The sequence below is a fragment of the Emys orbicularis genome, chromosome 2 (assembly GCF_028017835.1).
Source record: "Emys orbicularis isolate rEmyOrb1 chromosome 2, rEmyOrb1.hap1, whole genome shotgun sequence".
NCBI lineage: Eukaryota > Metazoa > Chordata > Testudines > Emydidae > Emys > Emys orbicularis.
Genome location: NC_088684.1, coordinates 82,319,686 through 82,441,581, shown reverse-complemented (window position 1 = coordinate 82,441,581; position 121,896 = coordinate 82,319,686). Strand labels below are relative to the sequence as shown.

Genomic DNA, 121,896 nt, shown 5'->3' with positions numbered 1-121,896 from the left:
CCTTGAGTTCAATGGGCTTTGGATCTGGCCCTATATATACACAAGGCTGCCAAGTGTCATGCATTTCCATATCTCAATTGAATTTGCACACATTCAGCTGCACTGTAGGAATGAGCTGTAACTGCCTCTCATGGCCATCCGAGGCTGCTGTGGATTCTGCCTGGTTGAGCCTGCCTGACCCACACCTGGTGTGCCTGGCACAGAGGGGCAGGGCCCCAGGGTGTTTCTGGGGCAAGCCCAGGCCTTGTGCTGTGTCAGGGTCGGGTGCAGCATCACTGCTGAGTTAGGGTCCCGAGGGTGTGGGGGCTGCAAGGTGATGTCCCACCTTCGTGCAGTCAGTGGCCTGTGCTCCCCACTGCCATGCTGGAGCCTCTGCCTTTATTTATTGACAAATAAAACTTGCAGAAATTTAAAATATTGTGTGCAGAATTTTAAATTTTTTGGTGCAGAATGCCCTCAGGAGTATAACATGTTGTTTCTCCAACTCTTATATACTGTGGAGCAGCTCCCCTCTTGGTCTGAATCTCACAGCTTCCCTGCAGCAACTCAGTGATGTGCAGGAGGCAGCAACCAGGAGTCCCTTGTTGAAGTGCCAACACCAAACTGCCAAGAAGACTGGAATGATTTCCTCCCCTTCTGGTGATACTGCTATGGAGATAAGGATATTTTAAAAGGGTAGAAATGTCATGTCTTACTAGCAAGCAGACCAGTTTCAAGAGAAGCCTTGAACAAAAACTAGGGGGGTTGGCAACACCATTGGACTGGACTAATTGCACCAAATTGCAAAGATATTAAAAAAAGATTTCCAGCAGAAGATACCTCTGGCCCACTTCACAAGCCTTCATACCATCCTACCCATGTTTCCAATTGCACGAACCGAACACCATGCTATGCTATCCACATGTTCCAGGACAAAAGTTCTGTGTAAGTCATGAACTCGTATTACGTATTAAGTACAGTACAACAAAACAAAACAAGAAGTAAAAGCCTGTTGCCACCTCGCTATGGTTAGGAGAAAGATATTTGTTTAAATTGAAATACAAATGAATAGTCCCAAAATTCCTCCTCTCTGCAACACATTCCTTCCTTCCCCTCCGGGACACAGAGTTTGACACAGGCTATGGGATGAGGAATTTGCGTGGGAGTCCCCTATTAAAATGTTGACAGCATGTTACAGTGGCAAACATTAAGCGCAGAGTATCCGCTTTTCTGTTTTATTGTTGGTAACCTATTGCAACAACGCAGCATGCAGAAACATGCAGCATGACAAGTATGAGCATATATTTATGGACTGGCCAGGGAACATATTATCAAATGCTAAGTTTGAGATATAATGTATGCTGGTTACATTTATCCAAGATAATTATACCAAAAAATGGAGAGAACTGCAAAATATATTACTTCAATTAACAGGTGAATTCCATATGAGCTAATTTAGAGTGACAGTCTCCTAAAAGGGATGGAAGATTAAGTGCCAAGAACATGTGTAGAAAAATTGCAGAAATTAACAGTCTGAACCTTTGGTGGGAGGATGTCTCAAAAAAACTTATCTCTAGATGAAAACAACAGGAGTCTCTGCATTTCCTGTTCAGATTTTATATTTGTAATAAACAGGCCTGTTTAATTTTTTTAAAAATTCAGAAAAATCAAACACTGATGTAGAACCATAATAGCTGCAAAGCTCAAAAAACTATTTCTCGAATACTCAATAGCAAGGGGGAATTGATGGCTCAGGGATTGGTCACTGGATATAAAGCTTTTGTTACTTAATTGTTCTTATGAGTGAGCGGTTGCCATCTTGGGCTGTTCAGCAGTCTACGTGATATTATTTTGGTGGTCTCAGTCCATTTCCCAGTGGACAGGTGGCCATATAAAAATGCGCACACAGGAATGGCACTGGTTGGCATTCTTAGCTGAGAGACTCGGCCAAGAGGTGTCTGGGCATGGAGAGCGAACCATCCTCTCGCCTCATGGTGACCCTTTCAGAGCAGGGATTTTTCATGTTAGTGGGGAAGCTTGTAATGCTGCTAGAGCTTCACTTTTCTGTCAATACACAGAATATATCACTCTCCAGGGTTAACAGTACATTGCCTCATAGCTCGGTATTAGTAGTGCTAAATCGCCATATGCAGCCCTTGCTGCCCATTGGACAAGATAGTATCCGTGATGCAAAGGTGTAGGCGGACTGTATCTCCCCCTCGTCAAACAGCATTCCACCCGCACAAATGCCAGGAGTTACATCTGTTGCAGTGACCAATCTTTTGCTATGTCATAGAACCTTGGCTAGCCAGTTTGCAGGCCCCACCTGTTAATTTCCAGAAACAAGTGATTCCACTATGATATGCTCTCTCCTGTGTTCAGGGACACTGGCATATAATGAACCGTCCCCTCCTTCTAAACAAGTCGCATTTCTGACTGGTACTGTCCCCATACATGTAGTTATGGGGAAAGGGGGGGAAATGCTTCAAAGTCACCCCTTCCCAAAATTTCAAGAAATCATCTCCCATGCGCCGCCATCTCTTTTTCAGGTCACATGTCAGGCATCATAGTGTTGATGCAGCCAACAGCATTAGAAGGGATTTTTCCATTACTGTAGAAACACTACCTACCTGAGTGAGGGTAGCTAGGTAGGTGGAAGCATTCTTCCTTTGACCTACCTACACCAGGGGATAGGCAAGCATAGCTACAGTACTCCGAGGTGTGGATTTTTCACATCCCAGAGCATTGTGCCTATGTCAACCTAAATTTTAAGTGTAGACCAGACCTCATTCAGAGGTAGGAGAAAAGGTCAAGCCTCTGTACTTCCAGACCCTCTTTCTTTGCTCCATCTATGGACCAGTCAAAGAGAAAAGCCAACTCTGTTTAACAGATTACTGACGTAAAATCAACAGCAATTTAGCTTCCGCCTCTGAACTTCAGAAAAAATTCACATATTCATACATTGAGCCATGATGATCACCTGCTCTGATCTCCTGCATAACACGGGCCATAGAATAATGGCACACAGAACTTCCTGCATCAAGCCTATAAATTCTGGTTCCGCTAGAACGTATCTTTTAGAAAGATTTAAAGATTTCAAGTGACAGAGACTCTGTCACATCCCTAGGTAACTTGTTCCAATGATTAATCAACCTCACTGTTAAGATTTTGCACCTTATTTCTAGTCTGAATTTGTCAGAGTTCTAGGGGATTTCAACACAATTCTTCAACTGAAATGAATGGAAGTGATGTCTAAATCCCCTAGTCTCTTTTGAAATCTTAACATAGACCACATCTATGCTACGGGGACTATACCAGCATAGCTAAGTGTAAACCAAACCCTAAGCTACTCCTGCAGGAATCCACCTTTTCTCCAAGCTGCCTTGAGAGATCCTTACCCAAAGAATGACAAAGATACAAGCCCTATAGTGGGAGAGAAAAACACTTTCTATTTGAAGAAAGTAGCAGTTCAATTTATACGGCCTGAAACAACAAGGCGCTGACCTCCCACTGAAATCCCTGAGACTGGGAATCAGAATTTAAAACTAGAGTCATGTGGATGGATCAAAAGTGATCAGGCCTTGTTTACTGCTTCATTCCGTGTCAATCATTTTCCCCCCTACTACTACGTTTTAAGCATTTGTCCTTTAATTTGTTTTCTTTTTGTTATTGTTTCAGTGACCTAGAGATAAACAGAGAGGACATGGTGCTATGTAGGGAGTCGCCCCAGTCAGCCTTTTAATTTAGTGCTTCCAGAGCTGTGGGCCTCACCCATCTAGCATTGTCCGATTTATTTTAAAAACAAAGGCTGTGGCCTTTAATGGAAAATTGAGCTCTATTCAGATCCCCATGGTGTCGGTGGATAGGAAAATGGAAAGTTTCCATTTAAAGCTGCTGGAGGCCAAAATGTGAATGTTTAGTGAAATTAATTGATGTTTGTCCATGCTAATACCAAGGAAGTTGTAGTTTGTGACCCAGAGACGCCGCTTAGCTTGAAAAATAATGGAGGGTGGGATACAGGTCTCTGAAGGGAAGGGACTGAACTATTCTTTTCCAACTGCATTAAGGACGTTGGAAAAGACAGGTTGGCTTTCCCTCTACAAGGACAGCACATTATGCCCCTGGGTACCATCGGCCTCACGAATTCCCATCTTACAGTATTTTGTGGGCAAGTGGAATGTGCAGCCTTTGATGTGAGGGGAATACAACACCTAAACTGGCCTGTAAATCTCAGCCTGCTCTCCAAGGCTGAAGAACATGTGTTGGACTATGCTAGCTGACTCTTTACTCACCTCCACAGGAGCTTGTGAAAAACAGAGCAGAGCAGCGTGGATTCCACAGTGCTCTATCTTACTAGAATGTGGGAGTTTACTCTGGAGACCCTGGGGCCAGACTCTACCCAGGAGTGGGGGCGGGGGGGAAACACCCAAAAGCTAGCTTTATCAACTAACTGAGCATTCCCCTGTATAGGGGACTCTCCAGTGGCATAGGTCTAATGTAGTGACTACTATGTCCTCCTAGTCCCCACCCTCAGCATAGCTAGGAAAAAAGCGGGCATGACCAGGAGTCACTAATTACAATAACCAGCTGCTGGCACAGCTCCTGCCCACTTAGAGGTATGGACAGTTACAGTAGTGTTCTACCCATGAAAAGAAGAACAAGTATGGATGCTCTAAGTTGCACCAGGGGCAAACAACCACAGCCAGCTACAGGACTGGGAAGAAGTTAACCTGGCATGAGTTTCCTTGCCCCTTGCCATCCGATTCGGTGCTGAGTACAGCTGGAATTGTCTCCAACAGACCTTTCAGAGTTGCTGTTTTATGGAGGATTTACATGCCTGTTGTCTACAGACTTTAAAATTATGGGCAAGTTTTCTTAACATTCTACTGCTAGAACTGCTGAAAAGACACGACTGTGTGTATTGCTTTCACCTGCAACCCAGGATGCCTTTAGAAACAAGGAGCCCGGTTCTATTCTGATCTGCGCTGATGTAAGTGAGACATAATCCCATCCAGGCCAATAGTATTCCGCAGGTGTAAAAATCAGTGTCAGAGGGGAAGCATTCCCAAGATGTTACATCACAGCGCCTCCTCATTGCTTTAAGCAAAATGCATAACCATGAAGTGTTTTGTTTTGAGATTTGTTCTACAGCTCTTTATAGATAATCTAATCTTTGATAAATGCTATGTTCTTATTGTTATCAGGACATCATATAATTCATGGAGGTTTAGAAAAGCTGGTGTTTTAATCTACCCACTTGGCAATAAGCACTAACACATAGATCAGTTGTAAGTTTATGTGGAATGAAAGCTGACAAGAAGCATTTCAGAAAGATAGAGACGTGAGCCATTGCCTTTAAAATACATTACACTGACATATGACAGGGCAATAAGTGCCTTAGAAATGCCTTAGGCATTCTGAGGCTGATCTTAAGTAGGGAGAACAGTGATAGAAGGGGCTTATGACCCCACCTGAGTGACCCTATTCACTCATCCTCTGGCCTTATCTAGGATAGGTAATTGGGGAAGCTGTTGGTGCCATTAATATTTATGCTGGCTAATTTCACGCTTTTTACTGTGAATTTCCCTGCGTTGTTTCTCCCCTTACAGAATGCAATTCATCGTGTCTGCTAGTACATTTTTGCTTTTACAAGCATTCTCCTGAGATGTATAGACATTTCATCTCTTTTCCTTTGATTGCACTGACTGCAAGAAGTTCAACCACTTCTGCTTTTCATTCCATCACTTGATATTCAGACACTTTGCAGAACTGATCTTTTGAAATAAGATAAAAGTTCTTCTCTATTCATAGATTCATAGACTCTAGGACTGGAAGGGACCTCGAGAGGTCATCGAGTCCAGTCCCCTGCCCTCATGGCAGGACCAAATACTGTCTAGACCATCCCTGATAGACATTTATCTAACCTACTCTTAAATATCTCCAGAGATGGAGATTCCACAACCTCCCTAGGCAGTTTATTCCAATGTTTAACCACCCTGACAGTTAGGAACTTTTTCCTAATGTCCAACCTAAACCTCCCTTGCTGCAGTTTAAGACCATTGCTTCTTGTTCTATCCTTAGAGGCTAAGATGAACAAGTTTTCTCCCACCTCCTTATGACACCCTTTTAGATACCAGAAAACTGCTATCATGTCCCCTCTCAGGGTATGTCTACACTACGAAATTAGGTCGAATTTATAGAAGCCGGTTTTATAGAAATCAGTTTTATACAGTCGATTGTGTGTGTCCCCACATAAAATGCTCTAAGTGCATTAAGTCGGCGGACTGCGTCCACAGTACTGAGGCTAGCGTCGACTTCCGGAGCGTTGCACTGTGGGTAGCTATCCCACAATTCCCGCAGTCTCTGCCGCCCATTGGAATTCTGGGTTGAGATCCCAATGCCTGATGATGCAAAAACAGTGTCGCGGGGGGTTCTGGGTACATGTCGTCAGGCTCCTCCCCCTCCGTCAGAGCAATGGCAGACAATCGATTCACGCCTTTTTACCTAGGTTACCTGTGCAGACAACATACCACGGCAAGCATGGAGCCCGCTCAGCTCAGCTCAGCTCAGCTCACCATCACCATATGTCATCTGGGTGCCGGCAGACATGGTACTGCATTGCTACACAGCAGCAGCTAATTGCCTTTTGGCAGTAGACGGTGCAGTATGTCTGGTAGCCGTCATCGGCTATCTGGGTGCTGGCAGACGTGGGGCTGCATTGCTATACAGCAGCAGCTCCTTGCCTTTTGGCAGTAGATGCTGTATTACGACTGGTATCTATCGTCGTCGTATTCCTCAGTGAGTTCGGTCAGAGGCACCTAGACAGACATGTTTTGTCTCCTGGAGACTCAGTCCTGCTGGCAGTCCTATTGAACCGTCTTGATGATGATGGCTAGCAATCGTAGTACAGCATCTTTTGCCAAGAACCCAGAAGATGCCGATGGCTATCAGTCATGCTGCACCATCTGCTGCCAGCTTAAGATGTAAAAAATAGATGGACCAGATGTGTTCTGTATTCATTTACTTCCCCCTCCCTCCGTGAAATCAACGGCCTGCTAAACCCAGGGTTTTGAGTTCAATCTTTGGGGGGGCCATTCTGTGTGACAGTTGTTTGTGTTTCTCCCTGATGCACAGCCACCTTCGTTGATTTTAATTCCCTGTAAGCCATGTCGTCACTCGCCCCTCCCTCCAACCCTCCATCAGACAATAGTTTCGCGCCTTTTTTCAGCCCAGACGCCATAGCACTGGGATCATGGATTCCGCTCAGATCACCGCGGCAATTATGAGCACTATGAACACCACGCGCATTGTCCTGGAGTATATGCGGAGCCAGAACATGCCAAAGCAAAACCAGGCGAGGAGGCGATTGCAACGTGGTGACGAGAGTGATGAGGAAATTGACATGGACATAGACCTCTCACAAAGTACAGGCCCCAGCAATGTGCAAATCATGGTGTTACTGGGGCAGGTTCATGCCGTGGAACGCCGATTCTGGGCCCGGGAAACAAGCACAGACTGGTGGGATTGCATCGTGTTGCAGGTGTGGGACGATTCCCAGTGGCTGCGAAACTTTCGCATGCGTAAGGGCACTTCCATGGAACTTTGTGACTTGCTTTCCCCTGTCCTGAAGCGCCAGAATACCAGGATGAGAGCAGCCCTCACAGTTGAGAAGCGAGTGGCGATAGCCCTGTGGAAGCTTGCAACGCCAGACAGCTACCGGTCAGTCGGGAATCAATTTGGAGTGGGCAAATCTACTGTGGGGGCTACTGTGATCCAAGTAGCGAACACAATCAAAGAGCTGCTGATATCAAGGGTAGTGACTCTGGGAAACATGCAGGTCATAGCGGATGGCTTTGCTGCAATGGGATTCCCAAACTGTGGTGGGGCGATAGATGGAACCCATATCCCTATCTTGTCACCGGAGCACCAAGCCTCCGAGTACATAAACTGCAAGGGGTACTTTTCAATGCTGCTGCAAGCACTGGTGGATCACAAGGGACATTTCACTAACATCAATGTGGGATGGCCGGGAAAGGTACATGATGCTCGCGTCTTCAGGAACTCTGGTCTGTTTCAAAAGCTGGAGGAAGGGACTTTCTTCCCGGACCAGAAAATAACCGTTGGGGATGTTGAAATGCCTATCATTATCCTTGGGGACCCAGCCTACCCCTTAATGCCATGGCTCATGAAGCCGTACACAGGCAGCCTGGACAGTAGTCAGGACCTGTTCAACTATAGGCTGAGCAAGTGCCGAATGGTGGTGGAATGTGCATTTGGACGTTTAAAAGTGCGCTGGCGCAGTTTACTGACTCGGATAGACCTCAGCGAAGCCAATATTCCAATTGTTATTGCGGCTTGCTGTGCGCTCCACAATATCTGTGAGAGTAAGGGGGAGACATTTATGGCGGGGTGGGAGGTTGAGGCAAATCGCCCAGCCGCTGATTACGCGCAGCCAGACACCAGGGCCGTTAGAAGAGTACAGCAGGGCGCAGTGTGCATCAGAGAAGCTTTGAAAACCAGTTTTGTGACTGGCCAGGCTACCGTGTGAAACTTCTGTTTGTTTCTCCTTGATGAACCCTCCGCTCTCCCCTCCCCCCCGGTTCACTCTACTTCCCTGTAAACTAACCACCCTCCCCTCCCCCCTTCGAGTACCGCTTGCAGAGGCAATAAAGTCATTGTTACTTCACATTCATGCATTCTTTATTAATTCATCACACAACTAGGGGGATAACTGCCAAGGTAGCCCGGGAGGGGTGGGGGAGGAGGGAAGGAAAAGGACACACTGCACTTTAAAACTTTAACTCTTATTGAAGGCCAGCCTTCTGATGCTTGGGCAATCATCTGGGGTGGAGTGACTGGGTGGCTGGAGGCCCCCCCACTGCATTCTTGGGCGTCTGGGTGAGGAGGCTATGGAACTTGGGGAGGAGGACTGTTGGTTACACAGGGGCTGTAGCGGCGGTCTCTGCTCCTGCTGCCTTTCCTGCAGCTCAACTATACACTGGAGCATATCAGTTTGATGCTCCAGCAGCCGGAGCATATCAGTTTGATGCTCCAGCAGCCGGAGCATCGACTCTTGCCTTCTGTCAGCAAGCTGACACCACCTATCCTCTTCAGCCCGACACTTGCTCTCTTCAGCCCACGATTCAGCCCGCCACCTCTCCTCTCATTCCTATTGTGCTTTTTTGCACTCTGACATTGACTGCCTCCATGCATTCTGCTGTGCTCTGTCAGCGTGGGAGGACATCTGGAGCTCCGAGAACATATCATCCTGAGTCCGCCGTTTTCTCCTTCTAATCTTCACTAGCCTCTGCGAAGGAGAAACATTTGCAGCTGGTGGAGGAGAAGGAAGAGGTGGTTAAAAAAGACACATTTTAGAGAACAATGGGTACACTCTTTCACGTTAAATTTTGCTGTTCACATTACACAGCACATGTGCTTTCGTTACAAGGTCGCATTTTTCCTCTTATATTGAGGGCCTGCCGGTTTGGTGTGAGAGATCACTCATGCAGTGCCAGGCAACAGATTTCGGCTTGCAGGCAGCCATGGTAAGCCACAGTCTTTTGGCTTTTTTAACCTTCTTAACATGTGGGAATAGTTTCAAACAGTAGCGCCCTCATTTCCCATACCAAGCACCCGTTGGGTTGGCCATTTAAAATGGGTTTGCAATGTAAAAGGAGGTGCTGCGGTTTCCGGGTTAACATGCAGCACAAACCCAACTACCCCCCCCCACACCCCCCCAATTCTCTGGGATGATCACTTCACCCCTCCCCCCCACCGCGTGGCTAACAGCAGGGAACATTTCTGTTCAGCCGAGCAGGAACGGGCACCTCTGAATGTCCCCTTAATAAAATCGCCCCATTTCAACCAGGTGACCGTGAATGATATCACTCTTCTGAGGATAACAAAGAGAGATAAGGAATGGATGTTGTCTGCATGCCAGCAAACACCGGGACCATACGCTGCCATGCTTTGTTATGCAATGATTCCAGACTACGTGCTACTGGCCTGGTGTGGTAAAGTGTCCTACCATGGCGGACGGGATAAGGCAGCCCTCCCCAGAAACCTTTTGCAAAGGCTTTGGGAGTACATGAAGGAGAGCTTTCTGGAGATGTCCCTGGAGGATTTCTGCTCCATCCCCATACACGTTAACAGACTTTTCCAGTAGCTGTACTGGCCGCGATTGCCAGGGCAAATTAATCATTAATCATTAAACACGCTTGCTTTTAAACCATGTGTAATATTTACAAAGGTACACTCACCAGAGGTCCCTTGTGTGCCCTCAGGGTCTGGGAGCACGCCTTAGGTGAGTTCAGGGGTTACTGGTTCCAGGTCCAGGGTGATAAACATATCCTGGCTGTTGGGGAAACCGGTTTCTCCACTTCCTTGCTGTGAGCTATCTTCATTGTCTTCATCATCATCTTCCTCGTATCCCGAACCCGCTTCCCTGTTGCGTGATTCTCCATTGATGGAGTCAAAGCACACGGTTGGGGTAGTGGTAGCTGCACCTCCTAGCATGGCATGCAGCTCCGCGTAGAAGCGGCATGTTTGCGGCTCTGCCCCGGACCTTTCATTTGCCTCTCTGGTTTTGTGGTAGGCTTGCCTTAGCTCCTTAATTTTCACGCGGCACTGCTGTGCGTCCCTGTTATGGCCTCTGTCCTTCATGGCCTTTGAGACTTTTTCTAATATTTTGCCATTTCGTTTACTGCTACGGAGTTCAGCTAGCACTGATTCGTCTCCCCATATGGCGAGCAGATCCCGTACCTCCCGTTCTGTCCATGCTGGAGCTCTTTTGCGATCCTGGGACTCCATCATGGTTACCTGTGCTGATGAGCTCTGCGTGGTCACCTGTGCTCTCCACGCTGGGCAAACAGGAAATGAAATTCAAAAATTTAAAAGTTCGCGGGGCTTTTCCTGTCTACCTGGTCAGTGCATCTGAGTTGAGAGTGCTGTCCAGAGCGGTCACAATGAAGCACTGTGGGATAGCTCCCGGAGGCCAATAATGTCGAATTCCGTCCACACTACCCCAAATCCGACCCGCAAAGGCCGATTTTAGCGCTAATCCCCTCGTCGGAGGTGGAGTAAAGAAACCGGTTTAAAGGGCCCTTTAAGTCGAAAAAAAGGGCTTCGTCGTGTGGACGTGTCCAGGCTTAATTCGATTTAACGCTGCTAAATTCGACCTAAACTCGTGTGTAGACCAGGCCTCAGTTTTCTCTTTTCCAAACTAAAAAGATCCAATTCTTTCAGCCTTCCTTCATAGGTCATGTTCTCTAGACCTTTAATCATTCTTGTTGCTCTTCTCTGGACCCTCTCCAATTTCTCCACATCTTTCTTGAAATGCAGTGACCAGAACTGGACACAATACTCCAGCTGAGGGCTAACCAGCGCAGAGTAGAGCGGAAGAATGACTTCTTGTGTCTTGCTTACAACACACCTGTTAATGCATCCCAGAATCACGTTTGCTTTTTTTGCAACAGCATCACACTGTTGACTCATATTTAGCTTGTGGTCCACTATAACCCCTAGATCGCTTTCTGCCATACTCCTTCCTAGACAGTCTCTTCCCATTCTGTATGTGTGAAACTGATTGTTCCTTCCTAAGTGGAGCACTTTGCATTTGTCTTTATTAAACTTCATCCTGTTTACCTCAGACCATTTCTCCAATTTGTCCAGATCATTTTGAATTTTGACCCTATCCTCCAAAGCAGTTGCAATGCCTCCCAGTTTGGTATCATCTGCAAACTTAATAAGCGTACTTTCTATGCCAATATCTAAGTCATTGATGAAGATATTGAACAGAGCCGGTCCCAAAACAGACCCTTGCGGAACCCCACTCATTATACCTTTCCAGCGGGATTGGGAACCATCAATAACTACTCTCTGAGTACGGTTATCCAGCCAGTTATGCACCCACCTTATAGTAGCCCCATCTAAGTTGAATTTGCCTAGTTTATCGATAAGAATATCATGCGAGACCGTATCAAATGCCTTACGAAAGTCTAGGTATACCACATCCACCGCTTCTCCCTTATCCACAAGACTCATTATCCTATCAAAGAAAGCTATCAGATTAGTTTTACATGATTTGTTCTTTACAAATCCATGCTGGCTATTCCCTGTCACCTTCCAAGTGTTTGCAGATGATTTCCTTAATTATTTGCTCCATTATCTTCCCTGGCACGGAAGTTAAACTAACTGGTCTGTAGTTTCCTGGGTTGTTTTTATTTCCCTTTTTGTAGATGGGCACTATGTTTGCCCTTTTCCAGTCTTCTGGAATCTCTCCTGTCTCCCATGATTTTCCAAAGATAATAGCTAGAGGCTCAGATACCTCCTCTGTTAGCTCCTTGAGTATTCTAGGATGCATTTCATCAGGCCCTGGTGACTTGCAGGCATCTAACTTTTCTAAGAGATTTTTAACTTGTTCTTTTTTTATTTTCTCTTCTAAACCTACCCCCTTCCCATTAGCATTCACTATGTTAGGCATTCCTTCAGACTTCTCGGTGAAGACCGAAACAAAGAAGTCATTAAGCATCTCTGCCATTTTCAAGTTTCCTGTTACTGTTTCTCCCTCCTCACTGAGCAGTGGGCCTACCCGGTCTTTGGTCTTCCTCTTGCTTCTAATGTATTGATAAAAAGTCTTGTTTCCCTTTATTCCCGTAGCTAGTTTGAGCTCAATTTGTGCCTTTGCCTTTCTAACCTTGCCCCTTCATTCCTGTGCTGTTTACCTATAGTCATCCTTTGTAATTTGTCCTAGTTTCCATTTTTTATATGACTCCTTTTTATTTTTTAGATCATGCAAGATCTCGTGGTTAAGCCAAGGTGGTCTTTTGCCACATTTTCTATCTTTCCTACCCAGCGGAATAGCTTGCTTTTGGGCCCTTAATAGTGTCCCTTTGAAAAACTGCCAACTCTCCTCAGTCATTTTTCCCCTCAGTCTTGATTCCCATGGGACCTTACCTATCAGCTCTCTGAGCTTACCAAAATCCGCCTTCCTGAAATCCATTGTCTCTATTTTGCTGTACTCCCTTCTACCCTTCCTTAGAATTGTGAACTCTATGATTTCATGATCACTTTCACCCAAGCTACCTTCCACTTTCAAATTCTCAATGAGTTCCTCCCTATTTGTTAAAATCAAATCTAGAACAGCTTCCCCCCAGTAGCTTTTTCAACCTTCTGAAATAAAAAATTGTCTGCAATGCAGTCCAAGAACTTATTGAATAGTCTGTGCCCCGCTGTGTTATTTTCCCAACATATATCTGGATAGTTGAAGTCCCCCATCACCACCAGATCTTGGGCTTTGGATGATTTTGTTAGTTGTTTAAAAAAAGCCTCATCCACCTCTTCCACCTGGTTAGGTGGCCTGTAGTAGACCCTTAGCATGACATCACCCTTGCTTTTCACCCCTTTTAGCCTAACCCAGAGACTCTCAACACTTCCGTCTCGTATGTCCATCTCCACCTCAGTCCAAGTGTGTACATTTTTAATATACAAGGCAACACCTCCTCCCTTTTTCCCCTGTCTATCCTTCCTGAGCAAGCTGTACCCATCCACACCAACATTCCAATCGTGTATTATCCCACCAAGTTTCGGTGATGCCAACAATGTCATAGTTGTACTTATTTATTAGCACTTCCAGTTCTTCCTGCTTATTACCCATACGTCTCGCATTTGTATATAGGCATCTAAGATCCTGATTTGATCTTGCCTCCCAGTTTTGCCCTGACCCTCCTTTCTCTCTGCCATTATAGCCCACGCTCCCTCCTATTTCCAACCCATCTCCCAGGTCTCCATGTTCTCCACTTACCTGTGGGCTTTGCTCACCTGTCCCCGTCAAACCTAGTTTAAAGCCATTGTTTAACCATTAATTTGTTCTTACAATGGCCATCAGGATTTATTCAAACTGTTTTTTAAATAAGTTTCATGTCCAACTTCACAACAAGATGTTAATAGTATTAATGGAGGTCTTAAGCTGACCACTATGTAGCTATCATGCCTCCTTAAATCTGTAAATCTATTAGAGACCAGTAACATACTGTGGGTTTTGAAGCATGAATGTGAATAGATTCCAGTACACGGATTAGACTCAGACTTTAAAGGCCAGAAGGGACCATCATGATTATCTAGTCTGACCTCCTGCACCTCACAGGCCACAGAACCTCAACCACTCACTCCTGTAATCAACCCATAACATCTGCCTCCTGTCTTGTGGCGAGAAGCCCACAGGACTTGTCTACACTAGATTTTTCTTTTGAAAACTTTCCGCCTTTACTATCATTGGTGTAGCTCCATAGGTGGTATCAACAAGTGGAAGTCCTAGTGTAGACAAATCATAGGAGGCTGCCAGCATTTTAACCACAGTGTGATGCAGACCTGCACTGATCCAGGTTTTAACAGACCCAGCTGCTGACACCTTGTCTACACGAGGGCTTCAACCATTGCTACCAGCCATGGGGCAACATGAATGTTAGCAATAGTTATTAGAATATAAAGCTATTAAAGAGAAAAAACCTAGTGTAAACCCCATCAGAATTACTCTTGTTGAAGAGCCCTATAGAATTTAGCACAGGACAAAAACAACGTTGTTCTGTGGAAGTTTAGCACGGTTCACACAAATTGCTCTACCTACCTATAGAATTTGATAGGGAATGCTTAGGTTCCTCTCCTCCCCCCTTTAAAAAAACCCATCCCATTCAATTCTATAGGAGGGGTACCATCTTCTATTCTATTCTGGGACAGTTAAAAAACCAAACTCTAGAAAAAAAATGTACATTTCAGTTCTATCAGGTTTTTCCCACGAGATCAGGATAGCTCGAGCTCCAATTCACCAAGGAAATTGTCATGAAGTTATTCCATCAAAGAAAAAAAATCTTTGAAAGACAGGCTTTCACGTCTATGGCTCTTTAGAAGAAAGCTCCTCTCTCCCTTTTCTGTAGGCAGAGGTGCAAGTACTTGCAAAACTTTTCAAAGGTTTCATTCCCACACTGGTGAAATTACTGTTAAGGGGGGTGATACGGAGGCACAACGCAGTTCCCTCTCGTCAAACAGCATTCTTTCACTACCATTTCAGCTAGGCTGGGCAGAGTAATGACGTTTGCATTAGTATGAACATCTCTTTAAGAGAGAGAGTTAATTGCTTTCAAAGCACTTTACAAAGGCGATAACTTGGACACTAGAGTGGAGAGTATGCTTATAAAATTTGCAGCTGACACTAGCATTTTGGAAGACAGGATTGGAATTCAAAATGATCTTGATAAATTAGACAATTGGCCTGAAATCAGTAAGATGAAATTTAATGATGACAAGTGCAAAGTACTACGCTCAGGAAAGAAAAATGAAATGCACAAACACAAAATGGGGAATAATTGGCACTGCAGAAAGGGATCTGAGGGTTATAGTGGATCACAAATTGAATGAGTCAGCAGTGTGATGCTGCTGTGAAAAAAACAAACATGCCAGGCTGTATTAACAAGAGTGTTGTATATAAGACATGGGAAGCAATTGTTCCACTCGACTGGGCACTAGTGAGGTCTTAGCTAGAGTACTTTTTTGGGCACCGCACTTTAAGAAAAATGTGAACAAACTGGAGAGAGTCCAGAAGAGAACAAAAATTATAAGTATTTTGGACTGTGTTGGAATTGCAAGCTATCCCTTTAAGGCTGGGGGTGGGGGTGAGGGGTCCAGTCCTGCTTGCAGGCTAGGGAGCTCTGCAGGAAAGCCTATCCGAGTCAGTCTGGAAAGAAGGTGGGGTGAATTGTGCCTCTCTGTAAGGGACTGGGGCATAGGTAGTTTGGCTTAGTAGTCACAGCTGGACTGGTGTCAACAAGTCAAGGATGGTCGTGAGGCGGTAGTCAGTGAGCAGGGAACAGAGTAATGGTTAGAGCCAGGATCAATATACAAAAGTCAGGATTGGAGTCAGGCTGGCGTCGGAGAATAGAGATCAGAGGTAGTTACCAGACTGGAATCAGGAGGCAAGAGTCAGGCTCAGAATCAGGCTGGGGTCAAAGACTGGAAATCAGCAAGCCAGGTGAAGCCTGGAATCACAGCAAGCCAGAAATCCGTGTGGCTGCCCAAACAGCTTCCTGGGGCACACGCCAGGGTTAAATAGTGAGCATGGGCCAATCAGAAGGCCACAGGATGCTGTTACTCTGGACCCTTTGGGCAGTACATCTCATGGTGTATAATCTCCACAGTGCTCCTTGGATATATTTCTGCATGGGCTCCCAGTGGTGATGTGGGAATGTCAGCTGCCCCAGGCTCCACAAACCCAAGTTCTAATTCTGAAGATCCCTACATGTTGTAGGGATCCACAGGAATCCTTGTGTTGTAGAATCGCCATCATTGGAGGTTTTTAAAGCACAAGTTGGACAAACTCCTGTCAGGGATGGTCTAGATGTACTTAATCCTTCCTCAACACACAGGGATGAATTACATGACCTCATGAGGTCTCTTCCAGCGCTACATTTCTAGGATTCTGTAAGTACCACCATTGCAGAGATTACGCTCATTTTATGAATTGGTAAATGGAGTCACAGAGAGGTTAAGTGACTTGCACACAATTGCCCAGCACATCAGTGCAATAGAAACAAGGTCTTCTCCAATTTTGCCCACTCTTGTGATTTTATCATAAGGCTTGAGATATTTGACATCACTTAAAGCCCAATCTCCTGTAGACAAGTTATTACATGAGCGAATAGCAGCCCTTTTTTTTTTTTTTTTTTTTTTTTTTTAAAAGCATGGGTCTAGCCTGGTGGTTGTAGAGAAAAAGCTTGAAAGTGCGACCAAGTGCACCCTAAAGGCACAGAAACCAGAAGGAAAATTAAAAATGGGGGGAAAAAATTAGGGGTTCTTTTTATCTCCTGATTTTTGGGGGCATGACTCATGATTTTTTGGAAGTTTGATGTTAGCAGTACTACGACTCCTGGTCTGGTGTCCTATCCACTGAACCACACAGCCTCCCTCCCAGGGACTGTTGGATCTGGAAGGTTCTTTGTCAGACAAAGGGGCGGGAGGGGACAGCAAATGGCGTTAGCCTGTGATCAGCTGCAGCTGAGGCACTTTAAAATGCTGGTAGCTGTAAGCTAGCTATAAAACATGCCCTTTCAGAAAAGAACCCATTCAGCTCTCCACTCCACAATTGTAACATTCCTCTTTAAATGTAATTGAACTGTACAGAATCCTGTTGTATAAGGTTCCTTGCCCTCCCTTTGAAGGTAGAGAATTTTCTCTTTTGGTTACAGCTTGTCAAGTCTTGAGGCTACAACCATCTGTGTTAATCCCTGAGCAGTCCGTTCTTATTCATCATCAATAACACGTCCAAGGAGCAGCCATGCCGAAGAAGCTCTGTACTGACAAGAAACAAAAACTGCCTGGCTGAGGTTTTTCACTTCCATGTCTCTCCTACATTCTAACTCTTTGGATACAACTAATCGGAGACTTTAAATGAAGAGGTCACAATAGGCTCAGCCCTGAAGGATTAAAAAAAAAAAAGAAAAAAGTTCAACTCCATTTTCAAATGGGTCTTTGTGGGAATGACTTGCAGCTCGGGCTGTCTGCCAGTCTGAAGAGAGGTGGCAGAGAGAAGAATGTTGATGCTGGTTTTTCCATGCTTTAGTTTTTATTGTGGCTCTCACATTTCCAGCCATCCTTACATTTTCCTGTTAATTGCTTTGGCTCATGCATGTTTCTGTCAAGCTGCTATAGATCAGATTGATCAACAAGTGGCAAACAGGCCAAGGCAACACTTGCATATTCAGATGTAGTTTTCCTTCTTTTGCCTGCTCTCTAGTGACAGTGAAATGAAGCTGGCACTTCCGGCATTAGATTCTACAACAGCATGCAAGTAAATGCCTTAAACCATACACTGAGTTCCTTCAGTTGAGGTCTGATCACAGGAAGTGCTGAATACCTCCTGCGAGTTGCTGAGAATCTTTAACAGTCACCAAAACCTCCGTGTAGGGTGGTATCCTTACTGAGAGGAGGGGTTAATTCTTTGGAAATATAGTCTGTTCCTCTACTTACTGCTCTGAGCTGAATTAATTTGATAAGTTCCTGGGGCTTTGGTGCAGCTGCATAGAGCATCCTACATTTAGGAGGCAAAGGCGTGCACTCGTGTCTGTAGGGACTACTGGAACAAAGACAGGACTCCTTGTGAGGAATTCTCCATGGCTTGTTTGAACTTGAATCCAAACTGACTGACCCATTGATAAGTAAGCCACAAGAGAGAAAAGCAACAGAATTCCTGCAGGTTTTCACCAGCTCCAGGGCTGGAGAGACCTGTTATTCAAATATGCTTTAGCACCTCTCTCCTTTAAAATAAAAGCACAAGTAGCGTGTGTGTTTCATGAGGTCCAGGATTCTCACCAACTGACATTCATAGTACAGATTCCCTCCGCCCTCCCAAATGCAGTCACAGCTTAGAGCAAAAGATTATCCTCAAGCTTTACAATGGGCATCTGTAAACCATTAAGACATTCCAAATTAGCAGCTCTGTTCTGCTTCAACTACAATATTCTTCATAGAAAGCTTTAAGCCCATAGCTAATCTGCCTGGTATTAGTGATGTTAATTCCTTCTCCATCCATATACGATAGAAACTATAAAAACAGTACTCCTCTCTCTTTCCATTTGAGTATGTTGTAACATTTAAATTGTCCCCTTTTTCTCTTCTCTCTTATGCTGTAAATAGAGATGGCCTTGAACCCACCTCTCAAATATGTAACATCCCCTTAACCAAGCAACTGGTATAACTAACCTCTATCAGTCTTCTAGGAGACATATTAGGACAGTTTTATTGGTTACAATCTTCTCCTTTTGCTGACTTGGGGTAAAAGTTACTAGATGCAATTCTAAACTACACATACTAGTCAACCCTTCTCTAAACAAACATTAAACAGCTAAGCAGAGCAAAGAGCTACATTTAAATATACAGATCTGACATGAAGCTTAACGTTTTATTAACATACCCATAGACGTTTCTGTCTGCACAGCACCAAAAGAGCCCTAACTCCACCTCTGGAGTCATATATTGAGGCCAACTTGGAACATGCAACAAGCTACTCCTGCCCATGCAAGCTTTTGAAAGCACTTGCATCAGCCACCCAAGGCCTCAGTTACCTCATCTGTATAATGGGAATAAGTTCGCTTCTCTCCTATGGGAGTAGTGTTAGGTTCCAATGAGTAAGAGTTATGAAGTACATTGAATTATCAGAAGCAGACAGTAGAAAGGTAGGAAGAGAACTCAGAACATTCTTGGCTCCCAGAGATGAGGCATGTTGACAGAAAAGACTGATACTCTTTTATCAAGCTTTGCATTTCCCTGAAGTGTTTGGAAAGAGGTCTAGGCCAGTTTGGAGTAATTCAAGGGATGAAATAATTGTGTGCAACTCCTCTCCCTGCTGTCTCAGAGACCTCATTCACTAATTACATGTAAAGTGAAGTAAATACACATTTCTTTGTTCAGGATACTTCTGCCTGGGCAGGGCTGCATGGTTTTGAACATGTGCTAAGAACATTATACAGGGGGATTTCATAACTTTACATATAATGTTGCTACATACATTTCACCATGATATTATTGACCAGCAAGTTATTAGTTTTCAAATGATATCTCACAAGGCATATTTTGCACAAAGACTATTACAGTAGTGTGTAGGGCAGTGGTGGGAAACCTGCGGCCCATTAGGGTAATCTGATTGTGGGCCGCAAGACATTTTGCTGACATTGACTGTCTGTAGGTACAGCCCCCCACAGCTTCCAGTGGCTGCGGTTCGCTGTTCCCGGGCAATGGTAGCTGCGGGAAGCTGCAGCCACCACGTCCCTGCACCCTGCCACTTCCCGCAGCTCCCATTGGCCAGGAACAGCGAATCGTGGCTACTGGGAGCTGCGGGGGGCCGTGCCTGCGGACAGTCAACATCAGCAAAATGTCTCGCGGCCTGCAATCAGATTACCCTGATGGGCCACATGTGGCCTGTGGGCCGCAGGTTGCCCTCCATTGGTGTAGGATGTGAATACAGGAGTGCTTCTGGTCACAGTGTGTTGCCATTTTAGCCACACATAACAGATGTAACATGATCAAATTTAACTGCACATTACATGAGTTTAGCAACAAAGCATGAGCAAAATATACTAAGCTTGCGCAATGTGATTTTCAAAAAGACTTACCAATCGTAAAATTTCACCTTCTTGCAGAAACCAAGCCTAGACAATTTCAGCCCCAGAAGTGAAGTTATACATTACTAAAATCCAGGGGTTAGTACGGAAGCAGTTACACAACTTTCACCTTAGTGGACTGTGACCAGTGCCAGGGATAATCCCATCTTGAAAGGGACTGTAAGAGTCATGTATTTGAGGTATGCTCTAATCAAACAGACCGTGATCATGCATCACAGTTTCAGAAGCAAAATATCTTTCTATCTTGTGGTACAAAACCGTTCCAGTCTTAACGTCTCTCTTTACCATCACCCTCCACCCCTTTCTAAACAAAATGAGCCTGCCCATGTGCTGATCGTCTGAAATGGGATTAACATTTCACACTGATCTGTTGCCTGGTTTACAGATGATCTGCTTGAAAGCTGCTCCTTCAGCTTCTGCCATGGGCTAAACATGATTTGCTATAACATTTTCTTCCACCAACCCCCTCCTTCGGTTTACAGACAAAACACAACAACAAAGTAGAAAGGACTGTTCTTCCCATGAGTATTCAGCACAGCTCCGAGTCACTGATTGTTCTGCAATACCACTCCAGCACCCCTTGTGACGCTTTGGGGATTCACCCAGTCCAACAAAGGGTTGGCTCACCACTTGCCTTGTAACCCTGGCTGCTGCTGTGCTGTGCAGCTTTGGCTGAGCCCTGACACCAGCACCATGTTCACAGAACAGTGGCCTCACCCTGGCTGCCACCAGCATGGTTACTCCTTAGACTGACACCAACAGCCCTTCCAGTCCCACGTCTCCCTTGCAGTGACCTCTCACTGATAAGCATGCTGCCTCCAGAGAGAGCACACACCAGCCTGTTAGTTTAGCTGTGGAGTCCACCCTTCAGTTTAATACACAGCCCCGAGATGGTTTTGTAATAAAACACGTTTGCTAACAAAGAACAGATATTTAAGTGATAATAAGCAAGAATAATAGAGACAGATGCAAGGAAAACAATCAGAACTCGCTTTCTAGCGACTAAAACTTAGCTTCAGCATTATAATCTTCATTTAAGCAGGTTTATCACCTAGTGTCAGTTCCAGCTACTCTTGGTTTTCAGGCCAAGAGGGTCCTCTTTTCATCAGCTCACAGGGCTCTGCTCACTCTTTGTCCCCTAAGTGATGGATGCCAAAGTGGCTCTCTCTTTCTGCTTATATATCCCAAAGTCTATTGTCTCTGTTTCAAGAGTCAGGGAGGGTAAGGGTGTGTGTGTGCATGCGCGCAGGCTCCAACCCCTGTCATGAGCATTAGGTGATCTAGCCCCCGAGCCAGGCTCATTTAGCTTGATGGCTTTGTTTACCTCAGATGTAGATGTACATTTCAATGTCCTCTGAACATTCAGAGACGGGCTACTACGATGATCCGAGGAATGGAAAACCTGTCATATGAAAGGAGACTCAAAGAGCTTGGCTTGGTTAGCCTAACCAAAAGAAGGCTGAGGGGAGATATGATTGCTCTCTATAAATATATCAGAGGAATAAATACCAGGGAGGGAGAGGAATTATTTAAGCTCAGTACCACTGTGGACACAAAAACAAATGGATATAAACTGGCTATCAGGAAGTTTAGACTTGAAATTAGATGAAGGTTTCTAACCATTAGAGGAGTGAAGTTCTGGAACAGCCTTCCAAGGGGAGTAGTGGGGGCAAAAGACATATCTGGCTTCAAGACTAAGCTTAATAAGTTTATGGAGGGGATGGTATAATGGGATAGCCTAATTTTGGCAATTAATTCGTCTTTAACTACTAGCGGTAAATATGCCCAATGGCTTGTGATGGGATGTTAGATGGGGTGGGATTTGAGTTACTACAGAGAATTCTTTCCTGGGTGCTGGCTGGTGAGTCTTGCCCACATGCTCAGGGTTTAGCTGATGGCCATATTTGGGGTCGGGAAGGAATTTTCCTCCAGGGCAGATTGGCAGAGGCCCTAGGGGTTTTTCGCCTTCCTCTGCAGCGTGGGGCATGGGACACTTGCTGGAAGATTCTCTGTACCTTGAAGTCTTTAAACCATGATTTGAGGACTTCAGTGGTTCAGACACAGGTTTGATACAGGAGTGGGTGGGTGAGATTCTGTGGCCTGCATTGTGCAGGAGGTCAGACTAGATGATCATAATGGTCCCTTCTGACCTTAAAGTCTATGATTTCCTGGCTCGACTTACATTGGCGACCCAGGAAAATAGGCAAGACAACATTCTTTAGTGTAACACAGGCTGATCTTACGCACTGCTTGCAAAACACCCTTTAAGAATATATTTCCAGCACACACACAATTCTTTATACTCCTCCCACACATAACACAATAATATTAATGACCAGCTTGTTACCGGTTTGCATGTGATACCTTACTTGATCCCTTTTAGATACAGATTATGACAACAGTGTGTTGTTGCAATGAGTGCATCAGGCCTGATGTGAGTTATGATATGTTGTGCCCTATGCCAGTTGGCATTGAGGGACTCCTGGTTCAGACCCCTTTAAACGCTTCTTTCAAATGTATATATACACACTGGCTTATTGTCAAGGTCCCTTTTTATTTGTTTGAGGCAAATGAAGGGGATTATTGATGGTTTTGGGGAAGAGGGGAAATAATTATATTCATGCATCATGTTGTGTCCTAGGTGAAGTTCCATAATATGACTCTCTGCCTTTCAGTAAATATGTTAATAGGCTCCTTGCTTTTGCAAAATACTTTACCATCATTTTTGTTCAGGTCATTTGCCATGCAGGAGATTTCCAAGTCTGCTATAAACTCATGTTTGTGGAGACTAACACACCCTCACTTCTTTCCCATCACCGGTAACAAGGTGCAAAGATCACTGGGCCATGGGCAGCAATGACAGATTAAAAGAAAACAGAAGTGCTTCAACAGTAGAGATATTAATTTAGCAAGCACATTAGCATCCATAAAGCCTCCTGCTACAAATTTTCATGACAACAAAAAAAACAGGTACAGAAAATTGTATGATACAGGAGTGCCCCTGCTGGCTGTATCATAGTAATGTTGTTATATCTTGCCCAACCTCACACAGAAAGTCAATAGCAGAGCAGGAAATTAAACCTGAGTGTCCTGATCCCAGGCTAGCTCATCCTTCCTTTATGAAACCCACAGCACAAGGCAGTGGTGGCATCACAATCTGCTTTCCTGATGTGGTGATGCCCTCCCCAGCACAGCTGCCCCCCAGGTGGAAAATAGAGAACAAATTGCACCACCGGCACTGCAGGAGTGAATCAACCTCATCAGTTTTAAACCAGCCTTATTCTTTAAACAACCACCTTTGAAGTTCACCTGAGACGTGAAACTTTGCAAGTTGCCTCGTGTAATGACAGTGTTCTGAAAAAATTACTAATGATCTGTTCTCCCTTGAAGAGCCCTCTTGTACCCCCACATTCCCCCTGCAGCCCCATGTCCTTCCTTGCCAAGGACAAGACAGATGCCCTTTAGAGCCTAAGCACATTAACTAGCTGATTATGAGAAACCAGAGGTTCTCCCACAGTCTTAATGACAAAGGCATCATGATGCATTTGGACAAAGATCAATGCCACAGTGCTTTTTCAGGGAGCAAGTACCCCGTTACTCAGATTGGGGTGGTTATTGTATGATGTCACAACAGGGCAGAATTAGGGTTGTTCAGGTGCTTTAACTGTGCATTTCTTACCTTATCATGTTTGGATTTCTTTTAAGTGTAACTCTAACTCTGAATTTCCAGGGTTTAACAGGTTTTGTTGGAGGGATAATTACAACATCCCTCTAGTGTTGCTTTTTAAACATCCCTGTAGCGTTTTTTTAGTGTTGCTTTTTAAATATCCCTGTAGCGTTTTTTATCCTTAAATTACTGATACGTACTCTCAAAACTTACACTCTATCTTAACATAGCTTTTTGTCTGAGAATTTATACTAACGAAATTAAATCCACGGGGTGGAAGAAATAAGGAAAGACTTAATATCAGTTCTATGACTGCTGAGTGGGACAATCCCCCTCTACCCAGATTAGAGGTTGTTGAAAAATTAGAACATTTTTTCATGGAAAAATTCACTCCCTTTCTCCTGCCCCAATCAAAGTTTGGGTGTCAAAATTCAGAAATTTCTACTAGCTCTAGAGCTGGCTGGAAACAAAATGAACTTTTTCTTCTTTTCTGGGGGGGAAGCAGGGTAGGTGGAAATTTGGAAAGCTTCTTCCAGCTCTGATCCTGATGCTTTCCCTGTGGATTCTAGTGATGCTCATCAATGCTTGAGCTTATATTAGCAGCTGAAAGGACCATTGTCACATGGCTTAGGCCTGAAATAATGGGGGAGGGAGGGCTCTGGATGGAGTAATTTTTACTCAAAAGCTGGTCATAGAGAACAAGAAGCTGGCTACACAGATGAGCTCAGTTCTCCTCCTGAAAGCCCCCTGTAACACCACATCCTATACATACATTATAAGTGTGTGCGGGCGCAGATGAGCTCAGTTCTCCTCCTGAAAGCCCCCTGTAACACCACATCCTATACATACATTATAAGTGTGTGCATGCACGCACCAGAGAATGTGTATAACACTATGTCCCTCTCCACCCCACCAATGTGCTGCCCCTTCCCCATGCTCTTTGTTCCATATGACACTTAGGCCCAGACTCCCTGATTGGGGTTGTCTTTTCCCCTTCCCCAGCAGCACTTACCCACTCCCATGGAAGGCAGCAGTGGGTGTCCTTTCTATCTCCTCTCAGGTGAGGAAGAGACTCTGCCTGTACATGCAACCAGCAGACAGGAAGCTAGACTATTCCCTCTTGCTCCCTCCAGTGCGGTCTGCTTTGCAGCAGGTGCTCTGATTTCCCCTCATCAGGAGGCAGTCAGTATTGAAGCTGCTACTATAGCTACACACAGCCATGCTTTGGGGCTAGGAACGGTTTCCATTTTGCTCTCTCTTTCACCGTCTGGAAGTGGGGAAGGAAAACACACTGTTGTCCCTCCCATGCTGAAAGTCCAGCAGAAGGGATGTCCTGCTGCAATTAGGCCTATTGTGGGTCTACTTTGAAGTTTCTCTGTAAAATGCCATCCTAGGCTTTCATGTCTATTGACTCTAATTGATCCCTAACTGAAATTTACCACATTTAGGAAGTAAAAAGCAACTTGTTTTTACTGCACATTTAACCCTGGGGTCTCTCCTCTGCAGCAGACTGGATAGAACAGGCCAAATTAGCTCATCAGTCAGTGACACCTGTGCAACATCCCCCGCCACCACACACACTCCCCAGTCAGCCAGCTGGCACAGGTGTAAGTGATTGGAACTCAGCAAACAATTCTGTTGCTGCAGGAGAAGAGACTCAATCCAGCTCTCCCTATTGATCCTGCAGAGCAATTTTAATTAGTCACTAAAGTGAGCCAATATGATTCTGAAGACACAAAGGTTGACATTCAGCCCGGTGCAACTCTGGAGTTCCACTTAAGCCTATTTTAACTTAAGGACATATAAGGCCTTGTGCTGGCCTGCTGCACAGGGGCCAGTTTCACCCAAAGATAGCAGATCTGTTGAGTGCCCTTTTTAGAGCTTCTTTACACAGCAGAGCCAAATGTTAATATGAAGTACTGTTTTGTTTTTTTTTAAACTGAAACTGAGGATTTTTGGGTTACCATTCCCATGTGAGGTTAGAAACACAAACACAACAGCATGGTGCCAGCACATGGAAATGAAAGTGATTAAACCAAAGTGAAAGGAACCAGCTTAGCTTGTTAAATACAAAGTAAAGAACAAAAATGGGTGAGTTTCACACTGATGAAGACTCCAGGTCAGCAGCCCTAGAGGCTGAAGTCTGTCAGAGACCAGGTTGCACAGGCAGTGGTAAAGCAAGCTTCCCCTACACTGCCCAGCCCATGGGCCTCCCAGACAACCTCTAGGATTAGATTAGTCTGCAGGCTGACTCAACGCTTGGCTTCTCTACTGAGACAGCCAACAAAGGTACCGTTATGTTGGCTGTTTTTTGGTGGACCCCTATCAATTAAGAACTGGACTGAGATGAACAACTCCTTTCAGACAGGGCACTATACAGTCATCCCTTTAATAATCAGAGTTATTAGGGGCAAGGTTGAGATTGTGGCTGGCCCTTGAAAGTTGTATAAGAGGAGATGTGCATAAGGAGCTTTTACCTGTAGCACAGGGTCCAGCCACAACTGCAGCCCCTGTGCTCTCCTGTTATGCAGAGAGCACTCCCTGCAAACCAGCTGGAGCCATTAGCCATTGCAAAAGGAGCAGGGAGGAGGCTTGGCACTAGCGCCATTGTCCCCTTTACACTGACCGGCAGAGCTGACCAGTCATGGAGTGGAGAACTGAAAAGAAGGTGCAGAATCTGCATTCTCCAGGAGCACAATGCCTCTCGGAGCTGCTTCTGGGGCTGTGCAGTCTGCACTGCCTCTAGATCCATAGATTCCAAGGCCAGAAGGGACCAATGGGATCATCCAGTCAGACCTCCTGAAAAGCACAGGCCAGTTCATAACCCATTTCATGTTGATTTTGTATCGTTCTAGTTGCTTAATCGAAATGTCATGCAGTAGCAAGTCAAACACCTTCTGGAAGTCTAAGTGTATTAAGACAACACCATTGCCTCTATCAGCCACACTTATAACTTCATCAAAAAAAAAATATATCAAGTTAGTTTGACAAGATTTATTTTCTGTAAACCCCTGTTGCATGGCATTATATTATGCTCTTTTAATTGAAGTCCCATATCAACCACTCCATTATTTTGCCTGGGATCAATGTCAGGCTGAGAGGTCTATAATTCACCAGGTGAGCTCGGGGTGGGCCCCTCTCAGTTTCTTCTGTTGAAGCTGTTCCAATTTGTATAAATAATTAAATAAACAAACTTGGGTCTCCCACATCCCAGGAGAGTATCCTAATTATCAGTCAATCTCTCTCTCTTTCTCCCTGTGGCCCAGTTAATATTTATTTATTACAAAATGGAATAGCTTTGACAGGCGAGCACCCTCCCCCAGAATATCCAATAGTCTGGTGGTTAGGGCACTCAGATGGGAGATCCAAGTTCAAGTCCCTGCGCCAAATCAGGCAGAACAAGGATTCAAAGGCAGGTGAGCGAGTGTCCTCATTAGGGGGTGTATTTTGAGACACACATTCCCAGCCTGGAAAATTCCCAATCTGGTCACCCTTGGCTGCCTTGTGTGTGAGGCCCCATCCAGTAGGCATGCTCTGAGCACTCCTACTAGATCGGGCCCTGCAGACAAGATAGGCAGAGGAATGCGTAGTTGAGAATCCTACTGACACTTAGGTGTGAGTTAGGGTGCGCTCTGCACTGTCATGACTTAGGCAGTTTTGTGCATGCCCTCCAGCAGAAACTTAAGCACCTAGGAGACTTTGGCAGCAGAAACGTAGGCACCTAGGGAATTTAGGTGGCAACTAAGCAAGGGTTTGGAGGATCACAGGTGTGCCTAAATGTTGGATTTAAGGCACAGAACTGCCACTTTAGGTGCCTACATCCCTTTATGGATTTAGTCTTTAGAGACCCTTAAAAATCTCATCCTACATTTGCAAACATGAAAATTTCAAGCAGTGACTGGGGAATGGAATTATTTCAAGGCTTTTTGGAATTAATTTCTTTCAACTTCTCATGACAGTGATTCAAGGTTTATAATCTCTGTTTCCTCTTAAGATAACTTAGAAACAACTCACTGCTAGCAAACAGTACCAAAACAAAACAAAGTCCTCCCTAAAAAAAAATGTACAATGGTCAAGAGAAACCTTGGATAAGGAGAAGAAAAAAAACACACACACACACAAATTGAGTCAGTACAATAGATTGTAAGATTTATTTGTTGATTTCCCATTCAGCAAAGTTTTATCTGTCAATCTGCCACAATTCCAAAAAGGAATTATCTCCAGACGCCCCATGTTCTCACACACTGTGCCAATCCAGACAACGTGACTGGAGACCTGCATGTGGGAACTTGCCTTTTACAGGACAACTTAAAACAAAATCCATGCCCACTGCTATTTGATTCACAGCAGTGCCTGGATTTTCACATTGTTTGGTGTAACCTGCTCTCAGCTCTTGGGCATCCAGTGGAGAACACGACTTTTCCTGTTTCTGCAGAGTAGCCGAGGGAGTTCAGTTCCTTGCGTGAGAAGGTGCTGCTGAAAAAGGTTCTCACACTGAGCCGTCTAGAGACACAATACAGTTTTTCCTTTACAGCGTCTATCAGAAATAGCTCTCGTCCTGTACTTTGAGGCAAACACTTGTAATCATCAGACCAACTATGCTTCTCCTTCACCAGTGCTATTAATAGCATGTTGTTCCCTCTGAAGAAAGACAAAAGAAGAATGACGGGACCTGGTGTTTGATCACATTTTTTCATTCTCACTGCTGCTGCTTTATTTTTTTTCATTCTGAGTTTTCTGAGCTTCAGCTGGTTTTTTCCAGTTGGGGGTGAGGGTTTGGAATCCTCATTGTTTTCAGTTATGTGCCCATCCTTTCTGTGTAAACAAGCAGCGCTTCTCCAAGTCCACCGAGCAGAAGACTGTAAACAAAGCAAGGTGTAACTTTAATACTGATTAAGTACGCACACTTGATAGAAAGGCAAACGGCAGAGCATCAAAGGAAAGGAGGAAGTTTGTGTGCTTCATCAGGGTGACATTACAGAACCCCAGCATTTTTCATGACGATAAATTTTTTCACTCAGAGTGCTAAGAAATGGTTGAAACCAGAAATGGCTTGTTTCTTCAGATCTCATTGAGATATTTCCCCTCCAACATTTTAGAGATGGGTGCACATATGTGTAAATATATAGACACAAATAGCTGCTTTATTTATTTATGTTAAAATAATTACACAGGCACCTATACACTGAAGGGAGGGAGGGAGAAGGAAGGCTTTGAACCTCATCTGGTTATTGATATAAGTGCAGACTTCCCCTTAGCAATTTCCGTTTGTATTCTAACTTGAAAATGGACTCGCTGTGCTTGACAAAAATGGGAAGGGAGATAAACTCTCCTGCTTTTGGGAAATGAACCAACATCTAACTGACAAGGGTGGGAAGAAACTTCCACTCTGGGCAGGTTATGCTGGACTAGCTGACCAACAGAAATGCCTGCATACTTACTGGGCACTTACAGAAGAGCTGGCACACTGAACTGTTCTAACCGGAGCAGTGTGTGCACCAAGGCATATCCCTAACTCCTGTTTCTCCTGGCACAATGATGTCTCTTTCGTTCCCGCTCTCACCCTGGTCTTGGGAGCAGCTAGCGTTGGAAGCAGGGTTCCAAAGCTAGCCGAGTTCAATGGAATTGTCTTTGTTTATATAAATGTCAGTCATCAGCCCATCCATCTTGTGCAATAGCTAGTAATCCCCAAATCTCCTCTGAAATCACATCCAAGGGGAATATGGTGGACTGCTGGCTCGTCTCCACTTCCATTGCAACAGTGAAAAGCTAAATGTAACGACTTTGCATTTTAGCCTCACAGCTTAGTTAGCTTATGAAACAGCAAAGCTCCTTATTAAACTTTATAAATAAAACAAACTTCTGTACAGGTTACTGGTAAGAAGGCGCTTATTTATTTATGTTATTCAAAAAGTATGTATAGCTGACAAGGTTGTCCGGACATTAATAGTATTATATTAACTTAAATATTAGTGTCAGTGAATTGTTTATAAACACCATGATTCCCAAAAGATGCAAACTTTATATAACAATTGTACAGTATACTATTAATACAATGATACTATTGTGCAGTATAAAGCCCTGGAGGGGTAGCTGCTAGGGAGATGGCAACTTTCACATTCAGAGACAGTCCACTTTTGGCTATGGAACTATCATTAAGAAGCAATGCACTGTTAGAGGTGCAGGCTTTCAAAAGAGGTTTCAAACCAAGAACCTGGTCACTTGTAATCATTACAAATTCATGGCACTTTTCTCTGGAAACCATTAGCCTAAGTTTCCCACCTAAATTTCAGCTCCAGTTATTAACATTTATCTGCTTTAATTCCTTCTGAAATTACAAGTGGATAATATGTTCTTCTTCTTTATCCCTATAGGAAAGTCCTATAGAGTTCAATGGGGATTAAACCAACAGGGTCCCATAGAAATTACACTGAGAGAGAAAGAGTTCTTTCTACTTTGTATAGAGTTTTTAATAGACAGTTTAATAGAGAATTAGATCTCTTCAAAAAAATTCTATAGATTGACTTAAAAATTCGATAGAGAAGATATCATTCACTATCAAACTCTATTAACTAGGATTTTTCCAAAAGGGCACTTCCTGGCTAGTCTACTGTGTTAACTGCTGTCATGTTCTATTTCAGAGGTGGCTGCACTTCAGCGGTCAGTAAAAAAATGGGTATACCAGGAGAGCTACCATATCTGTAGCATCAGTAGCTGGATACATAGTAAAGTGATTGTGGGTGGTTTGGAATGAAAGGCATAAATGTGTGGTTTCTATTATGATTTCTCTTTGTGTATTTATGTATTATCACTTATCAGTCTCTATCCTCAGCCATATAACATGATCTTACTAAGTACATCTCACTAAGCTTTAAAAATATAGGTACTGTCCTCTTAGGGGGCTGCATGGGAATATAGTAGCTCACTCTGTGTGCTGCCCTTTACAATCTGGCCATCAACCAAGAGAAGAGGATGAATGTCCTTGCATTCAGGGATGCTACATGTGGCTCTTCCAACCTTGGACAGTGGTTGTCAAATACCCTAGTTTTGCAGTGGTAGCACGGGATACCAAAACATCCACCACGACACTTTCTAACACTGCCATTAATTCACCTGTTGCTCATGCCAGGCACTAACTTCCTTGTGCATGTAAAAAAGGCTGGTGAGGGCCACAAAAGCAGGAGGAGTCCAACAGTGTTTCTACAGAGACAGAGTCGGGGTTAGATTATCACGAGACCCTTAACTTTTGAATTTTTCTGATTCTTGGAAAGTTCAATACTTTTTCTTCAAAACTATTATACTTCAGGCTCTACATCCTGTATCTACATCCATTATCCACAGATCCTTTAGTATGCTGGATTTTATCCATATTTCCCCTTCCTGTCTCCCACTTCATCATAATCCTCTGGCTGAGGTTAAACAAAATTTTATCTGTAATTGTTACCAACACACTGCTTTGTGGATTATCCACAAGAGTTGAGTAGTAAAAACAGGTTAGATCTGAAATCTGCTCCTTTGCTTAAATGTACCAGTGTAATGTATAGCTAGCAGAAGCCTTCATTTTAATTTCAAAATGGAGTATTGTCAATGTACCCTCAACCCTGGATTTACCTTACATTTAAAATATGGTGAATCCTTTGGATACTGTTAATTAAGGGATGAGAGTTATAAGCACCACGCTGTCACTGAGAAACTAACACACGAAATGATAGCCACTGTTAATGTTGGACCTACACCAAAAACCCCTGTGGTTTGTGATCTTATGATTGCTTTGCAGCTGCCGTAATCTAACAAACCTTATTCCAAAAACTCTGCTGAAATCCCTGATGCTACTGGTGCACACCCAGTAATGGAAGACAAAAAATATGTTTTTTAAAAATCACCTTTTTGAGTTCTCAACAATCTGAACATAACTCTGGGCTAAGGTCCCAAGCAAAGTTTCTTTTAAAATATTAATCTGTTACTTATGTATGGTAAACACATAAATTTACACATATATTACATACATACAAATGTATATAGGGTGTCATGTGCATATTGTGTGTGCAATTATGTATGTGTTTATACTATATCTATATGTACACACAGACATATACATATACACTGATCTGTATGCATGTGTATTATATATGTCAGTGCATGCATGTATATATATCATATATATGCAATATACACACACATATATATATGCATGCTTGCTAATGTCCTGGGCTGGGTGTGTTGCTGTTTTCTGCCTTTGGCAACACGTCAGCAGGATGTACTGAGTTACGTACACATGGCCAGAGAAATGACCTTCTGCAATTGCAGAAAAATACAAAAGATTTATTTTGGCATTTCTTATAAAAAAAAGAGCCCAGTTTGACTTTAAAGTCTGCTTTCTGCAACTTGTTTTAACCTATGAGCTATAGCTGAAAAAAAAGCAACATGAGAAATTGTTTGGGGAAAAAAGGGTAGAATATGAAATGTCAGCTTTGCATAAATGTATTTTATATACATTTCACTATAGTTTTTCAAGGTCTGTTAGTGAAAAGCTTCATGTACAGAAAGCTTTAGAAGCAGTGGATGCATGTTGGTGGAGGAAGTATTTTAATACTTTGACTTTCCATTATAGAGGTCACATTTCACAAGGATTCTCTGCCTTGGTGTGATTAGGCATTAATATATAAAGATAACTAAGAAAGAACCAAATACAGGAAGGAAATGAGTGGTTCGTTGACTTGGAAATTCTTTAAAACAATGAAGGAAAGTCAAGCACAAAGCAAACTGGATTATTTGTGGAAGGAGGATTATTTTTCAGTTACAATGGACACACAATCACAGTTGTATAGTACAGACAAAGAGCTTAGTCCTTCATTCACTGAACCCAATCAGAATTTCTCTGCTGACTTCAGTGAGAGTTGGATCAGATCTTCAAAAAATTCAAGGTAAGATGAGAATGAATATCTACATAATACAGACTGGAATTAATTTTCTAATGTAGTGTCTAAGAGACTAGTTCTGTTTGTGTTACTCACATTGGGTGGAATTTATCCCTTTATGGACAGTCAGCACAAAGTTCATGCACCTCAAGTCCCCAAAATTTGCATGCCCATGTTTTGCATGGCTTAAAAATTCAAATCAGGGTAGTTGTATGCACAGTAGCTTGATTGGCTGCATTCACATGGTTAACAAATGCAAATCTGAGATTTTAAGTGCACAAAATACTTGGTCCCACAATTTTGGGCCTAACATCATTACCACTGATATCAAATCTTGAAAACAAAATACGGTAATTTAATTCATTGCAAAGCAGAATCTCTGTGGCGCCAACCATACTACGAGGAAAACAAGAAGAGCCTGGTCTAAAGGTCTGTAAAAGTGAGAGGCTTTGGACTTTCAACAGTATCTCCATTTCTTGAGATACACCTTTAATAATAATAATAATGTTTCTATTGCAGTAGTGCTGAAGTTATGGAACAGGACCCCGTTGTGCTAGGCACTATACAAACACAGAACCAAAAGATAGATTGTAAGTATTGGGGCAGGGACTAAGCATTGCTACCATTCAATAAGAATTTTGATTTGGGAGATTCTAAGTTTGTTAAGCAGACTCTTTATTACCAAATCCCACGTACTGCTTTGGACGGAGGTATGTATTATTTATTGTTATTTCATTTTATTCTTTGTATTCGCAGTCCACGCTATGTTAGGCACTGTCCATGGACACCCACAGGAACACATATGACATTGGTCAGAATGTCAGAGTTCCTGAAAATCAGGACTTCTCTGTTCTATTCCAAGCTCTGTCACTAACTCACTATGTGACACTGGATGAGTCATTTAACTGCCCTTTGCCTCACTTTATCTAGCTTGTAAAATGTGTATAGTCAACAATATCTCACAGAGGTGTCATGAAGTGTAACATCTGTAAAGAGTTTTGAGATCCTCCAGAGAAATGCTGTTCTTTTCAGATAGATTATTATACCATGCCCATCACCATGGTGTCTGAACACCTGGCTCTCCCTCTGTGCAAAATATTTTTGCTACTTGTCAGACTAGCCTTTTAAAAAGCATTTCTGGGTAAAATAATGAGTCTTGTAAAGAAATTCAGTAGAAACTTCAAAATAACCATACAAATTTCAGGAAATTACTTACCAACAAACTGTTGGTACATTAACAGTCATGCCAAAGACAAATGGTGATAAACCAGCTGTGGTAACCTGTAAAATTAACAAGAAGAAAGGATTTGCCTGATATCATCATTGAAAGTTGCTACATCTTTGTTGAGATTAACTTTGTACAGGTGCACTCACACTAAGTATTTGTTTACCCCCAGGTCAGTAATCCAGCCATAACACAGATGTTCAGTGGGAAGGAGAAACCCATTGGGATGTAGAATCTGCTCATCAGGAAACTACCACTTCTATCAAACCCCTCCCCACTGACTTATGGCCCTCCGGGGGGCACATGCAGGCACATCTCCTTGCCCTGGCCAGTAGAAGGAAGGGGCAAAAACTATGAAAAGAACCTTATCCTGGAAGTGACCTAGCACTTACGGAAGCAGGGTCCACACGGCAAGCCAGGAGCAGCAAGCACACTGAATACAGCAGAAACCACCGGGGAACTGTGTGCAGAGCAGGCTGCAGCAGCAGCCAGGGAATCACAGGTGGAACGGGATGTGACTGTAGGACATTGCAGCTGGGTTCAAGTCTGCACAGAACTTGTGGAAAAGCAACAGAGACTGGGCAAGGAGCCAGTGCTGAGGGGCCCCAACGAGATAGATCACTAACTGATCCTGGCCAGGAAATCTGTATTCTCCTATTTGTCTCTAGCAGAGACTGGACTGGAGAGGCATGCCAGGCACTGGGCCTGAGGAGCCCTAACCCTCTAGCAGACTACCACTGTTTAAGCCACAGTACCTAGCGTATTGCAACCTTCCCCTTCCTGCCAGCCCTAGTAAAATACCCCTTCATTTAGCCACATGTCCGAATCATTATTGGGACCTACCAAGGGCCTATAGGATGTAGCATCTGCAAGGCCTTCAACTCTTGCCTCTGAGCAGGGGTACACCCAGCACATCACTCGGACCATCAAGGTTTAGTGTGCCACAGCACTACCAGCTGTAACAATTACATCAGGATGGAGTAAAGGTGAACAAGACTTGAGGATGATAGGAGATAGTGCAATGTAAATTCATGTCTAATACACTATTGGAGGGGAAAAGGCCAGTGCACTTTTGGTCTGCAAACACAGGAGCATCAGGCTAGGTCCTCCACAGTAACCAAGTTGCACTCAGGGTAGTCTAGGAGGATGGGGCAAAGGTGATTTTATGCCATCTTTGCAGTGGTCTGATCTCAGGGATAGCTGGAAACTAGGCCAGATCCAATGTATGAGTGAGCAGTCTCCAGGCATGTCCCTGTCCCCCATGGCCCCAAAGAGCTGTTCTGGCAGCCAGGGATATAATGATATCCATATATAATGAATGGCTCCTTGGCCATGCTCTCTTTTCCCCAAACACTCCCCCTACAAATGGGGCAGGTGTCAAAGCTGCTATGCCGACCCTCTGCCATGGGAGGACTCCCCTTACTGAGGAAGAATCCCCCCCCCCCCCCCCCGCACACACACACAGGCAGAATCTTCAGGCAACCAGTTAAGCTGGTTTTAAAGCTGCTTTGTGTCACTGGTAGAACAAAGCAGGGAGAACAGGCCCCAGATATTGCCCACCATATTATGGTATCTATCCCTGACTCTACAGCGCCGTTGCTACCACAGCTGCAGTGCTGCATTAAGTTCTGGGAACCTCATTGCCAGACCAATAACATAAAATGGAAGGAGTTCTGAGAACAGTGACAGAAGTAATCAGGGAGAAGGAATTGATTTTCAATGAAAGATTAGGATAAATAATGTCTATAGAAAAGGATGACAAGGTGACAGTCTACACATGCAAACATTGACGAGTGAAAGGGATTATTTAGGGTAGTACAGCAGGGTATAACAAGAGTAACAGGATGAAGCAAAATATTTAGACGGTTATCAGGAAAGACTTCCTGACAGTAAGATTTATTAGCTTGTCTAATTGTCTCTCAAGGGAGTGCTGGAAACCTAGGCTCATTTAAAACTTGACAAAACACTAGCATAAGTGCAACGGGGAGCATGAAGCCATTTCAGAGCAGACTCTGCTTCACAGTAACTCTGAGTTACATTGTTAGCCCATATCGGTTACATTTATGAGATCATTGCCCTTTCAAAAACAGGCTCAGACCCCTGAGTCTGTCTGAGCTGTTCTCAGCACAAGACCAGGACCAAAAGGAAAGGTGGCTCTGGGCCATCTCTCCACTCCCAGTCCTGAGGCCAACTGGGGGCTGAACCAAGTAATCTAAATTATGTCAGCTAGAACAGTTTCATGGGAACCGCGATGCTGGTTGGGAACTATTCAAGCACAGTGCACCCCAGCCAGGTCCTCTTCTGCCCCAGCCCACCAAGGAATGCCCCCTACTCCTGCGAGAGGGGAGAAAGGAGAAGAGATGCCTATGCTGGCTTTATGCCACCTAAGAATTGCTGTAAATTAGGGAAAACTCCAGAAATTCCCGTTTGTATCGCTAGAGCAGTGCAAAGGGGACAAAGCCAGGGGTGCGCATCTGACCCAGCATGTGTAGCATTGGGACTTCCGGTTTACTGCATGGAATTATTGTAATTAATGTGGCCATATGTATCTCTAACTGACATAATCTACCTGGCCATCTGTCTTAGGTGTTTCTAAAGCGCCGCCCTACACCTTAACATGGGCAAAGCTGTAAAGCATGAAATTAAGAGAATAATTAAGCCGCCTCTCCATGAGAACATTTCACTACAAAACACCTATATAATGTATAGGTCAAAACGCACTAGTTATCTGCGTTTTTCTCACCTTTATATCCATATGCCAATGAAAATTAAACAAAAAAACCAGGAAAAAGGTCCTAACTATAGCTACACTGCAGGTTCCAAAATGCTGCAGTGTTAGCACCCAAATGAGATTAGTGGAGGGTGGCACAGTTCACTGTTCTCAGAGTCACTGCTTGAGGCTATCTGCAGACTCAGGAAGACAGAATGCAATAGTTTGCATGCCATTCACATTTGGAAGGTTATCTTTGCAACCAGCAGGGCTAGAAAGTTACTGAAAAAAAAATTATGCTCAGATATTAGAGAATCTGAGATATTAGAGAATATGTCATGCAGGTCACATATACCCAGCCTGGCTGCTGTATTTATTTGTATAAAATATTTGTATAAAATCTAAGAACCTGCACCTTACCGTAATGGGTTTGATTTTGATCTTACATACATTGGTGTAGCTTTATTAATTTTAGTGGAATTACTCCTGATTTACTTAAGTGTAAGTGACAGTAGAGTCAAGTGTACTGAGCTTGCATTACACTAATGCTGGGGTAGTAGGCTGAGAAGTATAATGCTCATTCCCAAGCACGTAAATAGAAATCAGTATAGGATGGATGCTGTGATAGTTATAGAACTACTTATCTTTTAAAACAGTTTGCTATTCTTTCACTATAAGGAACTAAAGTGTCATTTTTTAAAGTGACCCACGGTATGGTTATGTCACATTGTAGAGTTGTGTTTACAGGTAACTTGACAGGAGGCCAAAAAAGGGAAACAGATAAATGACAAACTCATTGAGAACTGCCCTTATTAAAAATATTATACTATTCAACAGTAATCACCCGCAAACCTCTGCACAAACACTACTGTAAGCTGTAGCCTTTTGGACAATTACTGTAGAACACTTGTATTTTTTACTTATATAAGAATGTCTTGATGCCAAATAGAATCAAAATGTCTCTGAGAGCAGAAGTACTAAGTGTATGCAAGAAAAAACCAAAAGAAAAAAACATTCTGCACAGAAACTTCCAACTTATCTTTTTCATTTAAAAAAAAAGGAAACGTTTGAAAATGAAAAACAAATTTTCAGGGAAATCAAGCATGTAACTTGCTCTAGGGTAAAACTGGGAACACATGGCTCCAGTCCAGAAGCTAATTTTTCTTTTACTAAACTTAAACAAAATGTGTTGACCTGTTTTTAATTTACATGTACATTTACTTATACTTATAAAAAAAGCCAGAAAAAGGCACGTATCCACATGCTCTAGGTGCCCTTGACATAACTTTAAAAACACATCCTAAGTGTACCAGTTTAGGATTGCTCTCCATAATCTCCCTTTTCCCCTAAAATAATTATGGCACATCTTGTAATACTTAGGAAAGAACAATTTCTAGCCATCAAAGCATTTGCGTCACCTGACGCTGTTATTGAAAAATAATTTCAACCCCTATCCACACGAAAAGAAAAAAAAAGCTTTCTTTAAAAAGCAATCACTCTTAAGAGAAATAAGATCATTAGTCACATGTGCCTCAGTAACACAACTTATTTAGACTTGATATTTTGATCAAACCTACCTATCTCAGTTCCAGCTATTTCTGTCAATCCAATTGCTGATCTATCTAGATGTAACTTTACATGTAGGCAGAACAAACAGCTCAGGAATAAAGACTACAGTACTATTAGTACATATCACTAAAGAGTGTTTGTCAAAGTCTTAACTAAAAACATAGTCACATCCTCTGGAAATGTTGTAGGGTGAAACATATAGGTACAGCATCCAAAGTGCCTGGAAACTACCTTGATTTCAGCATGTTTTTAAGGCCATCACTTTTCTTCCTCCTACGGTCTCTTGTATTCTCAGATAAAATAGGATCATATACATCAATTACACTTTGTATTTGCAAATCTGCTTTTGTGAATTCCTGACCCTTGTTCATTTGCATCCTCACATTATGACCAATTAGAGTTCAGTACTGACTGGTTTTAAAAGGAGCCCCATCCAGTCCTCCTCATCCAGAAAGATGGTATTCATGGCCTGGCAACTGAAGAGTGAAGGTGTAATAACAGGAGCAAATGTGGAGAGGGATCCTCAGAGGACCTTGGTGGTGTAAAGAAACATCCCTACCATTCATAAAAGGAGGTTTTGCTTTTAAAAAGATGTTTCTGTGGTCTCCATCTCTGCAGTACTCAGTCACTCCACAAATGTTAATGAACTAGGCCTCACAACCCACCCGTCAAGTAGGGAAGTATTAATATCCCATTTTACAGCTGGAAAAACTGAAATACACAGTTTAAAAGCAAGATTGCCTCTTGCCCAATGCACCTGTGCTACTGTGATTCTCAGGATCATGATTCATTCCTTGGTTAGCTTCTGGGGCAGTGCAACTAGGTGCTGCCCTTTAGGGTAGATGGTAAATTGACAATCTAGCCCTAAATGACTTGCCCAAGGTCTCTCAGGCAGTCTGTGGCATAGCCAGAAATTAAGCCGAGATCTCCTGGTTCCTACTCTTGTGCCTTATCCATGAGTCCATTTGTACATTCTGGAGCAGGAGGGTAAAAGGAAAATCCTTAACTTCTGAGAATTCACTCCCTGGGCATCAACCCTGACCAACTAGTCAGTTTTCTCTCAATTATCTCTAGGATGTTCTCAAACTACAAAATTTGGATCTGAATTTTAAATACCCCAAAGTTTACAGATGTTCAGATCCAGGGTTTTCGTTTGGACCATTATAAAGGTAAGGGCCATTTGCAAACTTCAGATCCATATCCGGTTCAGATTTTACCTTCTTACTCCAGAGTTCAGGGGTGTATGCAAGATTTTGGTTTAGACTTATCTGATTATTTAACATGGCAATATTATTTCACTATAGCCTATAAAAAGTACTTATTTCCTTTAATTCACCATATCTTTGTTAGAAAACATAATGTCATAGTTCTCACCAGCTCTTATAGTAATTGAATATGGAATAATTTATAAAGAAGTTCCCTTAGTTTACTTACCCAAAGCCAATCCATTTAACCTCACTTCCCCAATCTGCCAAAACTTCTATACCCTTTTGAAAATATGTATTTTTCAAAAGACAGTGTTTTGAAACAACCTTTCAAGTTCACTCACTGATCAAAATAAATCTTCCTGTCTATTTATCATCAGTGTCATCTTCTCCATACAGAGAAGACAAAAGCTTCTGATGTACGTAACTTTTGTTTTCATTTTATTGAAGTAATGTCAGGCTCTTTATAGTTATGGTATTTGTTTCACCCTTCATCTGTACCTATTTTTCCAGCCTCTCAGGACCAAAAAACCATCAAGGGAATGGATTAGTGCCAGTGCCACTAGAAACAGTTAAATCAGGTTAGTCTAATATTATCAGCAGTGCAAAAATCACGGCATGCAATATCAATACTGATGACTATTCTTTTACTTCTTCAGGGAGACCTATTGAAATAGTGTCCCAGACTGCAGGATTATTTCCAATGCATGCATATTTGAGCACCTGCCTTTGCATGGGCAGTCAGTTACCTCAGTTATCAAAACAAATTGGGTATTTGCACCTAATTAAATACTCGTTTTTATCTAAATGTTGGAATTGCTCACACACATTTGGGAACAGAAACGTAGAGAGAGACCTCAGTCCTGTCTATTAAAATATTTTATACATGTAGCCCTAAATCATACCAACAACATTCAAGATGCTTAAGACTTCAGCTTCACAGTAACAATTGAAAAGTTAATATACAGAAACTCTTCTCTGGGAGATGCAAATTCTCATCAGGGTATCAATCTTGTAAAAAAAAACAAAGAACATTAATGACATTTGTCAGCCTTCAACATTTGTACTGATATTCTCCCAAAAGCATTTGAGAGCGTAGGCAGGTTATTTTGCTTGTCTCTTGTCATTTATTCAAAGACTTTCCTGTAGGTTGTTTTATGTTTTTGATGCTTCATGTTGGGTCAGAAGTTAATTGCAGTGAAAATAAAATAGGTTTATTTTATTTACTCTAGGATTAGTGTCTTACCAGTGCAACTAGGGGGTTTGACTTCCAGGCCCTATTTAGATACTGGATGCTGACATTCTTGCCTCTGCCGTCACTTTGCATGTAATTAGTTGTGCTTTTAGCAATCTCTTTGAATTCACCATCCTTATGTTAATAATTAATAACGTACGGAGAATGATAGAGCATACAGAAGTAAGGAAAGTGCACGAGAAGGGGGAACAGCTTTTCTCTGCGGGGGTGGAGACATCTGAAAGTGGGTGGGCAAATGTGAAACAAAGGTGCTCAAAGCAAGTTTATAGAGGCAGGTAAAGCTCACTCTGTATGTGACTCAGAACAAGGCATGCCATGACACTACCTACTCTCTGCTCTGCCTGTCCCAATCACAGGGTTGTCAGGCACCCCTTGAGGAGCATCTGGTAGCAGCCCTGCCTTCCCCCAGCAGCTCCTATGTAAGCGGAAGAGGGACATGTGGAGTGGTGAGCTCACACACTCCTTCCTTCCTCCCCTCCTGCTGAGCAACTGCCTAAGGGCTGGGCAGAATCTAGTCATTATGCGGTCAGCACACAGATTTATTACATGGTCTGCCCAGCTTAATGCTGTCATGTGCACTGAACACGGGCCCGTTTTGCCCTCCAGCCAATCCAAATACCTGAGAATGAAACACTTACTACAAGTGTGTTAGTTGCCGTCTAAAGACCATGCTATGTTTGGTGTGCTGGCATCGGTGTCACTGAGAGCAAAAAATGTTGGGCTTTCCCCAGGTCACTAATACAATGTTTCTTAACCTTTTTGATACCAGAGACCGGTTTGCTGCCTTCCTAAACTGCGTCAGGGACATCCCAGGGACTGGCACTGATCCATGGACAGGCCGTTGAGAAACACTGCTCTAATACATTTCACCTCAGATAACCTGCTTCCCTTGTTTGATCTGCTGATCTTTAAGGACAGAGTCACAACTTTTGGAAGCAATAGTTTCCAATTCTTCGGTGTTAAGGCATCATTTGTATTGCTTATGAAACAGGTGGCTCTCTGATTGCACTCCCTCTTGTCAGAGGATTTCCCAGTGCTCTTGATTCAAGGGGCTGCCCCACTAGCTGAAACAGTTGGGTTAAGGGGCATATTTTGCCCATGTGTTTATCCTGGCAGACCAATATAGCCCAGTAAAATCCTTTTCAAGGGTCCTTCCTACTACCTTGCCATAAGTGTTTAATACATCTGGCTCAAAATCCAGGGGAAAGGAGACTTTATGGGGTAGTGTGGAGGTGGAGAAATTCTGCCCTTACAGCCTTTCATCTCATATCTGGAGGGTGGCATTACCATTTTGAAATACTGACGTTAGGGAACCAATATGGGGTGGCTAGCTTCAAAAAGTTTTCCAAATTGTGCAAGAAATGCCCTCTCATTCTGATTGTCCATTTGTTTGGGAGTTTAATGGGAAAACTCTGGGTTTCCCAGTACTTTATCCCCAAATTCTCCCTCTAATCACAATGGGAACTGTCTATCCCAGAGTACTCCTTTTTCTTATCTGACTTTGTCTTGATGTCCCTGGAGAACACTTCTCATGTATCTATACTGGACTGGAGAGGACACGCAGTGGCTTTTTCTGGGTTGAAATTTCCCTGTCCAGGAACCTGGAGGAATCTTCTTTGGCTAATGCCTACCCTGCACAACTTTCCTTGGGTTATATTTTGATTGGTGACCATGAGGGCAGGGGAGTATGTGCTATTGTTGTTCTTCCTCCTCTTTCCTTTGTCTCTAAGAGAGGTTATTTGTGTCATCTCCCTGCCCTGCTTGGAAGTGGTCTGGCCGTAACTGACAGACCTCTAGTTCTCTTCCATGCTACCCTTTCTTCTGGAGAAGGACCAGGGTTATATCTGTCATGTGGGACAGGTGCAGGAAGAAATTTGCGTGGGCCTGGGCTTTGTGCTTGGAATGTGGAACACTCCCAGCACCCTTGCAACCTATATTCACACCTCCCTCCACATGACACCCCTTGCATTCTACAAGATGAGGGAGAGCAAGACGGGGGCCTTCTCCCAGCTGCTGCGCTTAGCTGAGTGGCAGCTTTGTTCTTCTCTCCTACTCCACTCAGCTAACCAGCAGTTCTAGGCAGCCTATCAGTGGCTTTTAACAGCCTTCCATCACCAATCTGCTGAATGATGGCTGTCAGACCAGGGGTGCTTCTGTAAGGGCTAGTCTACACTTACCCGGTAGTTCGACGGCTGCGGATCGAAGTTCCGAGTTCGATTTATCGCGTCTGGTGTGGACGCGATAAATCGAACCAGGAAGTGATCCCCGTCGACTGCGGTACTCCAGCTCGGCGAGAGGAGTACCGCGAAGTCGACGGGGGAGCCTGCCTGCCGCGTGTGGACCGCGGTAAATTCGAAGTAAGGTATGTTATTCACGTAGCTGAATTTGCGTACCTTACTTCGACTTGGTAAGTGTAGACCAGGCCTTAGTGAAGCTCTCAGAGGCTACCAAGGCCTTTCCCAGCAATGCTCATTTTAGAAGAGGTGTTCAGTGTATGTGTTTAGGCGACAGGGTTTGAACTGGGGAGCTCCATCTCCTTGTGCTTGGCTGTTGCTGTCTGCCAGTGATCTCACTCTGTAGCCTGTGTCACTACCTCATTAGTCTGCTGCTGTAGCTGAGTGATCACTGTAGTACTATTTATACCATAATGATGTGTGATATAAATAGTTAGATAGCATTGCCATTCTGCTGATTTATTATCTGCCAGTCTTTACTTCCCATCTTGGATATTATTATTTCTTCAATGTCCATCTCTTTGTTTGGTATGTTTCATTTGTTCTCATTACTATCTCTTTGCTCTGTGATCTGTTGAGATAAGTTTGCAATAAAACTAAGGCTCCAGTTCTACACTGCTTCCAGAATCAGGGCATTAGATAGTTAAAGCAACATTACCAACCTACTCAAATTCACTCAGCACCTTATCTTTTAAGATTTATATTTTATATACAGTGTTTGCTTCTTATTCTGGAAGAGCATTTGAATGCCAGAGAACTGCTCAACTGTTTACTGATTTCACAATTATTCTATGCTTCATAAACTAGTTATATAGTGCTGAATTCTGTCTTTATATTTTTTTTAATGCAGCCACTTCTGGGATAGAACACAGCAGTTGTTTAACAGCACACAGCAACACTACAAGTGAGAACAGAAAGTAAAGAATAACTTATCTTTTGAATGTAAATGGCTGATTTGGAATTTGGGCAGGGCACCTCTCCTTTTTAAGCAAAAGCACCCTTATATCTTTAATGGTCACATATGATCAAGAGTAAGATCATACTTTTTTCTCATGTGAAAGTCTGCAACTGTTCATGTATATAGTGTAAATATATATATAAACACACATAATGTGATAATAAGTAACCCATTAATTTTCAGGGTAAGATGACTGAAATATTGCAAGTACATCATGACTCACTTTAATTACTTCCCCAAAAACAAAAGACATCTTGAGACTTTAACAAAAACCTTTTTTCTCTCATAAAACTCAAGACTTGGTTGAAATTGTGGTAGCTATTTCTTTTTGGACATCAAATATCCATCCCACCCTACCTTCTCTCTTGTGCCCAAACATCAGACGTCCTTTAATAATACAGAGAGAACCAAAACAAGAAGCATATGGTGTCTGCTACTGATGACAATGGCCAAAACACACATTCCCCCTTCCTATGAGTAATGTGATTGGTGGCACTACACCAGACAGCTTCGGCCTATAAAATGAAGAGCAGTTATAGAACTCAACTCAATTTTAACTCTGCTTTGGTTTGTGTTAAAAGATTTCTCTGCAATGTGACCACTGCATATATAAACCAGACAGTGATTTTTTTCACCAGTTCAAAGAAGAAAAGAGAGAACTTTACGCATACAAGTTCTTCATGTGGTCTGCTTTGTTGTATAAAACTGCTTTCAACCAAGATTCAAACAGGTGCACAAGTTTATCCTCTATTAACAAAGCCTGCTTAGCGGAAGCCTAGGAGCACTGGCGAATCCAGGCAACAGTTGAAGTCTTGTCAAATGAGGATAACCGAGGGCACTGAAGGACTGGAAATAGTGAATTTCATTAGGCCCAACTAACTTTGTCTTTCTGATTTTATAAGAAGATTATTTTTCCATTCTTGCTGCTGTTGGTACATGCACATTAGACCAAGAGATAGATATTCTTGCATTTTGAGACTATGTAATCAATTCCCAAGGGACAAAATTCATATTTTCAATACGTCACTGTCAAAAAAACCTCTCATTAAAGATGGACATGTTGCTATCCCCCCAGTGCTCAGTGAAGGACAGCATATAAGACATTGTTTTTTCTCCACTGTCACTTCAACATCCCAAAATGTCCTGTTTTCCCCCAATTTCTTCCCATTAACCCCAGATGCCTCAAACTGCTGGTGTCTCTCTTCTCGGACAGTTGAGTCCAAGAAGTTAGTAGGGATAACTGATTTGTCCTATTAATTATTATTATTATGGTTATTACATTTGTATATAGTGCAATAGGTGTGCATGAAATGACAGCAACAAAAAAAGTAATATGTTCTATGTGCTAGAATGATAGGAACTGCTGTAATGGAACAGACCAATGGTTTGTCTGCTCATGTATCCTGTCTCAGGTACTGGTCAATGTAAGAGGTTTCAGAAGAATGCATCTAGCTGTGCTACAGATGTATTCTGCAGAGGGAGGGAGATTTCTTCTTGACCCTAATTTGTGTTCACTTTTTGCTCTGAAGCATGTGGTTTGCTAGTCCTTGCGCTTTTGTCCTAGAAAGAATGCCATACATACAGGGTCTGGTTCCTGCTCCTATTGAAGTCACTGAGTTCACTGGAGCAGGACTGGACCTGTAAAATGTACAATCCTCTCTTTAATCCTACTAAACTGATTGCCTCAATATCGTTCATTTTATGTCCTGAATGTCACAGGTTAATTACGCAGTATATTGAATCGAAGAAGCATTGCCTTTTAGCTGTTTGAAAATTACTGCCTTCCAGTTTTTTGGAGTGACCAGTTGTTCTAATGCTCTGTTGCTGGGCGGTACTGCAGTAAAACACTTGATCCATGGCTAAGCCCAGCACCAGCTAGTGTGTTTGCATTCTGAGTGATTCTTCACCTCAGTCTCCAGACTTTCAAGGTTACAAAAGAAAAAAGGATCAGCATAGGAAATGGTGGTAGCCTAGTAACAAAAAAAGTAAATTAAATTTTAAGAAATGCTCATCCCAAAAGAAGGTGGCCACCCACTAGAGCTATGGAAACAGCTTTACAGGTAGAGCAAAGATCAACTAATGGCTGGCTTTTTGTCAGTTGTTTTGGCTTTGAGAGTTTTGGTATATTGCCCTGTCACAGGGTGGACTGGCCCTTTAAGGGGCTTTGGGCTCAGCCCCAGTTGCGCCTAGGTTATGTGCCTCACACCTGGCAGAGGCCACATGTGAGGGGGGCATGTGGGGTCACGTCCCCCAGATTTGCCACTTAGCTTGTACTGAGCGTGCTCACATGGACTGAGTATGCTCAGTAACACTGCTGAAGCTGGCTGCCTTCACTCTGCCCTTCCCCCCCCCTCCCACCAGGGCCGGCTCCAGGCACCAGCTGAGCAAGCTGGTGCTTGGGGCGGCAGATTGTTGGAGGCGGCATTCCGCCCAATCCTAGGGTGGCACGGCCGCTTTTTTTTTTTTTTCCCCCCGCTCTGGCCGCCCTGTAGGGGGCGGCAGCGCGAAGAACCAGAGCGCCCTGCAGGGCAGTCCTCTTCCTTCCCTCCCCGCCGACCGGAGCGGAGCCCTCGCGGCAGGCGGCAGGAGGCGGCGCAGCGGGAGGGGCCGCGTGGCAGCGCCCCTGCTGTAGCCCTGGCCGCCCCCTTCTCTCTCTCTCCCACCCGCTCCCTCCTCCTTCCCCCCCAGCCGGTCCCCCTGCATCCGCGCTCCGGCCGCGCCGCAGGGTTTTTTTTTTTTTTTTTTTGCTTTGCCGTTCTGGCCGCCCCGTTTTTTTTTTTGCTTGGGGTGGCCAAAAAGCCAGAGCCGGCCCTGCCCCCCCCCCCCCCCCACACACACACACACTATCTGCAAGCACAGGACTCTCTGCCCACAGGTGATGGGTTTGGCCTTGGGATGGTGGTTGGGTCAGGTGACCAGGTATCACTTGATTGTAGCCCAGGGGTGGGGCTTCCTATAAGAGGGTGAGACCAGGGATAAGAAAATTCTAAGGGGGAGACATGGAGTGGACCTAATAAAACACCTCTGCTGAGAGAGATACCCTGGGTCTGATATCCTGCTACAAGGATAAAGAGACAGCAGGGAAAGGGCCTGTTAGGGACACAGGGTCACACTGGGCAGGAAGCTCCCTGAATCAGCCAGAGGTAAAGGCCTGGCTGGAGCTACCTGCAGTACAGGGTAACCAGATAGCAAGTGTGAAAAATCTGGACTCTTTTTTTTGGGGGGGGGGCAGGGGGAGGGAATATAGTTGCCTTTATAAAACAAAGCCCCCAATATTGGGACATTTGGTCACCCTACTGCAGTAAGAGGCAGGCGCAAAACTCTTCAGAGGAACTTAAGAGCCCTGCTGGAGCATACTGGGTTGGTGAGCCTGGAGAAGAAGGACTAGAAGATCCTAGTTTTGAGTTAAACAGTTATTTTATGTTAAAGCAGACTCTGAACGGAGGGAGTAGCACACCCACACTAGTTGTGCTGGTTTGCCCTCCTGAGGAAGGGGGGAAACTGAGACAGTGTCAGGGTCTGACACTAGAGGAGATACGACCTTGTTACATGCCTCCAAATTTCTGCAAAGGCTAATACCAGTTTCATACTTGAAATGTGCTTTTTCTGCATCCTTTGCCCTCTCACCTCCCCTAATGGTGTTATGGAAAGACTGTGACTCTAGCCATTTAGATCTAAGAAACCCAGTCTTCCATAACAACATAAACTGGACTGGGGAAGAATGGGAGCCTTGCAGGCCCCTGGATTCTATCTTGCCAGCTTTAGTCATAGATTTAAAGAGTTCTCTTCTTTACCCTCCACTTTTCCTTTAAATGAATAGGGAGCCAACAGTGGTGTCTCCTACAGAAAGAATTGTAAAGACTTAGTGAAAGGTTTAAGAATGGGGGTGAACTGGTGGAGATGGTGTGACACATTGGGAATGTTCTGTAATATTTTTGATGCCTATGGGTGCCTCGGTTTCCCACTGCAGTTTGCATTGCTAAAAGTGCTCAGTCTGCTCTTTGGGGCAGTGCAGGACATAAGGTGAGGGTGTCACCTTGCTGTCTGGGCCGCAGTGAATAGGGTCGTTAAGGGACCTGCTGAAAGTGATCAGTATCAATGCAGAATCCCAAACGACAATGGAAAAGCCCCAATGCCTAACCACTTACACCAGGAAACAATGATCAAGAGGAACAAGGTTTCCTGCCCCCATCTCTCAGCAGGAAAGCTGAGCAGAGACCCCAGCTTGAGAGCAAGGAACTGAGATGTGACAGGCGGGAATAAAGTTTGGGCCCTGGAAGAAGCTGGCTGCTCTCTCCTGGGATGGACAAAAGAGAGAGAGAAAAAGCACCTAAGATGGAATCCACTACAGCAGGGGTTGCCAACCTACGGCACGCGTGCCAAACACGGCACGCAAGCCGATTTTGAGTGGCACGCTGCTGCCTGCCGCGGTCCCGGCCCCCAGCCCCACTCAGCCCCCCCACCCACCGCTCTCCCCTGCGGGGGCAGGAGGCAGAAGCTTGGTCCTGCGGCAGCCAAGCTTCCCCCCTCCCCCGCTTCTTCCCTCATTGTGGTGCTTTCCTGCCCCTCCTCCTCTCCTTCCCTGCGCCGATCAGCTGATGGCTCTTGCGAGGGGGAGGGGGACGAGTGGCAGTGTGCTCGCTTCTCCCTAGAGGAGGCAGAGAAGAGGTAGGGACGGGACCTTGGGGAAGGGGGTGGAACAGGGCATATCCCTTCCAGCCCCCTGCCATGAGCCGCTCAAGGCTGGGAGCACCCCAGCCCTCTGCCCTGACCCCTGAACCCCCCCCACACACACCCAGCCTTCTGCCCTGCACCTCCACCCCCCAAGCCGTCTGCCCTGACCCCTGAACTCCTCCCCACACCCAGCCCTCTGCCCTGACCCCTGAACCCCCCCACACCCCCACTGCCCTCTGCCCTGACCCCTGAACCCCCCCACACCCAGCCTTCTTCCCTGCACCCCCACAGCCCCCATCCCTCTGCCCTCACCCCTGAACCCCCCCACACACCCAGCCTTCTGCCCTGCACCCCCCCACACACCCCCAGCCCTCTCCCCTGACCCCTGAACTCCCCCCCAGGTCTCGGGTCCCGGCTGCCAGCCCCTTGCCAGCCGGCGTCCTGGCTGCAGGCCCCGCTCAGCCCGCGTCCCGGCCACAGGCCCTGCTCAGCCCACTGCCGGCCTCGGTGAACAGAACCCCAGGCTGGCAGCGGGCTGAGCAGGCTGGCGGCGTAAGATCAGCATTTTAATTTAATTTTAAATGAAGCTTCTTAAACATTTTGAAAACCTTGTTTACTTTACATACAACAATAGTTTAGTTATATAATATAGACTTATAGAGAGGGACCTTCTAAAAAACGTTAAAATGTATTACCGGCACGCGAAACCTTAAATTAAAGTGAATAAATGAAGACTCAGCACACCACTTCTGAAAGGTTGCCTACCCCTACACTACAGATTGGCTGGTGATTTGCTCTGGCTTGACCAGTATGGACTATGCTTTTCCCTCTATTCCTCTACACTAACTTAATGACTTCCAATGCTGTGCCCCAGGTGACTAATAAGCCCTACTGTTTTGAAAACACTGCATGATGTGCATTAGTCCCTGAAGAGTGTACAAGTCTACCTCAGTTGGACTGGCTGGACAGAGCTCGCAATGGGAAGCAGGAGTGCTAGAGCCCAGCTGTTCAATCTAGGAGGTAGTGAGGCTGCATGGCCCACCCTGCAGGAGGCAAAGGGACCCCTTGGGGTCTGCCATGCTACAGGAGTTTCTCCAAGAGACTGTTTAAAAGCTGGGGCATGGCAGAGATCCTGTGGATCCATGACAGATGTTAAGGAGGGGAGAGAGTTCTACGCCCTAAGGCCTGCTGTGGCAAACATGCCATCACCTGCAAATAGGTAGACTTCCTCACATTAAAGAGAAAGATTAAGAAGAAGAAAAAATACTCAGCTCATTCCTCTTGTTGTACACATCTGTCCTATGTACACAAATGTTCTTATTACTGCCTCCCTTCACCACTCCTGCCTCCAACTGCTTGTGGCACCCACTTGCCAGGCCTGGAGCAGACCAATGGTCCGTTTAATGAGGTATCCTCTCTCCCATAGAGAATGCATCAGCCTCTCACACTATACCTAGTTATGTTGAAATTATAAGCTTTTTTGCACAGGACCTGTCTTCCAGTCTCTGTTTGTAGAATACCTTCTACACGGGGATGCTGATCTTGATTGCGGCATGTCAAGGTGCTACCACAGCACATACAATAATAATGCAGAGAAGACAGGTCTTTAATTAGGCATGATTCTTGCAGCAGATCTTGTACAATTCATCCTAATACCATTCATGCATGAGACACACTTTTGCCACTGTAGGTGGGATCCCTAAAAGGCGAGGGCATTAGAACTCAAATATCCCTCAGGCTGAAGTTCACCAACAAACAGGAAGGGGCTAGAACACAGCTGTGGGTCTAGTGGTGGGCTATTCCCATAGCTCTGCCATGTCCAGGGCAAAGCTATAGTACAATACAATTCCTGGTAGGGTTGCCAGGTGCCCAGTTTTCGACACCAAAAGTCCAGTTACCACAGGTTGGGGGTGGAGGAGGTGCCGGGTCATCAAACCCCCACCAGCCCCTGTTCAGTCAGGGCTGCATCCTACCTGCATCTTGTGGGCAGACAGGCTCCGTGTCAGACTGCAGCTCCAGAGCAGAGGGAGCCCAGGCGGGAGTGGGCGAGGGAGATGCAGAGGATCCAGCAATGAGGAAAGGGAAGGGGGCAAGCAGCAAGCGATGGGGGGAGAGGAGGCGAGGGGAAGGGAGGAGAGGAGCGAACAGTGGTGGTGTCTGGGAGAGGCAAAGAAGGGCGGGACTTGGAGGAAAGAGGTGGGGTAGGGGCAGGGCAGGAGGGTCTGGTTGTCAGCAATTAGAAAGTTGGCAACCTTAATTCCTGGTAGCTACTAGTACTGCAGCCTCACTGTTTAAACAGAGTTTTATTGAAACTGTGGAGCTTACGGCTGTTGAAACTGTCATCTGATGTATGACTGTACTGTACTAAACACAGCACCATCTGGGAGAAGGCTGTGTGACAGCCTTCCAGCTACTCTGGCATTTCCATAGTAAGCAGGGTAGGGCATTCAGAATTGGGAGGAGATCCTTCACAGCCTTCCTAGAAATGATTTAAAAATACAGGGCCAAATTCTCTGCCGGCACAACTCCACTGAAGTTGAAGATGTAATGATACCCCAGTCAGAGTTATTCTAGCAAAGAATGTGGCCTACACTTTGTTCAGTTCTGGACCTACACAGACATGGGATCACATTAATTTGTCTGCTGAGGAGAAAATTGTGTAGAAGAGGAAATTGCAAGGGCTAAATTTCACCAAAATATCCATTTTCATAAAATTCCATGAAGTATAATCTTTGGCTGAGCTCTAGTGTGCAAATTCCTTTTGAGAGTCCTTCATCTCTGTACATAATCCTAGTCACCTGTCTAGCTAAAATTTAATTTTCCCAGAATGGAAACACACACCTAATTTACCAGGGACTTTGTTTCAATTTATTGCTATGACTCACATACTCAGGTCAATGACAACAGATATCTGTACACACAAACCTTTGAGCGGGCATATATAATATTCAAAATGCTCTGTGCTTTAAACCTCCACTACACCCTTTGCCACACCCTAACATTTTAAGCAGAGACTCAAAGAGCTTGGCTTGCTTAGCCCAAACAAAAGAAGGCTATGGGGAGATATGATTGCTCTCTATAAATACATCAGAGGCTGGGATAAATACCAGAGAGGGAGAGATGTTATTTAAGTTAAGCACCAATGTGGACACAAGAACAAATGGATATAAACTGGCCATCAACAAGTTTAGGCTCAAAATTAGAGAGATTTCTAACCACCAGAGGAATGAAGTTCTGGAACAGCCTTCTAAAGGGAGCAGTGGGGGCAAAAAACCTAACTGGCTTCAAGCCTGAGCTTGATAGGTTTATGGAGGGGATGTTATGATGAGATTGCCTTACCATGCAAAGTAGCTGATCTGCGACTGCTAGTAGCAAATATCTCCAGCAGCCGGTGATGGGACACTAAATGGGGAGGACTCTGAGTTACTACAGAGAATTCTTTCCCAGGTGTCTGGCTGGTGGGTCTTGCCCACATGATCAGAGTATAACTGATCACCATATTTAGAGTCAGGAAGTAATTTTCCCCCAGGGCAGACTAGCAGAGACCCTGGGGGGTTTTCATCTTCTTCTGCAGCATGGATCATGGGTCACTTGCAGGTTTAAACTAGTGGAAATGGTGGATTCTCTGTAATTTCAAGTCTTTAAATCATAATTTCAGGACTTCAGTAACTCAGACAGAGGTTACAGGTCTATTACAGGAATGGGTGGGCAAGGTTTTGTGGCCTGCAATGTGCATGAGGTCAGACTATATAATCATGATGGTCTGTTCTGACCTTAAAGTCTATGAGTCTATGAGTTAAATGGGTATGGGCACAGGGTTTTTATGACGTGAAACAGGTTCAGAGATCATGAAAAATATGTATGCCAATCATAATGCTGTTCTTACAAAATATCCTTGGTAGTTAATTCTCTGAGATTCAGGTATGAATGCAAAAGTAATTTGATACAAACCATTTGCACCAAGATTTGAATGAAAGCTTCCATTTGTATTTTTTTATCAAGTTAAAAGACTTAAAATAATTTTAATCTGTAGCCGGCCTCTACCAAGCCACCTATGTTAAAGAAATATTTTAACTGTGAAAAGCTAGAGACTACGAGCAATAGGGGTACACTGTTTTGTTTCTGATTTCACAGTATGCATAAACACCTTCCCTGGCTGATGTCAGTGTTTCACAACTATTGAATTATCATATTTCTGCAACACAGAACACTCTTGAGAGAGAGGTCAATGGTATTGGAAATAGCATAAGAAAGTTAAGGATGCATAATCTGGTTTTCAAAAAATCCATTAACCAAAATAGCAAATTTCCATCAACCTCTCTACACTCTCCTGCAAAACACACATTTGGGGATATTTAAATGTGTGTTAAAAGTCCATTTCCTATTATATTTCCCATCTCATGGCTCCTTTGGGAGAACCTAATTCATGAACAAACAATTCCCAGACCAGATAACTAAGTTCTTTGCTGACCTCTTTCCATACAACCCAACAATAAGAGAGCTCCAGTCTCTGTATTGCCACTTTCTGGTGGTGTTTATGCTGCTTTACTGCTGATGTAATGGAAAGAAATTAACATGCTATCATCATCATCATTAATTATTAATTATTATTATTATTATGCTAAAGACTGCAAGGAAAAGTGGGGTTACTTGAAAGTTTAAATTTTCCATGAAAAAACAAAGTGCCATATAATCATTGGGTGGGTACAGAAGGTCAAAAAATATTCTGTATTATTTTATATTATAAATTATATTTTTTCCCCAAAAAAATGTTAATACAACTCAACTCATTCTGAATAGTGTCTCTCATACACACCACCCCAGGTATATTACAGAGTTGGGACTGAATTGTCCTTGGACTCTTCATGCATGTGAGGAGAGAGACAAGTATGGAGAAAGTGTCGTCTTGTTCCAGCCCCCACCACATTCCCCCAGCAAGGGCTAGGAACAAATGTAGTCCCTGCAATCAAGGAACTGTAAAGATTGTTCCCTCCTAGCACCCTCGGGGGAGCAATTCATTGTAAATGGAATGGGTAGGAGACAGGGACCTACCCCACTCCCCTTCATGTCAGCCCACAGGGGCAGCCAGACATAGGAAAGTGAGCAGGCTGCATACGTCCCCTGTGCACTGGGGATTTCAGGGATAGTTTGTACATCTGGAACTCAAGCCATTCATCCATGCTGACTCTCCGGGGGCCATGTGGCTCCACACTGACCCCAAGGGGGGCAAAGTACTATAATCTGGTTTCTAAATAATAGAGGGAGAAAAAAATTAAGAAATGCAGGCAAGGGGGTGGGGGAAGGAAGTTTTTCAGAGGCGATTTGGGAGATAGCTGATGAGCCAGAAAGATACAGGAGACTTGTTCCAGGTGGCAAGAGCTGCAACGAGCACTCTCCTACTGACACTGGTGAGGTGTGTCTGAAAAACCAGGTATGGAGAGAGAGAGAGAGACAAGGGGCCTGATCCCAAGAGAAACGGAGTGCCTGAAACATCCACTGAAGTCAATAAGAGATATGGTCCCTCTCAGGCTCAGGCTTCAAGTCAGTGAGGTAGTCTGGAGAAATTCCATCCTGAAATGAATGGGGAGCCAATGGAAGGGGAGTGTGATGTGGTAGGTTTTGCTCGTTAAATTCCTTTCAAATGTATGTTGTAACTCAGATACCTTTGAAATCTTCAATGTTAGCATATTATTTAGTACTCAGTACTTCATCCATCTGGCATGGATATTAGCAGTGGAAACTATTTCCAAGCCAGTACTTGTCTTCTCCTTGCCACTTACACTCATGATTCATTGTTCAGCTTTAGCTCTCCATATATAACTAACTCAGGGAGACTAAATAAAAATGAGGGTGGGTGGGAATCTATTATGCATAGGAACCAATAAGTTCAGTTTCCTCTGCAATTCAAAACCATATCAGCTTCTGACAGATTCTCTTTAAACTGTGTCATTCTCTACTGCCCTTGAATATATGAAAGGAGACATGGAGTGTATATGGGAAAGGGCAGTAGTGGGGTGGAAGGTACCTAATGGTGTCATATTTCAAGCTAGCATCTATGCTCACTGGGTTATCTTGGCATTTAATAAAGTGTGCAGTGAGCATTTCAAGTGGATATGGTTATGGCTAAATGAACACTGACCATTAAAGAGCATCTCTTCTGCCCAACCCTCAGGATTTATGTCTGCTCCTACTGGAGAAGTAACTTACAGTACTGAGCACAGGTTAAAACTTGCATCTTGCTTGTAAGACAATGTTGCACCAAGTAGCAATGTGTAACTGTACTCCCCTACATGCCTTCATAGTTAGCTATATATCAATACCACACCTAAAACCTGTATAGCCATGTGTGTATTTTATATGGCTGCCTACATGTGTAATTAATTACTTGTACAAATCCTTATAAAATATGAAGAGCTTTAAAATATGTATTAAAATTTTCCGTTTTTGAGAGATTTCAAATTCTCAAACATTTCAGTTATTCTTATACAAGAGACTCACTCTTATAACTGTATTTTAAATGCCCAAGGGCCATACTCCATTTAGCTTAATGGTCATGTTATATACTGAAGGGTTGTTATGGAGACTGTTCTGAAGTATTCCTAGAAATTTCAGTGTATAATTAGTGGTGGATGCTACAACACAACTATCAAGTTATCTCCATGGAAACAACCAGAAAACCTATACTTTTTTGGTTGCAACAAGTGATCTGCATCAACACTGCTTTTTATAGACCTTTAAGATACTATTAAGGGCTCACTGATTGCCTTGTTTGTTAGTTAAGTTCAGCTTAAATATACAGGGTAAAATTCTCTCTTTGATCCACATGTCTAGCTCCCATTGATTTCAACAGAAGTTACCTATGTGCCACCACGGATGGAATATATTCCATACAAAGTAGATTGATGACATTATCCTTATGTAAGTAAGACTGAGGATGATATATATGTTAGAGATGGAAGAAGTTAACTTTAAAAAAATCTTCCTATTTTCCCGGAAATCCCTTCTTCCACTCGGCTCTTCTCTGAAGCCTTGAGAGCATGGAAACTCACTCTCTAACTGAAAGTTAGACACGGCTCACAGCAATGCCACTCAAGGCACTGGGCAGAAGAGTCTCTCTCTCCCCCTGGTGCCGGGCACACCACTACACAGTTCTTCCAGATCAGGGAGTGAGGTTGGGAGCAAGATTCTTATACTTTGCACCGAAGCTGTGGCTAAAGATAATATGCAGTACATATAAAATTCCAGTCAGAGTTTATTCAGTTCTTGTATAAGCAATTTGATAAGTTCCAAACCAAGGAAGGAAGGTGACTGTCAGCCAAGAGCTACTCTCACGTTAGTTTGAGTATACCTGTACACCGAGAGGAAAATATATTTTAATCTCGAACACTGACTGGCAATATAACACAACATAATTTTGTATAGAAGCTTTTACACAAGTGATCACACAGGGCCAGTTTGTGAACCCTTTAGGCCCACTGGTGAGAAATTTGTTACATCAGTGGTTCTACTGACTTCACTAGGAGTGACCCATGTGCATCCATTACCTTTGAAAGGACTTCTCCTGTGAGTAACCACATATCAGCAGGAATAAGGGGTTCACAATCTGACCCATAATATTTTACAGTGTTAATTCAGCTAGAGAGCTAAACAACAACTAATAGCACAGCAAGAGGAAAATTAAGAGGCACAGGAGTGAGAGAAAGACATTTTAGGGGAGGTTCAAAGACAGTGAAATGTTGATAAGGCAGAGCAAGTCAGAAATCTTTGTCTTGCTTTCCTTGGTACTTTAGCTGCTGTTCCAGATGGCTGGAACTCCAGCAGAGAACGCCTTTGGCCATTAGATTGTGGGAAGAAATGCAGAGGCAGCCAGCAGAGCTAGATTTGGGACTTCATGAAGCTCATGGCCATGAGCCCCCCGGGTCTGGGAGAATCTTGGCTTTCTTTAAAAAACAAAAACAAAAGCACAGTTCTAGCCCCTTCCTGTTTGTTAGGGTGACCATATTTCCCAAAGGGAAAATGGGACACTGCGGGGAGCTGGCCCAAGCCCTCCCTGCCCACCCAGAGCTGGCCCAAGCCGTTTGCCCGAGCCCTGCCTGTCCCCCACCCAAGCTCTGCCATCCCCCCACCCGCCCCTGTGCAAGGCTGGCATCGCCACTCACCCCCTTGCACATTTCCTCCTCACCGCACCCCACTTTTTTGACAAAAGTGGGCATTTGACCCATTTGCTCTTGCCAACTGATCAAGTCAAAAAGACAAATTGGACAAATACCCAATTTTGCCAAAAAAGTCAGGACGCCCAAGACAGGGCTTAAAAAAGGGACTGTCCCAGCCAAAACGGGATGTATAGTCATCCTACTGTTTGTAGATAGCCTTCAGATGTAAACAGATCTAATCCATTTTCATGAATCTGTGCTACACTTCCTCAGCCGGAGTCTGTGAGGGCATAACACACACGTACAAAGCGAAATTATTCAGTTTGGGGTGCATCCTAAAGAACCACCTCACTAACCCAGCTTTAGGCTGGCTCTGTGCATAGTGCTAGGATCACACCAGTCAGTTATATTTGAGATGAGGAAAGCAAGATATTGTTCCAGAAGCCCCCACAAAAGTACTAAAGCCATGTCTGGCAGCCAGTATTAGCCATAAGAGGGATTGGGGAGGGGCGTAGAAAGAGACAAGGCCAATGAGGTAACCTGTGGCAAATATATCCAGCGATAATAAATAAGGAGCTAGTGCAGTTGTCTGATGACAGGGGTGATAGGATTGTGCTTCTTTTGTGTGTGAAATAGCTAATAGCAGCAGTCTGCATACGCTACAGCCTGTAGAGCTGGGATCTGGGGAGACCACAGAGAAGGCAGTTCCAATCTTCAAATCAGATTACAGTAACTCTTTGCAGTCAGAGTACAAAAAGCCAGTAGAAGAGCCAATGCAGTTTGACTTCAATTAGATGATATTCATTTTTTTATCCTTGGGAGGAAGAGAAAGAAAAGGAAGCATCCAAATCTATTCCCCATCCTCCTCTTCGCAATAGACTAATTCAGTAGGGACCTGCTGGGTACAGGCCAAACATACAACAGTTCACCAAAATATTAATGGGATAGCTGTATATAATCTGACATATGCTTACATTCCCATAAACTTCAAAGCATTGATCAAATATAGCACTGAGAAGCAATGACATTATTCCTCCTAACTCAGCAATTTAAACTGCGGCTGTCGCCTAATTCCTAGAGACCCCACATGTTTAATCTCTCAATACAGATTAGCAGCCTTAATCTAAATAAACCTCACTGACAGCACTATTAGAGCTCATTAGAGTTCTCACCAGATGTTTCAGTTTGTGTATACGAAGGACTCTGTTTTTTCATTCCAATATATGACCCATGATACTAACATATTTTGTGAATTAAAACATGCAGTCTCAACATATCTTCAAATTCTTGTTCTTCTGGGGGTAAGTCAATACAAAGCAGAGACAAAGGATTCTATCTTTGTACATCTTTAAGGTAGTTTTTGTTTTATGGATACTTCTCAGTGTTTCTCACATGTCTATACAGCTATGACTAATACACACAATATTTGCTTTTAAACTGAATGTGCAGAGTGCATTTATTAGTCTGAATATCACAGAGTGTACATGCAGACTGATCCTGAGGTACTCAGCAATGTGTCAACACCAGAACTGTCAACAGCTTTTACAGTGTAGTTGTAGCCATGTTGGTCCCAGGATAGTAGAGAGACAAGGTGAGTGAAGTAATATCTTTTATTAGACTGACTTCTGGGCCAGACCTGAAGAAGAGCTCTGTGTTGCTCAAAAGCTTGTCTCTTTCACCAGCAGAAGTTGTTCCAATAAAAGATATTACCTCACCCACCTTGTCTCTCAAACAGTTGTTACAGACCGAAGAACCTGAAAAACTCCTGTGGTGACTAAGTTGCTGCAGACAGTCAAAGTATTTTAAAAACCAAGTTATGCCCCTAGTCCAGTTTTGAACTGAATGAAAATAAATAGACAAGGGGACCAGATATGTAGATTGCATAAAGAACGTCTAACTGCATCTGTTAAGCAGGATTCTTTAGGGATCATTGATGGTATATTGGTGCATCGATGCTTAAGAAGACATGAAGTGATGGCCGCTATCACAGTATCAGTTCACCAGTCACATAGGTACAAAGCATCCGAATGGAAAACAGATTCTTGATTCTCTGAATCTCCCTCGAGGCCTGGGCTGCTGAGGACTACAGCACTCTCCTTTCTTGGCTAATTCTCAAGACAAACACATTCTGGCCTCAACTGCTGCTTCTTTCCAACTGCTGGTGAAAACTCCAGTCAGTCTGAGAGTTTAAGACGATGACTTGGGGCACAACTCAGTCCAAGAAAAATGCTTGTGTGGGAATATAATGCTGCTGCTGCTGCTGAGATCCAGTGGGGGGGAGGGGAAAACTTACAACCATGGGCACATCTCCCTCATTTTGTGTGTCTAGTTTTAAATAGTTTCTATTATTTCCTATTTACATTAACTTTCTTCCCCTTTCTCTGTCATTTTTAAAAGAATATTAAAAGTGTGGCTAAAATACATTTTACAATATTAGGTAAAGCTAAATCTGAATCTGCCGCTATGGTATCTTGTGCTGTAATCCACTCAATCCTTATGTGCTGTCCAAGGTTGGACGACCTCCAAAGGACACCTAGCTGCCGCGGAAAGTGGTGTTGGTGATTCGGTAGGTCTCTCTCTTCTGAATGAGTCGGTAGTTAAACCAATGCCCTGCTCAGTGTTGGATGGCAATATGATGCAATAGAAGCCATCCTTCAGATGAAGCAGCAAACCCAGAGTCCTGAGCACTTGTGGTCACGATATATCCCATGACAATTTTATAAGACTTGGTGTATTAACTCCTCTGGTCTGGCCAAATTCCAGTTCAAGTGCTTATATTCTGCCCATCCACCCCTCGCCCCCCACAGAACTATTGGTATAAAATAGTCTTCTCTGCTTCCTCTCCCAAAACTGTTGGGTAATATTTCTATATTTTGTTAAGCAGCTGCTGAGCTGCACCCTAGAGGTGGCTGCAATTCAGCAGTGGTATGTATGTATTCCTTACATACTTCAGAAGGGTATTGTGAAGCTTAATACAATGCTTGTAATGTGCTTTGAGACTCCTGGATGAAAGGCATTACAGAAATGCAAAGTACCAGTTGTATCATTATTAACTGGAGCTAGACATACCACATGTACCTGGTACCTGCGTCCCCTTTATACTCGAGACAAGGCATATAAATGATTATTGAGCAACAGTGTAGACATTGTAATAAAGGTTACAAAAAGGTAAGAAAACTAATTTTCTCCTTTAAAATAGTTATTTTGTTTTGGAAAAAAGAACTTTAATGCAAACAAACTTAACCTTTATGGACTGATTCCAAGAAAACAAACGTTAACTAAATGACCATGAACGTTTAGGGCTATATCTTTAGCTAGTGTAAGTTGGTGAAACTCCATTGACAACAATGGCATGACCATATTTTGTGAAGGCTACATCTAGAGCTGGCTCTGAACAAAGCCCCCAAATCTAAACATCCCTGAACTTTGGGAAAGCTTTGATCCAGATACAGAGTTTGAGACTCTGAACCATTTCAGATGGGGAAGGCCCAAGTCTGCTTTACAATAACATCTCCCACTACTTCTCGTCCTCCTGTCTTTTGATACTTCATAAATACTACACATAGAACCTCTTCTCCTTATGCACAACATCAGCTAACAGAGTTAGCTATTCCCATGTAGAATGTACCTCTGCCGAGTACATAATATTTTAACAGCAAGCTTTAAATCAATTGACTTGCTACCAAGGAACAACAAGAAGGTTAAGGCACTAAATCCTCCACAGCCAGACTCTTCTAGGAGAAATTCAAGCCAACAAAAATTCCATGGGACTAGCAGAGTTTTACTGAGACAGACTTCAGAAATACTTAGTACAAAAACAGTGACACTCCTTTCCCGCAGCCACCAGAACAAAGACCGAGGAGTCATTTTACTGCCATTTGTAAACAAATGTATTATACAAATCCATTAAAAAAGCAGTTTCATTCATTTTAGTGGGAAAAACTTGAGGACAAACTGCTCAGGGGAGTTGAGGCTTCAGGGTATCACACATGGTAATGATTAAACTGGGTAATTTACATATAGAAAATGGAGTCAAACCAGCCCTTCTGACTTTATATACTGTGAATAGTTTAACAGTTAAGCCATTAACTACTCAGTACAAGTATCACCCATTTCAGGTTGCCATCAGGTAACATTGGGCCAAATTCTGCCCCCATAGAAGCCAAAGGGAGTTGTGACATTGGCTTCTATGGGTCCAGGTTTTGGCTTTGTGGTTCTGAAAACCAGTGCTTCTGGGAAGGAAGAGGCAACAAGGGAAATAACTGCTGGCAGACACCGATGTGATTCTCAGCAGCAGTATCTCACAAAAAATACCACCTATGGAAAGTATCTAACTGCAGTGCTTGGAGCCAGTAGGTCAGATTCTCAGCTGGTATGGCCCATTATTTTGGGGGTAGCCACAGGTGACTGATACGGGCTGCCTCAACTCTGCTATGTGTAGAGTATGAAATAGAGAGATGTACCTTGTGTCTAATTAGAATGACTGGGGGAAATACAGGTATATGGAGGTTCAACTAGCTCACAGTATACCCACTGGAGATAGAGATCCTCCAAGTTCAGCTGATGGTCTCTCTTACCTTTGCAAGGAAACTCCAGGCTGCATATTGCCATGAGGTTGTGATGCTTTTTAGCTTCACTGTGTGCAACATCAGAAAGAATCCCAACAGTCCACTGTAAAGGATTGAAAAAGTTTCCATTAATAAAGAGAATTCTCTTAGCTTCTATTAGCCAGAATCTTACAGGTTTCTTGATATCTCTTTTCCTATTACAAAGCTAAACAAATGTCCCACAGGTAGTGTTGTTCAAGAACTGGAGTTGGTGATTTGGTAGACAAAGAACTTATTTTATGTCCAAGAGACCCTGTTTTTTTCCAGTCAGGGGCTGCAGTATAAGTAAGAACATTTGATGACCTCATGCTTGGTCTTTAATGGGTGCCAAAATGCACTAGCATAATCCATGCTCTACAGGTGACTGGAAACATGAAGTCAAATTCTGATGTTCCAATGGCTCTCATTCAAATCATTCAAGATTTCAATGGGAGCCAGACGTATACATTTGGCCCATATTCTCACTCAGTCCAACTTCTGTGATCGCTTGAGCTGAAACAACCACTGGAGAATTTCAGTTTCTAATATTGCCATGTTGCTTAACCTTCCTAAAGACACAAACTTCAAATTAAAATGTCAAATGTATCTTCAATTATGGTGGATAGAGAATAAATTAATAAATCTGTAGTGTTGGGGAATAAGACGTCCTGATGCTCTTAACTGACAGATTAGGTGAATTCACAGAGCCATTGAGGGTTAACTAGTGAGGGGAAAGGAAGAGATTCAAAGAAATGCTTCAAAAATACTTATGCAACACATTGTGGCATGGCTAGTTCAATGGACCAGGGGCATAAAGGGTTGCAAGACATCATCACTAGCAGCATGGGAGAGTGTGATGGGGTAATGAGGCTAAGGGTATGTCTACACTACAAAATTAGGTCGAATTTATAGAAGTCGGTTGTTTAGAAATCGTTTTTATACAGTCGATTGTGTGTCCCCCCACATAAATGCTCTAAGTGCATTAAGTCGGCGGACTGCGTCCACAGTACCGAGGCTAGCGTCGACTTCTGGAGCGTTGCACTGTGGGTAGCTATCCCACAGTTCCCGCAGTCTCCGCCGCCCATTGGAATTCTGGGTTGAGATCCCAATGCCTCAAAAACAGTGTCGCGGGGGATTCTGGGTACATGTCGTCAGCCCCCTCCCCCGCCCCCGTGAGAGCAACGGAAGACAATTGTTTCGCGCCTTTTTTCCTGGGTTACCTGTGCAGACGACATACCACGGCAAGCATGGAGCCTGCTCAGCTCAGCTCACCGTCACCATATGTCATCTGGGTGCCGGCAGACATGGTACTGCATTGCTACACAGCAGCAGCTAATTGCCTTTTGGCAGTAGACGGTGCAGTATGACTGGTAGCCGTCATCGGCTATCTGGGTGCTGGCAGCCATGGCACTGCATTGCTATACAGCAGCAGCTCCTTGCCTTTTGGCAGCAGATGCTGTATTACGATTGGTATCCGTCGTCGTCGTACTCCTCAGTGAGTTCGGTCAGAGGCGCCTGGGCAGACATGTTTTGTCTCCTGGAGACTCAGTCCTGCTGGCAGTCCTATTGCACCGTCTTGACGACGATGGCTAGCAATCGTAATGCAGCATTTTCTGCCAAGCACCCAGAAGATGCCGATGGCTATCAGTCATGCTGCACCGTCTGCTGCCAGCCTAAGATGTAAAAGATAGATGGACCAGATTTGTTCTGTATTCATGTGCTTCCCCCTTCCTCCTTGAAATCAATGGCCTGCTAAACCCAGTGTTTTGAGTTCAATCTTTGGGGGGGGGCATTCTGTGTGACAGTTGTTTGTGTTTGTGGTTCTCCCTGATGCACCTTTGTTGATTTTAATTCCCTGTAAGCCATGTCGTCAGTCGCCCCTCCCTCCCTCCATTTTGCGGCTTTTTTGAGCCCAGACGCCATAGCACTGGGATCATGGAGCCCACTCAGATCACCACGGCAATTATGAGCACTATGAACACCACGCACATTATCCTGGAGTATATGCAGAGCCAGAACATGCCAAGGCAAAACCAGGCGAGGAGGCGACTGCAGCGCGGCGACGAGGGGGATGAAGAAATAGACATGGACATAGACCTCTCACAAAGTGCGGGACCCAGCAATGTGCAAATCATGGTGTTAATGGGGCGGGTTCATGCCGTGGAATGCTGATTCTGGGCCCGGGAAACAAGCACAGACTGGTGGGACCACATCGTGTTGCAGGTGTGGGACGATTCCCAGTGGCTGCGAAACTTTCGCATGCGTAAGGGCACTTTCATGGAACTTTGTGAGTGGCTTTCCCCTGCCCTGATGCGCCAGAATACCAGGATAAGAGCAGCCCTCACAGTTGAGAAGCGAGTGGCGATTGCAAGCTTCCACAAGGCTACGCCAGACAGCTACCGGTCAGTCGGGAATCAATTTGGAGTGGGCAAATCTACTGTGGGGGCTGCTGTGATCCAAGTAGCCAACGCAATCAAAGAGCTGCTGATATCAAGGGTAGTGACTCTGGGAAACGTGCAGGTCATAGTGGATGGCTTTGCTGCAATGGGATTCCCTAACTGCTGTGGTGGGGCGATAGACGGAACCCATATCCATATCTTGGCACCGGAGCACCAAGCCACCAAGTACATAAACCAAAAAGGGTACTTTTCAATGCTACTGCAACCCCTGGTGGATCACAAGGGACATTTCACTAACATCAACGTGGGATGGCCGGGAAAGGTACATGATGCTCATGTCTTCAGGAACTCTGGTCTGTTTCAAAAGCTGGAGGAAGGGACTTTCTTCCCGGACCAGAAAATAACCGTTGGGGATGTTGAAATGCCTATAGTTATCCTTGGGGATCCAGCCTACCCCTTAATGCCATGGCTCATGAAGCCGTACACAGGCAGCCTGGACAGTAGTCAGGACCTGTTCAACTATACGCTGAGCAAGTGCAGAATGGTAATAGAATGGGCATTTGGACATTTAAAAGCGCGCTGGCGCAGTTTACTGACTCGGATAGACCTCAGCGAAACCAATATCCCCATTGTTATTGCTGCTTGCTGTGTGCTCCACAATATCTGTGAGAGGGGGAGACATTTATGGCGGGGTGGGAGGTTGAGGCAAATCGCCTGGCCACTGATTACGCGCAGCCAGACACCAGGGTGGTTAGAAGAGTACAGCAGGGCGCGGTGCGCATCAGAGAAGCTTTGAAAACCAGTTTTGTGACTGGCCAGGCTATGGTGTGAAACTTCTGTTTGTTTCTTCTTGATGACCCCCTCCCCGCCCCCCGGTTCACTCTACTTACCTGTAAGCTAACCACCCTCCCCTCCCCCCTTCGAGCACCGCTTGCAGAGGCAATAAAGTCATTGTTACTTCACATTCATGCATTCTTTATTAATTCATCACACAAATAGGGGAATAACTGCCAAGGTAGCCCGGGAGGGGTGGGGGAGTAGGGAAGGAAAAGGACACACTGCACTTTAAAACTTTAACACTTATTGAAGGCCAGCCTTCTGATGCTTGGGCAATCCTCTGGGGTGGAGTGGCTGGGTGGTCGGAGGCCCCCCCACCGCGTTCTTGGGCGTCTGGGTGAGGAGGCTGCAGAACTTGGGGAGGAGGGCTGTTGGTTACACAGGGGCTGTAGCGGTGGTCTCTGCTCCTGCTGCCTTTCCTGCAGCTCAATCATACGCTGGAGCATATCAGTTTGATGCTCCAGCAGCCGGAGCATCGACTCTTGCCTTCTGTCAGCAAGCGGACGCCACCTATCCTCTTCAGCCCGACACTTGCTCTCTTCAGCCTGCGATTCAGCCCGCCACCTCTCCTCTGGTTCATATTGCGCTTTTTTGCACTCTGACATTGACTGCCTCCATGCATTCTGCTGTGCTCTGTCAGCGTGGGAGGACATCTGGAGCTCCGAGAACATATTATCCCGAGTCCGCCGTTTTCTCCTTCTAATCTTCACTAGCCTCTGTGAAGGAGAAACATTTGCAGCTGGTGGAGGAAAAGGGAGAGGTGCTTAAAAAGACATTTTAGAGAACAATGGGTACACTCTTTCACGTTAAATTTTGCTGTTCACATTACACAGCACATGTGCTTTCGTTACAAGGTCGCATTTTTCCTCTTATATTGAGGGCCTGCCGGTTTGGTGTGAGAGATCACTCAAGCAGTGCCAAGCAACAGAATTTGGCTTGCAGGCAGCCATGGTAAGCCACAGTCTTTTGGCTTTTTTAACCTTCATAACACACACAAACCCAACTAACCCCTCTCCCTGCACACACCCAATTCTCTGGGATGATCACTTCACCCCTCCCCCCCACCGCGTGGCTAACAGCGGGGAATATTTCTGTTCAGCCGAGCAGGAACGGGCACCTCTGAATGTCCCCTTAATAACATCACCCCATTTCAACCAGGTGACCGTGAATGATATCACTCTCCTGAGGATAACAAAGAGAGATAAGGAATGGATGTTGTCTGCATGCCAGCAAACACCGGGACCATACGCTGCCATGCTTTGTTATGCAATGATTCCAGACTACGTGCTACTGGCCTGGCGTGGTAAAGTGTCCTACCATGGCGGACGGGATAAGGCAGCCCTCCCCAGAAACCTTTTGCAAAGGCTTTGGGAGTACATGAAGGAGAGCTTTCTGGAGATGTCCCTGGAGGATTTCCGCTCCATCCCCATACATGTTAACAGACTTTTCCAGTAGCTGTACTGGCCGCAATTGCCAGGGCAAATTAATCATTAATCATTAAACACGCTTGCTTTTAAACCATGTGTAATATTTACAAAGGTACACTCACCAGAGGTCCCTTGTGTGCCCTCAGGGTCTGGGAGCACGCCTTGGGTGAGTTCGGGGGTTACTGGTTCCAGGTCCAGGGTGATAAACATATCCTGGCTGTTGGGGAAACCAGTTTCTCCGCTTCCTTGCTGTGAGCTACCTTCATTGTCTTCATCATCATCTTCCTCATCCCCCAAACCCGCTTCCGTGTTGCGTGATTCTCCATTGATGGAGTCAAAGCACAGGGTTGGGTAGAGGTGGCTGCACCCCCTAGCATGGCATGCAGCTCCGAGTAGAAGCGGCACGTCTGCAGCTCTGCCCCGGACCTTCCATTTGCCTCTCTGGCTTTGTGGTAGGCTTGCCTTAGCTCCTTAATTTTCACGCGGCACTGCTGTGCGTCCCTGTTATGGCCTCTGTCCTTCACGCCCTTTGAGACTTTTTCTAATGTTTTGGCATTTTGTTTACTGCAACGGAGTTCAGCTAGCACTGATTCATCTCCCCATATGGCGAGCAGATCCCGTACCTCCCGTTCGGTCCAAGCTGGAGCTCTTTTGTGATTCTGGGACTCCATCATGGTTACCTGTGCTGATGAGCTCTGCGTGGTCACCTGTGCTCTCCACGCTGGGCAAACAGGAAATGAAATTCAAAAGTTCGCGGGGCTTTTCCTGTCTACCTGGTCAGTGTATCTGAGTTGAGAGTGCTGTCCAGAGCGGTCACAATGAAGCACTCTGGGATAGCTCCCTGAGTCCAATACCGTCAAATTCCATCCACACTACCCCAGATCCGACCCGGAAAGGCCGATTTCAGCGCTAATCCCCTCGTCGGAGGTGGAGTAAAGAAATTGGTTTAAAGGGCCCTTTAAGTCGAAAAAAAAGGCTTCGTCGTGTGGACGTATCCAGGCTTAATTCGATTTAATGCTGCTAAATTCGACCTAAACTCGTAGTGTAGACCAGGCCTAAGAAGGGGCCAATTAACCAGATAGGCCACCTAATTCCCCTCAGCTGTGTCCTAAGTAATCCCCTGAATGATGATGGAACCCAGCTGAGAAGGGACAGGCAGGGCTCATATAAAGCCAAGAAGCTAGCAACAGAAAGGGCTACTGTCAGGGAGCCTGAAACTACCCTCTGGACATTAGAGAGGAAGGAAGGAAGGAAACAAACAAACAAACAAACAAACCTAGGTGAGATAATGTAGGAAAAAGCAGCAAGGTTTAAGACAGTGAAGACCTTGGCTTCTGATTAGAGGGTCCCTGAATTGGAGCCCAGAATAGAGGGCAGGCCTGGGTTCCCCTACCAGGCATGGGGGAAGGGGCACCATCTGGGCAGTGAATGAGAAGACTGCCAGAGACAGTTTGTATGATACCTCCGGGTGGAACAAGGGAGAGTGAGAAAGACAGCAGGGTATGCGACAAGTGGCAGAAGGAGGTGTCAGACCTGGAACAAGCTAATCCCTGAGCAACCAAGAGGAGGTGCCCTAATGGTGAATGACAGAGGAAATGGCTCATGCACATAGGTGGGAGTGGACAGCTGCACTGGAACTCAAAAAGTGTACACTGTACCAGTTATAGACCCAGCACAGTTCACTCCCTCCCTGGAGCAGCAGGAAGGAAGATTGGGACTCCCCAAGTCATGATCTCCCTGCTGGGCTGCTCCAGGGACAGCACAACAAAGCGCTGCCCCTTGTGGAAAACCCAGGATTCAGCCCTACATATATATTTCCATATCTTGATACGCCAAACAACGGAGAGAGTACTGTAACTGCACAGAGGAAGGAGTTAATGCAACCTTACTCTATTGAAGCATAACCACAAAACCCTGAAGCTATAGCTGGAGCTAGTGATGTCGAGACGTGTGGCCTGCAATGAGCAGATATTGCTATGATGTTAATACAGATAGGTAGGGGAAAGGACAGTGCTAAGTACCTATGGTGATACTCTATGTCAATGGTTCTCAAAGTGTGGGGTGTGCCCCCGTAGGAGAGTACAGAGGAACATTCAGGGGGGTGCCTGGTAGGACTGGGGCCAACCCCCACAGGGGGCAGGGAAAAAGCACCATGCTTCCAGCCCCACTCCATCCCCAGACCAGCTCCACTTCCAACCCCATTCAGGCCCCAGTCCTAATCTGCCTCTAGGCCCAGCTCCACCCTCGCTCCCTCTCCGCCCCCAGACCAGCTCTGACCCCAGCTGCATCTCCACTCTACCCCCTCGCCCCCCGAGGCAGCACGTGGGGAGGCATGTGGGGTCAAGTGCCCCACAGATTTCTTGGGGTGCCTCTGGTGGGGATACCCAGCAGCAAGGAGGCAGCACTCTCCCTGTGTCCCTACAGCCCAGGGAGGGGCTTGCTCTGCAGACCATCCGCTGAGGTGAGTCTGGGGGGAAGTCAGAGCCAACAGTGGGCCCCCAGCAGCAGGGAAAGCAAAGCAGCCCCATGTGGCGGGGGAGAAGCTCAGCCGGCAGACAGCTGCCTGGCTACTTCCTCCCTCCCTGAGCTGCCCAGGCACACAGAATGCCGCTGCCAGGGGAAGTGCTGCCTCTTCACTGCTGGACATCCATCCCAGAGGCATCAATCTGGGGGGAGGGCATGTGACTCCACACTGCCGCCCCCTGCTCTGGCCCCAGCCCAGCTCCTCCCCCATCCCCAGTTCCGCCCCCAACTCCATTTTCAGTTCAAGCTCTGCTGCTGAGGAAGCCTTGGCTGTGCAGTATTGGGGGGGGGGGGGGGGGGGAGGGTGGCACAGGCAGATTCCATTAATGGGGAGGGGGCATGACTGGAAAAGATTGAGCACCACTACTCTATGCTGAAAGATTGTAACTATCTCTCAGGAACACTCCTCTGCACCAACAAAGGGAAGCATAGCTATGTGCAATGAGAAGCACAGTAACATTTCTTCTTATGTCATCTCTTAAAAACAAATCTTGAGGTAGATAAAATGCCCATTAGGATAAATGGCAGGTATATTGCTGACATTTTGCTTTTAGGCCAGGGTTCGTGTGCCTTACTGTGCAGTTTAATACTCCTCCCAGTTACTAAGACATCACTTGTATCGACTAGTTCTCATTGCTCTTTGTTCACTTATGTGTGTTCTCTTACCCACAATGCAGTCCAAACTGAACTGCTTTCAAATAAATACAGCCCCACTGTGTATTGGTAAAAACTATCCAGCTTACTTTTATTATACATCTTCTGGGGTCCTTGGCAAGTCCTTCCTGACCCCCCAAACACACATACTTTTTAAAAAGGTTGATGTTAACTATTTCACCCCTCCTCCATGAGCTAACAATCTAAAGTATCATCATGGGCATCTCAGTGAAAGAAATGGGGCAGTTTACACCTCAGAACTATTGTTTCAGGCACTCTGCACGCTCAAGCTGACATTGCTGCATTGTTTATACTTACTTTGCATTTGTGAAGGTTTTCTTGGGAACCATAACAGCTAAAGACTTAGGCTCTGTCTACACTGCGCACCTTACAATGGTGCAGCTGTGCCGCTACAGCCGCACCATTGTAAGGTACACAGTGTAGCCGCTCTTTGTCGCCGGGAGAGAGCTGTCCCAGAGATAAAATAAGGGCATGTCTACACTTGCCATTTAAAGCAGAAAAAGTCCTTTTTTGCACAAAAACCATGGGAACATCTACACTTGCCAATGACTTGAGAGGCATACAGCTCTTACCGGTGATGCTCTTGCAGTGATGTGCAAGTGAAGACAGGTTCTTTCTGTTTACACAGCTTTTAGCCTCCTGAAGCTATCCCACAGTGCCTAGGTGACCACTCTGGCCAGCAGCTTTGCTGCTCTGATGCCAGATAAACAGACATCCACCCCTTCCCCTGTAAAGCCCCGGGGAACTTTGAAACTCCCCTTCCTGTTTTCTTGGCAAGTGCTCACTTATCTGGCCAGGTAACAATGCCTGCTCCATGGAGCAAACCCCCTGCTTGGAGCAATGCTGAACTACTGGAGCTGATCACAGTGTTTGGGGACAGGAGGCTGTGCAGGGACCCAGGATGCCCCACGATCACCCCTCACCCCCTTCCCACAAGGCCCATCGTCAAAATGGAGAGAACTGCTCTAGAGCGCTGATCTCATTGGCAATGGAAGTGCTGCTAATGTAAACACTCTCTGACGCCTGAGGAAGTAAGTGAGTACACAAACCAGCGCTTTACTCTCACCAGTTCCCTATCACTGGTGAAACTTATAGCGCAAAAACTCTGCAAGTGTAGACGTACCCGCAAACCACTCCCAACGAGGGGCGGTAGCTTCGTCGCTGGGAGAGCGTCTCCTGTCGACAAACTGCTATCCACACCGGGACTTTTCATTGTTAAAAATTTTGTCCTTCAAGGGGGGGCTTCACACCCCTGAGCAACAAAAGTTTTAATGACAAAAGTACAGTCTCTTTTAAGACATAGCCTTACTTTTCAAAAAAATGAAAGTGAGAACTCAGAGAGCAATTGAGAGGTCTGACAATATACCCCAACTATTCCTTTGTGCCTCCACTGTGGTGCAATCTTCACCTTTTGGAAAACACTGATGTAAAGTACTATTTAACACAGGGTAGGGAGAGGAGAGCTTAGAGCACTGGTGACAAATCTGAGGCTCCTAGTGAGTGAGAGGATCTCTGGTCTAGTTGCATTCTCTAGAGTCTGAAACTGGATCTTGTCTACTGGAGGAGTGACCACGTAGCTGTTGTGGAATAACTCTATGTGGACACTATATCCTGGGAGAAAAGTGACTTGATTACAAAATAATTTCTTCACTCACAAAGAGAAGTAATTATTCTTTAATAAAGTCACTTTTATTTCAGAACCAAGCATCCACACAGGGGAGTTAGTTTGGAAGAGATCATTCTCTCCACTCCAGCCCCTCCCCCCCCCCCGAAAATAAATTGTAGCATCAGGACTGTGATCATTTTTTACATTATGTCAACCCTTTCAATAGGTAAATAAGATCAAGTTAAGAAAATAAGAAAAGTCCCAAGAAACACCACAACTATTTTAGAACCATTTAGCATGAAAGTTGAAATTCAACTTAAAGATATTAATGGATCTAGTGGACAAAGAACAAAGAACAGAAGATTAAGAGAAGGCTGCAAGTTTCAACAGAGTAAGGAGATATAGAATAAATAATGTAATTCTCACAGGATAACATTAGTAGGCTGTGAACTGTTGCTACTCAAAATTGTTACAGCCTTCCCCTTTTACATGACTAACCCATTCTGCCAAGTAACAAGATGTACAGGCAAATAAATCCATGCACACTAATATAGTGCTGAAGACTAATGCCTTGTAATCACCACAAACAGCAAGTTTTACAAGGCCTACTCCAATTTGGGAAGCGTTTGAGAGATGCTAAGATAACACTTAGTCCTGCCACGAGTGCAGGGGACTGGACTAGATGACCTCTCAAGGTCCCTTCCAGTCCTACAATACTATGCTTTCTATCAAAGCTTTGCTATGGTATGTAAAACTATTTTAACGGCGGCTGGGAACCCTCATGGCCACACTGCACATACCGATACCCCTTCCCCCGCTGATGAAACAACCCCTGGCAAATTTGAATCTCAGGCCCTCAATGGCATTTCAGAGGAAGTCAATGCTCTGCAGCTTTACTGGCTTGTGCCAAGAGAGACTATTGTATCTAACTCAGGTTTTAACTGAGAGTCAAGGTTGGAAGTTGACAGAGCCAATTATTCTAAAAGCATTCACACACCCCAGTATGGAGAGGTTACCTGGCACAGCAGCTGCTGTGAAATCTGTAGAAATACAGAAATGGAAAGTCCAAGGCACTGAAGAGATCACCTGAGGAACAAAGTAATATGCTCAGTGGAAAACTGGCAAAAATACACATAGTTACAAACAACTGGGGAACAACAATTAAATAGTCATTACAGTATTAGTTTAACATTCCTTTACAGCTGCCTGACTCTTTAAATTACTAAGTTTTCCACATTTATTATGTTTTTAATGATTCATTCCTGACTTTCTCAGTTCTAGCTGGTTCCTGCCTTTTGTTCAAAAAGGGGGAAAGGGTTGTAGAAAATGTAAAAGTATTCTTGGCTAATATGTTTCTAATGGCACATAAATGATTGTGTTGACACTGCAGTTTCCAATGACCAGGCATGCACCACATTCGCTAGTTTTACTGGAGGGCCCCCAGGGGTGAATTTGTTTCCACTGAAGTCAGTTAATTCTTTTAGTTCCATGCTGTGCAACAGGAAACATTTACATGTATTGGCTGCTTCCCTCTCTGGAATTTGAACTCTGTCACAAACAGCAAGTCAGGAGGTTTAAAAACGTTCTTCCAAATATGAGCGGAGTAGGGCTGGTGAATATTTGCATTTCCAGGAAGTCTGACCCATAGAGCTCTCAGGAGTGCCTAGTGTCTGGAGTTCTCTCACCTCCAAGCTCTACAAATTCTCAAAGTGTTTCCCTTCAATTTTTAAAATGTGTGCCTATTTCACTGGGCATTTCTCTTTCATAATTCCTGATGGGATGACACAGCAGGCACAGTGGCTTTATAAAGCACCAAAAGCTCCCACTAGCTGAAGAGCGGTACCTGTTCATTTCTTAAATACTTTTTCCCTTTGTCTTTCTGACTGGTTGAATCTTCTGTATAAAGAAATATGGACAGGTTCCACCACCACGGCTTTGACTAGTAAACCACAAATTTGCCAGGAACTGGAAATGGGTGACAGGGGATGGATCACTTGTTCTGTTCATTCCCTCTGGGGCACCTAGTATTGTCACCGTCAGAAGACAGGATACTGGGCTAGATGGACCTTTGGTCTGACCCAGTATTGCCATTCTTATGTTCTAACATACCTCACCTCCCTGAATTATTCCTTATCGTTGGCCCTTTGGCCACAGTGAAGGACAAAATCCTACCATGGGCTGTGATGGAGGGGAGAAGTGAATAGTGAAAAAAAAAAAAAAAGAGACCCCCTTACTCCATGTGCAAGGAGCAGAGTGAGACCTCAATTTAGCATTGAGAAGAGCATAAGGAAGGAAACCCAGCGTCCAGGCTCGCTGGTAGGCCTTGGTCTCAAGGGAGCAGTCTACCAGCTAATCCTTGGGACTAGCCCCCAGTCAGCTAAAATGCAGGCTATAGTCTGCAGTATCTGTTAGTCAGGGTCCCATGCTGCTCTTTTGCAAAGGATGGGTAAGGTCCATATGACAGGCTATTAGATGCAATTAAATATCAGGTCATGGATCTCACAATGATAGGCGCCTTTCCCCTCTCCTCTCTGAACGTTGTATCATGGCCTAGATGGTCCTGATCCTACTCCCAGTTAATTCAGTAGCAAACCTCCTAGCGGTGCAGGATTCAGCCCTGTGGGAGGGCCTGAGACAAGTTTACTACAGTTATTTTGTCATAGCCTTCGTGCAAGCAATCCCACGTGGTTTTCTTGTTGACTCTTCAAGATTTTGCACCAGGATGTAGAGTCTGATCTTAAACTGCATACATTAAAAAAAAAAAAAAAAAAAATCAAACCAGAACCCATAAAAAATAAAGGTTAACACATTCTCTATTCACTTTACCTGCTGGATGGGATGCAGAGGCCAAAAGCACCACACTAAAGAAAGAAAAGATAAATACTTTACTACAAATTGAATACAAAAGTTATGAATAAAGGAGGGTACAAACAAACTGCCCACAAATGGACAGTGCACATAACTGTTCATTAATGAGTGAAGTTCTCCCCTATGCAATGGGACAGCACAGGCCTCTGTATCAGTTACGTCATCAAAATGGAGCTTAAAATAAATACATAAATAAATAAATTAATGGAGATGTCCTATCTCCTAGAACTGGAAGGGACCTTGAAAGGTCATCGAGTCCAGCCCCCTGCCTTCACTAGCAGGACCAAGTACTGATTTTGCCCCTGATCCCTAAGTGGCCCCCTCAAGGATTGAACTCACAATATTGCTAAGGTTTAGCAGGCCAACCTGGGGTTTAGCAGGCCAATGCTCAAACCACTGAGCTATCCCTCCCCCCTATAGTGTGTAAGCCTTGAGCTCGCTCTCTGTATGAGAATTTTGACCTTGTGTGTGCAAACAATGATTTGTGGGCATGATTGGGGTAACTGTATGCGCAAATTAAGCATCCAGTTCCACATGTATGTTTGTGCAAGCACTGTGTGCCCATATTTGTGAGCATCACACTCAAAATGTCACTTAGATGAAAGGAACAAGTATTCATGTTACAATTAGAACATCTATAAAGAAAGAGCATACTAGTGAAACTCCTGGCCTCAGCAGAACTAACAGCATTTAGTTTTCTTTTCTAAAGCTATTCACTGCTGAGTTCCAAACACACTCAACACTGGAAGGGGAATTTTAAAGAATATTTATCAATGCACATTTTCACGCATATATAAATTATAAAATCAATCAGGGCCGGTTCTAGGTTTTGTGGCCTTTGAACTAAGATTTGTGAGGCCCCAGCCAGACTTCTAAGACTGACATAACCAGAGCCAACACCACAAAACTAAAGGGTGAAGGGACTCCCAGTCAATTCTAATGTCTCTCCTGAAAAGCACCCTGTTGTTCAGTTACCACCCCGTCTCCAAGGATAAAAGACTACAGAATTATTGGTCCTTCACCATACACAAAGATTCTGTGGCTTTATGGTTTCAGCTAAACACATAGAACAAAGCCAAGTTCTAGCTGCTTCCAAATTGGAACAAGACAGCTGTCCATGATGGTCACTGGAGGAAAAGCAACAAAGATGGAGGTCAGCAGTTCAGCCAGAGGCCCTGCTTTTTACCTGACTGACCATTGGTAGGCACTGCAGTTATGAAAGTGAAAAGACATGCTGAAGGCATCACAATTTCCCCCAATTAACTGCTACTGTCTCCTGCAGTCCTAGGGCAGATCTAGGATAGCTGCAAGGTACCAACCCAATCAGTAAAGCCATGGAGGCCTACACAATGAGAAAGAGTTGTGGCTACCAAAGACAGGGCCTGCAGCAGGGTCTTACTAGAGTTCAATGAAGCATGGAGCTTTTCTGGCTGGTGCAGGGCATATGTTGATACTAAGGTCCCAAAGGGTGTGGAGGTGAGGGTCCTGGCTCTGAAACCAGTAGTGCAGCACACAAGGCAAAGGGGGAAATTACATGTTAAGCATATGGTCAAGTGGCTTAGGCTTAACATTTTCTTCAAAGTACTTAAAATATATATTACCTGGCGGAAAATGTCCAGTCTCTAAATATTTGTATTTTTAACAAACAACTGTTGTGCCACAAAGACATTAAAAAGTCAACATTTCTAGCTTGTTGAACACACAGTATGTAATTCTCTGCTGCTGCCTCCAAACTAGATACCCAGAAGGAGCTTCAGTTAAATAAACCCCAATTCCACAAATTTACGGACATCATCAATTCTGCTGGTAAACATAGCAAAGGAGGTGAAGGCACGTTGCTTATTACTCAATATGAAATACAACAAGGGAATGAAAGCACAAATGAAGCTGCATCGACAGTGGCGAGAGCTACGGCTGTGCTACAGTCCCTGTTTTTGCTTTGTACATATTTTACTGATAAGATTATGGAGAGTAGGAAATGTGTATATGTTTGCCTGGGTAAGAAACTTCATCTGCAAGCAAGGGGAATTGATAACCCTTTGACATCCAAGGCTCAGATCCAAAGAAAACAAAAATCTTAGTGGGGCAAGGGGCAGCCTAAGCCAGTGGGTTAAAACTGAAGTAAGCTGCACTGTATTTATGTTCTCAACTGGGCATCTTGTGGCACTGCCTGAAGGACTCTGGGACTTCCCAAAAGACAATTTAGGACACTAGGCAAGGGATAAGGAGTAGAAGCACTAGATCTCTGTGATTTTCCCAAACCCACAATATTTTATTTTGGGCTGCACCTTGTATGCTTTTCTGTCTGATTATGGGGCAGTTTTGTCAGCAAGAAAAGCAATTTATGCCTGCAAAGCTGGCCTTCATCATAGCAAAAAAATCCAGTGCAGCTTTTTGTGCTCATAAATGAGAAAGCCTAGCAACTCTTCCTAAAGCCACTTCTAATGTGGGTGTGCACTCTTACAGGCTTCACACATATTTCTGTCAACACACTTGAATCAAAACCTGAAAACACCCCTCCCCTTCTATGTCCTAGGTTTCTCTTGGCCAGAGACTACCAGTTGTCTGGCACTTCAGTTTCACAGACAAACATCCAATAGATTAAGAGCAACAAACTCAGCCTTTGCTCAGCCTATGGAATTGCCATCATTTCAGGTTTGACAAACATTTGTCAGGTTGGGATGTATTTAATCCTTTCTTGTCGTGGGGGAAGGGGGGGTGGACTAGATGACCTCTTGAGGTCCCTTCCAGCCCCACATTCCTAGGATTCCGTGTAAGGAGTGGCACACAGCCACCTCTCCACAGGCAAAAACTTGGAAAGGAATTGTGACTCATTGTTTCTAGGAGAAGCAATTAGTGCCACCACTTTCCAGGTGCACATTACTTTGCCCTCACACTGCACACCCTGCCAGCTCTGCTAGTCACAACATGCGATGGGGAGGAGGAGGACGGAATCAAAACTGCACCCAGTCCTTGCCCAATTGCTGTGGGGGAGAGTACCCAGCATGCATTGCCACCTCTTTGCCCACCCCTCACCCACACTCCAGCCAAGAGACAGGGAGCACTAGCATCAGCATGTGTGTGAGCAGGACTACTACTGGCACTGTTAGGATAGGCCACAACCTGCCCTGCATTTATGTTTCATCCTATGCAAGAACTGCAGATAGCCCTCCAGAGATAGTGCTTCACTATCACACTACATGTCCCAGCACCTCATTGCTATCTCAGATATGAAAAACTAGGGAAGTTCAAGAGTCTTTTCAAATCTGCAGTCTAAAATTATTTGCATCTTGCCTTGGGAACAACAGCAACAGAGGCAGACTGTGGCATTTTGCAGATTAATTCCCTGCGATTTATCGTCCATGTGCTGATTAAAATAACAAACCCACTCTAAGTCATGACAAAATAGGCCCTATAAGGACTGGGGATTATACAGCTATTGGAATTAGCTCTAAATTAGTTTTGCTAGTGAACAGAAGACTCAGCATTCCATACAATGTATATAATATTTGCACCATTTTATCAAAGTAGATTCTTAAATATTTAAACTGTATATGTCACAGTCAACACACCACTCATTTTGTGTGGAGGGTATGGCGGGGGGACAATGACCAAAGCCCAAAGACGCAATAGATGGGAAGGGAGGAACAAAGGAAAAGGAAGAGCAGTAAACACATCTCTTTGCTGGTTGAACCTTGCTAGGTCTCTCAGACCTCTCAAAGTGCTGGTAAATTTGAAAGCAACAAGATGAGTTAAAGCCCATGGAGAGGTAGCTGTGTCCTGCTGCTCTACTCTAGAGCAGCAAAATGCCCCCTGAAAAGAACAGGACAATAAGACTGAATCAGACAATCCAGTTATGAGGGAGGCCCTCAAAATGGTCAGCTAGAGCACCCAGTCGTTGATATTGGAACCAAACTTCCCAGCTTTTAGAGACGAAAGGTTTCTAACCGGGCTATGTGGCTGACCGATTATTTGCAGACTGGTAAAAGTGAACTTTAATAGGCTTTTCTAGAATAGTTTTAAGAAATATCACATAAATGGTGGTCAACTTTCTGAGAAAGATACTTTAAGTGATGAGGTGTGAGAAATGCCATATTTTCAAAATCCAGCAAATCCTTCTTCAGACCTATCTAGTTCTGGAAAGTCCACCTCCATGTTTCTAATGCCCACACTAAAGACAGTCTTCTAAAAAATTCATTACAGATTTTAAACAAGAATCAGTGCATGCAGGGACAGGAGGCATTAAGATATTTAGTTTGTTTCAGTTACACTCTTGGCAATACTAGATGGAGCAAATATTTGATCTTTTAAAAAAAGAACTTTATACTAATATATTAAAGCCATCCAATAGCTTGGGGCAAAATTTTTAATGCTCCATCCAGGCATCATCTACAGTAAAAGTGCAACTCTGTTTTCATAACCAGGCGGTAACACTTTCATCTGACCCTGTTACAGCAATCACTGTCAAGTTGTGTTCACACGGTGGCTTTTTCCTGCATAGTCAAATGTAAACCATCTGATCAGGGTTAGATAATATGAAGATACAGGCACCAGCAGCATCAGTATGCAGCAGAGGCTGCCCCTTTCCACACCGTCAGTACGCAGCGGAGCTACAACTAGTCTAATAGTGTGAAATTTCCTGAAAAGTGCTCAAGTAGACAAGGCCAGTGAGAAGCACCACACATTCACAGAACCTGGCATCTCAGAAGACTGGGGCCTTGTCTGAACAAGGATACAAGGTGTGTTGTTAGCTAACACATGCTAACTAACACATTCTAGAAGTCTGGTGTAGACAAGGCAGTGTGTACAACATTCTACGCTGGTCAAGCTTAATCTTAGGCTTCCTCACAGGCTTTAACTTGACCATCTTAACTAGGGTGACCACATTTCCCAATGCTGAACACAGGACACCTGGTAAAATTACTTGTATTCAAGTGAGTTCAACGGCAATCAATCAGAACTATGCACTACAAACATTCAAATTAACATCAAGCTGACTGAGCCCCGGTTAAAAAGAAATACTGCGTAGTTGGATTCTTTTTTTAACCTTCTTATCTTTAAGGATTTAGGGTTCACACAGGGAGGGGTGACACACACAGTCCCATACACCTCTATCACACTGGGGAGGTAACCGACCAACCCCATCCTCCCTGCCCAGTGCTGTCTGCCGTCCATGCCTCGCTGGAGCCCCAGGATGGACTTGCCTCTCCTGGTACCTGGTGCCGCATCTTCCTGAGGCAACACGGGGGAGGGGGGGTACCAGGACATGCAGGGTCACATGCCCCCCTTCCCAGATTTCTTCCAGGGTTCACACCAGAAGATGGCCAGCAGCAGCCTTTCGGCACTGTGCAGGAGGGAAGGGATGGGAGTTGCTTCCAGCCGCAGGGGATGCAGTGGGGAGGGATGACCTGGCTCATATCTTTGCAGAGCTCATCACTTCCCCCATACCGCCTCCCTCCGCCCCCGTGGCTGGAAGCAGCTTGTCCTTTCCTGCCTGCACAGTGTCAAGAGGCAGCTAACACCTCCAGGCTGCTGCTGGCCACCGACATAACCCGGCCACCGACATAACCCAGCCACCTCCTGTCCCCCAGCTACAGCGTGGGCAGGAAGGGGTTAAGCCCTAAGGATGCATTGTGCATGAAGGCCCAGGGAACCTGACTGCAGGGGCTTTAGCAAACTGGGCCAGAGAGGTGGCTCAGCAGGCGAGGGTGCCTAGGGGGCAGAGCAGCCCCGCACTCCCTGGGGGCAGGACCTTGGGCAGAGGGTTGGGGGGGTGAAGAGGGTGCTAAGCCCCTGCCCAGGGGGCTGCTGTGGAGCCTGCAGGGTCAGGGCATGAACAGGCTGGAAATCGCTTCCCTCCAACCCCCACCCCCGCCACTCCAGAGCTTAGCTGAGGGGCGGAGAGGCTGCCCTGGTCCAGCGCTTTCCCGGGGCACTGGCCCAGCCAAAGGCAGTGGAGGAAAGAAGGAGCCTGCCAGCCAGGCTGTTTGTGAGCTGAGCGCCCCGACCAGGGGCTGGTTCTCTGCACAGCACTGGGAGTGGGACACGCCCCACTGGGGGGGATATGGAGGAGCAGCGGGGCTGGGGAAGTGGGGCAAAGTGGCAAAACAGGGAGAAGACAGTGAGAGGGGAGCACATAAAGGCCGATGGGTGAGCAGCAGAGGTGACATGTAACCAGCTGCCACCTGGCACCTGCCCACACTCACCAGCCACTGCAGCTCACAGCCAGTGCCAGCCGGAAACGGGACGGTGGGCGGGGTCCTCCTGGCCAAGAGCTGGCAGTCAGCGTGGCTGCGCTGATGGACCAGCAGGGGGAGCAGCCGGCCCCACGCACTTCAGCTTGGCCCCGCCACCAGCCTTGTACTTCCACCCCCATCATCGGCCACTGGACCCCTCTCACTCACCGCTAGTGGGTGGGTGGCTGGCGAGCAGGGATCCAGCCACCAGCACGAGCTGCCAGTATGGATTTGGGGGGGCGGGAGGGGGCGGGAGAGACAAAAACAGGCAAATTGTCCCGTATTTTCTAAGAAAAAGTCAGGACACCCACAGGAGGGCTTAAATACGGGACTGTCCCTTAAAAAACGGGACGTCTGCTCACCCTAAGATTCTTAACATCTGTTAAAGGCAGCTGTGCCCTAGGTTGACCATAACTGGCTAACACAGTTTTAAACAGCACTTAATTAAAATGTTCTAGTTAACACATTTAAAAACAAAAAACCCACTTTTCCCTGGTCTCAACAATGCCTAATTGCCATGGAACTGAATGTCCCTTAAAAAAAAAAAAAAAAAAAAATCCCACAGAGCCAAATCAAAGAAATGTAAGTTTCCAACCACCTGCCTCCCTTCTAATCAAAGAAATCAGATGAAGTGGGCATTCACCCACGAAAGCTTATGCTCCAATACTGCTGTTAGTCTTAAAGGTGCCACAGGACCTCTGTTGCTTTTTACAGATTCAGACTAACACGGCTACCCCTCTGATACTTGACAGCAGATAATCTGGCCCTAAATTTGCAAGCTGCAAAATTCAGATTTGGATCCAAGATCTGAATCTAAGGTTTGGGCCTATCTGTAGTTTTCAACTAAATGACAATGGAGATTCATAGTTCATGCAAGTGCTAATTACAAGGAATAGGATTTTATTGCTTGCTTTGCTTTTCCACCTGATCATTAGACAATAGACCCATTTAGGATGTTCTAAGCAGAACCACTCAGTCAAGAATTAATAGATTATTTTTATGCATAAACACCATATTTGCAGTTATGTGAATGAACCAGCGTTCAAAATTACAACAGGTGTCTGTCTCCTTTGTCAAAAATTTGCTTTTTACTTAAGAAACCTAGGAGAACAGATTGATTGCCTTAGGACATGAAACTGCATCATGCAAATGGATACTCATACACTATCAGTGCATGCTGTATTGCTAGATTTTCTTTGGCACATACAAAACCTGCAATAGCAGCCTACTCCAGCTCACTTTATTCATGCAAATTGGAAAGTTTTATCTAACTAAGGTGAAGAGGTCTGGACCCTGCTTTTTAACTTTATGTTAATAGAGTTACAAGGTAAAGGTAGTCAACTAACTGCCTTAGGTCTAACCCACTGATGTGTCTGTATAAGGCCCACTCAGGCAGGCACACATCCACACAACACATTTTCATCTCCAGTCATTCTTTCATCTGGTTCTGCTCCTACTTCAAGTTCTTGATTTTATTTCCCTTTCAATGTCATCTTTCTCTAGCACCATCTAATAGTGTGCATGCCTGGGGCTCACCAGGGGTCAGAGAGACTCACAAGCAGATGAAGGCTGCCACAGTATTATTTCCCATCCCTCAATAACAAAGCAAAAGTAAAAATATGGACGTACTTTGTGCCTGCCTCTAGATATCACTTGGTGTTTGGCACAGGCAGGCAAAAGGTGACTGGGTTCAGCATGGGTATTCACAGGCGAGCAGGGAGGTTTGATTACAGGGCCCTACTTAGCTTACTTCAGATAAGGACTTGCAAAAATCCAGAAACAGCCATGCTCACTGACTCCCCTTGGCTATGATTCGATACGCCCAGTTAATGCCAACAACTAGAGGTCTGAATTATCTGCCCCATATAAAGCACCATTTTTAACAATCACAGTTATTGCCAATGCTTTTTGCATGGGATGTGTCTATACTTAATACCTCCCCTTTGGTAATAATTGGTGTTGCTTGCTCTCCTCCAGGTTTGCTTTCATCAAGTCATTGTGTCAATCTTACCTTGGGAGATCGGTGATCACTCATAGTTAAAACAGTTACCTTTTCAAGTGTAACTTGGCATGTACACCCATTATCTCACCCCCAAATATTCTACTGTTGGACCCAGGCCCTTTTATAAAGGTACATTAGATTTATTTGGTTAGCAGGAGCATCAGCTGTGCTTCTGAAACAAGGCACTGTTGAAAATGGAAACATCCAACACCTAAGAACAATCACTGTGTATCAAAAGCAAATTCATTTTACCTGAATACATAGTTTATATATTGTTGGTCTAAATCACTAGGAAGAAAAAAGAAAAAAAAAGCTCTATCAGTAAAGCAGTTTAATGGCAGCACTTTCTAACTAGCAGTGATTTAAAATATCAATATATTAATTACAAACATTTAAATGGTTTTAACAATATTTCAAGTGTATTGCTTAGTCGTCCTTACTAAGGAAAAACTCCCATTAACGTATATAGAAGTTTTGTCTGACTAAGCATTGGGCGCTTAAAGTATGTCTACATTGCAGTGTAAGCCCAGGGTTCGAACTCAGGCACAAGATTAACCAGCCTTCCACCTACACACAACTCACACTAACCCAGGGCTCGGACTCAGGGTCCCAGGACTCCAGGGGGGTGAAAGGTCTGAGCCTGAGTCAAGCTGGGGCCCAGCTCTATTGCTTTGCAATGTAGCTGCAGCCCCACTGGACTCGTACTCTGGGAATCCACCAAAATAATTCCACAATCTCATGGGCTGACTTTCTTTGTCCTCGGGAAAGGCAAGTTTGGTGGACAGTCGAATTTTCCCACAATGCACCATGAACAAAGGTCTGGAGTAGCCACCTTTTGGGAGGGTGCTAGAAAGTCTGGGATATCGATGGTTGCACTCCGGCCAACATAATGTAGTGTAGATGCTGGAGCCCCAGGCTGGGACCCAAAATTCAACAACTCCTAATCTGGGGTTACAAATGAGTGTAGACACTCACGCCCTACGTTAACAAACCCAGGGCCTGCTAACTCGAGTTCTGCTAACCTGAGCTTACACTGCAATGTAGACGTACCCTTCATCTTTAAACACATATGGCAACCAGTCTGGAAAATATATTTCAGTCTAACCATATTATAATACAGTTTATACGTACATATCCTGCAGCCACAGGCACCCATATCCATATATGCTACTGCAGACTAATGACAGGACAAATATTCAGGCCGACTTGATTTCAAAGGAGTTACTCACATGAGTAAAATTACGCAAGTGCTAAAGTGCTCATAGGATTGGGGTACAATTTTCAGAAGTACTTAAATGATCAAGGCACCTAAATCTCATTGAAAGTCCATGGGTTTCAGGTACCTAAGTCACTTAGGTGCTTTTGAAAATTTTGTCCTGCACCTGTTATAGTGGAGAGAGAGAAAAAAAGATAAGTGCAGACTCTGCAGCACTCAAGCTTAACACAAGCCAATGTTCTTAAAATAACTGTGCCAGGAATCAAGAGGTATGTTTTTCTGAATTGGGCCATGATTCATTCATGATGTACTGTTTAAAGTGAATTCAAACATGAGTTAGCAGTGTTCATCTTAGTGCTGTATACAATACACTTAGGTGTAACATAAGGATGACAGTCAACACTGTTCATTTTATCAGAAAAGTTACTATTGGTCAGTTGGTAGCCATCAAAGGGTACATCTTCACTACCCGCCGTATCGGCGGGTAGCAATCGATTTATCCGGGATCGATATATCGCGTCTCGTTAAGACGCAATATATCGATCCCCGAACGCGCTCACCGTCGACTCCGGAACTCCACCAGAGCGAGCGGCGGTAGCGCAGTCGACGGGGAAGCCGCAGCCGTCGATCCTGCGCCGTGTGGACCCCAGGTAATTCGATTCGTGTGGACCCCAGATACTTCAACTTCAGCTTCAGCTACGTTATTCGCGTAGATGAAGTTGCGTATCTTAGATCGATCCCCCCCCCCCCCCCCCAGCGTAGACCAGCCCAAAGAAAGTTAATGTATCAAGGGTCACCTCACTTATCTCAATAAAGCAGAGTGGAGAGGCCTATAGTTTACCTGTCCTCTAAATAAATGTCTACCCTTCTATGATGGCCATGCCTTTCCTTTAAAAAAAGAAAACAAAAACAAAAAAGTTACCTTAAGGAACTAGTTTTCCACAACTTGTGAATGACTTTGTAAACCCCTGTAATTGAAATGACATGTGTAACTGGTCTAGTACATGATCATTCTGGTTAACGTGCTATATTCATTTGACAGTTGTACACACAGATATTTGTACTTTGTACCAGCATGGCACAAAGAATGCACACAATTGCTAACAAAAATAACCTAAAATAACTGTTCTTGAGGGCACTGCTACACTGCAATAAAAGACCTATGGCACAGCTCCTGCTGGCACAGATCAGCTGAATCATGCTTGTGGGGCTTGGGCTGCAAGGCTATAACATTGTAATGTAGACTTGTGGTCTCAGGCTGGAGCCCTGGCTCTGAGCCTGAGTCAGCTGATCCAGGCTCTGAGATTCAGTGCCACAGGTTTTTCATTGCAGCATAGACATACCCTAATAGTGCCTTAGTGTGCTTTGATCTAGTCCTGTTTCAAAGCAAGTTAGATCAAAAATCACTAGAAAACAGTGCATATCTGCAGGGTCCATGTGGGCACTTAGTGTGCAGCAGACTATTGTGGAACAGGTTGTCACAGGATGCAGCCCTCATTGCCAGACTGGCACCTCCTCCAGGTCATGCTGGGGATTAGCTTGAGGCCAACCCATCCAGGGTCTGCCATCAGCACTCTGTCTTTGCTCCTGCCTACGGCTCCTCTCGCAGCATCCTCTTCTCAACTCAGCCCTCCAGTAGGTCGTCATCTGTATTTCCCCCTTTCGGGAGGTGGGGGGAAGGGGTATCTCTGTCCAACAGTCCAGCCACTTCCCCAGTGGCAAGTGGGGAGGACCAGGGCCTGCCCACTACTCCAGGCCCCAACCCAGGGACCCTGTAAATAGCAGCCTCCTGCTGTTCTACTGTCAATGCTGCTCTGTTTCCCTGGGCCACTTCCCCATGGCCCTAGCATCTTCTTCACCCTCACCTCAAGGCACACAGCGGCTCAGTCCCAGGAGCCAGCCACTGCTCTGTCCAAGGTGCTTACAATTCTCTCAGCCCTCTAGGGATGCAGTCCTTACTCCCTGGGCTCCCAGCAGCAACTGACCCTGCTCTGCCCTGTGGCTCTTATTATATGGGACCACTGGTCCATGACTGGCTGTTCCTTGCAGCCTCTCTCCTATTGGCTGCTTCTTGTGCAGTCTTCCCAGGGCTGTATTAACCCCTTCTCTGCCAGTGTGGGGTGGACGCCCCATCACACAGATTAACACCATAGCTTGTCCCAGACTAGAATAGAGTCTCTAGACACTATACAAACATACAGTAAGAGATAATCCCTGCACCAAAGAGTTTATAACCTTAATAGACCAGGTGGAAAGGAAGTACTATTATCCCCATTTTACAGATGGGGAATTGACACACAGAGAGACCAAGGCCCAGATCTTCAGAGGTTAGGCACCAAACAGGAGGATCTAGGTTTGAGGGACTTGCCCAAGGACATACAGCAAGTCTATTGCAGAGCCAAGAATTAGCTCAGGTTTTCTGAGACCTGGTCCAATGCTTTAGCCACAAGACCACCTCTCTAGGGGTGGTGATTTTAAAGATGTAGATGAATCGGAGACTGATTAATCCTGTGTTTTTAAATTTTGTCCTTTTAAAATGTGTATATGTTTTATTGAGTTGTGTCAATTTAAAATTAGAATTTATTTTTTGTAAATGACCTATGGCTAAGACCCTATATATTAATAAATGTATTAATAATTATTGCTACTTTCCTGATCTGCAAATTCTCCAGGCTTGACTGTTTAAACTACCATGGAAAGAGTGTGTCACTGACATCAGATTTACTATGCCAAAGCCAATAATCCCAGAATTTATTCAAATTACAGAAAAATATCCAAATGCCCATAGAAAAGAAAACCACAGTTTAAATTAAAAAATGCAAGAGGATTGTATACTCATATACAAATATAACCCAAAATTTCACCACCCTTCCTCCAGGAGTATGTTCTGCACAGATTTTCAGTATTTTAAAATATTATCTGTTAACGGACATTTTAAATGAAATCAGTGTGTGTAAGTAACGCCCAGACCACAAGCTATTAGTAAATGTTTTCCAAGGAAGATCTATTAGTGAGCACAGCATCAAAACCCTGCAAAACAACCACTGTTTATTAAAATGATATGTGAAATTTCTGATCCAGTTACCATTGACTGCCATACCTACTTTCCTCTATTGTTGTTTTCAATTTAAAAAGCTATAAAGGCAGAGGGGGCGGGCTTTCCTATTTTCTGCTGTGCAAGGCAGTATGACAATAAACCCTCTTATCTTTCATCAAAGTATTTTTTCTTCTTTCTATTATCAGTTTAAATTTCCCTATCTTCACAAGAAGGCCATAATTTCCCTGCTTGATGGGTTTATTTTCTCAGACAAGTTTTTCAAAACTTACCAACACAGATCAAGTGAATTAGAGCCCAGAAATAGCCATCTGGATCAAACTGCAACAGAAAACAGCTAAATAAATAAATGCACATGCATGTAAATACGTCCACAAATACTTCTTTTGTATTTGGTTTCACAAATTAAAAGCAATGGGAACTGCACTATAAACGACAACACATTAGGAGAGATTAAAGATTTCTCAAAGACTCTCTTAGAGCCCAGAAGATCATCCTCCCTCTGTGTATCTGGACTTTATATTCCATGGACCAGCTCATCAGCTGGTAAAAATCAGTATAGTTCAATTGGCTTCCATGCATTGATTTAAATAACCTGAGAATCCAACCCCCTAATCTCCACTCTCTGCTGTCAAACCCTGGCATTGCAGCTACTCTTCTTCAAGCAGAGGAGAAGAGACATGACTCCCTCAGAAACCTGTCACAACCAATTCTCCTAAATTAGCATAGCAGACGGGGGACTGCTGCAGAGTACTGTAATGTGTTTCTTCCCACAGTAGCCAGTCATTCCGTCTCTCCAAGGGTACCTCTACACAGCCAAAAAGACCTGTAGTAGCATGTCTCAGAGCCAGGGTCAACTGACTCACGCTTGCTGGGCTTGGGCTGCGGGGCTAAAAATAGCAGTGTAGATGTTTGGACTCAGGCTGGCGCCTGGGCTCTGAGACCCTTTCTCCTTTTTGGGTTTCAGAGCCCCAGCTCCAGCCCGAGCCCAAATATCTACACTGCTATTTTTTAGCCCAGCAGCCCAAGACCTGCAAGCCCAAGTCAATTGACTCAAGCTCTGAAACTCACTGCTGCGGGGGTATTTTTTGCTGTGTACACGTACCCTAGGATTCTCAACCTCTGCAGGCTTGTAACAGGAGAGAACATATGACTGGATCAAACAAAGATTGCAGTGCAGACCACTAGGCCTGCCCCAGATGTGTACCTTCTGTTACAGTATCCACTCTTTCAGTACACAGGCACACACACCATAAATACAAAAAACTTTACTGTCGGGAAAAAATGCCTTAACGCCTACTACTTAGTTTGGGAGCTTTTGGGAGCAGGGCCCAATCTGTCTGTTATGTTTGTGCAGTACCTGAATAATGGGGTCCTGGTCTATGACTGTCTATCATAGACAGATGCTCTCCATGCTTCTATGGCCATCTTTGTATCTCACAGTCTATAATTTATCCTTACAACACAAGTGCTATTATCCCCATTTTACAGATAGGAAACTGAGGTACAGAGAAGCAAAGTGACTTGCTCAAGATCACCTAGGAAGTCTGTGGCAGAGCAGGAAATTAAACCTGGGTTTCCTGAGTCCCAGGCTAACACCTTAACCACTGGAACATACTTCCTCAAGACTGAGTCTCTTAAAAACTACCGCAATACAAATAAATAAAATAATAATGATCATATACTTTGTTATTAGGGCTGTCAAGCAATTAATTTTTTTAATTTCACGATTAATCGTGATTTTTAAAATCGTGATTAATCGCACAATTTTAAAAATTAAAAATTAATCACGTAATTAATTGCACTGTTAATAATAGAATACCATTTATTTAAATATTTTTGGATGTTTTCTACATTTTCAAATATATTGATTTCAATTACAACAATTAAAGTGTACAGTGCTCACTTTATATTTATTTTTTATTACAAGTGTTTGCACTGTAAAAAGACAAAAGAAATAGTATTTTTCAATTCACCTAATACAAGTACTGTAATGCAATCTCTTTATCATGAAAGTTGAACTTGCAAATATAGAATTATGTACAAAAGTACTGCATTCAAAAATAAAACAATGTAAAGTTTTAGAGCTTGCATGTCCACTCAGTCCTACTTCTTGCTCAGCCAGTCGCTCAGACAAACAAGTTTGTTTACATTTACAGGAGATAATGCTGCCCGCTTCTTGTTTACAATGTCACCTGAAAGTGAGAACAGGCGTTCTCATGGCACTGTTGTAGCCGGTGTCGCAAGATATTTACGTGTCAGATGCGCATGCTTCAACCACCATTCCAGGGGACATGCGTCCATGTTGATGATGGGTTCTGCTTGAAAACGATCCAAAGCAGATCGGACCGACGCATGTTCATTTTCATTATCTGAGTCAGATGCCACCAGCAGAAGGTTGATTTTCTTTTTTGGTGGTTTGGGTTCTGTAGTTTCCGCATCAGAGTGTTGCTCTTTTAAGACTTCTGAAAGTCTCCCTACCCCGTCCCTCTCAGATTTTGGACGGCACTTCAGATTCTTAAACCTTGGGTCGAGTGCTGTAGCTATTTTTACAAATCTTACATTGGTACCTTCTTTGCATTTTGTCAAATCTGCAGTGAACTTGTTCTTAAAACAAACAACAACATGTGCTGGGTCATCATCCAAGACTGCCGTAACATGACATATATGGTAGAATGCAGGTAAAACAGAGCAGGGGACATACAATTCTCCCCCAAGGAGTTTAGTCACAAATTTAATTAACGCATTATTTTTTTAATGAGCGTCATCAGCACGGAAGCATGTCTTCTGGAATGGTGGCCGAAGCATGAAGGGGCATACGAATGTTTAGCATATTTGGCACGTAAATACCTTGCAATGCCAGCTACAAAAGTGCCATGCAAATGCCTGTTCTCACTTTTTGGTGACATTGTAAATAAGAAGAGGGCAGCATTATCTCCTGTAAATGTAAACAAACTTGTTTGTCTTAGCAATTGGCTGACCAAGAAGTAGGATTGAGTGGACTTGTAGCCTCTGAAGTTTTACACTTTTTGTTTTTGAGTGCAGTTATGTAAAAAAAAATTTAAAAATCTACATTTGTAAGTTGCACCTTCAGGACAAAGAGATTGCACTACAGTACTTGTATGAGGTGAATTGAAAAATACTATTTCTTCTGTTTATAATTTTTACAGTGAAAATATTTGTAATCAAAATATACACTTTGATTTCAGTTACAACACAGAATACAAGATATATATGAAAATGTAGAAGAGCATCCAAAATATTTAATAAATTTCAATTGATAGTCTCTTGTTTAACAGTGCGATTAAAACTGCGATGAATCGTGATTATTAATTTTTTTGAGTTAATCGCTTGAGTTAACTGCGATTAATCAACAGCTCTAGTTATATTAAACATAATAGGCCAAGGAGACAGTTTTATAACCCTTCACAAAACTGACTGTGAATTACCTTAGCACACAAGCAAAAGCCATGCAAATATATTCCCCCTGCTTGGAAACAGGACTCCCAAATACCAAGGTCAAAGACAGCTGACAAAACAGAACCCACCTGCATGTCAAACAAAGGAAGGCACCCTGCTGCGATCAGGAGGAATAGCACACTGTGTGAAAGAAAACAAAGACCTATAGTTCGTAACCCAATGCTGCACTCTCAGATCAGATTGGGAATTTCCATTCAATCCCACACTGACATCCCTTCATTTTTACATAGATTATCACCTTTTCCACCAACAGGAAGGTATTTTACCTATTCTCCTTTGTATTTAACAACAAAAAAAGAATTTAATCAGCAGAAAAGAATACCCGTGCAAAATATACATGAGTTAATGCTGTGGACAAGCTTTGTACCTGAGAGTATTAATCATATTGTGCCAGATTCTCCCTTACCATCCAGTCCCTTTGTACCACTCCGGCAGCACAAAGGGGGGTCAGGTTATGGCGATAAATGGCCAGCAAAGAGTTCCACTTGTTGAGGGGAGTTCCCTGCTGTCATAAGCCCAGCAGAGGTGGCACCTGCACCAGCCACTCCTCCCCCGACTCCTAGCATAGGGAGCACACTGGGGCCACGGTGGAGTGAGGGTGCAAAGGAGAGAAGCTCTAATATACCAATACTCCCCTGGTGTAAGGTCCCTAAAGCTGCTCTTACTCACGTCAAGGCTGAGTCAATTGCAGAACCAGGTAGCTAAAACCTGCTCTTTGACAGCACCCTTCTCCCCTGCTCCAGGAGGAGCTCAGATGCAGGACAGAATTAAGCCTGTTTTCTTTAATTGTTGTAACCCTCATCCCTCCCTATGTATCTCTTCCTTCATCTGTTGTCGTCATTTCTTAAATTCACCTAATTCAGAATGTACGCATTTTGGGCCCAAGTTCGTGTCTATCTTTATTTCTGCAACACACCATGAAAAGTTAGGAACTCTGCATCAATAGTAACAATAATGAACAATTGTTTGGCAGTTAGTTTTCCAGGGTTGTGAGGTGTTTTTTGGTTGTTGGGCCTTTTTTTTTTTTTTTTAAATGTGGCAGGGGAAAGCAAAACCAAGCAAGAAAAACTCAGGCATGCTTGATGGAGATAATCCAGTGATCAAAACCCATGTATAACAAGATCACTGGGAAAAAACACCTGGATTGAAAAAAGTTCTAACACATCAATGAACGTGTTGCTTCTAAGCAGCATAAATGTTAAACTGATCTTCTCTGATTAGGGGCAAGGGGGCAGCTGTACTCTCAAGCTCCAAAACAAAGTGGCTAATCCACACTCTAAGGCAGCGTTTTTCAAACTTCGGGTCACAACCCAGTACTGGGTCGCAGCATATCAGGCACTGGGTCACTCTGGTCAGCACCGCCGACCAGGTCGTTAAAAGTCCCATCGGCGGTGCTGCCCAGCTGAGGCAGGCTAGTGGCTACCTATTTCGACATCACAGTGCGCCCCGGAAGTGGCCAGCAGTGGGTTCGGCTTCTAGGCGGGGGGGCCACGGGGCTCCACGCGCTGCTCCTGACCTAAGCACCAGCTCCGCACTCCCTTTGGCCAGGAACCGGCCAATGGGAGCTGGGGGGGGGGGCAGTGCCTGTGGGCAAGAGTTGGCGCGAAGCCGCTTGCAGGCCTCCGCTTAGGAGTCAGACCTGCTGCTGGCCGCTTCTGGGGCGCAGCGCAGTCAGCGGTGCCAAGACAGGCAGAAAGCCTGCCTTAGCACCCCCGCTGTGCCACTGACTGGGAGCTGCCTGAGGTAAGTCTGCGCCCCAACACCACGCCCAATCCCCTACCCCAGCCCTGAGCCCCCCACACACAAACCCGAAGCCCCTCCTGCACCCCAACCCCAGAGCCTGCACCCCCAGCCCAGAACCCTGACCCCCTCCCGCACCCAACCTCCTGCCCCAGCCCTGAGCCCCTCCCACACGCCAAACCCCTCATCCCCAGCTCCGTTGGGTCGCAGGCATCAACAATTTTCTTCAACTGGGTCCCCAGAAAAAAAGTTTGAAAACCACTCCTCTAAGGGGTTGTGTGGAAGGGAAGGAGCACTTGGTCTTCTGAATGAATGGCTTTTCTATTTGTTATTCTCCCTCTCTCCTTTTCAGAGGTTAAACTTATAGGGGCAACAAATAAAGAGCCAGATTCTTCCACCTAGCATGAGAAAGGGTGGCAGAATTGGGCCCTATAATTTTCAGAAAGGCCATTCTTGAGCTACTTTAAAGCTTCATTCTTTTGCTGTTTATGATTTTCCTTTGGAAGCTTAAACTTGAAATATGTTTCCTTTCCAAAACATTTTTTGCCTCCATCCCGTGCATGCAATGGTTTGTTAGTTATAATCACTGGCCTTCCAGCAATGCCATTTAAATTATACAAAGGCGGGGGGGAAATCTATTTATACAATTGTTTTTAGAAAATATATAAAGATAATTTAATTACATAAATGTTGCAACGTGGGCCTACTGCTGCCCATAGTAATGTGTCTTAAGTTATACATTGTTTTGGTGTTCCATTACCTGAAGCAAATATAGAAACCAGAGCCAAAACCAGTGCAATTCACCCCATCTGAGTAGCTTAAAAAACTTACCTACAGATTTTTAGGAGAGAGGTCTGCTGTATAAAAAGAAAGAAAATGTGCTCAAAAGATTTAAAGTGACTGATCGCTGAAAAAGTAATCATTTTTTGCATTAAGATGGGAGATAGATTTCAAACATTTTCTCTGGTGACTAAATATTTGCTATACATAACAAAAATTCAGAACTAATAATTTAATAAAATAAGTTCTACATATGGTGGAAAAGAGTCTCCCAACAAAGAGTTAAAGCCATTATAGATCATTCCAACCGGCAAATAAATTGGTTCAGAGGCTGACAAACAACAATAAACCAGCCATTGTGCTTGACTGGGACACTTACTTTGCAGTAGAATGAGGATTATAGATTGGCATAAACCAATCTCAGAACTGAATTTTCAGCATACTGGTCATCTTAACCTGAAACCAGATATGAATTTCATACCTGGCCTTCATCTTGGAGTGAGCCAAAAGCCTGGATGTCAATACACCCAAACTGTGGCGCGGCTGGATCAAATTATAGACATTTGTACAGTCTTTGAGCTTCAGTTTTTTAGTGGCACCCAGTGCTGGCTGTTTGTCTTTTATTCTACACACCAGAGATGTAATTAATGGAAGATTCCTTTCAAACTAGAGGAGGCTTCATGTGGTGTGAAGTGCTTGCCAGGGCCACTCTACACAGCAAATCACACTGATATCTAATAAGCAGGATCTCCAATACATCTTAAGACTAGAGACAGATCCCACTCCTATTAAAGGAAATGGGAATCTTTCTCCTGACTTAAATGGGAATTGCACTCTATAAGAGTACAGCTACACTGCGTTTTAAAACACATGGCAACAAGTCTCAGAGCCTGCGTCTATAGACATGGACTCATAGTTATGGCCCTAAAACCAGCTGTGTAGACATTGTGGTTCAGGCTGGGGCTCGGTCTCTGAAGCCCACCCTGCCTTCTTGGGCTTCAGAGCCCAAACTCCAGCCCAAACCCGAATGTCCACACAGCTGTTTTTAATTCTGTAGCGCAAACCCGATGAGCCCAAGTCTGTAGACCTGGGTTCTGAGATTCGCAGCCATGGGATTTAAAAAGCAGTGCAAACATACCCCAGAGCATCTAAAAATGTATGGTTCCCACCCCCCACCCCCCAACTTTCATGATCAGATGCGATCAATTCCAGCTGTGTATAGTTCACAAGACTCATATCATTTATCAAATCACTATACACACAGTACCTGCAAGATTTAAGGGGCCCAATTCTCCTGCTATTGAGGTCAAAGGATCAAGTTCTTATATCTGGCAAAAGGAGATGGGATTTTCATTTTCAAAAGGAACAAGTCATTAGGATCAAACCAGTCTTAAAAAATACAGATCAAATTGTCAATATACATTCAAAGTATTTCCCTAGCCAAGGAAAAGGTCAATAGCTTGATATTTGCTGACAGTGACTGCTGTCTCTGAGACTCACTGCAGTGCAATCAGTGCAGACAGGAAAGCATGCAGGACTAATTTAGATATTAAAAGAAATACAGCATCTTGTTATAGTGCAGTTACATTCCTGGAACTGGCCTTTCATATATCAATTACCTCTTTCTGCACAAACTTCTGGAATCCACAGGTTATAACGTCTGCTGCATTGTGGACAGTAAGGAACACAGGAATTGGCTGCCACCGGAGGAGGAAAATGACATTCAGAATTAGTACCCTCTCTCTCTACAGTAAGCGGTTATTCATTTTCCTATATCTGTCTATTGATACAGAAACTTGGGTGTTACTTAAGAATAAGGCATTGTGGATGCCATGGTTTTACAGGTTTACCATCAGTTTCTCCTATAGAGAATTGTCATAAACTAGGGAAGTAGTATAGAATAAGGTACTCAAGCAGTACTGGAATTCTACCTTCAAGCCAAAAGGACCCAGAGGAGCCTCTTGCTGCTACTCCAATGAAAGTAATCAAGAAATAGACAACAATAATAGTGATTAATCTGACTCCAGGTGAAGTCAACTATACTGCAGATGCTCAGCACTTTTTGAAAATCAGGTCTGAGGTGTCTCAGATTGACAGCCAAAAACCGAGGCAACCCAACGTCAGAAAATGTTGATTTTAATTCTCAAAATACTCATGTGAGAAAAGTAAAAATTAACATCCACAGATGGGGAAAACAGTCTCGGAGAGATTAGTTCATGTTTGTAAAGTGCTTGAGATCCACTTGGATGATAAATAGTGTATGCACCAAATACATCTTAGATTTTATTTTGCAAAGAAGCCTCAAACCATTTTTATGTGTTTTGTTCTTCTTTTTCAAATAGCTGGACAAAATGTCCCTACTAAAACATTCCTAGCTATAATGACAATTCAAATGGAGCAATGAACACATTTACACAATGATTGCTTTAGACACCTTTAAATTAGCAAGAAAATGGGGAAAAAAACAAGCAAACAAAAGTGCATGTAGGCAGCAAATTGTCAGTTGCTCTTTCACTGGTAATGAAAACCTAACAAGTCCTGACCCCACAGCTGGACTTGGACTTCTGATGCCAAGTGAGAAAGTTAAAATGAGACCATCTAATATAAGCATCTTGAGCTAGACACAATAATAGGAAAATCTAGAAATAATGAAATCCAAGGAAAGTTGACACCAGAATTTACATTCTTCCTTTAGTGGAGCCAATTTACTACTTTTTTTGTATGCTATTGGCTCCTTCTAGAGTAAAAAGAAATGTGTTTTAGAGCCAACAATTGCTCCAATTTGACCAGCTCAGTTAACCTTCTCCATATGTTTATTATCTTTGATGTGAATATTTTTTTTAAATGTATGAGTGGCTTTAGTTCTCATGAATGGAAGGTTTACTGTCTGGACCAGCCAGTGCAATTGGATTCTGTGCAGACTTCCCGACATAGTTCTGTCAATGCATCTCAGTCCAGACGCAAGCAATCTTCTTCCAGTTCCAGACCTGTCCTGAGCAGAGAGATGGACAGTGTTTTTTGTGACGTGCACAAATAATAATAGAGAGCCCAATACAGTAAACAATTATGTGTGTAAGTGTAAAAGGGTTTGTGTCGGGGCTCGACCCTTCAGGACAGGAGGGGAGCCACACCGACTCACCACACACGGTATAAACAGTCAGCTAGCTCAGGACTCAGTGGCTCAGGCCCTCTGGAGCAGGGGCTGAGCACAAGCAGTCAATAAGCTCAGGCCCTTTGTAGCAGGGGCTGAGCACAAGCAGTCAATAAGCGCAGGCCCTTTGTAGCAGGGGCTGGGCACAAAGCAGTCAATAAGCTCAGGCCCTTTGTAGCAGGGGCTGAGCAGACGGGCAGGTAAGCAGCTCAGGTCCCTACCTGAACGCTGGGTGAGGGGGAAGCCTGCCACCCGTGAGTGTGGGTGGCAGGGGGGGACACAGGCCCACCCACTCCACTGTGTCCCAGCCCGGGGCCCTAGCAGCGATTAGTGTCGCTGCCGGTCAGTGGGGTATCCTGACCGAAACACACTGCCATGGGCTCACAGGCCTCTGTAGCCTGACTGGGGTCGGCTACCCCCGGGCTACTTCCATTATCCCCCTCGGGGCCTACCTCGTCTGTGGCACCGGGTGCGGTCCAGTCCATCAGTGGAGCCTCCTCTCGGCCGGGGCTTGGTGGCAGATCCGGTAGCTCTGTAGGGAAATCCGGCCACTGGCCCTCGGGCGGCTCCTCCGGATAACAGCAGGGCTGCAAGGGTCCTGGCGGGGCCTCCCCTTCGGGGTTGCTGTGGGGGAGTTCCAAGGGCGCCTCCCAGCGACAGGAGCGGACGGGCTCCGGCGGCTCCTCCTCGTAATGAGCTCTGGGCAGCTCCGGCCAGCTAGGGCATCCACCTCGGGCCTCCGAGGTATCCTGGCGGGGAGCTCCCGACCGCACGTCTGCTCCCTGCGGTGGCCGGGGCCTGACTGAGCTCTGGCTGCCGGCCTTTATACTTCCTGTCCCGCCCCGTGACTTCCGGGGGGCGGGGACAGGCGGCGGTGGCTCCGCCCACTTGGGTGTTTGCGCCGGGGCTCCCTCTTCAGGACAGGAGGGGAGCCACACCGACTCACTACAGTAAATTATTCACTCATAAGTGTTTGCAGGATTGGGCCCTTGGCATGTCCCATGAAATTAATTTAATTTCTACTTGGGAGGTAAATCACTGGATCCAAGAGCCAAACATACCGCTGATGAGAGCAGGCCCAACTCCAGTGATCTGCTAAATCAATTTTCCTTACGTCTGTATTATATGCCTATAGTGGACATTGAAGCATGCATTCAGGAGTGAAATTCACTCAAATACATGAACCTACACACCAGTTAGGGTCCATGAACCTAATAGGACTATTCCCATGAGTAACTTTCTCATGTGCCCAAGTGTTTGCAGGATTGGCCCTTAAATCCCCATTTGTCCACATCACAAAACCAAGTACGACTGGTAGCTTCTGTTCAACAGAGGTTAGGACATGGACCACTAAGATCTGTGCATGGACGGAAACCTCATTGTGTGGATCTCTGCCATCCTGCACAGAAGTGGGCTCAACCCTTCCTCTCCCCCCAAAAGACATTCCCCTCTTTCCTGGATGTCCATGTATCCAGGCAGTAGGGAAGGAGTAGAAACTGGGTAAACCAAGGGAGGAGTGGGTGAACCAGGGATCTGACTGAGGAGGACTTACTCGGTACCTCCTCCATCCCTATGGAATGCAGGCAGAGAAGACAATACAGCCTGAAGCCTGAGGATGCTTTATTGTTTCCTTTTAGCCCTTTCTAAAGGATCTGTGGTTAGTCACAGCCAGGAGAAGCCAAATGGATCTGCTCTAATGAGGAGCCAGAGAGGCCACCATTGTAGGTGACCGGGGTGAGATTCCATCTACAGGCAAATGGTCCCAGTTTCCTGAAGATCCACTGTAACCCACAAGGAATGAGATTGGGCCCCACAGCCTTTTCCATGGCAGTGGGGGGCCCTGCCCTTCACCCTCTCCACCCAACAAGATGAAGCTGAGGTGTATCACTGCAAGCAGATCCTTATGGAGATTTCCCTCCCCATCCCTCCTGTGGGTTTTAATGTGGGTGGGTATGATCTGGCCGTGGAGTTGAAGAGTGTTGTCTAGGTCTGGATTGGGATGCATTGACAAAACTCATAGGGTAGTTTGCACAGCATCTGATCACACAGACTGGACAATTCCGATAAAATACTGCTATGGGTTTTTTAAAATAAGGTCACAGGATTTTCATTTTCAAAAATACTGAAGGCAATTTAAACAAATGATATTAAATATTACTTAAAGCATACTTGACCTCACCTAGAACTTCACTGGCCTATTATGGTTTAAATGACTTTATGAATCTATTCAATCCTTTAATCTCTTCCCAAATAGACAATTTGCAATTTATTTTTTCAAACCCCATAATGTATCAAAAATATCCTGTAAAAGGGACACAAGCCTTTTCCACTGATCTCATTATGTATCTCATTTGCAACAGAGGAAAACAATTTAAAAAACAGAGTTAGTAACTCCTCCAGCAACTTCTGTTTGCATAAGGCAGATTGTCGAGGCTCTATTCTGCAAGATGCTGAGCATTCCTGGGAGGTGCTGAGTCCTCTCCGCCATCACTGAAGTCAGTGGGAGTTCAGGGTGCGAGGTACATCTCAGTGATGCTCTACATCTTGCAGAATCAACACTCTAATCTCTAGTAGTGTTAGTAAAACAGCACTGAAATCCTTGCTTGTAGAATATTTTCTTTATCCATGAAGTATAGAGAATCTGGTTATTCATTTCCATTGGTATGTTCCTTACCAATCTAGATAATGCCCTGGAACCTGCATAGATAATGCCCACAAAAAGCGCTGAAGCCGGGAGCCATGTCAGTACTTCAGATCTGTAAAAAAAATGAACAATACCATTATTTACCACATTCCTTTTACAAATGGCCATTAGCAGTAGTTGTTTATACTGGACAATGTAAAAGGGCTTTCTCAAGTAAAGCTGTACATATTTAATTCAGTGTTTTGCCCCCACGTTCCCACCCCCGACTTACTTAGGAACTCTCCAGGACAGAAAAGAACAAGTTAACTTACCTAACCCCAAATTTCCCTTTTACTGAAGCAGCAGTTGTGCTCCCCAATATATATCTTCCCAGAATACTTGTTTAACTTCCATTAACAGCAATTGTTCGGATTGATTTTGACAGAAATTTTCATTTTAATTGGCATCACTGATGCTCAATAGAAGTTGGAAGAACTGACAGATGAAGGTATAAAATGCCCTGTGTGATGCATATGTGTGTTTATATCTATCTATCTATATATATATATATATATATATATATAAAAAACACACACACACACACACAGGATGTACATGTTTATTCCTCAGCTAGGTCTGCAAACATATTCCTCCTACAGGTCACTTAGCCCCTGTGGGATTTGCCTCTTGAGTTTTCATAATGACATACCTTTGACTAAGCCAAACTCCTAGAGGCAGTTTAACAACTAATATGGGCGAATGAAGTCATTCCAGCTTGATCTAATTTTTCTTAGTCATGTTTTGTGCTGTGGGCTGAAGTTTCACCTTTATGAAGAGTCTTCACAATTGTTTTCTTCTGCAAGTCTCAGAGGGTAGGGGAGGAAAAGCACCAAGCAAGTGGTTAACTTCAGTGGGAGTGATATCAAATCCTGAATAAGGGGGGGAAGGGGGAGCAACTAAGGGCCTGATTCAAAGTCAATTGAAGTAAATGGATTTTTCCACTGATTTCAGCTGGCTTTGGATCAAGCCTAACAGATCATGAAGTAACTCCAGAATATTTATTTTTAAAAAGAGTGGAATCCTAGTTCTTCCAAAGTCAATTGAATACTACAAAACAAGCCCCTGGTTTACATCATGTTCATGAATTGTGGACAAGAGCCAAAAAGTGCAGTCACATGATGCAAAAAGCAAAATAAAAAACTCCATTGAAGAATGTGAAATTAAAATGAGCTGAACTGAGGATATATGTGCAAAGATTTATGCAAATACAATGAAAGAAAAACATAAACATCATGTTTCATTTCCTTCTGCACATTTCTTTTCATATATGCTTTTGAAGACACATGACTAAAAACCCAGGAGATCTAAAAGTCACAGACATAGAAATCCCCAGGCTTTCTTGTTTATTGGGTAGTTATGATCATTTTGATAGGAATAATGCACCTTTTAAGGCTATTGACTTCAATTGGAATTTTGCCTAGATCAGGATCTGAACCTACTGTAGTGCACTACCAATGAGTTCACATCAGATCCCTACCTAAAGCAAACTATGCCACTGGAATGAAGAACTCTGGAAAAATAAAACCCCACAACTTGAGTACTGGATTCCCATTAGGAACATAAAAATAAAAAACCCCTGACCACCATGTGAAGTTTCAGGAATTCCCAAAATGTTTATATCTCCAATGCAATCATACAAAATGCAGTGGAAACGAATTTCAAAAGCAGTTCCCATGATGTAACAGTATGTTGGGTACGTTTGACCAAGAAAAAGCCTCAAGTAACGTTTCTTTGAATAGTCCAAGAGGGGAAACTGAAGAAGGCTGCCTGTAGTATGACCCTAGGCCAAGAGAGGGCACATGAGAGGCAGCTGGCTGGGTTACACTGAGACCTGGCTTATGCTACAAGGTTAAATTGACATAAGCTGCCTTGCGTCAACCTATCTGTGGAACTGCAGCCGACGAAGTGGGCATTCACCCACGAAAGCTTATGCTCCAATATATCTGTTAGTCTTAAAGGTGCCACAGGACTCTCTGTTGTGATCTGTGGAAGTGTCTTCACTTAAATTTGGCTCCTGCCGACGTAAGTGCCTCTCTACATCAATTTAGTAACACCAGTTCTCTGAGCGGCCTAAGGTCACATGGTCAATGTATTTAGGTCGATGCAGTGTCAGTGTAAACACTGTGTTGCTTACGTTGACTGTTACTGGCTTTCAGGAGCCGTCCCACAATGCCGCACACTGAGAATACAATCGATACAAGTGCTCCTGGTGAGGACGCACACCACCAATACAAGGAGCCAAGTGTGCCCCCCCACACAAGCGATTTAATAACTGCATGCCGACATAAGTTAGGTCAACATAAATCTGTAATGTAGACATGGCCCAAGTCACTTGTACTAACGTGACTGACAGCAGAACGCAGTGACATGCATACAGGGAAGTAAACTACTGTAACAAAGACAGGAAAGGAAAAGGCAGCTGCCTGGCTGTTAAGATGTGATCAAAAGCCCACTGAAGTCAGTGGAAAGACTCATTAACTTCAGTGGGTTTTGAATCAGATCCTTAGGGCTCTGCATTTCTCTTTGAGTGAATGCAATATGAATCATAGTCTCTTACTCCCTGAGTAACTATGGAGATATTATGCATAGCCCCTAAGGGTGGGAACATCTCCAACTCTCTACAGAGCCCTTCTTGCTGAGCCAAGTTCCACACAGAGTTACAAATCCCAACTTTTTGCAGGTAGGAGAATGGTGACTGTGGTGGCCTTGGGAGTTGGGGGATGATAAACTGGGGTGTCCAAAAAGCTAAAGAAAACTTCTTGTAACCACATGCTTTATATAACTCAGTATCTGCTGCTTTTTAGCTTTTATAAAAGATATTTCTTGGGTTCAGGGTCAGAAGTACATGCAGGAGAAAGGGATATTCCAGTGCAAAGCTAATGGGGCTACATTTTTCAAAAGCACCCTTTAAGTTTGGGTGCCTTACTTGATGCACCTGATTTTTCAGAGGCGTTGAACGCAGCTCCCAGAAGCATCACTTGGAGATGTGGACACTTGGCACCTCTGAAAACCAAGTTTAGCTATCTAAAGATGGGCTCTCAAAATTAAAGCCACCCAGAATTAAAGAGCATTTCTGAAAATTTGGACTTAAATGTCTTACACAAATTGCGGTACCTACCTAAGGGTAGAGCAAAATATGAGACTTCATACAAAGACTGGAATATAATTACAGTGCTTTGCAAAATGAGTCTAAAGCATTGGCTATGCCTAGTTATTTAATTTAGTCATTAACTAATAGAGAATGTCTACTCCATAACACTATGGAGAAATTCTCTCAACTGTTCATCTCTCAGGGGTTGTTAGTCTCATTTAGTTCCCTATATCAGACTGACATCTAGTGGATGTAAGGCTTTGTTTCCAAAACACACACAAAAACTGGTCAAAATTTTTCCATCAAAACTTTTCTTTGATAGAAAATGGCTTTTCAACAAAATCCAAAGTTTTCATCTAAAATTTTCTTCAACATTTTTCAAGGTTTTCACTGAAACAAATAAACATTAGAAACAAAAAAAAAATCGGTTTAGTTTTGGGTATGGCTTTAAATTTTTCAACAATCCATAAAAACTCAAAGAAAAAAATTGACAAACAATTTTGATTTTGGTTTCATTAAAAAAAAATCATTTCCAAATGAGGCCTACTTTAAAAAAAATTGACAGGATGTAACTTATGCCTGCATCTCTTCTGTATTTCCAGGATATATTAAGGGTAAAGAAAAATAATGCATATAGAATAAAAGTTTGTTAATAACTGTAGTTACCAACTACCACTAACAGAACAAGGCTGTTCCCCGAAGGGTCTGATCCTGTCAATGAGAGTTTTGGACCAAAATATTCCCACTCTATCCAAATTGCTTATAAAAACATATTGGGACAAATTCTGTTCCCATCTACGTCCCTGCAACCTCTCTGAAGTCAGTCTAGTTACTTGGGCATAAGTGAAAGCAGAATTCGGCCCATTACTTGCAAAAGAAAGGATTCCATTCAAAATTATGGAGTCCAGAATTACAATGCCCTATTCAAATTGTTTGGGTCTCAACACAAAAGTGCTCTATCAACTAATATCACCACGAAAATTTCACTCCTTTATCAAATAAAATAGATGTATCTTTTTAATTACAATCAAAAATATGTAAGTCAAGAAATCTTGGTTGCACCACCTTTTACCACTCACTCTTCATGGAAAATTGAACCTCCACATCACCCATAGGCTGCATCTCATGCCTTTGCTAAGTCGAGTTTGTCTGTTTGAAAACCGTACATTTATACTCTGAACTGTGCTCACTTTCCATCTGCTCCTACGTGGCAGCTCAATATTTTCCTCTGCAGCAAACCTAACTGTGTCATAGTCCAACAACAAAAAATAAATATTAATGACGTATTGCAGAGTTCACCGTACCTTGAACTGCAACTGATCTCCACCCAGCCCAGCTTCCAGGAGACGTGGAGCAGAAATCCACCAACTAATGTCTGCCACCTGAAACAACACAGAACCCAAAACAGGTGGGTTTTTGAAGAATCACAAACCATATTTCCCATAGCGAAGTTAGGTTTCCCCCATATGTGGCTTGGCATCTTTTCTTGTCGTGCCTCCTAGCCCTGGAATGTTACCCCTGAGCCTGTAGAGCAGTGATGGGCAACCTGCGGCCTGCACGCAGCCTATCAGGGTAATCCGCTGGCGGGCCACCGGACAGTTTGTTTACATTTGCACGGCCGCCCGCCACTCCCAGTGGCCGCAGTTCGCCATTCCCAGCCAATGGGACCTGCAGGAAGTGGCGGCCAGCACGTCCCTACGGCCCGCGTCGCTTCTCGCAGCTCCCCTTGGCCGGGCCACTGGGGTCTGCGGGCGGCCATGCAAATGTAAACAAACTGTCTGGAGGCCCGCCAGCGGATTACCCTGACGGGCCGCAGGTTGCCCACCACTGCTGTACAGCATGCAGCCCTGCTCTTTTCTTTTAAAACCTTTCTTTTCATTAGCCTTCAATCTCTCCACCCCATCCATCACTCTGGCCACTGCCCCAAATCTAATTGTATTCAAATATACTTTATAAGGAAGGAACTGACCACATTAAAGATTAGCACCCCTGCTCTCTTACATTATAACCTTGGTCCTTCCATATACTCTCCCAACACCGTTTATTTATGGACTCTTGCTCTGGGTTAAAGTAGACTGTAGGCAGGGATCTGTCCATTTATTTGTCTGATAAGCACTATGCATGGTAATGATACCCAAATGCTAACTTTCTGTTCCATTATATTATAGAAGGGAGAAGGGAAAAGAAAACAGTTAAATAAACAGGGTTTGGGGATTGAACTTCCTCTTTGTCTTCCCATGTTGTTGGGGGCAGGGTTGTTTTGGTTTTGGGGTTCTTTTTGTCCATGTGTTTAAGTTTAAATCCTGTAAACGCTATTGGATCTAAGGCTTCAACAACTGGCTTCAGTTGGATCATTCCTGGCAGTAAGCACCAGGGATACCATGTGTAGTCCCACTGACTTCACATATCAACTCAAACATGACTATTCATGGTAGCTCACACTAGGCCTGGATTGTAAACTCCCTACGGCACAAACTGTATTTTCTTCTATATAGTGCCAAGCATACTGTCATAACAATCAAATAACGAATACATAGACTGTACACAGCACTCTTTAATCTGTAGCTTCTAGAGAGAGCTCCTTCATAACTGGCTGGTTTTTTATACAAAATCCAAAACATCCTGGATCTGCCACTATATTGGTATTTCACAACAACTAAACACTCTACCCTATCAGAAGAGCCTTCTCTATCCTACTAGAGAAACAGCATGTGAAATCATGAAAAGACTGAGGGAATTTATTTTAAACTATAAAAAGAAAATCTGTATACTCAGCGTTAGTTTTATGTTGCACATTTCCTTTTCCTTTGGTTTAGCAGAGTCTTCTTTGGGGGGGGGGGGGGGGGTTGAATACTATTTGCTTTATATTCAGTAAATGTTTAGTGTGCTGTGCTGTAATGCGAAACCATTGTAGCCTGTGTAACTGTTAGGCACAAAGGGTTTGTTTGCCTGTTAGTCCTTTCATTGTGAAGCACTCAATTTAAGCGGTGTGTTGCAAAAAAAGAAAAGAAAGACACCATCACATGCAATGCACTCTACAGGAGAGGTGGGCAAACAGTGGCTCACAGGCCACATCTGGCCTGCGGGACTGTTCTGCCCGGCTCTTGAGCTCCCGGCCAGGGAGGCTAGCCCCCGGCTCCTCCCCCGTTGTTCTTCTCTCTCCCCCACAGCCTCATCTCGCCATGCCGCCAGCGCTCTGGGCAGCGGGGCTGCGAGCTCCTGCCGGGCAGCGCGGCGGCGTGGCTGGCTCCGGCCAGGCAGCGTGGCTGGCTCCGGCGGGGCGGCGCGGCTGCCAGTCCTGCTGCTCTGAGCAGCATGGTAAGGGGGCTGGGAGTGGGAGGGTTGGATAAGGGGCAGAGGGTCCCGGGGGGCAGTCAGGGAACAGGGAAGAGGGGGCGGTTGGATAGGGTGGAGGTTCTGGGCGGGGAAGGGGGCAGTCAGGGGATCGGGAGCAAGGGGCGGTTGGATGGGGTGGAGGTTCGGGGCGGTCAGGGGACAAGGAGCAGATGGGGGTTGGATGGGTCGGAGGTTCTGAAGGGGGCAGTCAGGGGGCAGGAAGTGGGAGGGAGTGGATGGGGGCAGGGCCCAGGCTGTTTGGGGAGGCACAGCCTTCCCTACCCGGTCCTCCATACAGTTTCGGAACCCCGATGTGGCCCTCAGGCCAAAAAGTTTGCCCATCCCTGCTCTACAGCCTGATGCTGGTGGAAAGCAGATAATGTTCCCTGTGGGCAGTAATCTAAGAACAATCAGTGCAACTACAACAGTTCACTTTACCTTGTTTAGATGAGGGGCATAATGTAAACGCTGGGTAAGCCGGATGTTCATCAGGGGCTTGATCCTGCTCCCATTCAAGTCAATGGCAAAACTCCCATTAACGTTAATGGTGCAGGATCAAGTCCCAGAGAGCAAACTCACCTCTGGTATTGAAGATAATCCTACAAGGTGCAGAGCACCCACCACTCCTGTTGAAGTCAATGAGAGTTGAAGGTCCTCAGCACCTTGCAGGAGAGAACCCTACATTAGACAGAGAACACAAGCAATGACAACAGACCTATGGCAGGGTGAGATGATGAGGATAAGGCGCTTTTCTCCCCGGCTCACTTACTCCCAAATCTAACGCGATAGCATGCAAAGGCCTTTTAACAGTCAGTATTTACCAACCTTTACTACAATGAGATAGCCCACTATTTCCGTGTACTTGGAAAAGGAAATAACTACAGCAACTCAGATAGCACAGTGTGGTAACTGCTAGTGAATGCTGACTTTTAATGAGGACTTACCATATTTGTCTTTCACATACTCCCCTCACACACACTTCATCCCAGAAAAATTGAAGTGTTATTGCGTGTGTGTACAGTGCCTAGTATAGTGGGGTCCTGGTCCATGACCAGGCTTCTTGGGTGAAACAGTAATATAAAGTAATTTGTACACACATTGACAGTAGAGCAGACTCCTGAAAAAAAAAATCATAACTCTTCTTTAGAGTAATAGCCCTCACAGGCCTCAAAGAAAATGGAGATTCACAGGGGTTCATCACAGTAAAGGGGGGAGGGGGGGAAAGACAGAAAAAGTTAGGTAATGGTCCAGGACTTGAAAATATCCACTCTCCATAAACACTATTGGCAGGTCACATATGCCAAGAGGACAAAAATGATGGTGAAATCCTGACCTCCATTAACGTCAATGGGCCAGGATTTCACTCAATGTCTTTTATAAATTGATGACAGCAGTGATAGTAAATACAGGTAACTTGGGCAAAACAAAAGGCTTGTCAGAGTCACTTGCATATGCATCCGAAGAAGTGGGTTGTAGCCCACGAAAGCTTATGCTCTAATAAATTTGTTAGTCTCTAAGGTGCCACAAGTACTCCTGTTATTTTTGCATAAAGTTGTGATTTGTAACACAGAATTACAATTAAGAAATGGGCTGAGCTTGAAAATAAAGTGCCCTTGTATTTGTGTTAGCCTACATACAGATTCGTCTTTAATTGTTAGCGTATTGGAAGAAATTAAATAAATCATGTATGCACATAAGCCAAAATCAGTACTTCTTAAAATGGTGTGGGAATCTTATAATTGCTACTTTCCTAGGTTAAAATAACAGGCCACCATGAAAACTAGAATTGATGGAGAGGCTGTTGATTTTGTAAACAGATACTTTACCAGGATGACATTAATATTAAACATAGACAAGTTAACAAACACTTTACTAGGGCTACATGGAGTATGTTTTCTAGACAAGAAAAGCCTGTAATGACAGGAGATGCTAAAGTTAGCTTCGGCATGGAACAGCTAGACAATACTGATTAGAGTCATATTTCAAACAAATGTGTTTTTCAAATGGTACTTACCCTTGAAAAAGGGTAGGGTAGGTGAATTTCAGGACAGACAGGACATACTGGAAAACAAATACCAAGTTAATGAACATTACACATCCATGGTGTTATAACATTAACAGACATTCACGAAGCAATGGAGTACAAGAAACTTCTACAGAAGAAAGCATGAGCAAGGAATTCTAAAATCAGTGCAATTAGACACACATCCCCAGTGCAGAACTGTTCTTAGCATTTCAGATGTGTTGGACCCTGCCTCATTCAGTGCAGGAGTTACATGGCATTAGAGTAAATAAAGGCTGAGGGCTGCATATTGAACAATGGAGAAAAATATAAATATTGGACAGCTGTCACATTCACTGAGCACCTTCCACACTGCACATGAGGCAAGGATCTGGAGGAAAAAAAATATATGACAATGTAATTAAAACTATCATATTGTATGCCCATCCTGGGGCTGAGGAAGGGTTGAATGGGCATGTTAACGTTGCCATTTCTTGATGATGAGCACTGCACTTTGCAATTTCAGTGTGGTTAGTATAGTTTATATGGAATATTAACTAGTGTTTGGAAAGTGCTTTGGAAATGTAACATGCTACAGAAGAACCATTAATGTTGTTTCTTTAGAATGTTTTAGCAGATCAGTATGTGTGGGATGTGGATGCTAGGGTGATTTCCCACATATGTGCCTCTGCAAATAAGGAGCTAAAATCTGCCATCACTTATGCCTATGCAGCATCTAAGTACTTGCTATGACAAGGTTTATAAACACCATCCCCAGTAAAGGGGAGGAAGGAGTTAAACTTTCTCAGAAGGAAGGAAAAATTCCTGCCACACCCATAGATGCTGGAACTAGGGGTGCTGCCGCACCCCCTGGCCTAAAGTGGTTTCCATTATGTACAGGGTTTACAGTTTGGTTCAATGACTCTCAGCACCCCCACTATACAAATTGTTCCAGCACCGCTAGCCAGCCCCAAAAGGGATAATACAAGCTGTCTGTGCTAAAGGGAGGAGCAGGCAAGTGGACCGTATTATTAAGAAGTAAGGCATTGGGTGCTAGCAGAGACATTTATTCCCTGTAAGGATCATACTTTGCTTAGACAACAGGCTAAGAAGACTCTGCCTACAGGGCTCAGCACTGAACAGTATGGAGGGTGAGAGACTCTGATTGTAGTCTGTTCAGGGACTGTGAGTGGCCTTATGTTCCCTGGAATGGCGAGAACTCTTGGAGAAGATTTAAATAAAACTCTTGATTAAGATCCAGTGCTAGTGAGCCTTAGCCTTTGAACCTGAAATTTGGCTGAACCCTGATGATCGTTTTGGGGCTTCCAGACCTGCAGTGGAATCATATGGAGTAATTTTTGGCTCTGTGCTAGGACTCCAGCCATGCACTTTTACAAGTTACCACTTAGAGCCTCAATGACATTAACAGGGTTATAAGCATGTGAGTAGGCCCAGTTAATCTCATCTAGTTCAGTCAATCCTGGTTGGGTTTCCTAGCTATATCATTACTGGACATAATGTAATGCAGACTTGTTACTGACATTTTAATAATATAGAGTCCAAAGATGTGTGTCTTTGGTTGAAACCACAGGCTCCAAATTTAACCAACATATGTATGCAAAAGATACCCTCACTTCTCATATACTATTCATGATTCTTATAAATAAAAGTTACAAGTAGAATTGTAGAACTTGGAGAAATGAAAATCTGTTTGATCATCCAGTCCATTACACTTTCTATCCACGTCCCCACCTGACCAGTATGTATTCTAATATTGGGTATCGAGGGTTTCAGATGTGTCTTTATGCAGCTTGCCTCGCAGTGAAACTAAATACATACTCCAAGCTAACTTTTCAGTTGTGATGTGAATAAATATGCCTGCTACACATTTTTTCAGATGAGTATGTGAATAATTGCAACAATTAGGTTGTACAGGTGTAAATGAAAGTAGAATTTAGCCCTGCGGATGAAATTTAACTAACAAACCTATTGATGCATGAGCCAGAAAAGAATCCAGCTTGCAGTCTTAACAATAGTTGCTCTGTAATGCCTTCAGGAGTAAAGAGTAGCAAAAACCTATTGGCATAATCTTGGAAGGAGCTGAGCAAAACTCAACACCCATTGCCTTTAATGGGCATGGAGGATGTGAATCTCTTGCAGGAATTGGCCCCTATATTTTGTTACTAAAGAAATGACTTCAATACACACTGGGCGGAGGTCTGAGTAAGAAAGTGGCATTTTACAGATACTCTTCAGAGTTGATATATGTCTTGGTTTAAAGCACAAGTGTCTTTCTTTCTTTCTTTGCTCTTGTTCATGCAGTGCCTGGGACAAATGAAAATGCCCTATTCTGATTATCTTTTAACTTTTCTGCATTAAAGCCATAAACAATTTTTAGGTGTGTGAGGGAGCTCTGTTTATCTTATCTAAAATATATTTACCCTAGCACTTTCTGCAGCCCAACACCCTACAACACAGCTGCTGTTTTGGTCCCTTTCAGTTCCTACCTGCTACGTCAACCCTCCTTGACATTCTTAATAGAACGTGTGTGGGACAAACTCAGAAGCCGCGGGAGGTGGAGGGGGATTTTACATTGTGTCTTCATGAAAAACTACATTTCTCCATCTCTCCTAAGGATTTCCACACACCTTTGTTGTACAAACAATGGTGTCTCTTCTTGCAAAGTGTCTGCACCAGTGCCACAAGAGGCACCCTCTGGAAGAGAAAATAAGAAGAGGCTACCATAGTTTCCCCACAGTTATGTGACACTCAAAATAGAAACTCTGGGATTGATTCTGATCTCACTTGTGTCCATTTTACCACTAGAATTCCACTGGCTTCAGTGAAATTACCACTAATTTTCACCATTCTCATTGACAGCAGAATCACAGACTTACTGATGCCATCAACCCTGGGCTACAGGCATTCAAAATAAACCTGTGAAACTCAGAATGTGGAATTGAAGCTACATAATACACAAACTCAGGTACTTAGCGAACAAATAAAACAATTTTGGAATAAGTTTAGGCTATAAAAATTCTCATCCACAGTGTGCACTCTGGCATATTTTTCCTTCTATTTCTTCATGGAACTTCCAATGACATCAATAAGAGAGCACAGTGGAAAGTAGATTTTTGCACTGAATTTACAGCTTAATGATATTAAATCTACAATGGATATTAAGCTTTGCTTAGCTACCATGATCACCCTTTAAAACTCTGGCAGTTTTGTCTTGGATAAGGTACCTTGGTGTTTGCAGTATTCCCTAATGAATGTTGCAACTACTAAGCTACCATTCTATTTTTAATGGTGGCTACTGTGCCTTCTGGTATACACTTAATCCTATGTTGAAAGCATAAGGACTACATCACATATCAGGTCTTTACCACCTCCGCTTTCTATATTTGCCAGGCAGCTAATAATAGCCTTACAGGAATATTAAACTAACACTGTCAAAGCAATATAACTACTGGCTCTGTAGCCAACATTTTTTGTTTGCACTGCAAAGAGGCCCTCCCTTCACTCTTGTAAGTAAGCAGGATATTACAATTTACATACCTTGAAAATGTTGCTTATTTTCACATCTTTGAAAATGGAGCCAGCTGAATGAGGCTCGGATGTGCATGAAATCATGAACAATCATATCCCCACAACAGCAAATAGAAACCCACTAGAGCTTTAGCTGAGAAGCTGAGATTTCATTTATGTTGCAGCCCTAATTTTGGAGGGACTGGCAAACTTTTACTAATCAGTATAATTCTCAGTTTTGTGCCTTTTTTTACTGCTATCAGTGTTTGTCTGCCTCTGTAAGTTAACAGTTACTATATTTACAAGCCTTACATTGTATTGCAAGGATAATCTCAGATGTCAGAAGCCCAAAATTAGACCCACTTTTTTCTTTTCTTTCTTTTTTTTTTTTAATTCCAGTAAAAATTTTGAGAGGATTTTAAACATTTCAATTCTTCTTGGGGGGGGGGGGGGAAGAGGAGGAAGTGCACTCATGAGCAATACTAGAACAATAATAATGGTTAAGGATTACATTAAGAAACCAGGAGCCTGGTTCTCATCTAATGTACACAGCTATAATTCCACTGACTTCTGTGCAGTTACTCCTGCTTTACACTGGAATTGGTGGAAAGATAATGAAGCCTCATGTTTCAATTTCAAGCTTCCAAAGAAGTTTTTAAAAAGTGAGAAGAAATATAAAATGGCAGTCACACTTCAGTGAAAGTACTGTACAGTAATCATAACGGTAATTAATACTTGTTTAATTCTTCCCAGCCCCTTTCCCCCACAGAGCCACACTTCACTCATTTGTCCAAGGCTTTATTCTCTGCCTTACACTAACTTTGTAATCTGTGTTTTTACAAATAGCCCCTAATGCCTCCTATCACTTTCAGCTTTTCCTTCGACCTAACTTTCCCCCTCTCTGCTTTCTGGGGGCGGGACAGAGGTTGGGTATAAAAAGTGAAGGAACTGTTATATTTTTTGGCTTCTTGCCGCTGGGCTGTTCTTTTAAAGGGAGATACAGCCGCAGAGATGCATCCTTTTAATATGGGGTTTGGGGTTTCTGTTGGGTGTCTCCCTCATATATAGGGGCTGGAAGTCTCAACAATACAAGGACCCCTTCCCGATCCCTCTGTGCACAAGGACTATTTGCAAGGAGGAAGGGGTTTTGTATGCAGCTGACTATGACCAGCTGGAGTCTCTCAATTCTCAAGAGAAACTGAAAGTGAAATAGCAGCTCCTCCTCTTTCAGCAGGCAAGGAAAGATGCTGAGAGGAGAAAGAAATGCCGTTAGCCTCCCTCCTGTCAGATCTGGGAGAAAATCCAGGGAGGTGAATTAGAAAAGGAATGCTCAGGCAATCAATCAATCAATCAATACAAACCAACTTACAGCTCCCTCGTCCTCACCTTGTTGGTGAAATAAGAAGCCAAATAGAAGAGACAGAAGGAGAGACCAGCTGCAGGTCTCTTTAAATACATCTGTCACAGCATTTCCCCCGTCCGGGTGAGGAAGATGAGGCACTGGTTCTTCCTGCTGTGATCAACTGGAGACAGTGCTCAGGAAACTGCCACCTGGAGTAGCTGCCATGACAGAGACACGTTGCTCTATGATTGCTCCAATAGGCACAAGAACAACCTCCTGAGGAACTGCCTTCTTAAAGGGGCGATGCTCCCTCTTGCCAGAGGAAACGCATTCAAGAGATGAGACACAGACATGCTCACTCTCCCCATCACCACCCGCACTGCTGGCACACACACTTCTTACACTGGGGTGGTTCTCACACTCACGATTCTCTCACACTCCAGCTGATTGTGGAAAATAAATGCCTACAGATTTTAATAGCGAATGATAACCTTTCCATAGGTTGTTTTTGGGAAACCATCCTACAGAATGTCTTTGGGAATTACATCCCTGCTCTAGAATTCTATAACGGTTCAAAAATTATAGAAAAGATCACATTCTCTATTAAGCTTCACACGCTTGTCTACATAATGAAATAAGGTGTTGTTGTTTTTAAACCAGATTAGTTCAATCAAGTTTACATAGCACAACTGGAAACCCCTCTAACCACCCTTTAACACCTTTACGTGGCTGTATTCTGACTTTCCAAACCTCTGAGAAATTCAAACAGCTGCTTTTTTAAAAAAAATAATATTGCCGCAGAAGGTTTCCTCCTTTTCATCCCAAAAATATGTGATTTCCCAAAATAATTACCCCATCTGAGGCCCAGTGTGGGCAAAATTCAGTCATGGCCCAGTGCCAGCTTTTCTCGAGAGAGAAAGTGTTGGAGTTCTGTATGTAATGGCCCTGATGGGCCTGAAATGGGATCATGATCCCAACGTGAAAGGAAGATTCCCATGTTCAAAATGGGGTATGCAGCACTCACTTCTAGCCCTGAAAGAATCCAAGATATCAGACCTTAAAGAAATGACATTTTTACATATAGAAAAGCTATGTTAGGTAGCTTTAGAAGTTTTAACAGCTTCCTCTGAGCCCTGCACCATTGGTTGGACTCATAGGCCTGGATCTACAAAGGGACTTAGGCATTGCAATGCTCAGCATCACAACACCTAACCTTTAGACTCCTAGAAATCACAGGGATAACACTGCAATTCACAATGGCTGCTTTAGAGATCTAACCTCCCTATACAATGAATGGGGGAAGATAGATGCCATATAATGCGATCCACAAAACCCAGCACACTAGTTGGGGACCTGCCTAAGTTAGCCAATGGGAGAAGCCAATACAGTAACTCCTCACTTAACGTTGTAGTTATGTTCCTGAAAAATGCGACTTTATGTGAAACAATGTTAAACGAATCCAATTTCCCCATAAGAATGAATGTAACTGGGGGGGTTAGGTTCCAGGGAATTTTTTTTTTTGCCATACAGTACAGTACAGTACTATAGTTGGGAGGTGCCCCCGCTTTACCACACACAGGCACAACCCACTGGCACTGGAGACAATGAGGCAGGCAAGGAGGCTGAAGGTGCTGTAGGCTAGAAGAAGCACGTTGCACAGCAGCAGCAGCAGCAGCTTCCCCTACTCTGCAAGCACCGAGGGTGGGGGGCTCAACCCTTGGCCCACCCATGCCATCCCTTCCCCCAAGCCCCCACCCTTAACCTGCCTCTTCTTCCCCCCCCCCTTCCCCCTTTACTCTGCAGGCCATGTCCTCGCTCCTCCCTCCCCTGGCTCCTGCCCACAGCAATCAGCTGGCTTGCAGCGTTCAGGAGGCAGGAGGGAGTGGGGAGGTGCGAGGACTCAGCACGCAGGCTCCCCCCCCCTCCCCTGCCTCCTGCCCACGGCAATCAGCTGGTTTGTGGCATTCGGGAGGCAGGGGAGGGAGGCGGAGCCTGCGCGCCGAGTCCTTGCTCCTCCCCCCTCCCTCCTGAATGCCGCAAGCCAGCTGATTGCCGCGGGCAGGAGGCGGGGGGGAGGAAGGGGAAGGCGCTGATCCACGGGGTCTGCCGGCAGGCGGGAGGCGCTGTGGGGGGGCATAGGGGAGCTGATAGGGGGGCTGCCAGCTGTGGATAAAGCAGGCAGCCAAACGACGTTATAGCGAAGCATTGCACAACTTTAAACGGAGCATGTTCTGTAATTGAGCAGGGACGTAAGACCGAAACAACGTTAAGCGAGAGGACGTTAAGTGGGGAGTTACTGTACTAAGCCCTGTCTCTCTCTCTCAGATATAGGTACCTAAATCCAGGCTGCAGCAAGGTGCCTATCTCTGCTTAGTGATCAACAAATGGGAACCCGTTTCCTGGAGTTAGATGGCTTAGGCACCTGTCACTGAGCTTGGGGTGCAATCCAGACCAGTGAGGCATTGTGTCCCACATGCCCTGTAACCCTGGATGCCTTACAATGCTTTGCTGCTGTAGCTCCCAGCCTGGGATACTCACAGCCAGCCTCTAAGCATGCAGGTCATACCCTTAGTGTCTATCTGTATGCTAGATACCTCTGGTTCAGCAGCTCTGACCCTAGAAACCTGTCTACAGCCCCACGCTGGCTTTCACCAGTCTTGGTTACAATCTGCAAGGTGACCCCTACACACTCCCAGTCCCAAGATTTCCCAAAACCATGTGCTCTACAATGTTCAGCCCACTCCTGAACAGTTCAGTGAAATAATAAGGTTTATTTGTTCCTTTAAAGAGATGAAAAAGTACATCACAGATTATTACCTTAACTGAAGGTAAATACACCCTTCCCTTTAACCACCGCACTGAGTTGGTTTATAGTAAAAATAAAACAAATTTATTAACAATAGGACATAGGTTAAGTGATGCCAAGTAAAAGAAATAAAAGTAGCGATAGATACAAGCAAATAAAAGTAAAAACATGCATCTAAAAGTCTAAAATTTAACCTAGCAAGGTACAGTCTTTGTTCAAGATGGTTTCTCCCACCAGTCTTCTTTCTTCCCAGACATGGCTGACTTTCCCTCAGTCAGGACCTTCCACAGAAATACAAGGCACTAGTTTCCCTTGTCTCCCTATGTGAAAGATCTTTGTCTCAGCAGGTTTCTCACCTATATTCAGTTCCCAGAGACTTCACACACCCCTCTCCCTTGGTTGAAAGAACCATCTTTCTCAGGTTGCAAGAGCTCTGTCTCCTTGTGTCTGTCTGATGATGGATGCCAAAGATAGCTTCTGGCTTTGCTTATATCTTCTGAAGTTCAATGAGTTTGCCTCAAGAGGCAGGATGATATCATGCTGTTCTATGCAAATGGGGCTTCCATTGTATTTGCTCACACCTTGATTAATCTTAATAGACAGGTAGATAGCTGCCTTCTCTCATGTCTGGGAGAGAACCTGCCTCAGACCAAAGCATAATATCATTATGTATCCATATTTCCCCATATATTATTAATACATACATTTCACAATTATATTAATCACCAGTGTGTCAGAGGCTTTCATAAAACACCTCACTTAATAAATTTTTATAATACAGTAATATTGTATACAATCAGTTGATTCAATCACTTATCATGTCAGGCTCAGCCCCCTTGTGTTTATAGATCAGTACGCCTTTGCAGTGTATTCTTTGAAAAGTAAAAACCCAGGCCAAGCTTCTCTCTCTTGCTGGGGCATAGACACCATGCTGCCTCTTCCACCAGTTGTTAACTTGACAGTTTTGTTTACTTGATATGTAAATGTACCTTCATTGTCTCTGCCTGATGACCAGGCTGCTGATCAGAGAAGAAAACACATTCCTTTGTTTGTCTAGGGCAGACCTGTTTAACAACTCCCCTAGTAGGCCTGGTTTAAGCACACTTTAATCATAATTCTAGCATCTATCTATACCTCTTAATACACATGTGCATACTTCATACAAGAATATTAATGATTAGTGAGTTATTGTTTTTCAAATGATACCTCATAAGGCATATTTTGTACAAAGATTATTACAGTAGTGTGTTGGGTGTGAATACAGGGGGCAGTGTTGCTCAAATGCGGCCACTGTGGGGGCTTTTCTTGTGGCCACAGCCTCCTAGGCAGTGATTTGGGGGGGGGGGGCAAAGCAGCAGCCCCCAGGCCCTGTCCCCTGGCTGTAGGGCTTTGGGCTCTGTTCCCTGACTGCGCGGTGGCGGGCTCGGGCCCCAAACTCACTCCCCCATCACCTGTGGCCCCCACTGCCTCCCCCAGTGCCCCATCACCCCTGGCCCCTGCTACGTCTGTACCCACCTCCCCATTTAGGGCTTAATTTGTCCCTGAGCTTGCCGGGGCTGAGTAAGTCTGCTGTGAAAAGTGATATTAACAAACATACAAATATCACTTTTCAGAGCAGACTTACTTATAGCTATCAAGTCTTTAAAAAAAACAACCCCAAAAAGCAAAAGAAACACCAAGAAAAAAAACAAGAATGTTCAAAGCACCTTATTTGTGTTTCTATTCTGTTTTGGTCCAGTAAAGAATAGAGACAACTATACATTATTCTTATTATTGAGTCAGCAAAAAAACCCAACCACAACATAGATAAATTACAATGATTTGGACATGTATATGTGCATATTTATTTGTTTTTCCTAAAGTTAATTAAGTATTTTAGGGAAAATTGTCGGAGCGGCCACCAGCAAGAGTTGGTAGCCGCACTCTGAGGCCACCAAAACATTTGGTGTGAGAACCCCTGGCTTAGGGCATAGCACCTAAGCAGTTTCTTCTCTGAATAAGTTAGGTGCCTACCTCTCTCCATACAAACAGGGCCGGCTCCAGGTTTTTTGCCGCCCCAAGCAACAACAACAACAACAAAAAAGACGGAGTGCCGCCACCGAAGCAAAAAAAAAAAAAAAAAAGAAGGGCCAGAATGCCGCCCCTTGAAAAAAGCCGCCCCAAGCACATGCTTGGCACGCTGGTGCCTCGAGCCGGCCCTGCATACAAAAGGGCTTGAGAAGGAGGAACAGAAAACCACGTTATAACTCTTAGCCATGGGCAGCAGATATAAGATGCATGGGGAGTCTAAGCCTCCCCAAATGGGGCAAGAAATGGAGCACCGCCACCCAAAGCGCCGAGAAGTGAAGGGGCCACCAGCGCCCGGACCATGGCCACACCCATGCTCTGCCCCGAGGCCCTGCTCCCGCTCAGCCTTTTCCCCCCCAGGCCCTGCCCTCACTCCAGCTCTTCCCACTCCCACTCCACCTCTTCCCCTGAGCCCCCGTGTCCACCACTTGCGCCTCTCTGCCCCCTTTCCCAGGCCCCCCCACCTGCCGGAACAGGGTGGGCCAGCATCACTTTTAAAAGTGGTTCTGCCTCTCACTGACTGGGACTGCTGCTGTGCTAATGCTGGAGCAACTCAGCTAAGGGGGGAACGATGGGGGCAGGGGGTGGAGAGGGGCGAGCCAGGCATGAGTGGGGGGGGGGGGGGACCTCGGAGGAGGGGAACCGGAGAGGAGTGAGCGACTGGTGGAGGGGCTTGGGGCGGGGCTGGAGAGGAGTGAGCAGCAGGCAGGGGGAGCCTCAGGGGGGTGTGGAGACAAGTGGGGTGGGCTTGGGGGAAGGGGTGGAGCAGGGGCAGGAAGAGGCAGCGCTGGAGCAGGGCATCGGGGGGAGAGACTGAGCGGCAGCAGGGCCTCAGGGTGGAGTGGGGGTGGAGCGTGGGCAGGGCCTCAGGGGGAAGAAGCAGGCAGGGCTTCAGGGCGGGGCCTCAGGGCGGAGCAGGAGTGGGGCCACAAATGGGTCGCCCCCCCACAACTTCTAGAGAGCTTTCAGCACTCGTGCCCAGCGTCAAGAGTCACGTGTCGAATATGCTCTTAGCCCAGTGGTTAGAGCATTCACCTGGGATGTATCAAGTCTAATTTCAATCTCCCCACCCCGCTCTGTCAGAGGATGAGAGAAGATTTGAACAGGGGTCTCCCACCTCTCAGGTACATACTCCATCCACAGAACTATAGGATATTTGATATGGGGCTCCCTCAATCTCTCCTGTTAAAGCTGTTCCACTGTGGCTAAATAATGAAAGCATGATTGAAGGAAGGGATTGGACCCAGGTCTCCCATGTCCCAGGTGAGTGCCCCACCTACAGGCTAGGCTACCAATCAGAGTCATTGTCTCTCATGCTCTCACTTTCTATCCCAATGACTATTTAAGTATTTTTCCACAGTGCAGCACTAATTGGGCCAGACAGAGAGAGAGCACAACTGCAAATAACTCCATAGCCCAGTGGTTAGGCCACCCACATGGGAGACCCAGCGTTAAGTTCCCCTGTGCCAATTACTCTTTAGCTAGCTTCAACGTGAGAGACTGAGGGAGCCCTACCATAGCTTGGTGGGTGAAGCCTTTGCTCCCCCTGTGGCAGAGGGGGCAATTAAATCTGGGTCTCCCCAATGCCAGGTGAGTGCTCTAACCCCTGAGCTAAACGCTCTACAGCAAGTACCTTTTACATGTCTTCCTCCAGCTGGATTTTGTACCTTTATGGAGGCTAAAAGTCAGACTTAGCCACTAAGTCTGGGGTTTAAGCACCTATGTACCTCTGTAGAGGTAATTGGTACCCTGGTAACTAAGGCATCTGGCTTCCTAGTTGGAGGGATTGAAGGCACTGTGTCATAAACAAAGTAAATAGTGTCTTGTCAAGGTTTTCTGAGATGACCAGATTAATTCTTGTGGCTTCAACACTCATGAGAAATGTAGCCATCTCAATCTCATACCATCATATTGTCCCTCAAATATATGTATGTGTGTGTATATATACTCATAGCTCAATTGTTTAATGATGCTGTAAGAACTAGGGGAGACATACAATAGTAAAGGGACACAAATGTAAATATAAAAATTATTATAATAAACTTCACAGCTGCTATACTTATCACAATATCTTTGTCCTGAGGAAGTTAGCCTGTGAAATTCCAAAAGTCTTTTGTACCATGTCACATATCCATTATTATATTAAACTACCAGACAGTGCAGTGAGCTCATATGATGTATTAATGCTTGTACTGTTATAGGATGGTCCTTTGTAGTTCAGAAATAATCATGCTTTTTGCAATATGTATGTTAGATTTGTATTGAAGGTAGCAGAAGTACAGTTCTTACAATCCTTTAATTTTTACTGCTACAGTCTAGTCCTTTAAAAGAGTAATGCATCAATTGTTCAGTTGTGCAAACTGGATTCCCAATCAAAATTACTTTTGTGATATTATGGTTCATCTTAAATGCATCATCCTCTATTTCTCTTATATTGTTCAGGGAGAGATCCAATAGTTCCAAATTAGCCATATTGTCAGTGAATGTTTTTGGTAAGATTTTTATGCCATTACAGCATACAGTTAATTCAATCAGATTTTGAAGGCCTGAAAAAATGGGTGGAGTCTGGAGACAAGTTTTGTCCAAATGCAGAAACTCTAGCTTAGTATTATTTACGAATAGATCTTTGGGAACATTACCAATACAATTTGCAGATAAATTAAGAACTTCCAGCTGCTCCAACCCTGAAGGGAAGTCCGAAGGCAGCTCTGAGAGTAAATTACTAGACAAGTCAAGTTTCCGTAAGGTATACCTGCCAGCAAACAAGAGAGGTGGAATATTTTGGATTCTATTTTTAGAAATTGAAAAATGTTCTAGGTTGTGGAGGGTTGTGAATATAGCATGTGATATCTCAGTAAAATTATTATAATCTAGCAGCAAGTCATTAAGACTCTTCAGGTTGTCAAACAAACCCTCAGGCAAATGGTTTATTTCATTGTGGGACAGAACAAGGATCTTAAGGTTAGGAATGGGATCAAAAACTCCTTGTGGTATGGTGGAGAGATGGTTACTGGCCAGCATTAAGGTATCAAGCTTGGAAAGCCCCACAAACATGGGTGCAAACATCTTCAGCCTGTTATTAGAGAGGTCGAGATAGGTGAGTTTTTCTAGGGAGCTGAAAATTGTACTGTCCAGAAGACCCAATCTGTTTTCAGCTAAGTTTAACCAAACCAGTTTCTTTGTGTTCCTGAACAAGTTTGATGGCAAGTCTGTGAAATTGTTCCCAGAGAGATCCAGAGAGAGGACGCTCTTGCCGATATTGTCAAACGAGTCATTCTGAAGTGACAGCTTGTTGTTGGCTAAACCAAGGAATGTGAGATTGAGAAGGTGCTGAAACACTCCTGGAGAAATGAGGGTTAAATGGTTGTCGTTCAAGATCAATGTTTCTGTTTTTTGAGCGATACCATGTGGAACTTCATATAAATTGGCACGGCGGCAATCCATTAGAGAAGGGGTGCATAAACACTTCTGCGGGCAGTCTGGCAGTGAAAGGACATATCCAAAGAGCAGCGGAAATAGCACAGAGATCATTATTACAGCCTGCAGGGGAACATTGGGGAAAAAAGGGAACAAATCAACCAATAAATGTGAGCTCCTTCATTTGGGTGTGGTTTATTTCTAATAAATAAGGCTATATACATGACAATTTTTCATCTACATCTCACCAACATTGCCAGTCATTTTCAGTAACTAAAACCACCCTTTAACAACATTTAGTGTTTATCTGTTCCTGATCAGGGATGTTTCAGACAGTGCTGCCAAACCTGCCACCACAGGATTCTTAAGGGCTCATGCCACACCCCGGACAGGCTGAAATGCCAAAGTGGGGCCAACGTTTCTGGTGCTACTGTAAATTGATGAAGCTGCACTGACATCAGTGGAGCTGCACCATTTTACACTAGCGGAGCATTTCACTTGTGATGGTATTTTTGTGCTTACAGCTCTCTCTGGTGATAGTTTGAGCCTCCTAAAAAATCAAGGTGCTTGCTTCTGATCTCACTTAGACCAATGTAAATCAGGAGTAACTTCACTGAAGTCAATGGGGTTACACCAATGTAAAACTGGCACAAGAGAAACTAGAATTAGGCACAGGATATCTCCCATTTGATTGTAATCATGGTGCATTCTGTAGGTTCCCTTCTCCTATTCTCTAGCTGCAATCTTTCATCCACTGTTTACCTAATTACCTCCTCATAACCAAAATACCCCAGTTTTTGTCATAGGACATATTTCAGTCTCTCGTCAACTGTCATAGGAGTTTAGAAGACAGGGAAGGGACATTTTGAATCTTGCAGTAGGGAAATACAATTAAATGGCATCACAGGGACTTTGAACTGACTACTTGTAGGGAGTCTGTCTAGTATTTTGCTTTTAGGATTTTTCTACTTGGGAAGTTAAACCAGTGTAGTTAAACCACCAGAATAAGAGTGGCTTTTTCCTGTTTCGCATAAACTGGGAAAAGACACTCATACTGGAATAAGAGTGTCTACATGAGGACTTATACCCACATAACTAGACTGCTTTCAATTCACATATCCATATAAAAACACTGTGTAAACAACCCCTTTTACATTCTCATGATATTCTTTTACTCCCATATTTTTCTTTCCCTCTACATATGCATAACTTTCATTGCCATCCATGGGAGTTCTGTATATGTAGAGGGGACACAGAACTGAGATCCATTATGTAACTCAGAGGCAGAATTTTGCAGTATTCTCCTATTTTGACAAGGTTGACTACAATATTAAATGAACAACAATAAGCGTTGACTACAATATTAAATGAAAGTTATCAATCTGATTTCTGTCTAAATGTAACCACTAAATTTCATCTTAAGAGATGGGCTGTGTTTTCTCTGAAAATAATTTAAAGGTGATTTACAAAGTGGCGAAGAAAAAGTTTGCATCCATATTTTTTTGTTTATGATTTATCAAAAAAGCCTAAAAGGTTGAACAGGATTTTTTTAAGTGCTGTTTTTTTCTGCTTTTTTTTTTTTTTTACTACATTAGAAATTCATCTACTCTGTTTTTCTTGGAAGTCTTTCTGGATGACTGAAGAATTAGTGAGACTGATCTCACAAGGAAGAATAGAATGAAATCTTAGCAACTGAGAGGAAATTTTTAACCAGACTGGTCTATAACTTCTTTTTTGTTTTTGTTTTTTTAATTTTTTCTTAATATGTATTTAACTCAAACACCTGGCAAACAGCTGGTGAAATATTCAAACTCACATCTACAACTGAAGGATACTAAAGTTCCCTGCACAGTTCTGTGATTCTCCAAACAGTTCTCCAGTAAAAATAGTAAGGACAAGCTTTATATTTCTAAGATAAAAAATAAGATTTTTTTTCCTTTTAAATAAGCAAAGCAAAACCAAAAACCTTTCAGAGCTTCTTAGATCATAAAGCAGTAATAAATAGGGCACAATGCCATTTTTAAAATTTTCATTTGTAGGTCACCTTTAAGAAAACAAGAAAAAAATCACCCATTTTTGTTGACAACAGATAAGCAGGGTAAAAGAACTAAAATTAAGTACATCTGTGTCTAATTTTAGATAAATCAACATAAGCATTGTACAAGTTCAAAAGCGAGTTAATATCAGTTTGTAGCAAAATAGTTCTAAACAAATGGCCAATATACTCAACCTGAAATGTTCCTATGTGTTCCTTCAGCAGTCTGACAAATGTAACCAAAGCTAATTTCACAAGCTGTAGCTTTCATTGCTTAACTTATGTTCATTGGCTTA

The 121,896-nt window shown here is 44.2% G+C and overlaps 2 protein-coding genes across 2 annotated transcripts in view; both read right to left on the bottom strand.

The window, feature by feature from the left end:
* Positions 1 to 431: 431 nt before the first annotated feature.
* TMEM241 (transmembrane protein 241) lies at positions 432 to 111,391 on the bottom strand. The gene is made up of 15 exons (XM_065399764.1): positions 111,320 to 111,391; positions 106,418 to 106,464; positions 102,372 to 102,449; positions 97,968 to 98,049; positions 93,762 to 93,839; positions 92,194 to 92,219; positions 89,691 to 89,742; positions 86,415 to 86,463; positions 84,010 to 84,055; positions 82,124 to 82,159; positions 73,592 to 73,626; positions 71,782 to 71,851; positions 61,290 to 61,383; positions 33,946 to 34,010; positions 432 to 648 (listed from the first exon to the last, which is right to left on the bottom strand). Exons 1-15 carry the CDS (start codon positions 111,389 to 111,391, stop codon positions 432 to 434), a joined length of 1,047 nt encoding a protein of 348 aa, XP_065255836.1.
* A 7,052-nt stretch (positions 111,392 to 118,443) lies between these two features.
* Positions 118,444 to 121,896, bottom strand: part of LOC135873246 (insulin-like growth factor-binding protein complex acid labile subunit) — a 4,833-nt gene continuing 1,380 nt past the window's right edge. The window contains exon 2 of the mRNA XM_065397638.1: positions 118,444 to 119,700. Within this exon, the coding sequence (XP_065253710.1) occupies positions 118,444 to 119,679 (1,236 nt within the window). The 5' untranslated portion in view covers positions 119,680 to 119,700. The remainder of the gene's footprint in view (positions 119,701 to 121,896) is intronic.

Bases quoted from the DNA above. Each gene is read 5' to 3' on its own strand.
- TMEM241 (XM_065399764.1), bottom strand. From the start codon at position 111,391: ATGTATTTAAAGAGACCTGCAGCTGGTCTCTCCTTCTGTCTCTTCTAT. The intron at 92,220-93,761 runs GTAATTGATATA...CTTTTTATACAG, and splicing joins AGAAGTTTGTGCAGAAAGAG to CAGACCTCTCTCCTAAAAAT. The intron at 73,627-82,123 runs GTAAAATGAATT...TTCTTTCTTTAG, and splicing joins TATATAAACTATGTATTCAG to TGTGGTGCTTTTGGCCTCTG.